Source organism: Carassius gibelio, chromosome A17, assembly GCF_023724105.1.
Source record: "Carassius gibelio isolate Cgi1373 ecotype wild population from Czech Republic chromosome A17, carGib1.2-hapl.c, whole genome shotgun sequence".
NCBI classification, from domain to species: Eukaryota; Metazoa; Chordata; class Actinopteri; order Cypriniformes; family Cyprinidae; genus Carassius; species Carassius gibelio.
Genome location: NC_068387.1, coordinates 23,277,864 through 23,422,042, shown reverse-complemented (window position 1 = coordinate 23,422,042; position 144,179 = coordinate 23,277,864). Strand labels below are relative to the sequence as shown.

The following is a 144,179-nucleotide window of genomic DNA, read 5'->3' as shown; positions in this document are numbered from 1 at the left end:
ATATATATTTACTTAAAGATATATAATATATTAACTTATATTACATTAATTTATGCAAGTGAAATTGTAAGTGTGGTTGTTTAGAAAAGAAACAAGCAGCTTGATTTGAAGTATTATTTATTTCTGTAGCACAAACAGGTTTTGGGGTGTGTTATAGACCTTAGTCGGCTTAGATGCCATATCGAATTTAACACAAATGAAAACGAGGCTTTGAGGGATAGACTTAAGTCTTTACAATGGCTTGTGCTACGTAAAGGTCGTAAAACAAGTAATTTTCACAATTCACAACTCTCAAAACTGTTTTATGTAGTGTTTAAAGACATTTTTTCAGCTAAACAATCTTTTTTTTGTTAACAACAGTATAGTCTGTTGAATGCACTGCATTTCTATTCCTCAAAAACATGATGAAATATGGTGATACCTCGATTGAGATATATAAACAATGGTATCAGTTTTATTTTAAATACATTGACAACACATTCCTTCATCTTTTTCTGAAGCACTCCAAATCATTCATATAACATTTGCTTACGTAGTAGTAGGCTCTGGGCTGGCATACGTGGGCTTTTACATAGGTGAGATCCTCCTTCAATGCATTACTGAACTTTTGATGGCCTCATAATGTCAGTCCATGTTCAGCAGACAGAGAAGTCCCAAACTGACGTGGGCAACAGCTGCAAAACTGCTGTGACTTAAGAGAGGTGCACACAGGAGAGATGATGACTCAGATTTCAATGATTTTAAATAATCTGCTCAGAGACTCTGTGTCACTTTTTACCAAAAATAGATTTTTTTTAAAGTAACTTTCAAAGAGTTTCAAGCTTCAATAAATGTATCCTCAACTATGGCATTCTGCACTGGTGCAACAAAAGAAAATGAAGATCTGTTTGTCAGAGAGTGGAGGAGGCTGGGATATCACCTGTCAAGTTTGATCACAGCTTCAAAGGCAGCCATAGCCTGCTGCCAGTGCCGAAGCGTAATGTAGACCAGAGCATGATTTAAAAACGCTCTTAGGTTTTCTGCACTGTCATTGATTAGAACTATAACACACACACACATATACAGATAAATCACAGCTAATGAGAGGACGTGGCTTTGAAAGTTCTTGATTTTACTTCTCAGCACATGCATATGCTCTCTGAGGATCTCCAAGTACCACTTTCATTATCTGTGTCTGGCAACAATTTGCAGTGTAGGTTTGTAATACAGTTGCTCTGAGTGATGACGTGCACTATGTGGCTTTACACAAAAGATCTAATTTATTTCTGATTTGATTTGACTAAAAAATAAAAATCGACAAAAACTTTCCAGCACATACAGCCCCCCCACCCCCCCCCCCAAAAAATAAGAATGACTGTTCAAATGATATATTTATCAGCTTTAATGCACTTCTAAAAATAACAAAGCAGTCAAACAAAGTTTTGTATTCAACAACTTATTCAAAATCTATTATTTAAAGGGTAAATAATATACACAGTTACACCTAATCTTGTGTACCTATAGAGTAGTACTGCACCCTTCATATATCCAAAATGTCTTTATTTTTATCATATTTATAAAAGAAAAATACAGCTTTTCCGATTCTTTCCGGAAGCTCTTGCCGAGCTCCTGGAGGCATGCCATGGGCGGAGCTATAATACTGATGTTTCGTGTTTCGTGTTTCCATTAACATATCTTCACTTATGTGCTGATTTACAACAAAATACAGAAATCTGATCCAGTTGTACTTACATGAATGGGGTCTTTTATCACAGGGACGGCTCCATATTTTAATAGCAGATGATGTGCAAATCCAGCGTCGACTTGAGCATTGATTATAAAACATTCGTCACTCAAATGACCAGAACACACAAACACACTTGATACACTCCGTTGCTGCCCCGGAAAAACAAACTGCATCCACTGTTCATATAACGCTGGGTTCTTGGGGAAGCTGAACATGGTAAACTTTCCCTCACATCCAAAAACGCACTTATTTGGGGGCATTCTTGAACAACTCCTATACAGCGCTGCTGACGATTTTGAAGCGCATTGATGTGCGCGGTCTCGCTCTCCTCTGGTCAATGTGTGCGCGGGCGCGCTTTTCCCAGAGAAATGCTCATATAAGGAGTTCCACTCTCGTCTACGTCATTAAATCCACTGGTTTTCCGAAAAAAAAAAAAACAGCCGAAACTTCTACCAACCCGGAAGTAAGATTTTCAGCACAGAAATTCTCAGTCATTCTTCTAAGTTATTTTTTTTTACTTTGGCCATGTTTAGCATGAGAATCCATCTCTTTAACACTGTGAACAACTCTGAATACGTGAAACACCATTGTATCCCCTCTTTAACTTAAAATCTGCAAAATCAGGATTCATAATCATTCATACATATGAAAAATGGAGAGAACTGAACAAATAGTTGGTACCTGGCTCAAAGGAAGATAGAAATCATGTATTTGTGGCAATTTTTCTGGCGATTAAGGGCTAAAACAAGACATCTTCACCTTACAAATGGTTGCAGAAAGCCAAAATGTATTTTGTGTGAAAGTGTGACATGAAACGAGTGTTTTATTTCATTCAGCAAATATGATGCAGGGCAAGTGTAATTTATTCACATTAAATGCAAAGTGCTGCTGATATGTGGAACTTGCATCAACCCTGACAACGGGTGACTGGTTTGTTGCAGTATTTATTTTGCTTCAAACACTGCAAAATATTGTGGCGATAAAGACACATGCCTTTGGTGTGAGAGACCTGGGATCGAATCCACTGTGAGACACCAATGTGTCCCTGAGCAAGACACTTAACCCCTAGTTGCTCCAAGGGCGTGCGACCTCTATATAGCAATTGCAAGTGGCTTTGGATAAAAGTGTCAGCTAAATGAATAAACGTAAATAAATTAACTTAAAGTGCATTTTCTGCCAAGCATTTCCTGCATGGTACAATGTTGCAAAACTAGGCTTAGTGCCAAAGCTCTACTCATGCCTACACTCCTGTTACACAGCATCATTGTGCTTAGGTGGCCAGTGTGAAACACTTTACTGATGAAGCTGTTCAGTTTGCAGTAGACAACGCTGACAAAAATATTCCTCCAATCTTCAAAGATCAAAGCAGCAGATTACAGCTGCCAAAATCATATAAGATAAGACTTGATGGCTCTTATTTGTTCTGCTGGCTGAGTAGTGATATTATAAACATATGACCTGATTTAACAGATGCAGCTGCCTGCCATGGGATGTTATGAGAGTGGCCCCGTTGATAGTGCATAATTATGTGCATAAGAAATGACTTTCTTCAAAGATGTAGATCAAAGTCATGGAGACATATTATGAGAATATGGATTTCCCTCCACAGACCATTTATGAAATCAAAGCTAAAAAAAAAAAAGGGTCATTCAGAAATCTGCATGTATATGACATCACAAATAAAGGGGTCCTATTATGCTTTTTCCCCTCTTCAGCTTTAGTTTTTAGCTTTAGTCTGTAATGTTGCTGTTCGAGCATAAAAAAGTTACTCTTGCAAAGTAACAAAGTTCAAAGTCCAATTCAAAAGGAGATACTTTATCTAACATAAATCACTCTTTAAAAACTACAATGTGTGACTCATTTGGACTACAATGCAGCTTTCCCAGGATTTGTGATATCACAAATACCAACAAATGGGATGCTGAGACCTGATTGAGCTGCGACTAGAGAAGACAACAAGTGATATCCCTATGTCAGAGACAGGATAGTTTCCCTAAGGTAGATGAACTTTTAGTGGCTACAATCATCCAGGTTTAAATTGCACTCAAATTGATTTGATATTGATGCAATATTTGCACTGAAGCTCACAGCAGCTTCAGTCATGAAGGAGAATGACATTTCCCAAGCAGGCAATGGTGCCATTCACAACACACACTGACCCAGCTAACCAATCACAGCACATTTTGTATTTCAGAAGGCGGGCCTTCATTTGATGCAGGAACTATTCAAGCTGTTCAGAATGGGGAGAGAGGTGTTGTAATAATGTAAAATATGTGAAAAAATAATGTGTTTTTCGAACAAACTAGTATGAGAGCATGTTCTAGTACACCCCAAAACAAAATCAAGACTTTGTAAAAGAGCATAATAGGACCTCTTTAATAGCTGACTGCTAATATCTGGACATTATCTGCTTTGTCTCAGATGTTTCTCCTAGAAGTCCTTAAGAAAAAAAACGACTGTCATACATTGATTATATTGAAGCTTGTTTCTGCCACAGGATGATAATAATAATAAAAGAGATAAGAGGTAATCGTAACTTTTTATCTCACAACTCTGAATTTATATCTCACAATATTTTTCTTCTTCTTGCAATTCTGAATCTATATAATTACGAGATGTTAACTCGTAATACTGAAATACAAGCAGAAACAGGCTACGGAGATCTCTCTCAGGAGGAATAAAACTGAGAAGCAGATGCAGTTCCATTGATGTTTATAAGAAGATGTGCGATATGAAAGACGTTAAGAGATCTTGTGTCAGGTTTTTTCTTTCCTTTGGGCTTCCTGAAGAAATCTTATGAAAAACACTCATGTGTAACTTTTGAATTGATCGTTGAACAACCGTGACTGGACCATCTGTCTAATCATCCAGCTTTCCAACAGAAAGTGTCAGACCTCAACATATTACTTAAAAACTCCCATGGGCATCAGTCTTCCTCAGGCCCCTCAAAATGTTAGCAAAGTACTGTATCTTTATATTCAGAAATTTGAAAATTACACGTTTTCATGTCTTATATCAAACGTGCGTGTTACCAGATGTCCTGAGACCCCTTAAGGCCATATGAGGCATTATCTCCCTCAGCAGACACCCTCTGTGGTAAAACGCCACCAGCTACTGGGAGATCCAAGTGCACAGCCAGAGAAAAGTCCTCGATATAAATCTCAAACTAACCACCTTGGAAAAGATCCTTCCTTTGTATGTCCTGCCTAAGTGGAAAAACTGTAATTAGATTTACACATCAGCGCAGATGTAATGTAATTATATTTAGTGGAAATCAAACACTAAGCATGCTGAATGAGATTCATAATAAAAATTCATAATAATCCTGACCTGGCTGCAGCATTCCCAGGTTCTTGTTTTAGCAGTAAGGGGAAGTCTTCCAGCGCCTGCATCCATTTGGAGGTGTTGAAGTGCTGTATTACATCGATCCTTGAGTTGATGGTGAAGGTCTAGGGGTCAAAAAGGATTTATATTTAAAATCTTCCATGTTCCATATAAATTGTAATAACTGAGGGAATGATTAAGCAACAGTGTTGTATAATCAGCATTATCAGCACTCATTTGTGAACTCAAACAGATCTCAAATTTATATTTAGAGAGCATGATGTGCCTGCCAACTGTGTTCTGCTCAAATAAGCTTGGAAAAACTGACTACTTATATCCAATAAACTAAATACCAGCTAAATATAGTGGTTAAAGTGTGCAAAAATAACACCTGGCAAACACTAATTCAGAAAGCCCATGCTTGCAATACAAAAAAAAAGCACAGATTCCATTCAAACATTTTTTCTTTTCTTTTTTTACAAATCCATTTCCCACCTTCTCTCTGACCCTTAGAGTTAAACGGACCATTAAGCGTCTCGTTTTTGCTGCAGTGCTTTTAAGAAACATTCCCTTCACATGTGAAATGACAAACTGCCCTTTGCAGTTCTCTCATCTAGGATGATTTCGACCTGCCCAACAGCCTCTTTGCAATGCATGTATGAAAAAACCATGCTGAAATGTGCTGCATAAACGGGAAATATCAGACTGCAGAAATGATATTCAGGTGCTACACACAGCAAGGAACAATTTTGCACATTAAACTCTTTTTAATTGATGGGTTTTTGTTAAATGTGAGCCAAAATCATCACAATTAAAAGAACCAAAGACTTAAACTACTTCAGTCTGTGTGCATTGAATTTATTTAATACACGAGTTTCACATGAGTTGAATTAGTGAAATAAATGAACTTTTCCATGACATTCTAATTTATTGAAAAACACCTAAATATATATATATATATATATATATATATATATATATATGTGTGTGTGTGTGTGTGTGTGTGTGTGTGTGTGTGTGTGTGTGTGTACCTGTTTCTTATAAACTGATTCTTACTTTCCTTAAATGGAGGAAGCTTAGTATTATGAATGCTGGAGTATGTCTATATTAGAACATCAAACTTTTTTATTTCAGAATATGACAGTCTTGTTTGGTTATGTGACCTTTAACCTTTCATGTTCTGCTTTGTCCAATACAGAGGTCAGATAGCATACACTAGTATTGCATCAATGTCTTGTCTCCCTGCTGTCTGGTTATGTAAGTGGACTCATGCACACACCTGCATGCTTCTTGTTGTTCTTGACGATGACGTTAAGATCGTCCAGAGCTCTATCAGGGTCATTTCTCAGCAGGTAGATGCAGTGTCTGTGCCAGTAGGCATCCAGTAAATGAGGCTCCAGGGAGATGGCCTTTAAAAATAGAAAAACAACAGATCGATCATTAGTACATGATAAACTAAGCAGAAAATCAGGTCACATCTGTAGAACATTCTGTTTTGGTTTGTTTGGATAATGATTTCTGAAATTAACCATTTTGTAGTGAGCCAACACTGAAAAACAAAATCTTATGAGCAGTAGTATAAGTTAAGCTTACCTTAACATGCATCACTAATAAAAGACAAGAAAATAAGGCTTACAGCATCGAGATCTTCAAGGGCCTGGTTAAGACGGCCAAGTTTGATGAAAGTGCTCCACGACGACACCTGTCGAAGGCACTGTGGTTTCTACATTCAGTCAAAGTTTGGGTCAGCTTGGCCACTTCGTGGTCTAAATCAGCTGCATTGATACCTTCATCCAAAACCAGTCTGTTCAGATCCTGGATCTCGTCCTGTGGAAGCTGGTTCTCCTCCAGACCATCAGGGAAAGAGCCTACACTCTGGACATTTTCCAGAGGGAGAAAGACCTCATCAAACCAGGCGTCCAATATGTCTGGTATCCCAGCACGATCTGTGGCAAAGGTCTCAAAACCTAGGATCATGGGCAGACTGTGGCAGAAGAGTGAAAATTGTCTTTTGGAGGTTTTGGACTCCCATGGTAACTGACACAGAGACACACTCCTTTTGGAGAATAAAAGGATAGATAAACACATTATTAATGCAAACATCACAACAGACTTCAAGAAGGATGATGTTCAAAACGGTTCCTTTTAGAATACTAATGGGACATAAATATTCATTTTAGAATATATACAATTATCATGTATCATAAATTGCTGTAAAATCTATTTTATATCATTGGTTTACATTCAATTTCATGTTTTAGTGTTGTTTTGGAATTCTTAAACCTTGTGAGTGTCCGTGATGGCTCTCTCAGTTTTTTCTAAATGTAAGCCATCATGACAGAGTGTTTTTCCTCTTTTCTTGCCCCATGCATTTGAAACAGGACAACCTTGCCCTCTCTTTGCCTTTGTTCCTCCTGTGGTTTGGGACCTGGCAGGGCTGCTCTGACAAGTTGTGCTCGGTGTGAACCACCTCAGGCTTTGTTTGTTTGGCATTGGATGGGGATTCTCTGGCCAGACCTGCACAGACTGAGTTCTGCTGCTGCTGTCACCGCACATGCTCCAGCTCCTGGGAAAGGCTGGTGAAGTCGGACTGTAGTCGAAGGTGGGGCTCAAGATCTGGGGTTAAGTGAGGGGCAGAGCAAGGCTGTCTGGCCTGAAACCCAGAGGGGAGACAGGATATTACAAGACGTGAAAGTCTGGTTACAATGCAGTAGAGCAATTTGCATCCAAATGTTACATTAAAAAGACAGAATTGTTTTAAGTACTTTAATATGCACAGAATGAAAACTAGAAAAAAGATCTATTAGTAGTTGAAACTGGAATTTGCAGAGGTGTAGGAAGGATTTAAAAATGAGAAAACTTTAAGCCACTGGTAGTTGGTGATTAACAAAGAGTGGTTTGGAATACAAAAAAAAAAAACAAAAAAACAACACTATCCAGAGGAATAGAAAGAGCACAGTTGTTAGCTTACTAACAGTATAGCTTTATATAAGAGATGAGGTTAACTCATAAAAAGTACTATGAATTCACGAAATAATTCTCCAACATCAAAACTAGAATAGATTTTCAACCTGTTCTGTTGAGATGAACTCAGAGGGAGTTAGTGAGGCTGTTTTGCAGTCTGCCACAGACTTACATTTAATAGGCAAGACATTTTCCTGGGGACAAGGCCAAGTTTTTAGAGAATGTCCAACACAATGTTATTCAGAAAATGTCTTGAGAATTCACTGGAGTTAGTGACTTGAATGCAAACTAACAATTCTTTCTTTTCCTATTTTCTACCATTCTTTTATGTACTGTATGCACAAATATGAAAAGTTGGCACATTGTTGTTGGCACGTTCTGCATTGTGACATTCTATAGAACCTCAAAACTAATGTAAATAGTTTTCTAAATCTTGTATAAAATCTATGCAGGCAAAGCCTAAATATTCTGGATGTACTGTAGAAACTACATGGAATATAGATCATATATTAGAAGTTAATTACTATTGTTAAAACAGTTTGGGAACTTCACCAAGACTGCAGTAAAAATAATATTGGGAAAAATTATTACAGTTATTTAAAATATCTGTTTTCTAACTGAATATATTTGAAAATGTAATTTATTCCTGCGATGCAGAGCTGGATTTTCAGCATCATTCATTAGAAATAATTCTAACATGCTGGTTTTCTGGTTATCAATGTTGTTTTCTAATTATTATCAATATTGAAAATATGCCTAATATAATTTATATATATATATATATATATATATATATATATATATATATATATATATATATATATATATTCATGAATTTCATTGTCAATTTTGATCAATTTATTTAGCATTAATTATTTAGCATCTGTGCTAAATAAAGTATTAAAACATCATACTGACCATAAGGTTTTGAACAGTAGTGTATAAAATTAGAAACATTATAACAATATATATATTTATTACAGAATAATTCAGAATAATATGTTTGTAAATTGTTTCATTGTTATGCCATTTTGTCAATTACAAAAAAATAAGTATTACACAAAAATAAAAAAGTAACATATTTTCATGTTTTAAAGAAACCAGGTTTTCCAAATGTGTTTTCCAAAACTTCCACTTTAGACTATGCCAATTAAGGTTAATTAAATAAACAAACCTCAGAAGCAGTTCTGTGTCCTTCACATGGCTAACTGACTCCACCACATTGAGCAGCTCATCCAACAGATTCTCTTTCCACAGATCTGCCAGTTTTATCCAAGAATAAAAAAATAATAATAAAAATGTAAGATAGAGCACTGACTTTATGGCATACAAGAGTATAACACTAAAACAACATTTCACTTCAATTATTTTTCTGATCAGAAGGTAACATGAGGAATTTAATATTCCCAGCATAAGCAAACTCAAAGGTAATATCCTTGAGATAATAGCTATGATTTATGTGAACTGCATGTATTAATATTCAAGCTAAAAACAATATATATATATATATATATATATATATATATATATATATATATATATATATATATATATATATATATATATATATATATATATATTTTAAACTCTTGACAAGATCATCCTCAAGTGCTTCACCCAATTTCTCTTCTCTTATGCACTTACAAGATAATTACATTCGAAGCAAGATAATAACAGAGAGAAAGCATGTACCAGACACAGAGCTGCTCTGGGCTCTTCTATGAATGCAGAAGTCCACAGCAGGAACGCAGGACGCTGATGGGAGGAGGCATGCTGTGATTTCTGCGGCAAAAAGGTGCTGTTAAAAGTCCCAGCACTGAAAAGGAAGCACATGTCCATCTGTTAATGGTGCCGCTGTACCTGGTATTTGGAGAAAAGTGTGTCTTTCATAACAAAGGGGGCACAGATGAATTTAGAAGGTGCTGGGTTTTCAGAACATTCTGAGCTCACTGGGACACAATGTTGCCTATGAGAAATAAAGAAATACAATAAATGAAAGTTGGAAAGAACTGTTCAATCAATCAAAAATCTAATAAAATAATTAAATGATAATTAGAGGGCTTAATGTGAAATGTATGCAACAGTCCACATTTAATAACCCAGGGTCTTGAACAATAAGAAATATAAAAATCTTTAATTTATCCGTTAATTCTAACAGGAAAATAATGCGTGTCTATTGCCATCTAGTGACAGGACACTGTAAGTACACATTTTGGGTATAATTTGATCTAATTAGGTTCTACTATGATTTAATGTATTATAGTTTTACATATAAATCTATGCAAGAAATTTTACAGACTTTTTTATTTTTATTAAATCATTTTGCATGTACTTCCTTAAATCCATAGCCTTATGGTTTTATTTCAACACATCTAGTTTTCAATGTCACGCATTAGTCACTTTGCTGATAGCCACCTATGGTGAGTCATAAAATAATTAAATAATTTTTTACAGCACATCCACACATCCTAATCCTTGGTCTTTCCTTGTAATACTCTGCCATTCTCTGCCAGTCCTCCAGAGCATCTGACATCTGTTTAGGCACGTGGGAAACACAGTCTGTCTGGGCTGAAAACCCAGTAGAATCAACAGAAACACCTTCACACAGCAGCCAACAATGAGTAATAAATTATTATTAAAAAACATATATTAATGATACGTTATTGGATCTTGAAATGTCCTATTTGACCTGAAAATACATCTTTAAAGTGACTTGAACAGGTATGGAGCTTTAGGAGGAAGACTAAAAACCTAAATGGTGACCTGAATTCATAATTAATGAGTTTTAATGAAAATGATTCTAAAAGATATCGCAAGAGCCGAGCTGTGGATTATACCTCTGCTTGTCAGGATGAGATTTATGTCCAAGTGCTGTCCTCTGCTGGTTAAACTGTGCTGTTGCACTGGTCAGGTTTTGAGTGTGGCAGACTCTAAGTGTAAGTGACGTGATATACAGCCAAGTGTGGTGACCCATACTCAGAATTCGTGCTCTGCATTTAACCCATCCAAAGTGCACACACACAGCAGTGAACACACACACACACACACAGTGAACACACACCCGGAGCAGTGGGCAGCCATTTATGCCAAATGCTGTGGCACCCGGGGAGCAGTTGGGGGTTCGGTGACTTGCTCAATGGCACCTCAGTCGTTTTATTGCCAGTCTGACACTCGAACCCACAACCTTAGGGTTAGGAGTTCAAACTCTCTAACCATTAAGCCACAACTTCTAGAAGCAAGCTGTAACTCAACAGGCATGACTTGACTAGAATGGATGGTACACTAATAAACAATTAGAGTTGAAAAGCTGTTATGTGTGTGTGTGTGTGTTACAAAACCCCCAAAATATCATGCTTTACTACCATTTTTTGTCAGTTATTTATTTTATTATTATTTTAAGAAATTAATACTTTTATTTGCCAAAGACACATTTCATTGATGTGACAGTAAAGATATTTGTAATGTTATAAAACATTTCAATAAATGCTCTTTACAAAAAAAGGAACTTTACATTTGTCAAAGAATCCTGAAACTGTTGGTTTCCACAAATAATTAAGCAGCTGTTTTCAACATTGGTAATAAGAATTCAGTTTATTAGAATGCTTTCTGAAATATAACGTGACACTAAAAACTATTTTACAGTTTTTTTCATAAATTAAATGCAGCCTTGATGAAGATACTTCTTCCAACAACATTGAAAATCTTAATTATTCCAAACCTTTGACTCCTAGTGTGTATATATAGATGTATTAATAATTAAACATGAAAATGTATTTAAAAAAAATGTTTAATGTTTAATGCCATTACTCCAGTCTTTATGGTCACATGATCCTTCAGAAAAATCTGGTGTGCAAATTTGGTGCTCATAAAGCATTTCTTATTATATAAGCAGTATATCATGGTTTTATAGTTGATGACAGAAAGAACGATGAGATCATGAGAAAATGCAGCTATGATCATAAGAAAACAAGACAGATAAACATTATATGGCGTCTTACGGCTTCTGTATCAAAATGTCAAATGCAAAATTAAATTAGTGGTCTCATAATGCTTGCTAGCTTAGCCTCAGTGTGATCAGTGCTTCCAAGGCTCATATGTATATCTAAAGGCCTGAAATTTTGTTCCGTGATCCAATATAAATAAATAAATATTAATAACAGAAATAAATGTATCATCTCACATAACATTTCTTGGACCTTAAACATAATCCGTTTTAGGTGCCAACTCAATGTGATATAGGCCCTATGTTTTGCCATAAAAAAAAGATGAGTCCATCTATTTGCACAGATCGTCTCTTCCATAACTTCACACCACTGTTTGAACTGTAGACAGTGGGAGAAATGTCCTAAGATCTGACTCTGTGTGTGGGCCCTTTGTGTTCCTCAAGCTGCAGACAGGCAGGAGAGGCCCTCTGCCACACACGTCCCCACGGCTCCACTGACAGCACCGATTTATTGCATACGTTTCATTCACTCTACCCTGTGACAGACTAGATTTATCACCTCGCTCTGGCACGGTTAAGCCTCATCAAAAAACCTGGAAGGTCACGCTGAAGTCACTGGCCCTTCCTGGACTGAAAAGAAACATTCCTGAACCGTAAGGAGGAATCTTCAACTTGTCCCGCCATCCTTTGGCCCCATAGCCAGGTATCGCTCATATAAACCCTCTCAGCCGCGTCCAACAGAAACCTTTCAGTGACCCTCATGACTGGGAAAAGCTAGTAATTAAAAGGCTCTTTTTTGAGAGTGAGGGAGTGTCACAGGTAGTAAATCTTGTGTTATCAGCTCTCAGGTGAGTGCTGGAGAGGTCGGGAGGAGGGATGCGTGGGCGCGCTGGCTCCAGACAGACCCGCAGCACAGATGAGTGAAGTAAAGTGACGGGCAATTACTCGCTGTGTTACTGCTCCCTAAATAGGGCTGATGACAGCTTCGGACGCTCTTCTCAGGTAGCGGGAAACTAGATGATCATTTGCACCCAAGGCCACCCTCTGCGCCCTTCCGCCAGCAATGCTTTGAGAGATTGACATGCTGATAGCAAGTGGAACATCCCAATATTTCAACACATAGATTAGACCGTAGTGTCATAATGCATAAAATCAAGTATACAGCTGCCTCAAAAGTATTTGAACATTGACGACTCACTTAAAAATGCCTGAATGTCATTGCATGAGATGCAAGACATCAAACCCACTTCTAGTTTAACCAAAAGATCCCTTTCTGAAAATTGTGCTTAATAAACTTTTGTCATGCTTAAAAGATGTAGACGTATTTTGATGTGTTGACTAACATACTGAAACTCATGTTAAGTACTTGATTGTAATTGTTACTGTAGTGTGTTAATCAATATTAAACTTAAAATATGTGTACTAAATAGCAATTTCATCACTACAAATGTGTAATTACAAATATACTGTAATACCTGGCATACAGTTACCACAAAGTATATTCTTTTGAAGTATATTATTTCTGTAATAAGTATTATTTTTATAATTATGCTAAAGTATACTTCTTCATAAGGGATAGCATCACTTTTACAAAAAGTTTGTTAGGTATAAAATACACTATAGATCAAAAAAGTATTTAGACCTGTGGAACACCTGTGTAAACTGCCTTCATACATTCAATAAAAATTACCCAAAAAACCATTTGATTAAATATGATTTATCAAAAAAGACAACAAAATCATACTGAGAAAAAATCCTGCTCCACTTGAGCCCAGGTTTCCATTTTCTATTTAATACAATGAAAGACATACTATTTATGTCCAAATTAATCTCCACTGTACATCACTAAATATTACATGTTTTTTTTAGGTGTCCAGGTTGCCAGGAGTGAAAGACCTTGATTGGTTTCGGCCTGATGGGATGTCCTTTCTGGTCTCTGAACTGGAGTCAAGCTTCATCCACGGGCCATTATTATATCTTCATTGGTCACCTTTAAAAAAAAAAAAAAAAAAAAAAAAAAAAAAATATATATATATATATATATATATATATATATATATATATATATATATACAAATAATTTCTGTTACATAGATTTTGCGAACATGTATCCAAAGACCATTAATTACTGTTCATACTTACTAAAGCCCCGAGCATCAAAAAGTTATTTGGTTGCACAACTTTCAACAATTTAGATAACAGTTATTGTTTATCTGGGATAAGAGATCCTTGCCTCCTCCACCGACAGAATCCATCTGTAAAACTGACTCACCATCTTGTACACACCAGATGACACAGGTGGACGGCACACTGGTCTTGGGGAACATTTCTCTTGTAGTACTGAGAGGTGTCTCTTTGAGTTGGCCCCTGAAGGAAAATACACATGAGCATTCCTCTAAGTAGTTAATTTATGCTCTGAGTAGCATTCCAAGACTATGACTTTACCCAAAATGTACTAACAGGAAATGTTAAATGGCAATGAGACTCAATAGAGTGTACCATCACCATAAGCTCAACAGGGTTTGAAAAGGTAATATTGCACAGTATATTTACATTGACATGTTGCACTAGCAGTGGCTCTAAAAAGTATTTGGACAATTAAGCCACATTTAAATGTCACTGCATTAGATACAAAATATCAAACCAAGCGGCATTTATTTAAAAGGAAGATAACACATCTACTGTATCAAGTAAAACATTTCACACACACACACACACACACACAAAATATGTTTTATGATTTACATGATAAAATACTACATTTATTGTTCAACTTGAACACTAATATAATGAAAAAAGCTCATGATTCAGTTCAATTCAATTCAATTGTATTTGTATAGCGCTTTTTATATCATATTTATATAATATTTAGAATTTGGAAGAGTTTGTTTGGAGATTTAAGTTAAAAATAATATATAAATAAAGCTAACATCATCAGAACAACTATGTAACTTCTCTTTCCATATAAAATAAAATAAAATAAAAATAAAATAAAATAATACACTACTAAAGTAATAAAATAAAACAATTAAAAAATAAATAAATAAACAGCTAACCTCATCATCAGAGCTGTAGCTGTGTCCTTCTCTTTCTACATAAAATAAGAACATAAAATGAACAAAAATAATAAAATATTACACTATAGGCAAATTAAAAATAGAACAAAATACAATAAAATAATACAGAACAAACAGCTAACCTCATCATCAGAGCTGCAGCTCTGTCCAACTTTCAAATAAATAAATAAATAAATATATATATATATATATATATATATATATATGAAAATAGAAGTTGGACACATCTGTTGCTCAAATAATATAACTGAATCATAACTGATTACTATATATATATATATATATATATATATATATATATATATATATATATATATATATATTAAATTAAATTAAATTAATGCATTTAGAAGACGCTTTTATCCAATTCTTTTTCAGAGAAAGTTGCACCACTATCATCCTTTGTGTGCCCACTTTCCTCACTGTGTCTCTGCCAAGGTCTCATTTGTCGCCCTCTGCTGGTCAATCTCTTCTGGCAGCTTGAGCAGCTCCATGGTTGAATCAACGCTTTGGATAGTACTGGTACTGGAGGTTTTCTTCTCCTCACCTGAAACCTGCTGAGCAAGTGTGCAAGGTTTGTAAGATCCACCTGCTGAGAAAGGACTCTCTGATCGGGGCTTAGCAGGAGGTTGCGGCCTTTGGGACCAGGATACTGCTTTGGTGGTCCCTGCAAGAGAGGCTATGACGAGCTTTCTGAAAATCCAATGCCTGGCTTTAAGTTTTGGAAGAGCCATTGTGTTCACTGATTTGTCTACGGAGGAAATGTTTGGGCTTGTGCTCTGACCCCGGCTCATTTTGTTAGTCTTTGTTGAGACATGGATTTAGGGGGCAGTTTGCAGAGGAGAGGAAAGTGAAAGTCTATTTGAGACCCAACACAGCTGGGTTTTGTCAGGATGCGAGGGAAATCTGTGATGACAGGGCTCACCTGGCAAGGTAAGAAAGAAGTCTTCTTCTGTTCTGATTGGTTACATGAAGGTGCTTCATATATTGGAAATCCTGGAAATGAAAAGTATGATGGACGTTTAGGAAAAACAAAAACAATAAATCATATTAAATGTTTTTTAAACCAAAAATGTCTATTAATATAGACATTTATATTTATATAATTTGGGGGAAACACACTTTTTGCTTCATTTCTGAAAATATTTGCTTAAAATAATTTTTACATTTGTCTTATAAAAATAATCAGCTTAAGTTACATGTCTTAGTTCAGTTCTATCAATTGAATTTTGCAATGTTGAATAATTAAATAATCATTATACCTTATATTTGAGCTACTTATAAAGACACATTTTTTAAATAAAATAACAGCTCAATGCTATAAACGATATATAGCTAGTTAGCCAGCTAGCTCGCGCTCTCAACAAGTTGCTTTTTATCATGCCATGACAGAATCTTTTAAAAGCATCTTCCCTTGTATTCCCACCTTGAAAATGCACTTTTAAATAAAATTGTAACGTTACCGTCTGAAAAATATTTTCTAGCGTTACCTACAATTATTTACGTCAGAAACTCAAACAGTGAAATCTAGTGTCTCCTAGCAACCGGTTGCGAATGAAAATCTGCACATGGATCATAATCCCATGTTAATGATTGCTATTTTTTTTTTTTTTCATTTATGCATATTTATTTACTCATTCTGTATTCGGCTGACTTCAACCAATCAAATGTTCAGATTTGCTAAAAAAAAAAAAAAAAAAAAAAAAAAAAAAGGAATCGTGAGCTTTAGTACAAACATTCACTTCCATGCACACACATCTTAAAAAAAGAGAAAAGAAAATGAATGAAATGTACATAGACTAATAAAAGTTTTAATTAAAATGAATATGGTTTTACATTCAAAAAAGTACTTTTTATTTTCTGTCTAAATAAAACCATATTTGTAATGATCTGAAGAACATATAGCCTATACCTTTGAGCTATATAAATAAATATTAACCAGTTTTTATTTATTTTATAAATCATGCTTAAATATACTGACAATCCAATCATGATTCTCTCTCTCTCTCTCTCTCTCTCTCTCTGTCTCTCGTGGGGGCTTTGACATGGTCTAATGTTCTTTGCTTCAAGGGCCATTTCATTCCGTCCTGTGAGGAATCGATCTGTGCTCTAATGGTGTGAGAGATCACTGGAGATAATCCGCTGTAAGTGGGTGATCAGTGCTGTCATTCGCTCATTAGCAGGTGTACAGTGGGACATCTGACCTCTTGTTCATCTGAGCAATAAAAGGAGGGAGATGCTGGGGTTTCCAGGTTTCCACTCACTACCAAAATGAATAGCTTCCACAGTTATTAGACTTTTAAACAAGTTATTAAGAATATTTTATTTGCTATTCTGTGAAGTTTGCTCAGTTATTGTAACACGTTAAAATACACTGAAACCCCTTGCATGATCTGTAGCCTATCTGTATTACATTTTAAATATTACGTTTTAATTATTACATTTTAATTATTTGTATTCAATTATTTAAACAGTCCTAGTAAAAAAATGTGCACATTATAAATTTAGCTACTTGAAAAAGCATCCATGTAGGTTATTATTTTGGTAAAATTGTATAATACCTCTACTCATATCTAGGTCTATATTATAAAATAAAAATGTACTCTAGGCCCAGTAAGAAATGTTATGATTCATATATATTTTGCATGAAATGTTAGTATTATATAACGTTTTCTAAATGCATATTAATGAAGGATATTAAAAAGTATTATAAATGCATTATGTATGCCAGTTAGACAAATATTAAATATTACCATATTACATTAACATAGGTACATTGTAATATATTGTAAGTACACGTGTTTTATAATGAAAATATCTAACATTCTAATGTTAAATATTTAATTCCTTAATTAAAATAATTATAAAGTAAGACAGTTATTTTGCAGAAAATTTTGAAGTTATATTTATACAATATGCCAAAAATATTTAGATTTTTCGTATATGCAATATCATGGAACATAATGAGTTTATTCCAGTAGTATGGTATTGTGCAATAAAACACATGGGCATTCCTGTTTAAAAACAACAGAGAAGACGTGTTCCTGGAAGAAGGAGAGAGATCCAGACAAATGCGAGAGTGGGCTGTACCGGTGTTCTACGTAACAGACAGGGGAAGATCTCCAGTTCAGTCTCAACATTTCCTCATTTTACCCAAACCCGCGCACACCATCCCACCAGTGACTGCGCGCGGGGCTAGGACGCACACACACACACTCACACACACACGCTGTGAGTCTGCGAACTGCATGTGCACGAGCTGCGGATTTTGACTATAATGTTGGGCGCAGTGAAAATGGAAGGACACGAAACTCCAGACTGGAGCAGCTACTATAATGATGCACAAGAGGTGAGCGACGATTATTACTGTCACACTGAGCTGCTGGAATAGTCAGAAAGTTTGTAGCTGCATGCACGTGAATGAATGCATCAACAGATTGAAACCGAGGCTTACGGTGCAAACCACTTTTTAAAAGACTAAAGAATTAAATATATAAAAAATCCACTGAATTGACGTCTGTAGCTAAGAAAACATAAGCCATTGATCAACCCACTTGGTGGCAGTAGTGATGCCATTACAAGTGGGTCACAATAGTCTGATATTGGAAGAGTTTAGCCAATATAATGGTCTTTCGAAATAGTATAAACTATAAAAACGATTAGCTGACTAAACTGTTTTTTATTAAATTTATTATAGATTATGGATATATTGCACAAACATGTATACAAGATTCGATTTTGTCTCGTTTGAGCGAAATTGCATTATTAGGCTAATTAACTTAAATTCTGTAAAACGAAGCTAGGCCTACATAAAACAAAATACGTCGCGTGCATCGATTGCACATTTAATATTTCGTTATTTAAAAAACAGCAAAATAAAAACATTACTTTTTACATCTAGATTAAAAATAAAAATATTCTCTATTATTTATATATTTTAATGTTCTGAAATTACTGTATTTGTATCATACCTAATTAAATCTGTTAACTCCGTTACTATATTTAAATAACGAATACTTTTTTTAATCGGTAAATTACATGATTGTCGCTGAGAAAAGATGCAAAATTGCATTCTATACGAATAAAAGTGCTGAATATAGGCTATTACAGTACTAAAGGCCACGATTTCTTTATTTCAGGTATATTCTCCCATGACGAACAGCAGCATGAACGCTGGACTGAGCTCTATGAATATGAACAGTTACATGGGCATGTCCACAAGTGGGAATATGACTTCCAGTTCTTTTAACATGTCCTACGCGAACCCAGCGCTGAGCGCGGGACTGAGTCCGGGCACCATGTCCGGGATGCCTCCGGGTGCCACCGGCGCCATGAACGGAATGAGCGGCGGGGTGTCGACCATGGGTACCGCGCTCAGCCCGTCCAACCTGAACGCCATGACGGCTCAGCACAGCTCCATGAACGCGCTGAACCCGTACTCCAGCATGAGCCCCACCATGAGCTCCATGACATACGCGCAGCCCAACCTAAACCGGGCCAGAGACAACAAGACTTTCAGGAGAAGTTACCCGCACGCCAAGCCACCCTACTCCTACATCTCCCTCATCACAATGGCTATCCAGCAGGTACCCAGCAAAATGCTTACCTTAAGTGAGATTTACCAGTGGATAATGGACCTGTTCCCCTACTACCGTCAGAACCAGCAGAGATGGCAGAACTCCATCAGACACTCGTTGTCTTTCAACGACTGCTTCGTCAAAGTGTCCCGGTCGCCCGACAAACCGGGAAAAGGCTCCTACTGGACTCTGCACCCTGATTCTGGGAATATGTTTGAGAATGGCTGTTACCTGCGAAGACAGAAGCGCTTTAAATGCGAAAAAAAGTTGACGGACGGAAAAAGGTCAGATGGAAAGCGAGAGCAGTCGAGCGGCTCGGGCTCGCCGGCCAGCGACAGCACCAGCAGCAAACCTGGCCACATGGACTCGAGCTCCATAACCTCCTCGAACCAGTCGTCCAGTCCTCCCAGTTTGGACCACAGGAGCGCTAGCACCGCCAGATCTGAACTGAAGAGCACCGGCCCACAGGTGCACACCGTGTCCACGTCCCTATCCTCGCTGCACACAATGGCCCACGAACCCCAGCTGCACCTCAAAGGAGACCCCCATTACTCCTTCAACCACCCGTTTTCCATCAATAATTTAATGTCTTCTTCAGAGCAACAGCATAAACTGGAATTGAAAGCATATGAACAAGCGTTGCAATATTCCTCCTATGGCTCAGGGATGTCTTCCAGTTTGCCCATGTCCGGAAGAGCCAGCATGGACCCTTCGGCTTTAGAGGCCTCTTACTATCAAGGTGTGTATTCCAGGCCTGTTCTTAATACATCTTAGTCAGTTGGCGAAGACTAAAACTTTATTTTATTTTTTGCATGCACTTGGTGCAAAAGAACTGTTACTTTAAAATATAACAAAATGTGTATGTGTATAATAAAAAAATGTAAAGTGTTCCCAATGATTGTATATCCCAGTTGTAAATCATTGCTAGTGTATTTAAATCATTTTGAGCTTGTAAAATACTTGTTGTGATCCCCAAACCTGTAGTCCCCCTTTGTGTTACAAGGTGCACGAATGAAGGTCAACTTTGGTCTTGTTGCTGGTATAAAGGCGATGCCCCTGTCTGTTGCAGATGTATCTGAATGTTGTCATTTTACACATTATTTTGGGGGTTTACTTACTTACCTCGTTTTGACAAAAACACTTCCCAGTCTTGTATTGAAAAAAAATGAATAATCCAAGGTGGAAATGCATTGTGAATAAAATATGTATTTCTTAATCAAGCAAAACGTTTGGGACATTTTTATACAAAGAGGTGAAATTATGACGGCGCATTTATGCATGCATCTAATTTTCTATATTTCGTTTTTTTTTATATATAATTATTCTATTTATTCTTTTGCATTTGCAATATTTTGTGTCCAAGCTAACAATGCATGCTTAATAATGACTTATTATAATGGCTATTCGAATCAAATTGAATTCTTCAAAAAAGGCTCTCTGCGTTCAAAGCCAGCTTTTGGCTGAGTCCGTCTGGTTTTGACTTGCTGTTGGTAAAAGACCAAGAGAAAATCCAAGTCTAACACACGCGCAGCCTCAAAGACTCGCTTCATAAAAGATCCGATTTCGTTTTAAATGGGATTTTAAACAATATCATAGAGAGGCCAAATCATCTTTTTGTGGAGCGTAACCTACATGATGGGCACGTGAACCTGAACAGATTTGACTTTGATCATGGTATTTTGTATACACGCATTTTGGCTGAGTAGCCGTGAAATTCATTTAATTATCTTGTAATTCCCCCCCGATGCGTAAATAAAATGGATAATTGACTCCAGGCGTGAGAAATCTCGATACGTGTAGCCTATAAAATAAGTTTACATAGCTGATATTTGTGCTTTTTATTTTTGAATTCGATAAAAAAATATATATTTAGAAGTAGAGAATGATTTATCTGAATTTAAATTAGAGATCGCGACAGAAATATTTGGCCTGGTGAAGATGGTCAAGTTAATAAGAATAGCAATATTCGCTACTGACATTTGTAAAATAATAATAATAATAATAATAATAACAAAATATTAGAAAATAAAATGTTTGGTGCAACGGTAAAATGTTATACGGTTTAAAATAACACGTTTAAATAATTGTTTAAATAATCTTAATTGTTTAAATAAGTTACATTCTCTCGTGCGCACAACATATGTATTACATAAAACAGGTTTATATATAGGCAAAGTAAAAATTTCTGAATATCTAACAGAAATACTTGCCCACACATAAAATAAATAAATAAACCATTTCAGGTTTATGGGATTGGTTAAATAAAATCTAATTAAAATACATTACAAATAAGTACCCTACTAATTAAAAATATTATACCATTAATTATATAAATTTTATTCAGCTCATTATGCTCGATAATGTAGTCTACAGAATTTAAAAAACGTAATGTTTGAGTTCATAAATCAAGTTACTGTATCGCTGTCGTTAGGTGTGATTTGATTATGTATATTTGGTTCTCAGATAATCAAATGCTTTATCGGAAACATTGCTTTATTTAAATCATTTATAAATCTTTGTGACAGAATCAGTGACTTGATGATAGTTGAAGCTGATGATGATGAAGACAAAGCATTTTTAATGTGGGCTTCTGAAAATCCAAAAACGAACCAACGCTTTACAAAGGCAGTGCAGAAATATTTAACACAGTTTAGAGGAAACATCTTTACGACTGCGTTGACAGGATAACAAGCTTCTCACTTATTTCCCATATAATTTAAATATGACAGGTATAATTTAGATATGAAATAACTTCCATGGGAATTTTATTGTTTGTAATTGACGCAGTGATTGTACAGGGCATTATTTGACGGGTTTATTTCGACATTTATATGTTGCATTGAACAGTCAGTGCACATCTTTAAACAAGTTAAACGAGCCAGGCTTAACATATGCGAATCCCAGGCAGCGTTCAAACTTATGTGGCATTTCTCGTCTCCCAAATCAAAAGCTCTGACGCTTTCTTCAGCCTTATGGAGCAAAATTTCGACAACAATAAGCACAGCCCTTTAGTTCAAAGCGCCCATCAGCGGGTCTACCAGAAGACCTTTCTTCTCCCTCTTTTCATTCTGAGTTTGGAAAAGCACTACAGGGCCAAGGCGCTCCTAATACCTTCTGATGGGGATTGAATTAATTATCTCCAATAACACAATTGTGCTTGGCCAACGAAAAGAGCAAAGCAATACCCCTTCAGAATCACAGACACGAAAGAAAGGGCCTTTCAAAGGACGAGAGAGAAGAGGGAGAGATCTCTATCCGACATCAGCTTTAGAAGCAGCTGCTTTTCCATCAAAAATGATACGGGAGAAGTTTATTAGAGCTTTGTGCCCCTCTAATATGCATCGACCATGTCAGGTTGGTGGTCTCGCACTCCCCTCGATGGTGCTCCGTGTTTTGTATCTTCATTATTCTACAGCAGGGGCTTTTGGATAGAAACGGCCCAGTTGCTTTCGTTGGAGTTTCATTGTGCTATTTATTCTTATTATGTTTTACATTTTATATCATACATTTATTAGACGATTATAAGAATAACGCATTTGAAATGATGCAATTATTTCAAAAGAATAATGCAAAAAGTCTTAATTTGCACTCTTAAAAATAAAGATTCCTTACTGGCATCTAAGGTTGCATGAAGAAACTTTAACATGGTTCTTATATCAAAAAGGTTCTTTGGATTAAAAAAATTAATTCACACTAAGAAAAAACTAAAAAATGGTTATTTTAAGAACTGTTCACTGAAAGGTTCTTTGGTAAACCAAAAAAATAAAATAAAATAAATAAATAAATTCTTCTATGACATTGCTGCAAATAACCCTTTTGGAATCTTCAATTAAATTAAATTAAATTTAAGCAAATAACCTTAATTAGGCTATTATGGAATTTCACTCTGGTCCTAATGAATATTAATATTATATATTTTGAATTTAGAACAAAAAAGATTATATCGTAATATAACCAAATATTAAGGTTATCCAAATCAATAATGCACATTTTTGAAATTGCAACCAACACAAATTTATCAGCTTGATAAGAACCTGGGAAAAGTAAAAACGTCCCGTAGAAAACGTGCACTATATTTGTATGAATAAACAGCTACTATGAGAAGGACAGAAGCAGACAGAGAAAAAGAGAGAGCTTGAAATACTTGGTGTCGTTATAGCAACCGGATCAGTGGTGCTTTTCTCTGAGGGTCATTCAATAAGTGCAGCCAAAACACGGTTTTAATTAAAGCGTATAAAAGTTTTTTTTTTTGTAAGTCCATGATCACGCATACTGAATTTGGAGGTGGTAATACGGCATTTCACTCCACAAGTCCCAATAAACCCAGCCTCCAGCCCCACTCTGAACATCCACATCTCAAACAAATCATTTAAGAACACACATCTCAAAACAAAAGTTTCTTCCAGAGAAGAAAAGTTGCACCATCAAAGGGCAAGTGTTTTCCATAGGGATGTGGTGGGACACCCAGGTTGTTTCATCTCCACGGAAACCTATAGGAGGAAAATCGACAAGCTTGTCCTGGTGTCGGGCGTTTATTTGAGGGGAGGGACACTCAGCAGCACGTCTGGCCTAAACAGCCCTTTCTTTATTCACCGGTGCATCGAACATATTTCTGAGTACATAATCGATCAGGCTGAAGAGGAGCTCTGCTGAAGGACGGACAGGGAAAGGCAACATTAAGCATGCTTATATAATTGTTTGGGGTATCTATTTGTTGGTAAAGGTCGACAGATCTCTTTGGCCCATTGTTATGTTTGTAAATTATCAGCATGCAAAGCACTTCCCATTAAACACTCGCAACACTTTATGAAGTATTCGAAGAATCATCAAGGTTTTTGTATTGTATTTTATATAGACTTTAAATACCTGCCATTCCTGGAAGATACTGTATATCTGATTTTGCAAATTGGGTTGTGTTAAACAAAAATAGAAATTTTAAGAACACATTAAAAAGTATTAAAGGTAAAGAATAATTGCAAATTTCACCCAGCACAATATTTAGTGTATGTCACTTGAATTATAAAAAGCATTACTTATGGGTTTGATTGAATAGCTGTGTTTAGAACATGATTATGTAGTTTTAAAGATTAATTAAAATAATATGTATATTTTAAGGACGTATTCTATAATTTCTATTGTCAATATATATAAAACCCCTAAATGATAAGCACAGAAACAATTTATTACATAACATTTAAGAGTAAATACCAAACAAGCATTCATGATCATAAAAACTGACTGTATCATCTTGATACACTGCACATTTTACCTAAATCTAATCTAATATTGTTATTATAACTCCCTTTATTAATCGGGGGAAAATGTAAAATATCTATAGTCCAGTTTGTCCGCCACCAAATCCAATACAAAAAACAAAACATAAAAGAAAAAAGCCCAGCCTGATTTTATATTAGCTGGCTTTCTACGGAAAATAAAGTCTCAGTACCTCATAAAATAATTGTCCAATCAAATCTTCCTTGTTTAACCAGACTTAAGAGTTTGAAGGTAAAGGGCTGGCAGCAGTAGTTTCATTGGTGACTGCAGAGAGAATGTGGTTAAACATTTCCGATGGCGTTTCTGAGCCTGGGCTGGAATGAGAACAGGGCTGAGAGAAAGAACGCCACTTCCAGCCTGTGTTTGTCCAGGCCAGGCTTCGGCTGTTTGCTCAGAGTTAAACGCTGCAGCCTGGTCACCAGATGTGGCCGTCTGCTCGGGTCGTCCGGCGGCCAGTCAATCAGATGACTTTTCGGACGCTGCCAGTGCCCACTTTCTTCCGTAACACCTCCACCAGCCGCTCCAACCTGAGAAAGGAAAATCAGAGCGAGGGAAGGCAGATATAAGTGACTGTGTAAATGAAAGAAGAGCAAGACAAACGCAGGCCAGCTCTTAGCGGTTTTCTCCTCACACAAGGCACTCTTGGAGGAACAGAAAGATGCAGAGAGTGGATGTAGACAGTTCTTAAAGTGGGTGAGACATCCATGCTGGTGTCAATGCCCAAATCCTCCAAATATCCGCCTGCCTTTACTCCAGTAAACAGAAGCCTGTGTGTGCTGCCATGTGATTGGTCGGGGTGAGTAAACCTGTGCTTATGAGGGTGATGATCCCACAGACTCTGTGGAAATGGAGGGAGATCTAGACGGGTGAAGGGATTCTTCAGGAGCAAATGAATAATGGGGAATGAAAGCAGACCTGCTTCTCTCCATCCAAACAAATGCTGGTTCTGCTCCAAAAAATATACTCTTCAGAAACTTCAAATGATGTTAAACTATGCAATCAATAAATTAATAAATAAATATATAATAAAAGAAATAATATGACAAAATAGATCAAATCAGGCTTCTTAAATTATGTAACTACAATTGAAACTCACTTAAAGTTACATTACTTAAAAATATGAATATAAAATATAGCAAAGATTTTGGATTATTTTTTATAATATTCAATGTGAAATATTTGTTTAAATTGAATGATAATTTATATATAAATTGTGTGTATATACTCCACACAAAGTTGAGATTTGCTCATACATTTTATGTAAATTAAATGCATTATGTTTATTAATGAATAAAATAAAAATAATAACAAAACTCTCACTCTCGCTCTCTCTGTTTATATATAGTTGTGTGTGTGTAAAACATTCATCTTAAAACATACTGTATAATGCATTTTATTTAATGTATAAGCAAATCTCAAATTTGTTTGTGTTACAACTTCTCAAAGGTGACGACAAAAAAAATGATGAAAAGAAAACTATGCATAAATTTCAATAATCTATTTTAGACCATGCATAAAATAAATGACAAGATTTTAACACTTTATGGTGCCTTTCAAGACTTTAGCCATTAGCACAATGCTAGTTTGGTAAGATCCAAGTCTATAACATTCAGAGCCAATTTTTCAGTACTTACTCTGTGATCTGAAAATCTGATTGGAAATTTACGTTTTGATTAAATTCCTTACATAAAATAAATGCATGTATGACAAATGTACAAGGTTGTAGATAGCTCAGGATTGTTAAATCCCAGCTTTTTCAAATAAAAAGAGCCGATAACATTGAGTTGAAGCGGTCTTACAACAACAAAGCAAGCCCAGCTCTATATCAATATCTATATCAGTCTTCATAGCAATCCTGATAAGACGTGCTTAGCATAGCCAGTGCTTGTACTTATCCAGTGAGCATATGGGAGTGGTCTGACCCACGCATTGCTCCCACTGAAGTCTCCACCTGTTTTCCCGAACAGGGAGATTGAAGAGCAGCCGCAGGACCATATGCATTTCTCAGAGGCGCTCTGTGGTCAAGAGAAATTCATCACTTTGGAGCAAAAAGGAGGGAAGAAGAGGGGGGTGGCATGGTTCAAAACAGCAGACTAATATTTATAAAAGGTCACTGTTGCTAAATGAACAGGCCACGCACATGAGCATATATACATATACAAGCAAACAGCCTTCATATCACACAAGCAATCCACTTCTACCCAAAACACACAAACATGCAGACAGACAGCACAAGGCTGTCTCTCCTCCATAAACATGCACGGAAACACCTTTCACCCTTGTGTGCAAATTTTTAGTGTTTTAAATATATTCATTAGCCTCGCGGTCATGTTTGCACAATTAACAGGTCTGCCTTTCCGTGGCAGGATCTCCAAGGTGTGCCTGCGGGCTGGGGAGGATTTGGTGAACACTGTTTGCAGAGGGTGGCCGTAAACCCAAACATACACGCCAGGGAAGAGGCGGCAAAAGCACAAATCCCGATTAAGAATTCACCGAGTCGCAAAACCAACAATTCCAGCTCAAATAACACAGAGTAAACAGCAGCCGTGCATAAATTCTAAACAACAGCACGTTTTATGTATGGAACGACAACATATCCGTGTTTCAATGCAAAAGAAGATCCTGTTTATAATCTATAATTATGCCATGACAATGTCTGACAAAAATGCTCGAATGAAATGCTATAAGATCATGCTGAAAACTCAGGCCTCTGTAGAGGGATTTTTAGTGGTACACAAGATGCAGAACGGCACAAAAGCAGGCCTGTGACAGACAGAAGAGACTGAAACAGCATGATGGGACCGGTGTTATTGTAGTATTTTAGTACCAGTGTTATAATTTGTATTAATATTATGATTTCGTTTTGATTTTTATCTTTTTAAATATTTTTATTATATAATTATTACAAAATATATTTTATTTAAATATATAGCTTTTATTCATTTTTATGTTTTATTTTTTCATTTTTATTTTTGTGAAAGTTTTACCAAATTTGTTGTGCTTTTTTGTATATATATATATATATATATATATATATATATATATATATATATATGTCTATAGTTTGTATGAACTGTTACTTCAGTTATTTTAGTACATCAAGTTAAACTATATGACAAATGAGAAATGTTGACAAGGCAGCTTGCTGAAATAATAAAAAAGTTTGTTTTTAATTTATATGCATATTAAATAAACATTAAAAATATTTATATATAGTTTTTATTAATATTCTGAATTAGTTTTCATTTTTTTCTATTTTCATTTATTAAAGTTTTTGTTTTTGTCATTTTCATTAGTTTTTTTATATTAATTCTATATAGTATTATTAATTTTATTTCAGTTGCAGTTTTAGTTATTTTAGTACATCAAGTTAAACTACATGAGAAATTGAGAAATGTTCCCTCTGCAACTAGCTGAAATAAAATAAGTAAATTTGTAATAAATATAATCAAATTATAAAATAAAATAAATATTATTTTATTTCTTTTAAAGTGTATTTTATTTTAAGTAACAACTCTTTTCTATGGTTTTACTTTTAATAGAAATCCCTGTAGTTAGTAATAACCCTGGATGAAATGCACCAGACACAGCACATTTGTGGCCCATCAGGCCAATGAAAAGGTCCTTTGTGCGCTTCTTACAGCCAAATTTGATTCAGTAGGTCATTAGACATTCAGCTCAGCTCCTCCATCAATGGGCCTGGAGGAATGGCACTCAGGTGCTACATTCTGGGCCGGCGCTGGGCTTCCTCCTCCCTGGTTCGCCCCGCTGTGGGAGCCTGGAGGCTGATCGCATCACCCCTGCATTCTTCTCACCGCCATGTGACAAGGCCCACGTCAGAGTGGCTTCCCACAGGCCAGCCAGAGTCCGGTGAGTGCAGGGCATCCATCTGAATGTCAGCTAGCGGTCAGGTGTGACCGGCTCAGTTCTCCTACCACTTACTGCAGACGATCACAGTTGTACACACACACAGATGCTGATGCTCTATGGAACAAAATAGCTGTCACCTCGACCCTAACCATCTCTTCATGAGGGCTCACTGCAAGAAAAATATCTCTTTTCAAATTCTGTCACATTAACTCACCCCATAAACTCAAAGTAGATTTGTCATTTTTTCCTGGAACACAGAAGCAGGACTTTTTTATTAATCTTAATAATTTACATAACTTTCCATATAACAGATTATTCACTCTCAGAATTTTTTTTGCATAATTCATGTATTTAGAGTTAAAACAGCTCATCACTGTGGCAACTAAATCCAATGGACATTTTTGTACATTATTTACCCCTAAAAGCTTCATACCAGTACCTTAAGGGTACATACAGTATATTACTACTCTGTGATACAAATAAGCACTTTTTAAGGGTTGATAAGGTGCAAAGTTGTCAACTAAAGAGTACTGTTCTGGTGATAAAATGCTGTGTATCTAAAGTTACATTTTTTGCACATTTGTTCTGAGCAGTTTTTTTAGTTAACTAAAACTAAAAACAAATCTACTTTAAATAAAATAAAATATTTAAAAACAATAACACAACAAAATTGCAAAAAAAAACAAAAAACAAACAAACAAACAAAAAAAACAAAAAAACTAACGGAAATGTAAAAATAAAAACAAATTCAAAAAATAAATGTATGTATAATGTTATCTCAATTATATACAAAACAACACTTCTATGAGTGTACAGTCATCACAGCTGTCAAATTAAGCACATTTAAATAAATGAATAAATAAAAATCAGTAAGCAACAGAAAAGTTGTCCATGTTACTTGGGTGCTTATTCCCTGAAAACAGTCATGGTCACTATGAACTGCCCTTGTACCAAAACAGAACTCGTCATCATATATAAATGTTTCCTATACAAAGAGATTTGAAATTATGTGATGGTGTACAAATAATGACTTTGGGTGAAGCACTCCTTTAAATGCAAAGTTCACCCAAAAATGAACATTTTGCTATCATTTACTCACCCTCATGTCATTAAAGCAGTTTGACTTTTTTTGTTCTGTGGAACACAAAAGATGTTTAGATTTTTTTCCCTTAATGAAAATCAGTGAGTTTCAACATTCTTTAAAATATCTTCTTTTGTGTTCCACAGAACAAAGAAAGTAATGAGTGTGAATAAATGATGTTCATTTTTGGGTGAACTATTCCTTTAAGAAATTATTTGGCACTAATTCAGGGCCTCAGGCAATAAATAACATGCTGACTCTCAGAATACAGGGAACTTGTTAACTTCCAGTAATACTACACATAGACTCTTCCAGTAGTCCTGTGCAGGGCTGAAATGAGCAGCTTGATTCTATGCTGCAGACAGTAATGACTCAAACTACTGAACCTTGCACTGTGGACGTCGCTCGGTCAGACCAGTGTACACATACAAGCTGCTCTGATACATATTTGCTGTCTGTGTGAGGACAGCAGAACAGGTCAAAGCAAAGTGCATTGTGGGATATGGAGTTTCATGTCATGCAGAAGAGGCTATGTGACTGAAACCCTTCAGAGCGGCATGTGTAAACAGAGCCCTAAAGTTCTGTCATTGTGATGGGGTGGTGGGGGGTTCTCCCTGTGTTTTGAGCAACCCCTCAGCTCAGAATCTCCACCCCCTTTGGTTAATTCATCATGTAAATAGATCAGCAGGCCGGCTTGTGTTTGCTTTGCGTAGCGAGCCCCCAATGTGAGTGAGACAATAGGGAGAGAGAGGGAATTTCTACCAGGCAACCAGTTTATAAATGTACAGAACAGAGAGAATGAGAGAACATGCTTAAAGAATGTCCAACAAGTGTAAGAATATCTCCAAACAGAAATAAACAGGCTTCTTTAATGGAACACATAAATGGAATTTATGTAGAATGATCATGCTTTTTTCAATGCAATAAGTGACTAGAAAAATTACCAAAAAAAGTAGTCCAAATGAGTCACATGGATTTGAGATTATGGACTACTTTTTGTAATGCTTTCATGGTACTTGACAGCATCTTTCCTCATTCATTGTCATGGAATGAAAATGAGCAGCATGAACATTCTGCATTACATCTCTTTTTCTGTTTCACAGAAGTCATACAAGTTTGAAACTAATGAAGGGTAAATGAGGACAAAACTGTCATTCTTGAGTGAATTAACTGTCCTAAGAACCCAAATCGAAATTAATATAAGAAGAAAAAAAAATCATCAGCCATAAGTTTTCAGTGTCACATGAGCCTTCAGAAATCTTTCACATATGCTGATTTGCAACTCCAGAACCATTTATTCACAAAGAGTTGACTGCAGCTGGAGTCAGTGCTTCAAGAACCACTATGCACAGACGTATGCAAGACATGGGTTTCAGCTGTAGCATTCCTCGTGTAAAGCCACTCGTGAACAATGGACAGCATCAGAAGCGTCTCGCTACTGAGTGGTCCAAAGTTATGTTCTCCGATGAAAGTAAATTTTGCATTTCCTTTGGAAATCAGGGTCCCAGAGTCTAGAGGAATAGAGGAGAGGCACACAATCCACATGCTTGAGGTCCAGTGTTAAGTTTCCACAGTCAGTGATGGTTTGCGGTGCCATGTCATCTGCTGGTGTTGGTCCAATTTTTATACTTTTTAGTTGGCCAAGATTTCTAAAAATCCTTTCTTTTTATTGGTCTTAAGTTATATTCTAATTTTCTGAGATATTGAATTTGGGATTTTCCTTAGTTGTCAGTTATAAACATCAAAATTAAAAGAAATAAACATTTGAAATATATCTGTGTGTAATGAATGAATATAATATACAAGTTTCACTTTTTTAATGAAATTAGTGAAATAAATCAACTTTTTGATGATATTCTAATTATATGACCAGCACCTGTATATATGTATATAGACTGGTAGTTTAACATGATTGTGGTTTGTTAATTAAACTTTCCCATGTATAAACATACAGTGCATGTGTCTGTACTCACCTCTGCACTTTCTCATTGGCCTCCCTCTCTCTCTCCTGGGTCAGACATAGTTGGGTCTGAGCGCTCTGAAATTCTGATGTCAGCTGCTGCAGACGGTGCAGCAGTGGCTGAATCTCGCTCTGGCTCTGGCTTGAGGTGGCAGGACTGTCCAGCCTGGTCATATCAGCCTGATGTTGCAACACACTGAAAACACAAAAACAGTTTTGATCCCTAAGTGTAATTAGTGTAAGAGTGATTCATGAATTGGCCATGTTCACTTGGCTGCTTATAAGAAGGGCTACCAAATCTTAAGTCAGTATTCAAAAAACATAACTACTACTTGTTTATTTTTTAATAATTGAGTTTTTGCTTCAATAAAATATAAAATGGCTAATATTATAATACTTTTAACCATCAGGAGTTTACCACATTTAAACTCATTCAGCAGAATTCTGCATTTTTCCCCTTTATTAAATATAAAATGTGAAATAAAGTGAAATATAATGTGAATAAGTGCAAAGAATATGCATGGGCCAAGTTTTGCATAAAAAAATAATTACAAGTACTTTAAAATCTAGATTTTATCAACAAAACCTATACTCTAAAAAGTGGTTAACTGCATTTGCTAACTATTAGAGCAATATCTACCTGACTTAACCCATAAAAATTAGCTTTATTTTGGTGAAAATTATCAGGTATTCAGGTTGATTCAGCAATATTGACTTGACCAGTTTTAGATGTTTAGGTTACCTTGTTTTCAGTCTGTTCTAACAAATGCAGTAGGCAACATAGTTTAAATGATTGCTTATGAATTAAAAAAAATATTAACTATGAACTCTACTGAATTTGTAAGTGCATCTATTTCCAAGTAATATCGATTTCAATGCATATAAAAACTACACAACTACATATCTTTGTTATTCATCTCACACTTCAACAGATCCTTCGGAAAGACAATCATCAAAATTACAAGAAATTTATAACGGCTGACTGACGGAGTAGCATCAGGGCAGGCTCATGTTTCATAAACCAGGAGAAAAGCCAATGGTCAAATTTCTTACACAAACATGAAACTTGACCCAGAAACAGTGAGAGCATGCTTGCAGTTTACCTGGAGGTGGGAATCGTAACTCTATATCAACAGACACATCTGATATTCAAACGGAATGCCAGTACAAGAAACAATATCTGGGGCTAATAATTCCTCAGAATGTCAGCGGAATACATTAGCGCTCTGACGGCGCTGCATCCAAGTCGAGGTGAAATCAGACAGGTGTTTTTCAACAAGGTGTGAGATAACGAGGGTCAAGATAAAAACGAAAGGGTAGGGGCGACGATTAGAGATACATATCAGGTACTCGTCATAAATTGAAATGCTGCTAACTGTCACAAAAAAACAAATCAACTTCTTGAGAAAACAGACGTTTTAAACAACAAACATTTCTAATGAAAACATGATGCAGCTTTCCTGTGCAAAAAAAAACAAAAAAAAAAAACACCCAAAATGCTGAAGTGTTGCCAAGGCATTCCTTTATTTGATATGGCATTTACAGTTCAAGTAATTGTGCTCATAAAATACCCGTGCCAATGTGCAAAGATGGTTGTGTGCTTTCAGAACTGCATGCAGCAGTCAAACAATTGCCTCTGTGATGAATAATAAAAAATGATAACCGGTAACTCCATTAATTTTAACATAAAAGCGGATGCAACCATTTGTAACTTGAAATTGCGAAGCTCCTGGTGTCATTAACTTTGAAAGCGACTTCAGTGATATTGTTCCTCTGTGCCATTATCATTATATTTGTGGCGTGAACTCTCCTTTTCTTTTAAATGTAGAAACTATCATTTTGAGGTTTCATTCTTGAAACGTTTCGTTTGCTCCCAATTATTTATTTAGAAACTCTCCATTATAGTGCTTTATTGCAAATTGGTATTTGTTATCATAATATTAGAATTTATTATCACAGTCATGAACAGAGTGGTTTATAGCGCAAACTAAGTTTGACAGGATCTAGTTATTTTTCTAGTTAATTACCTATAGCTGGTAATAAATCATTAAGTCTCACTAATTTAAAGAAATAGCTTTCTCTTTCTTGCAGAATAAGGTGGATAGACTTCCTTGGTTGCTGTGTGGTTACATACTGTACAACTAATAGATTTTATCACCCGTTTCATCGTCTGTCAAACAAAAAGTAATTTTGTCTCCCCTTAAAAAGCCGCAATATAACTTTCTATGATAAAAGGTGGTTAAAAAGCTGTCAACAAGCTGCAGAGGACTTATGTGCTTTAATACGACACAAAGAGCATGGAGATGTCAATGTCAGGCCTAAATAATGATAACACCTGCTCCCCTTTTTATTCAAGCAGAAACTAGATGAATGGCTGTAATAACACACACACACAGGTACACAGTGCACACCTGCGACCACAGACGTACAGCAAACCTCAGCGCTATTAAGTGGGCAGTCATATTAGCCAGGGAAACAATGCATTTAGTACAATGCCACAATTAGCTGTCAATACAAAACGTCTGTCTGGCTCACATGCCTGCATGCGTCTTTAGTGACAGAGACATCAAGATTGATTGGCAGCAGCTTTTGTCTTATGTGCCTGTATGTTGTTGCCCTAAAGTCATATCACTCATTCAGTCTTGCTAATTAGTTCCAGGAAGGGTTCCATGTCAGGGTCTTTTCTTTTTTAAGGCAGGAGGTAATCAATTCTGATGTGATATTGATGGTAGAGAAAGTGATGTAAATTTGTGTGCTTTGTTTAATTAAATGCAAACATATTGGGTACAAAGGTCCAATGACAGTGACAAACAAGGGCAGAGAAGCATTGCCACACTATGGATTATCTTATCTAAGTCATCCCACCCCCTCTCAGACACAACTGGTCCATCCTGATCCCCGCTTTATGAGAATGATTATAGTAGGTTATATGATGTTCCTGTCCCGCTCAGAGGAATGGAGATGCCAGTAAAAGGGAGCTCCATAAACAGGTATATAAACACTACCTGTCTAGTACACAGTTTACAGTTTAAATAGAAGCTGTGATGGATGTGTCAAATTATACACTGTAAAATTTTTCCAGGATTTCACAAGATATAACTGTAATATTTCACAGTTAATTACATTATTACCACTTCACAGGCTTTAACTGTGATAATTCACAATATAATACCGTATTTAGACTTTTACTGTGAAAATAATGCAGGCGCGGGGCTTTTACAAGAAACTACTGTGAATGCCGTCTTTTTTGAGTGGCAACTGCGGCAGCGTCATCAGAGCGTCATCAGAGCTCTCTGATCTACATGGTCTCATTCGGTGGATTCAGACAGCGGTAAGTGTTTAAATGTCAAACTTTATCAATTTGATGTTTTTTTCATATGATAGTGCATGTAATTTAAAAGTATGAACCAAATTAGCGTTAGTTGTAGGTTCTGTTGTCATGTTTTTGTAACTTAGCTGGAGCAGACTGGCATCGACGTTTAAGCGCGCAAATTTGAATGAAAAGACGTTGGTTGTAGTGTTAATTATACCGTATTAAGTTAACTGTGAGATGTCTGATTAGATACACCGTCGAACATTTAACTTTAGCTTTACTTAAAGCTTATCTTAGTTACTCTAACAGCGTTCTCTCTTTTACCACAGCATTTTCTACATTGACCGACGATAAATAAAGTTATAAGGTAAGATGTGGCCTTAATGTGGGTATTATGACAGTTATTATCAACTAGATAAATTATGGTGTTTGTGGATTTGGGCAAAGGTGGATTAAATTCATCTCAAATTAGTAACTTTATAATTTTCTTCCCTGCTGTGTGTGTGAAACGGAGCAACCGTTGTCTTTCTCGTCAACAGAAAAATGAATGGGGGGCTTCATCCAGCTGAGTTCACGCAGCATTTTCAACCGCCATTTTTATTCGGATAATTTTCAAAATATTACTGTTATTGTGTCATGAAATGTAGTTTTAAAAGTATTTCAGGCGAGAATGTAGTTGTTTTAAACTCAAATATGCGGTTTATTTATAATGACAGCGTCTATTTAAAAAATGTGTTTCGCCGATCTCGGAGATGAGCTCCATGCGATCAGCGGGAGCTCCGTCATCATGTATCCGCCGAGAGTAGCCTTACCTCGGCTAGATCTTCTGACATTTGCCGCTGGCTCTGATGTGTCTTTAGTGGTTCAAGATAAAATATAATTCATTTGGGGTAAAATGAAACGTTTCTTATCTTTGGCCTATATTCAATTTATCTATTAATATGTTTTATATATATATATATATATATATATATATATATAGGTCATTTTTATTCCTGTCTCTATAGAAATATGAACTTTTGTCATATAGCTCCGGTTGACTGCTCACTGACAACATCTGTCGTTCCTCCTTGTTGAATGAGTGGAGAAGGGTATTCCTGCACAACCGGAGGCTGCAGGAACATACTGTTGAGTTCAAATTTTTCAACTCGGGCGGCAGACGCGAATTCGCGTCAAACGCTAAATGCACAAAAAGCACCATTCGCGCTTAACGCGCGTTTCGCGCGAAGCGCTCTATTCGCGCGTCAATTCGCGTCTTCCGCGCCGCGCTTAACGCCCCATTCGCGCCGCGAGACCTCCAGACGCGCGTAAACGCGCCTTTGCATTGACTTAACATTGAAATCATTCGCGCCAGACGCTCTATTAGCGTATGGTGTGAACACAGCATTATACGCAGCTAAAAAGCTGGTGTGGACGGAGATATTCGTTTTAATTCTCCGTTTCTAAACGAAAACGCAGTAGTGTGGACGGGGCCTTAATTTGTGTGTCTGTGCTGGAGACCAGACCAGATTAGACCAGAGACAAAGCTTAAAAAAGTCAGAAACAACTAGAAAACTGGGTGCTTTATTGTGAAAAAGATATAAGAAATGAAATGTTTATCACATCATCTGTGAACGGGTAATAATTCTAGGAGGAAGAGTACAAGTAGAAACAGCCATAGGGAGATGGACAGACAACAGGCTCTTACTCCATCCTCTGCAAACGGAACATGTAAATTATGTAAATTGTTGTGTGCCAATGCTTTGCCTAGGTAAATCACACACCTCTACTTTGGTGAAGGCCTATTCTTGACTGTGTTTGTGATGGAAATGTTTTTCAGTTCAGTTCCATGCATTTTTTTTTCTGAATTGCAGTACTTACACCTGAATTACACCTTTGTTTAAACTGAGCTAACTTTAATTTGACTCTGTACTGCAAAAGCAGTGACCCACTGAAGGTGGTGACTGGGAACTGACACCTTTTTCATCACACGAATTAAACTAACAGGTTTCTTCTGTCTTTTTGTTTGTAGGTGCTTCTTGGGCATCAACCCAGAGACGGGCACAAAATCTAAGAGGCAGAGAGGTCACATGAACCAGCAAGTCTGCACTCTTATCAGGAAGCTCATTGACTTCGAATGGATGTCAATCTAATGTAAGCTGTGTTCCAATTTAAGAACGGACTAATGAAACACAGTATCTGTGTTAAAGGAACATGCTGACTTTTTGTGACAAGTCTATACATACCCTTCTCATCTCCGTGCTTGCCGTAAGTCTGTCTGAGGCACCCACCGCTAGCCTAGCTTAGCACAAAGACTGGAGGTAAACGGCTCCAGCTAGCATACTGCTCTCAATAAGTGACAAAATAACGCCAACATTTTCCTATTTACATGTTGTGATTTGTATAGTCACAGTGACTCTAACCATCTTCTAACCATATACATACTGGGAACTATATTCTCAGAAGGCGAAGCACTGCTACTTGGGGAGTGATTTTCTCACAGCACCTGAGAAGCCCTGTGGTGAGGAGCAGAGAGTTTGCTCAGAATTGGAGTAAATCACTCCAAAGAAGTAGCAGTGCTTCGCCTTCTGAGAATATAGTTCCCAGTATGTATACAGTTAGAAGATGGTTGTGTCTCATATGACCTTGTTATTTGTACACACTGTGACTATACAAATCACAACATGTAAATAGGAAAATGTTGGCGTTATTTTGTCACTTATTGATAGCAGTATGCTAGCTGGAGCCGTTTACCTCCAGTCTTTGTGCTAAGCTAGGCTAGCGGTGGGTGCGTCAAACAGAGGCACTCAAGGAGATGAGAAGGGTATGTATGGACTTATCTAACTCTGGGGGATACGGTGAATAAGCTAAAGTCCCAAAAAGTCGGCTTGTTCCTTTAAGCTAGATGTAGTTATGCAGTAAGAAGTTTACTGAAGCTATTAAAGGGTTAGTTCACCCAAAATTGAAAAATCTGTCATTAATTACATCCCCTCACGATGTTCCAAACACAAGAATTTTGTTCTACACAAATTAAGAAAATTTTAAGCAATATGAGAGCTTTCTGATCCCACCTATAGACTACTATGTTATAACCATTTTCAAGTCCGAGAAAGGTAGTAAAACCATCGTTAAAATAGTCCATGTGACTACAGTGGTTCAACCTCAATGTTATGATGCGACGAGAATACTTTTTGTGCCCAATGCAATCACATGCATGATCGAGAACACATCACGTGAACAGCATCGGATACTGGCACAGAAAGGAAAAATGTTGAATAAAGTCGGTATTCTATTTTGTTTTGTTTTGTTTCTGCGCAGTAAAAGTATTCTCGTCGCTTCATAACATTAAGGTTTAACCACTGTATACATATGGACTATTTTAACAATCTTTCCGGGCCTTGAAAGTAAAATAATTGCTGTCCATGGAGGATACAGAAAGCTCTCGGATTTCTTAAAATATCTTAATTTGTGTTCCAAAGATTTTTGGGGTGAACTATCCCTTTAATGTGTTCTATAGTGTCTCCTGATTCAATGTAGAGTTTAGACAGACTGCAAAATAAATGTGTAAAATTAATTGTTTTTACGTTTATTTGATTTTAACATGCCTTGATGTCTAAAAAACGTCAAATTTACAGTACTTTACAATAGTTTTAAGTGTAAATTTACATTACTTGCTACTGTGTTGAATTACTATGCAATTTAGCATGCAATTTTTGCTTAAAGGGTTAGTTCACCCAAAAATGAAAATTCTGTCAGTAATTACTCACCCTCATGTTGTTCCAACCCCGTAAGACCTTCTCTCATCTTCGGAACACAAATTAAAATATTTTTGATTAAATCTGAGAGCTGTCTCACTCCTCCATAGGCTTCTAAGGGATTGAAACTTGCTGGCCCAGAAAATGTATTAAAAACATCATTAATATAGTCCAAGTGACTACAGTGGCTCAATCTTACGTTTACCAAGCAACGAGAATACTTTTTGTGCGCAAAACCCCCCCAAAAATAATGACTTTATTCCACTATTCATTTCCTTCTCTCTGGGCCTCGGGTGAATTCATGTAGTATAACAGCGTAGCGCTTCTGTGTTATACATCACATGCATCACACACATGACCAGCGTCGGCCAATAGTGAGCCTACGTGTGACGTATAACACAGAAGCGCTACGCTGTTTTACTACATGAAAAAACTCAAGGCCCACAGAGAAGGAAATGAATTGTGGAATAAAGTTTTTTTTTTTTTTTTTTTTTTACGCACAAAGTATTCTCGTCGCTTTATAAACTTAAGATTGAGCTACTGGAGTCACTTGGACTATATTAAAGATGTCTTTAATACATTTTTCTGGGCCAGCAAGTTTCAAACCCTTAGAAGCCGATGGAGGAGTGATCCAGCTCTCAGATTTCATCAAAAATATCTTAATTTGTGCTCTGTAATTACTGACAGAATTTTCATTTTTGGGTGAACTAACCTTACAATCATGTTACTTTCAGTCCTGTTACTCACGTGAAAAATAATAGGACTGGGTAAAAGTAACAGGAGTGATTAGAGTCCTGGTTTGTTGATTTAATATTAATTGAGAGTACTATTCACATTTTTTTTAATAGTTGAAATTACTTAAATTGTAGACATTTTAGGATTAGTGTTACAATGCGAGCACCATACTTACAGGGAGTCAGTCCACCACAGAGTAACTTAAACTTTTTGTCTTTCTTATCTTTTGTATATAGTGGATAGAACCCACACTATGCAGGTGCCAGCTGCGAGGGAAGGAGCGAGATACCTGCGACCCTCTCTATTCCCACCTTTTTGTCTTTTCTTACATCTCTCTCCCTCACTCTCTCTTCTGTCTCCTTCTTTCTCTTTTGACACACATTCCTGTTACCCAGTGTCAATCCCTGTTGCCCAGTGTTTTATTCATGTAATTAAATTGTATTTTACTTCTAAAAAATAAAAGTTATGTCACTGTTTTTATCAGTTTTGTTTGGTCCATCATTTATGCTAAATCACAGTAATAGATAGACATTCACAGTTATGTACAGTAATTCTACAGCTGCTTACTGCTAAATTACAGTAATAGATAGACTAATTTCACAGTTAAATACATTAATTCTACATCTGCTTGCTGCTAAATTACAATAATAGACACTAATTTCACAGTTAAATACATGAATTCTACAGCTGCTTACTGTTAAATTACAGTAATACATAGACACCAACTGTAATTTCACAGTTAAATACATTAATTCTACAGCAGCTTACCGCTAAATCACAGTAATGCGATGTCAGAATTACTGTGAAGTCACAGTATACAGCTGTCATTTCACAATAATTTACTGTAAAAATGTTACAGTAACTTACTGTGAAAGTCATGCAATTATTAACCTGCAATTTATTGTAAATTTACAGTCAAATAATTAACAGTGTAGGTGATTATACCAAACCCTTAAAAATAAAGGTTCACAAGGAACCTTTCAGTGAACTGTTCATAAAAAAAATTTTTTTTTAATTAGTGCAAAAAGTATTTAATAATCTGAGGAAAATTTTTCCACTATAAAGAACCTTTTGTGCAATCGAAAGATTGGATGGATGTTAAAGGTTCTTAATGGAACCACAGTGACAATTAAGAACCATTATTTTAAAGTGCACACATAAAATAATAAAATTTTCTGGAAAATTGACAGGCCATAATGAATGTATTTACTACAAACAGATTTTCACAAAACATTAATTGATGAACTGGAGTGGTGTGGATTATTGGGATGTTTTTATCAGCTGTTTGGACTCTCATTCTGACGGCACCCATTCACTGCAGAGGATCCATATCTGAGCAAATGACGTAATGCTACATTTCTCTAAATTTATTCTGATGAAGAAACAAATGCATATCAATCTTGGATGGCCTGTGGGAGAGTAAATATGAGCAAATTTTTATTTTCGGGTGAACTACTCCTTTAAGTATGAGCAACAGTAACAACGACAGTGAAACCCACTAATAAAAGAAATACTAATAGCTCCCCTTGTACATTTAAACATTCTATTCACTGCATTCAACCAAACATATGCTACTTGTTAAAACAGTGTTTGTTAGTCTAGTTATAAAGGTTGCCAGACAGCCGACCTGAGGACTCTGTTAAACTTTAACCAAAACTGTAAGATACCTGATCACAGGGGTGGGATCCCAACGAACCTGCCCTCTAACTCTACCGGCCAGTTAAACATTAACACCACCACAAAATGCTATCAGATGGGAAATGTAAAATAACCTTTTCATAGAGACCATTTATCTACAGGCAAAAAAAGTACATAGAGACCGCCGACAAAGCAGAGACAGACGTTCTACTGACAGGTGTCTATAGCAACCTGATGTGGAAATGAACTAACTACGGACCACGTCCCACTGCAAGCATTCCTTGCACCAATCACTCATGCTGACAGCTGCTGATAAAGGCCATGGCTGTTCCAATATGTCTCGTTCCCTCAATAGAACACAGAAATAAGAGAACACACCCAATGGTGAACACAAACACCAGAGTTGTGATCACTCGTTCATGAAAAAAAAAGAATTTCTTGTGCTGAGCCTGAGCAGGAACACTGCTGTGCATTTGGATAAAGCAGCCACTGCTTGCTGGGAGGGGTTCCATGCAATCTACAAAATGTATTTTGCTGCACAGAACGGCGAAGACGACTAATGCAGCGGCTGCAGTTTGCTCTGTTTTGGGGATAAAGTCTGTTAATGCCACAGGCGATATAAATATCACACAAATTCAAAGTTTCCATCTAGCAATGTGGCATAACGACTGGTGTTATCAACATCCAAGGATTTCTGAGAATAAGTAATCTCAGCTCAATCGGCGGGGGTTTGAACGAAAGGGGGAAAACACAAGAAAATGGCAATAAATGCCACTGATGATCAGTTCGCCGAGAGATGAATGATTAGAAATCTTTACAGAGATCAGACAACTTGCTACTGTGTTACCTCATATACAAAGTTAATAATAAACACAAATATCAAACACCAAAATGAGAGAGGGACTGTGCAAAATAGTCTGGTTCAAATCGGTTTATATATGCATGTACATATCACATTAAACTGATCAAATATTACAGTAAAGACATTTATAATGTTATAAAAGATTTATATTTAAAATAAATCTAGAAAAAATCTGATGAAATCTCAGCGTTGCCAAAAAACAAAAAAACAAATATATATATAAAAAGGGACATAGAATATACAGTTTGTACAGTATAAAAACCATTACGCCTATGGGATTTCCCCACTTTTCACAAAAACAAACGTGTGTTTGTGTGTGTGTTTTATTTTAGTTTATATATAGATATATACATTATAATATGCAATAAATATTAAAAAAAATAGAAAATCATATATATGATAAAATATTATAATAAACTATATAAATCATTTATATGCTAATTTTATTATATGATGTAATACATATTAGCGTTATCATATTAACAATAAAATTTCATGCTAATATTAATGCTAATCCATAGATGTTTGAGGTTTATAGATTTTTTTCAAACTTCAAATATTAGTGATATTATGAAATTTGTTGATGATTTATTTGATGAACATGTCAGGGCAGGTTTTCTTATGCTTACAGCGCAGTTAAGGACCATTCAGACCAGTGGGTCAGATTAAAAACTGGGCTCTTTGGCTTGTGGTGGAGTGCAAGAGTATTGGAAAGAGAGCTCATGTATATGTACGTTGTATCTGCTAATGACTATCGAGCTGCAAGTGTTGACAGGTCGAGCTGTTAGCATGTGTGATAACGAGCGATCACTGGGGAGTTGGGACCGGTGGTGTTAATACACGTCTATCCAGCGCTGCCTCCATCCTGGCTGACGCTCAAACAAAGCACCTTAAACTCACAGTCTAACCTCTCCTTCACCGGCCGGCCAATGATAACCCATTAAAACAACCCACCCCAAGTGAACAAAATTGCCTAAGTGTTTCTCTTTATCAGCAGGGAACGTGTGTACACTCCACTATTCGGAGCCAGTTCTATCAGAGGTTCATGCCGCAGACATTTTTTTCTACCACCTCATTCTCTCTCTCATCTGTTCGCTGCCCTTTCATGTGACACAGACTGTCTGTTATCCTAAAAGACACAATGGAGGTGGTCGGGCAATCCTGAGAGCAAACACACGCAGCCATACTCTGGCCTTTGTTGGGCCTGGAGGATTCTCCTTTTAAAGGTTCAGCGCTGCAGTCACATTGGCAGGGGCTGGGGACCAGCGCTGGACACCCTGACGAACACACAATGCAGATTGTCTGAGGAAATACAATGTGTTCCTCCTCCTCCTCCTGCTGGGGCAGACAGAAAAGACTACAAGAGAGAGAACTCTCTTCTCAGATTAATTGAGTTGGTTAACACCCAAAGAGGTTTACATGGTTTTTTGAAGATTAAAAAGTTGTTTAGAACATAAAGAATTTTTTCAGATAAGTGTGTTATTTTCTTGAATAAGTCTTAATGGACCCTAAAAGAAGTCTGGTGGCACGTTAAAATATGGTTCATTTTATTAATTTATTAATTTACTGGGTTAGATTCCATAAACTAGCAGTGAACAATACTTAATAAACAAGATTTGTTTACAAAAAATTATATTTTATTCAGCAAGGATGCATTATATTTATAAGTAGCAGTAAAAACCCTTATTACGTTAAATAAATTATAAATATAAATAAATTAAATCGAATTACAATAAATTATATTTCAAATAATTATTTCTTATATTTGAAACAATCGCTGTTCTTTCTATTTATTAAAGAATCCTTATTAAAAAACTAATCAAGGTTTCCACAGAAATATTAAGCAGCACAATTGTTTTCAATTTTTATAATAATCAGAAATGTTTCTAGAGCAGCAAATCAGCATTTCTTTTTATTTTTTAAGGATCATGTGACAATGAAAGGTTGGATTAATGAAACACAAACACGCAATCATGCACAACGAGATGCGGAAGAGATCTAATAAGATGTGATGAATGCAAATGGAAAGTCCTTGATACACACGGATGTACGTCTCTGTGAAGCCGGATGAAGCTCACTTAACCAGCACGACCAGTTTATGAGCCAAATATATTCACTCCATATCATCTATCAAAGCAGCCCTCACTGACAGATAAACCCCAAGTAAAGCAAACAAGGCCTCTAGCTGGAAGACAGGAACCGGGGAGGGACGGTCTGCGGTAGTCCATCACGGCCACTGGGAACGCTTTGGTTTGGTTATTTAAGACCCTGACTATCATTTTGAATAAAACCTTAAATAAGCAGAGTTCAACTCGCAGGCCAAAACAATCAGATGTTAGGTGCTGAAACGTTTGCAGTTGGTGCCTCTGGAGGCTTTTTTGTGCTGAGAATCCCTGCATGGACAGACAGCGTCTGCAGGAGACGTGGCTCCAGAACACAACTTCACATACGCTCCAGTCCTTTTGAGATCATGAGTTTGCAGTAATCTGATGACTCAATGCACTTAAGTCAATGATTTAGTTTTCTCTGGGCAAAGCAAACAAAACATATAGAAGCCAGTTTCAGTGTTCATAATCTGTTATAAAGCTGGGCGATGATGACTCTTTGAGCTTTCTGCTTTCTGCTTCAATCAGAAACAGTAATGAAATGAGTCACATGTAATGAGTGTCTTTTTTAATTATAAAAGTTTTGTGATAACCACCTCATTAACAACTATTCTACTGCTTCTGGCTGTCAAACACATGCCCACAAAGGAGCTAAACAAGAAAAAAAAGTTTATACTGTTTAATAACATACATACACTCAAGGTTTAGAAAAAAGGTTTATAAAAGGACCATTTTGGGTTTCCCAAAGAACCTTTCTCCTAATTCCTGCATATAACACCAACACATTATCCATCACCTGAATTATTACAATTCTCCAGAACAACTTGCCCTGCTCCTTTGTTTATTTGCAAGTTCATTAAGGCATGTCACAGCAGGTTCATTCTCTGTCACAACTCAAACAAACTGTAAAATGTATTGAGTGAGTGGTTTAAGGTGTTACTGTGAAGTGTAAGGTGAGGTGGTTCACCTGCGTGAGGTTTGCAGCTCCTCTTTCAGAGTGTGACTGTGCAGCAGGGCTTTCTCTCGTTCTCTCTCAGCTTCCTGAAGCTCCTCCTCAAGCTGTAGAGATTGGAGAAATGCATGTCAGCTCATATCAAGCTCTGTTACAATACACTGTTCATGTATGGACAGAACTAAACTTTAGGAAACACAAAGAGTTGTAGTACATGAAGAGAACAGTTAAAATGAATACATAATATAGGTAATTTACTTTATTGTCTCTTAACTAAACTTACAAATAATTCCATGAGGAGAATTAGCGCACGGTCAATATGAGTTTACCAATAGCAAAAGAAAAAGAACAAATGCAAAGAAATAATACATAAATAAAAACTGATGAAATCAATACATAATAAATAATAATCTATTTTATTGTTTCCTAACTAAAGAAATAAAGGAAAGAAGAAAAAAAGTGCTCAAATTAATACATGCTATTATTAAGAGATACTCAACTACTCATCAAATCTGGCTATAACATGTCATATAGCCTATAACAAGTGCTCTCAGACATTTTCTCAGACAACGGATTTAAATCCATCTTGAAAGCATTTTGGAGAGCACTTAAACCTGGTCTTTTCCAGATCAGATAGCTATCCAATCAGAGAAAATGCATGAAGCGAGCAGGTGTAAATAGGACCTAAATAGTAGAATGTGGAGCTGACACAATGGGGAACTAGTCAAAATAAATAGACAAACAGACATGATTTTTCACCAATGTGGGTGTAAAAATAAAAAAACTGAAATAAAATACAAACACTAAATAATATGATGCAAATCAATTCTAACAGCAAAAAATCGAACCAAATAAATTTACAATTTTGCATGCACTGTGCTTTCATCAGTATGTGATTGTGAAAAGCTCAATTTCACACATAATGCCTCTGAAGCGCCTGTTTCGCTTACTGTCACGAAGAGCAATCAAACATTAAATAACATCATTTCATATTTATTGGCTCATTTCATTGTTTTCTGTACTTCAGATCAGGCAGAACTTAACTTTTCTTTATCGCCAATGTCAGACAGATAACCATCTGAACTCCAGCTGAACTTCATTCATTGGTTCGTGTGCACACAAGGAGAAACTCAGTCTAAGGTGGATCCAGTTTACTCTACTGTCACCTGCTCAGCAGTGGTGTGTCGTGAGACAGTGGGATCCCTGGGTCGGTGGGTGAGGGGAAGGCCGGGTAAACACTGTCCCCTACCTCTCAGTGCCTAAACCTGCGGCACAATAAAGCCCCTGCTAATGACCAGCCGTTGAAACAGATGTATTGATGGACTCATCCTATCAACAGCTGGGCGAGGAGACAGACACAATGCAGACTGTCTAAACAAACATGACAACATGTGCTACTGTAAAAAGGCCTGCAATTTCCCCCCCGTGAGAGACAGAGAGAGGACAAAGACAGGGAAAGCTGAGAAGACAAATAGAGAAGGGGGGGGGGGGGGTAGGGGGGTTAAAAGAGACATGTCCGTTTTTTGTTAAAGACATAGTTTCCCCAAAAATGAAAATTCTGTCATTTACTGACTTCCATGTTATTCCACACATGTGTGTCCAGAGGAACACTAAAGGAGACATTTTCAAGCTTCAAACAAGACAAATAAGCACTTAAAGTTTGCGAGTGCTATATTCAAAATCTTCAGAAGTCATATGATATCTTTGAGTAGAATTGCAAATGAAATTTGAGAGTGGAAAAGAAAGATTTTAGGCAAATACTGTCTGTTCTTCATATAAAGAAAATCCTATTAATTAGAAAGCATGAGACATGTGAACTAGACTATGAAAAGTCTTTAAAAAATATGTCCCAAAGTACTTTTAATATGAAAGAATTTTCCGTTATGATTTTTTCCCCAGGTGTTTTACCCCATATTTCGAAAGACACATTGCATTGTGCAGTGTTTTAGAATTAGAATGATTATTAGAACTTTATAGTCATAGTTATCAATATAATAATCATCTTTGGTGTCAATTGGTTTTTAAATGTACTTTTTTTTAGTGCTTTTTATCCCATTAGTGGAAATTTACAGTAAAAATCACAGTATAAGTTTGTCAAGTCAAAAACAGCAGCTCAGATTCACATCAAAGTGTGTCCTTTTGCGTTCCTCATAATAAAGAAAGCCATACAGGTTTGGAATGACATGATGGTAAATAATGACAATGAGTATTGCTTTGTTGCACCATTCCTTCGAATGAATGCAAGACTTGGATTTATCATAAGAGCAGGAGATAAATTACTCTTTGGTAACCTTTTCTATACCGTAGGGTTTGTAGAATTGAGGTGTGTCATTGACAGGCTTGGAATTTCAACAGTTTTCGTCAGAAATATGTGAATGGTGTCCGTGCCTTATCTTCAGGGTGTATCATAAACTGTGATAAACCTTGAAAGCTTTCATCCTAAAGGATGCATTGTCTGCAAAACACATTCAGTATGACACCTGTTTGATATTGAGCAGTATCTTATTAAGATACCCTGAATGGGAGTTTCTTTTTCACTAAAATCAAGTGGAGCACAATAGCCAAAATCAGCAATGCTTCACAAAAATGTTACTTGCAGACATGCAACATGCCCAGCTAACAAATACAAGTATTTTAATAACGTTTTGCTAATGATCCCATTAAGTTATGAAAACATTATTTCTGAATGTTCTGTGAGCATTTAAAATCTCATGTTTTTGAAGTGTATTTTTCTTGGTTAGGTGAATGTAAGAAAAAAACATAAAGGGAATGTTCGACTGCATATCTGTGCAGACATTATGTGAATGCCACTTCTGAAACTACAAGCAGCAACATTTAAAAAACGTTAGATAAATTAAATAACAATCACTTAAAATGTTCCAGAATTTTTTTTCCAAGAATAAAGCAGAAGTAGTTTTTAACTAAATGTGTTCTAAGAATGTTTTGATAACGTTCCTATTAAGTTACAAAAACATTATTTTAAATGTTCTCTAAAAATTTTAAACATCCAGTTTTTTAAATGTTTAAAAAATGTTAGACAAACTAAAATAACGAAAAATTAAAATGCTTCAGAAAAACATTACATGAATAAAGCATGTTTTTAAATGTGTTCAGAGTACGTTTTCTAACGCTCTCAATAAGTCATGAAAACGTTATTTCTGAATATTTGCTGAACATTTTAAATGACCAGGTTTTTTTTTATGTTTTAAAACATTTTTTTTTTCACTTAATGTGTAGTTAGAGAAAACATTAAGGGAACCTTCCATTTTATAATTCTGCAAACATTATACTGTAGGAATATTGCCTCTGAATGTATTCTGAACCATCTGAAAATAGTAGGTAGCAACAGTTAAAAAATATTAGACGCACTAATAATTAAAATGTTTAAGAAAAAAACATTCCATTAACACTGCATAAATAGAGTTTTTGTGCTAACGTTTTGACAGTGTTATTCAAAATCAGATCAATGTTCAACTTTAAATCAATGTTCTATTACGGTTTCTGGAAGAATAATAGTTCATAACTTTGACAGAACCATTATACACCTCCGATGCAGCCTGTGATTAAAAACCTTCAACTGCAGGCTAAAGACACAAATGCAAACGCAATCTTTGCATGCTATAGATAAGTCTTTGTGCTTTCGTACCACAGTGAATGACTGTAACGGAAACAGGCCTATGACTCAAACGCCCGGTGCATTTAAATGTGGTTTTATTAACAAAGTTCGGGAGAAGCACGATCAGATAATCATCCAATTTGGCACAGGTTCATCTCGTTTAGCTAATAATCTTAAATAGCACGCAAGCGTATATATATCCAGTCTTCCTACCTCCTGTCCCACGACAGTTTTTCGGCAACCCTCCTCCACCCCAACTCCTCACTTCTAATCTATTTATCCCAAATTAGGGATAGGGGGAGTTATTTGGGTTCGGGCTATGCTCCGGGCCCGGACCCCTCCCCCAGGACAGCACGCCAAAATATGCCTACTATTTGCCTTCAGATTAGATGTAAGGGTGAACTCGTGAAATCCCTGAAACACTTTTACCCACAAGCACATGCAGCTTCCGCTGGTGCAGGCCCAATCATTCTAATTACTGGAGTGCAGGTCTTGCAAGTCAAAGAGAACATCAAAAAGCCTCAAACCTCTAAAGTCAATATGTACTTTTCTCCAACAGCGAGGGGAGCTCGACTTCAAAGCACAATTCTTTTAATCTTATGTATTTTATCAGCATTCATTACAATATTATCCAAATTAGGTTCCCATAGTAACATGCTAACCTGTAGAGATTAAGCCCTGCAAAGGAGGGTCGCAGCCTTGACCTTTACGAGCGAGCGTTTGGTGGGGCAGAGGTGGGCTGGTCGTGGCCTTTCTGACCCAGTGGGGAGAGGAGGATGTGATGGAGGTTATCAGCGGTGTCACAGTCCGCTCTGTCTGGAGCTCATTTAATGCTGCACGGCCCGAATCAAGTCAGAGGTCACCGAACGCTGCCACTTAGAAGCGGTTGTGCAAAATGTTAGATGGTACGTATCATGAAAAAAATGATTTTTCTTGCTGAAAATAAATAGAGCACATCAAGCACCTCATTCAGACCATTAATAAAAACTAAGCTGCAAACACGTGTTAAATCATCATGGTTATGACATCACAGCGATAACCACATTAATAACATATGACCACCCACATTTCCATAACAAATACTCAGTATTCAGCACATTGGCCTGCCCTGACAAACAACAGTGTGAACTAAACCACTATGCAAAACAAGTAAACCATAAAATGGATAATTTCATATTTAGGAGTCTTAGAGGCACACTGAAAGAAATAGGCTTTGAAATAGTTTTCACTAATTACAAAGAAATGGCAAGTAACACATTGACTTAAACATTTCCAGTGTTTCCTGAAACATACTCCAATAATCTTTTACTACAAAAGTACTTTTATTTTTTATTTTTAGTGTAAAAATGAAACTGACTTAATTGTATGAATGTTCACTTTTGCAATGTACTCAAATAATAAAAAATAACTGCACTTTAGATAATATATTAATCCACTTGAGTGTACTTGAAAATAAGCAAATTGTTGCTTCATCCTTAAAAATGTGAAATTACAAATATACTTAAATGCATGACATATTATACAAGTTCTAACAGAAATGACAACAGAAATGAAAGTATATTTTAGTTTACCATAAATACTTGTCAGCACATTCAGCAGTACACTTTAACAATATTTTCAAGAAAATAGAATTATGAAATTACATATAAAGATTTACTTAATTCCTACTTAAGTGGGTCAAAAATTAAGCTAATTCCATTTAATATAATTTACATTATAATACATACAAATTTGATTGCAATTAACATACAATTAAGTGTCCTAAAACATTACACTGAGTTTGCACTTAAGTCTTCTTTTAAAAGTACATTATTTTTATGTAATAAGTACTCTTTTTAAAAGTATGCTAAAGTGTACTTCTTTTTAACTTTTTTTTTGTCGTCAGGTTTTAACCTGCACTTTTCAAACATTGAAAAAATGTCTGTAAGTATCTCCTAAACTATTAAGCAAAGTAATACTTATTCCAAATGTTGCGAAAGTTTAAATGCTTTTCACAGATTTTATCACAAGGTCTAATCCTGTGAAACACACGCACCCTTATCTATTTCCGAGCCTGTGTCACCTGATGATGTCTGCTCAAACGTATTCAGTTTGACAGGACAGAGACAAAAGTCTCGCATCCTCGTCTGACAACAAAGAGCTCAAACACACGAGAGCCCTCCTCCACAGAACACACTCATAAATCTCTCTCGTAACAGCTGATGCCCCTGGCTTTAAAACACCAGGAGGACTCACACCTTCTACTAAACAACTGAAACATATGCAAAGAAATGCACGCTCTAAAAAAGGTGTTTCAATGCAATCTTTATAAGGACCCACTATCATTTATTTTAGAGGGAATGAAACCAGGATATGATGCAGGTCAGATTCAAATCCATGAGCATCATAACTGATTCACCCCCATGTCATTCCAAAACTATGAATTTCTTTCTTCTGTGGAACACAAAAAATATGCAAAATAATTCCTTTTATTATGTTTACTCCATTATTTATCAATTTTATTATGAGAAATTAAATAAAATAATAATCAGACATGCAAGAAAATAAATAAATATATAAATCGACACGCTTGAGGTTTGGTCTACTTTAAAAGACCAGGCGTTGTATTTTCTAGGAAAATACAACTTTAATGCAAATGTAATAATTTTTTGTCATAAATATCAACTATTTAAACATGTAACCAACCATTTCTTTAAAATAAACAATTTCTTAAGAGGAAATCAAAGGAATTACTTGACATGCTTTTAAACTTGCTTTTTAAAAGACTACAGGCAACAGGACTGAGAAAAATTTTCAACTTAGAAACCTTGCAAAAAATGCAATAAAGTCACCTGGCTGAGACTGACAAATACACATTCTGAATAGTTAAATATACGTGTTACTAGATTCAGTGATTTCTTATAATTTGGAAGATTTGCAATAAGCAAACGGCACCATTTCGTTCTTTTCTACAGGACAAAACCATATAGTGAACAGGGACTATCAAATAAATCAATAAAATTATCATAAAAGTAGTCCTTATATAGTTTGCTATGTTTCAATTTAGTCCATTCAATTCAAAAAATTCAAAAAGATGTTGGTATTAATTCACTGGTATCAAATGGTATCACTGGCAGGTTTGAATGCACACAATTGCAAATGAGATTTGAGAGCTTTGGCTTCTACTTCTGTGTTCCACAGAATAATTTCAGTAATTTCAATTTAAACAGAAGTGGCATTTTGGGGGAAAACCGACAGCAATGACGCAACAAGCAAAACCCCATCAAGATAATATTATCCACATTTAATGATCCATGAGGGTCAGAGCAGATGAAATCAGAGTTAAAGGTGAGGTCTGGCCAGAGCGATGAAGGCCTAGAGAGTGATGGGGGCAGGAGCAGGCGTGTGAGATCACTTCACTGCTGTTAATGCAGAGGGAAAAGCTGCAGTGCAAACACAGGTGCTTCAGAGCGAGGGCAAAGCTCTCCACAACGAGCCGTCCACATCCCCCACTCAGCATTAAGAGAGACTTGCATGCTTCAAACTAAAACCTGCCGACAAACCAGCATATGACAGATTACAGATTCATGTTTCGAATCATCACAGAATGTAACAATTAACAATTGTTTGACCATTTTTGTCCCTTAATGAATCTTGTTTTTTGACAAGACATTCCCAAAAAGTTTTCTCTTATATTGTCATGAAATTACCTACAATTGGTCACAACAAAGCTGCTTTCTTGCTAACATACACACACACACACACTTTAAATTACAGTCAGGAATTCCTTTAAAAATAATGTTTTAAATTTAAGATCTCAAATGAAATTAGCAGATTATTTTGCATTTATTTTGCAATCTGAGGGGAAAATTCTAAACAATCCCGTAGAAAAGATTTAAACATTGGAAAATGTGCTAAATATTGCTGAAATTGTAGTCAAATTAGCTAAATAGCTTAAAATTAACAGGCAAGGGGTAAGGATGCACACAGATTAAATGCGTGCCTGATAATTATTGCACTTTAAAACACAAGCACACCCTTCTATACACATCCAAGACATTTTAGATTTGAATTAGACATCATTTAGCCCAACTGGGCAACTGGTGGCCACAAAGATAGCAAAACTTGCCCTACAGTAAAGATGTAAAATAATTTTAGTGCGATGGCTCTGAGATGGTTGTTAAACAGGCTCTTTTACATGGGTCGAGGTGAAAATGAGACAGACTGAAGAGATAAGACAAGGAATAGCCCTGGGTGCTATCAACTGTCAAAAACATTTTGCAGGTGCTTTGCTGTTCCAGTGAATAATTATGATGAAATGACAACAAACAGTAAATAAACCCCTAATTTCCATCTTAATTGAAAACAAAACAAAACAAAAAAACAACAACAAGTGGACTATTTTTTATTTCCATATAAAAAAAGCACTGTTTAACGTTCTCTATCCCTAAAGAATGTGGCGATTAAAAACCCTGAAATGAATCATCCACATGAAATCCCTGAAAGTTAGTGTGAGCTAAAAGCTAAATAAAAAGATCTGAGGAGGAGAAGTCTTTGCTCATCATCTTAAACTCAACTCTTTTTTTTCACTCTGCAGATTTTCTCCGGCTTTCTTTAAAGTATAATGTCAATCGATAAGTGGAAGTCCTGCTCATTTTCAAATGGTTTTGTGGATATGTTCCTGGCACTAGTTGACTAATTTTACGACAGCTGTTCCCATTTCGTTTTAAATTAAAAACCCCACTCTGTAATCCCAGGAGTCAATCTATAATTAAGGGGATTTATAGAAAAACCAAGTGCTACTATAATAACAAAATTTAATATAGTTCTTAATAAGCCATCAGTCGAACCGTCTTAAATGTGAAATAGAATTTTTTTTAAATCTTCAGATTATAAATAATTATTTTATATCTACATATCTATATAATGGTTGCCATGTGGCACAGTTGCATCCCAGCATGTTCAGACCACAGTCCAAATAATCACAACTAAATACAAACAAACCAGCATCTATTTGTTATTCATAACATCTGTGATATCACAAAACTGGAATATTGTTATGATCAGTTTTGTCCCTCACCATTGGTTGGTTTCATAAACTGTGAATCCGACAGCAAATGTTCATCATATGGCTACACCATCAAAACAAGTGATGACAGGCCTAGAAATATGCATAAATAAATACATTTATAAATAAATAAATACATTTTCCTTATACCACTTTTTATTTATTTTTTAATTAGGGCTTAATAAATAGATATGATGACAACAAGGAGAATTAACATTTATTTAATAAATTAAAATTTCAATAATAATAATAATAATAATAATAATAAACTAAAATAAGTAATAATAAACAAATTAAGCAAAATAAAAATTAAATAATTTATATTATTACAAATTTGTATTATTGATAATTTATTACATTATTTAGAATTACATAAATAACATAACATGAATAAATAAATAAATAAATAATTTATTTTGATTTATTAAATAATAATAAAAATAATCATTTAAGTAAATAATAATAAAATACATTATTTATTATCATTTATAAATTATCTAGATATATTATAAACTTTCTCATTGTTCTTATTATCATGTAAAATAAATAATATTTATTATTGATTATTTATTAAATTAACTTTTTATTATCACTATTAATAATATACAATTAAAGAATAATAATTTCACTGCCATTGCACTCATATGTAAATATGCAATGAATAAAACTGTATATCCAAAGGAAAAATACACAAGCTGATACCAAGTAATCAAATTAAATCCAATAAAAACTGTCATGCTAACTATAAGAGAAGCTCAACCTCCATTCTGACATCTTAAGTGGTTAAGTGGATGATGACATCAATGAACTTCGTGCATTAGTATATTCACTTAAGATGCAGGTTAGTAATTGTGTTAAGGTCCGAGGCATGGCCCTGTCTCAGCACCCCTGCTCGCCCCAGTCTCTCTCAGTGCATGTTTACTCAGCTCTATCTAATGACAGCCCTTTTACAGCACTGCATTAAACTCAAGGGCTCTGGCTGCATCAGATAAATACAGCAAATCAAATAGGCTCATGTTTGCCCTGCGCTCCCTGACAGACCCGCGGCGAGGCATCGCAGCACACTGACCAGCCTGTGTCATCCTAAAACCCTGTCAAACAGACCCAGGGCCGCCAGTCTATCACTGCAAATCGCTGGAAAACAAGAGCAGGAGAGAGCAAATAGAAGTTAATGACTGATATAGTGGATACAGGGTAATGACGATCTGATAAAGGGGCTGGGGCATCATATGCAGGACTGCACGTATACGGTGAAGGTCGGATTCGAGAATCGTGTTGTTGGCAAACACACTGGCGTGTTTCGTGTATTCGCTGAAAGCTACCACAGGCTAACTCAAGGGCTCATGACATTAATTTCCAGAGGCTTCTTCCCACGTGTTTGTGTGTGTGTGTGTGTTTTACCTTGCTCGCTTGTTCCCGATTGTCTTGGGTGGCCAGGTGGTGGGTGCTGTTTGCCGAATTATTGCATGGATCTTTCACACAACTCAGCTCTTGCTCCAGACGCTTGCACTGGGGAAGACAGAGAGAAACGGCATCACTTGAATGCATTAAATCAGAATTTACCCAGGTGATTAGACCAGCTAAAAGACACTTGCTTTTACACTTGGTTGCTTTTGCATTAACTAAACTTAACAAAATGATGTTAAATGGTCCTATTAGGTCAAACTCAATGCACTGTTTCTTTAGAGTGGGACAGATGTTTCTCATAAATGTCCATTATGTATTATAGTTTATTATTTTAACATTTTCAAATAACTGGTTGGATATTACAGTCTCACAAGCTTATGGAATATAATAGTTTTTTTGCTTTTTTGAAAGAAGTGGGGGATATTATATTGACAGAATAGTTTAAACTGGTGGACAAATATGATAATAACTTTTTTTGAAAGTGTTTAAATATTTGCGTTAAAGTTGGCTCAGGAACCCTGTTAAGACCAGTTGCACTGCCACATGGAAAAATCACGTGTATGTAAGTCAGTTCTATGAGAGGTGAAATCTCTGCAGGGTATAAACCTACATTCTCAGTTATTACTATATTTACTGTAAGAACTTCAGCACAGACTTATTATAATATATACCGATATTACTCTCCGTTTGTGTCTGTGATCCCTGGAGGGGCAGACTCATTTGTGGTATAGTTCAAAAATAAAATCGCAGTCTTAAAATCTGCACAAAATTCAATAGAGTGCTGTGGAACGTCCACAGAGGGGAAAGACAAGTAGTTTAAACCACTTCGGTAACTATTCATATTTAAAAAAAAAAAAAAAAAGGCAGACAACTGCTTGTGTTCAGAGATGCCATAAAAGTTATTTTTTAACTTTAAATTACTATTGTTTATTTATTTGCATCTACCTGTAAAATTAATAAGCAAATGTACAAAAAATGTAATAATCATTAAAAAATTGAATATTTTAATATTTTAAATATATTTTTTAAAACCCAGGTAAGGAATTGTACACTTATCAAATTTTCCCACAAATAGTACAAATAGTAATGTTATATTGGTACAATTAATAACATGCCAAAGCAAAAAAAAAAAAAAAAAAAAAAAAAAAAATTAATCATTAAAAAAAAAAAGAATTAAATTAGTAAAAATCAACCCAACTAAAATAAATAAATAAATAAAAGTCATATTTATAATCATATAAAATATTTAGAATGACTAAATTCCAACAAATTAAACTACAGGTGTTTGGAGTGAACTGTGTAAACAATGGCTCAACTAAATGTAGCTAAATAAATATAATGTCAAAGCGAAATATAAGCATGTAAATGTGAAATTATTAAATAATGCTTTTTTCCAAAAATGCCATAGGGCATATTCTGTCAGTGTCAGTGGCTCAAATACAACGAATACTAAAACTATTATAAATACAAAATGCTGAAAATCATTTCACAATATTTAAACATAACCAAGTAGTACTTTTAATCAATAGTTATGCTTATACATATTAACACAAAGCCTATCCTCATTTTTCCATCCAGAACGAGACTCTCTGGCGGTCTGTCAGACAGTTAAACAGGCGCTTTAAACACACACTGACGTGACTAGCTCTTTGGTGGGTATTATTGTAAGCAGGCTTGTTTTCTACCAGTCCATATGTGCTCCTCTCCATGTGCACATTCCAGTATCGACGGACACTTACCAGGAATGTAAACCATCCTCACGGCCTTGACAAGTCCCAATGTTTCAACATTCAGCCGTCTCAAAGAGTAGCACCCGTGCAAACAAGCCTCTCAGCCACCGACCCCAACTCCTGTCTCTTTCCTCTGCAGACTAAAATAACACCACCGCCGTCCAGACAAAACACACAGCTCCTCTTTAGTGTCAGCCTGAGTTATGGTTCTCAGGCAGCAGATGTCTTTTAGAGGGAAACGTATTTTAATCAGAATGCACCTCTGCGGTGACGCAAAAGACCGTTAGCGCACCGAAAATAGCTGCAGTTGGGGCGAAATGGGGTGTAGGAACAGACATATTAATCTATTTTAACTTTTAAATCCATTTTAAAACCACACAACAACACAAGAGCATGAGTAAGAGGTCTGAACCATGTGACGTTCAACGAGCGTAAAAAAAAAAAAAAATCAGCAGAATATCTCAAGACAACCTTAATTCACCACGCGATGCGACTTCATTTCCTCTCCCACTTTAACATCAGCACTCTATCAAGATCAAGAGAAATTCAATAAGCTCCCGGCGCAGGGACATAACGAAGCAGATCTTATTCGCCGTGTTAACTGTGAGGAGAGGATGGAAGTGAGAATAAGATTTATTTCCTCGAGCACTTATCCAGCTTTTCATATTCCGGCAGGCCAAAGGGATGCGGCGGCCCTCTGCCTGCAGCCGGGCTCTAATCCCTCCGAGATGAGGAGGGAGATGGGAAGAACGGCAGGGGAGGGAGAAATCCTTGAGGATAGAGAGAGGACCCATTCCCGTCTCTGAGGGATTTGGCATGGGGTTTGCAACTTACTTCTGAAATTGCCCCGCAGATTCAGGTTTTTGGCCCCAATGGCAGTGATGAGCTGGTGGTTTTTGGGGCGGAGTTAGAAGACTGACACCTGGCCTTCAGTTCATATCAGAGAGGTTGACACAGGTTGTCATTGCTTGAGCTGACACTGGCTTTCCAGCTGAATTTGTGCGCACAACAGGATTTCTTTTATGAATCTGGCCTGCCTCCAATAAAGGAAGACTCTCAGTGATACATTTACACTATGAACAGAGCAAAAACTAACCATAAGGTCTCAATTAATATTGTTCCCTTTTACATGTTTTAACATATTCTTTAGACAAATTAAATGGCCTATAACAGCATATCTATAATAGCATATCATGTTTTTAAAAAAGTCATAATAAAATACATTTTTAAAAGCAATAAAAAAAATATATACATTGGGGTCAGTAAGAAAATTGTATTAATACTTTTATTAATTCATTAAGAACTCATTCAGCAAGGATGCATTCAATTGATTAAAAAAAGACAAAGACAGTTTTCTGATCCACATAAATGCTGCTCTTTTTAACTTTCTATTCATCAGTGTTTCTTGAGCAGCAAATCAGAATATTAGATTGTGACACTGAAGATGAAAATTCAGCTTTGCATCACAGGAATAAATATCTTCTTACAATATTTTTAAACAGAAAACAATTATTTTAAATTGTAACAATACTGCACATTATTACTGTTCTTAATGTATTTGTAATCAAATAAATGTAGCATTGGTGAGCTTCAGAGGCTTAAAAAAAATACTAAATATTATAATGCCAAACTTTTTGAGCAGCATTGTATTTTTAATTTTTTTGTATGCCACAAATTATGGTAAAATAAAGTCAAAATATCTGCAGTGAAGGCAGAAATAAGCCAGTTATGTGATCTAGTTACTCTATAGTTTACTCTATAGTTACTCTGGTTAAGTCTGAGTTTTTACAGCTCTGAAGTATATCATGTTCCAGAAATGATCAACTATGTTTCTTATGTCACTGGGCTTTTAAGGACCAAAGCAGGAAGATAGAAATCATTCCAATCAAAAATATTCCTGCAAATCCAACCACATAAATATTAGAGCACGTTATACCTGGCAACCACCAACATAGCTGAATTTACCATCAAATTAAGAGTTTCCTTTTTTCCTCTTTCTACATTATGCTTTGTTGCAGGATTGTATTTCTAAAATGTCAACATTTTAGCCAGAATCACCCATGTTTTTGTATTGTATTTCATCACTCTTATCTAATAGCACCTCATTGCATATTGATTACAGTAAATTAGCCATCTAAAATACTGAGTGTCACAAGTCTGGAAACCAAGTCAGAAAGGTCTCCATAGCCTGTACCATCACACCTGATAAAAGTTACAACACACACTACCCTGAATGACTGTCAGATACAATTCTGTGTTCAAATAATAAAATAAACCATATTATATAACACCAATTAGGCAGCATTTATCAACAAAGAAAAATCCCAGCAAATACATCCACTGCCCCACACTTGAACTCTACGATGAAGCTGAATATCTGGATGTCAATATTTAGCTACCTGCTTGTTTGTTTTCATTTGATTGAATAATGTGTGTAGGAACGGTATACCAAATATTTGAGCTTATGCAGCAATATTTGTCCCTACATGTGTATTAGGGAGCTGGTGTGTTGATTCTTAAATCAGTGCAGGATCTGTGAATAAACACAGATGTATGTGCTTTAATAGACCAGTAATCAAAGTCATCGTGTATAGGAGTTAAAACGCAGAAGGAGAGATAGTCAATATTTAGAGAGTCGTATTTGATTTATTTTTTTTCTATGGTGTAAAGGTTTCTGGCTTGGTACACAACTACTGTGAGTGGAGTGTTTAGAGCTGGTGTGTGTTAGGATTGACCCTTAGCAGAGAAAGAGGTTTGTACCCTGGTTAAAGCAGCGTCTCTCTCCTCTATGGCGGCTTTCATCTCCTCTGAGGTGATCTGGGAGCGACGCTCTCTGGCCCTCTGGATCTGTTCGATGATGGCCGCCCCGCTCTGCTGGATAGTGAGGGCAGAGTCCGCGCTGTTAACCCTGTTCAACAACTCCTCCAGGTCCTGACCAAAACACACAAATGGCATCACAACTCATATCAGGCACAATATCTGTTAAACACATATTAAAGGAATAGTTCACACAAAGAAGAAAATTAGTTTCTTCATCAGAACAGATTTGGAGGAAATTAGCATTACATCATTTGCTCGCCAATGCGTGCTCTGCAGTGAATGAGATGTTTTTCAATTCAAACCATTGCTTACGGCTAAAATATGAGTTCTCTATCCATAAAATTGTTTCTACAGTGAAAAAGTTGTCTTGTCCGAATCATGGGAGAAATATGCACAGACCATACACTGTTTACAAACAGTCCAAAACAGTTCTTAACAAATATGTGAGTTGATTTTGATGTGAGAGGACAACAGGGTATGGACTTTTTCACTGGAGGAAGGGTTATTATACCTTAATTATGGATTTGATTCTTACAAACATGCAGCTTTTCACTTCACAAGGCATTAAGTGTTGGACTGGAGTGGTGTGGATTACTTGTATTCTGACGGCACCCATTCACTGCAGAACATTCACTGGTTAGCAAGTGATGTGTAAATTTCTCCATATCTCTTCCCATGGAGGAATAAACTCATCTACATTTTGGATGGCCTGAGGGTGAGTACAATTGTAGCAAATTAGAATTTTTGGCGAACTATTAATTGTTTTGACATTGACATTGTCACACCTTAATTTTATTCAGAGTTCAAAAAAATCCCAAATATGTGAAAATATGCAATTTGGTTCAGTTGCTGATATTTACATGCCCAAACAGTAAGATGAAATTCTGATTGCTTGTAAATCAATGAGATCTTTATAAGAGTACTGCAGACTGTTTGCATTAAATGCATATACTGTGAATATCAGCGGTCACTCTAAATCTCTTAATAATATGTCAGAGTTGAAAAATCCTTAGATCCTCACATGCAAATTGTGTGTTGTGATTTAATTTGTATATATTTTGTTAAATTCTTTAATAAATATTTATTCACATAATCATTTTATAATAATTAGCCATGCTTATAATGTAATATTTGTATCATTAAGTATTTTATTGTTTATTAATTTATTATGTTTCTATACTTTATATTCCTTACAAATTTTCCCTAGCTTATGCATTTTCATTGTTGTTCAATCTCATGCTTATGGGATTTCATGAACTGTTTTGTCTGTATGAATAATAGATAAGAGGGAATGTTTATGGAACCCCCCCCCCGACAAAAAAAAAAAAAAAAAAAACATATAGATGCCAATAACCACTTATATGGTATTTTTGATGAAAGAATCATCAACTTGAGAGGTTATGTTAGCAAACCACTGTCAACAGAGGCATAGTCCAAAAGCTGCTTATCAAATAGCCACATGATTTAAGTTATCATTTGTTCATGCAACAGGTGCACAGAAAATTACAAAATCTTTAATCAGAATAAGCAACAAAACAAGCCTTTCCTGAGGCTGTGTTTTCATTTATGACAGTCGGACAAAAAGGGTACACAGAACAATCAGAGATGAAATTCTCCAGTGAGGAAGGCTTACCACATCACTTTCTTCAGGTTTAATATTCTCCAGCCTGGAGAGAGATGGAGAGAGAGAAAAAAAATGTGTGAGAGAAAGAAATAGAGAAATGAAATGTAGTGAGCTTCCTTGAGTTTCCTTTATGTCACTCTGTAAAATGAGATCACTTCCCAAATCCAGTAATTGCATTCTGTGGGCTTTGGTATGAAAGCAGAAGACACACTCAGAGATATTAAAAGTGCTGTTATTCAACTGTAATGCCCATTCTGCTCAGAACTGATAGCGGATTGTTAAGTTATTAATGTTTACTACTTTATATGACTATTGGGATCAATTGTTCATATGTGTGGTGAAATGGAGAGATGGATTAGGACTGAACCTTTTGTGCCACACCTGCCATGAGCATCTTTATAAAGACAAAGACAACAGTAATTATGGAACCAAATGCCTGGAGAAACACGAGTCTCACACTGTTGGAAATATTTAGGATTTTGAAGGTTCTTCATATGGACCTTGATAACAAATGCACAGTCAAAAATACTTGCTCTTGGCTAATATAGATCAAATGCATGACAAGTCAAAGCTTGAGGTTTTTAGCAATAAATGTATGAAACATATACAGTGAGGTCCAAGAATCCAAGAAGAAGAAAAAAAGACTGAAAGTAAACAAAGCTGTATGCTTAAAATAATTTAAACAAAATGAAGACCATGTAAAATGAATAAAACATATTTAGATTTCATTTCTAAAACAAGTCTAATATTTCTAACATCATTTACAATTACATATAAAAAAATCTAAATAATAAAAAACATGTACATACTACCATTCAAAAATTTAGTGTTGGCAATATATGTTTTATGTTTTTTATTTAATTTTCAGTCTGCTTTCAGTCTTCAAGTCTGCATTTATTTAAAAATATAGTAAAAAATGACAATTTAAAAGAACAGTTTTCTATTTAAATATATTTTAAAATTTAATTTATTCCTGTGATGCAAAGCTGGATTTTCAGCTTCATTACTCCAGTCTTCAGTGTAACATGATCCTTCTGAAATCATTCTAATATGCTGATTTGCTGATTTTTGTGGAAACTGTGATCCATTTTTTTTTTTCAGGATTCTTTGATAAATAGAAAGTTCAAAATAATTTATTTGATATAGAAATCTTTTGTAACATTATTGTCTTTACTGTCCCTTTTCATCAATTTAATGCATACCTGTTTAGATTAACTTCTTTATAAAAAACATACTGACCCCAACCATTAGAACAGAAATTTAGATACAAAATATAAGCTCTCCACATTATATTTGTGCTGCCATAGTTTCACTGGTATCAGTGAGAAACAACAGCAGGTGAACTGCAGAAACTCGCCCTGCCTACTTTTACAGACCCCACCAGCGTGATGCTCTTTTAAGAGCAAACCGAATTCCTCCATCATCCTCCAGGCAGAAAAAAACAACAACCCCTCCACTCATTTACAAAAGCATTACATGGATCTCCATCCATTATAAAGGTACATACTCATTCACACAATGGATCCAAGAGTGACCTCCGAAAATAAGGGCTAAGAACACGTGCGTCCATGTTCCCTCAAAGATAATGGGATTCCACTTGGCTATCAATTATCATTTTTTTGAGAGAGGGGCCGGAATGAAGCCCTTCAACACAGCTATAAGAGGTAGGCGATTTTATAATTAGATTCTGATGAGATCTTGTGCTCATTGGGCAGCCAGAAAATGCATTGTATGCCTCTCGATAATTGCAGTTCGTTTGAGTGACTTGAGTAACTATCAATAAATCATGAGGCCGACTGAAATATTAAACAGGGTCTAAGGTTATATGAATACCTCTGGAAAAGGATGTAAAGCAATAAAGAAGAGCGTAAACTCATCTGTAAACAAACCAAAATAAAATATATATATACTAGTTGTCACATACTCATATATGCAGACGCTTTTTAATACCACAACCAGTGCTGAACAGGATATAAATGCTTCCGTCTGCGGCTTCCCATTGCAATGATGACTAAAGCCACATGCCTTACATGCTTCTCAAACCTTTAAATCCAATGCCTTTAAAAAATGCTGAGAAACTTTAATGGCTCTTGGAATTGTGGAAACAAAACCTCGGGCTTTCCATTTATCACAAAACAAAAGCATTTGGACCATAAAGCTTCTGAGTTTATCATTTATCAACAATGAGTTAAAAGAAGACATTAAAGATGTTTATCAGACATATTATGTCACCAAATATTATCCCTTTTCACTACTTCTATTAATAAGTACAACAGAGAAAAAATGAGAAGAGAAATGCGTTGAGATTTATCAAACTCTACTGACTGCAAGATCAGTAGGCTGGTTAACATTGAATATATTGCAAATATTTAACATCTTCAATATTTAAAATTTATTTTTGGCAATATAAAATATTGCAAAATTTCCACAGCTATCAAACTTCTTAAAGATTGCCCCTTGTTTCATTAGGAAAGCTCTACAACAGATATTTTAATTGTGATTTAAAAAATTCTGAGTTTCCATTTATTTTCAATAAGTCTTTTGGATTCAGTGAATTGGTTTAAAAAAAATTGCAGTACCATTCAAATAAGTTTTTAAACTGTAAAGCATGAACCGATAAAATGTATAACATGAATGCATTGCAAGTCGCTTTCGATAAATGTGTCTGGCAAATTCATCAATGTTTTTACTTATCCATTTAAAAATGTGGGGGTTTTATGTTTTTTCAAAGACATATCTTAAGCTCACAGGCTGTGTAAAGCCTTTACTGTCAATTTAATATATCTCTGCTAAATAATGTATTCAATTATTCTAACGGATCCCAAATTTTGGAACAGTAGTGTATATATGGAGATATAAGGGCCTTTTTGCACCACAGGAACCTTTTCATAGTAAATTAGCTTCTACTCTGGAGCAGGGTCTAACCAGCACAACTGGTACTATCCGTGACGTAAGTAGACACTGAATGGCCAGACGCGTTCGAAAATGCCCTCAACCGCCATGATTTAAAACGCAGTGTAAACGTACTGTAAACATTGTGTCAACTGATTTCGCAGGTATGATGAACAGCGATAGATGGACGGACGCTGAAATGCAGGCACTTGTAGCAAATGTAGCACTGCCATTTGTCGTTTCAATCGTTGTTGAAGTTGAACGTCGCATACAAATGACATCGCTGTCGACCGGCTTACATCACATCCTAATACACACAGTCGGTGCAAATGCAACCCTTTAAATGGTACTGGGAAATAGTTCACGCAAAATCTTCCCAGTACTTAAGTACTCTACATTTAGTTTGGAACTAAAGCGGTGCAAAAGGCCATATATAAGGAATAATGTAGCTGCATCCACCAGCTTAATCAGCACCAAAGCTCAACATGTCTAGACCACTAACCCAGGCCTTCAACAAACAATGGGCCTCATTTACAAAAATAATGTTTCTGTGTAAATCATTCGTAAAACCATTCTGACATTAACAATTTTCAAGTCAACGTGACAATTTACATAAGACTCTTTATACTAAAGACTTACACACTAAATTAATTCGGCTCCTGTTTTATAAACAAAGCCTAATTAGTATAATTAAAGTATTAGTATTAGAGTATTATGGCACAACTTGATAGACAACTTGGCAGATTATAGATTTTTAATTTTTTGGAGTAGCTCCTTTGAGAAAATGATTAGAGCAGCATGTAGTTGAACAGGCTGAACTGATGCTGTTTTTGGAAGAGGTTTGAATGGCACATACTCCAGCGTCGACTCCTGAAGCTTCTTTGCCCGAAGTAAAGCCTCATCCCTCTCCTCGTTAGCCAGACGCAGTCTGGCCATCACAGCCTGGTCTCTCTCCCTCTGAGCCTTATAGATTTCCTCGACTAACGCTGAGAGAAAGAGAAAGAGAGAGCGAGCGAGCGAGCGAGAGAGAGAGAGAGAGAGAGTGGGGTTATTATTCTGGTATTGCACTCCAGTGCTCCAGCTGCACAATAACAAGGCTAAGCTCCTCGGGAAAGAGGTTATTGCAGTTGAAACACTATGGCATAAGTATTAATAACTCTAAGTGAGCCTTATTTTGAGAAGACAGTCTCCCCTGGGTAGGTGTATGTGTGTGTGCACGACCACCCAGAGCAATAAAAACAGCAGCAACACCCTGAAGTCAGAGTTCCAGGCTCTTTTAGACTTGGAGACATTTTATTTATGAAATTTCAGCATGGAAACACTCTGGTTTATCAACATTGTACGGGAAACAGAAAGCAATTACACCAGACTCATGAATGTCAGAAACCATCAGAAGAATATCCTCATATAGGAGGACAAACATGACTGTGTTTGACCTACAGGCCTCAGAAGGTCCACGGGCATGCTGACGTACGCATTTCCAAAACAATATTGGAAACGAAGGCCCCTGGTGAATGAATGAACTAATGAACAACAAACAAGCAAATGAACAAACAAATGATGAATGGGTCCAAGGGCATACTGACGACTCTCCAAGAATCTCCAAGCAATACTGGAGAAAAAAGCTGCTATCAAATAAATATCATTACATGAATGAATGAATAAATCAACAAACACACAACCAAATAATGACTAAATGAATGAATGAAGGAATGAAAAGGCCTATGGCAAAGCAACATTGACTGCTAGCAAACGTATATAACTGAACGAATGAACAAACGAACACAAAAGAATAAATGAACAAATAAATAAATGAACAAACTAACAAGTAAAAACAAGCAAAAAATGAACCATGAGCCAATTTCCAAAGCATAATTATGAACATAAACACACAAATTTCTGACTGACCAAACAAACAAACAAAAAGAAACAAATTAATTAATTAACAATTGAACAAATAATATATATAAAATGAAAAACTGAATAATGGAAGTCAATTACACACAAAAGGCCACTAGGAAATATTAATGACTGAACAAACATACATACAAACAACTGAATTTATTAATGAATGCAAATAAATGAACCAATAAATAAATAAACGGATGAACCAACAAGCTAAATTACCTTTGAACCATTTTCTAAAACCTTATAACACACAAAGGCTGCTAGCAAATAAAAATGACTGACTGAGTGAACAAATGAACAAATGGACAAACAATCAAACAAGAATGAAAGAATGAAAAGCATTATTACAGTCCAAGACCACACCAAGAAATAAAGGAATTAATTAATTATAATGGACAAAGGACACATGAATGAACAAAATAACAGACAAACAAACAAAGAAGGTATTGTATGAAGAAATGCTTGCTAAGAGAGTTTTGATCAAAGATGCACTGATTTTGATTCATGCTCCCGACCTGACCTGCACCAAACTCAAAAATCAAGCAGACAGGTTGGTAAAATCCACAGGATTTTTGGCATTACCAAATGGTCTTTGGCACCGTCTCTAATCCCACCGAAAGCAGCACACTTATCAATCACTCGCATCAATACTTTCCTGCATGTTTCGATAAACACTCATTCCCACACTAAGCCACTACAAAGTTCACAAAGCAAATCAATATTGCTGGAATTTGCTGATTAAACATCTCCAGCCCGAACCATACAAATCATATTGAAATGAAAGCGGTGAATAAATGCATTATCATCGCTTTATTAAATGAACAATTTGACAGCCTAATTGGGAATCATATAAGTCACGTGTCACATATTTCCATTTAATTAACAAACTCTGAAGTGGTGCTTTTTGCGCTAGTTAAGATCAAATGAAAAGTAATATTGGCTAAATTTAAATATTTGTTCAGCAAAGGTGAGAAGCGTGTAGATTTCATTGACAAAATTATCAGTTACAGAGAGGAATGATCATTTCTGATGAGGGCGCTTTATGTTAGACATACTGGTTTATGTTTACAAATGTCGAAGTGTGCTTTTCTCGGGTGCTGCTGACATGTACTAACTAATTAATTAAAAGTGTTTCTTTTTCAGCTGTGTTGGAAGATCAGACATTTGCATTTAGAGACCTATGCAATGTCACACCTTACATTAAACACACACAAAAAAGTAAATGCTGCCATATTAAATGAGTCTACTTAATCTTGATTCTTTCCAACCATTTATATGTATTTCTTTACCCAGGTGTCCTACCTGCAGCTCTCTCACTGGCACGCGCCTCCTGCTCAGCCTCCTGTAGCTCAGAGTCCAGCAGCTTGGCTTGCAACTCTTTCTCCTTCAGCGCCAACCTGTCCTGGAGCTGCAGACACACAAGACATACGCTTAACTTTATAACTGAGTATATGAGTATAACAAAATGAAGAAATAAACAACATACCTGCTTGATAGATAAACGTGAATTTTTGTTTCGTTTGTGTCACTTCCACATTCTACCAAAAACTGTAAATTAATAATTAAATTGGATGAAACACTACTATTCAAAAGTTTTTTTATGTTTATAAAGGAAGTTTATTATGCTTACCAAGGCTGCATTTGGTCAGAAATACAGTAAAAAAGTTTGTAATAAAATATTATTACGATTTAAAATGTCAGAAATCATTCTAATATGATGATTTGCCACTCAAGAAGCATTTCTTATTCATTATTATGTTAAAAACAGTTGTGCCGCTTAATATTTCTGTGGAAACTGACACATTATTTTAGGATTTTTTTAATTAGTAGAAATTCAATAGAACAATTGTTTGAAATAATTTGTAACAATATTGTATTAATGTTTTATTGTCACTTTTGATAAAAAAAAAAAAAAAAAAAAAAAAGTTAAAAAGTGTAATGATTGTAAAATAAATAGGTTTATTTTTATTTATTTTTAGCTGAAAATAAAGTTTTTAGATTAATTATGACCTGAATATCATATATTGGCACCTGTTAGTCACACTTCCAGTGAAAAATTTATATCAGCCAACAACAACTTTATAGCCACTGCGTCAAGCTTATGCATTTGCACCACTACATCATATAAAACAAGACTTATAAAAAAACGAGGAACTGTCATGTCTTGGCAGTAAATCTGGATTGGCGAGTGATATTTTACAAGCCTCTCAATGAAAGATTTAACCTCCTGCCTTAAATATTTTCATCCTGTCTGTTTTTATCCTCCCGGACTTTGAAAACATGACGGGGTTGGGCCAGAGTCCTCAAAGGGCTCTCTCAGATCACTGCCAGCAAAAACACACACTTGGGACATGTTCCTGCCCTTCTGTCAGGAGTCACAACTACTTGCAAACGGGGGACATCAATTACAGTCATTTCCCCCCATCTCTGACCCCTCAAATGACGCGTCTCCAGATGGGTGCAGATATGACACATATATCCTATGTCCTGAAAGAACAATGATGGAGCAAGAATATATAAAACAGAATGCAATGCATTTTAGAGGCCAACAACTACTTCTGCCTTCTTAGATTTCAATCCCCTCCTGACCACCTGATGTATAGTGACTTTTTACAATGCAATCAACTCCTGATGAATTAAACTAAATCCCACCATCACATTATAGAAGTTAAATGAGTTGTAAGCACAAACTGCACAGATAATTTGATCATTAAACACTTAATTTTCAAGTACTTTTTTCAACCCAATGCCGACTAGCTTGGCAGCATTTGCTAACAAAAGCTAGCTACCTACCTAAAGTTAGTTAATATGGAATTTATGGTTAGAGTATAAAGGACACTAGTGCCATTAGATGACACATTGAGTGTTTTCTAACTTAAACAGAGCTGCTCGGAAAGGCACATAAACTAATGGCACAATCCTGTCTGACATGGAATTTCGAATCTTTAAGTCTATGTGGCTGTTGTAACTTTTAGATTAAATGAATGCAGCAAAAAACCACAAATGAAATACGTTGAAACTTTCAGAGTGTTAATAACCTTTCATGAAGCACAAGACCACCTAAATTTAAAAAAAGAAAGCTAGTCTAGTCTCCGACTGGATGAGAAGAATGCAATTCAAATTAATCAACAAATACAAAAGTAGGTCTTGTTGAAGGACTAATAAACCTTAGTCAGGGTAGTGCCGTGTTTAATTTTCAACAGGAACAAGGCTGTGAGGGATAGAAGTACAGTGCACTCAATGGATTGTACTGATTGTTCAGCTAACATCTTTCAGAAAAAAACTTTGACTAGACAAAGCTCCATTAAACAGTTTTGAAAATTGTGAGTTGTGAAAATTACATGATCCAGTACAAGTCTATCCCTCGAGGCCTCGTTTTAAGTTCGTGTTAAGTTCAATTTGGCATCTAACCTTATAAAGGTCTATCAAGAACAAAAAAATACTGTCTTCATGAACTTCTTAACATGTGAATTCACCTTCTTATTGAAGTCTCTAAGGGAATCCAGCTCCTTCAGGAGAAAAGCAATGTTCTTCTCTTTATCCAGAGCTGGCACTTGTTTTTTGGAATCGCTGATAACTTTGGAACTTCCCTGGTCCTCATGAACACGAGTGTGCCTTCAGAAAAAACAAAAGTTCATTCGAAATACTCTTTTATTAAACTCCCAAACGGTCAACAAAAAATGAATCATTCACATTTTGACATGCAATTATCAAATACACAAGGGATGCTGTCTTCCACTTTCAAGAATATTACTGTGACTTGTTTACTTTGAGATATTAGTCAAATCCTACAGTTGACCTTTAAGGTAATATTAAAGTATTACTGCACTGTATTGCATGGTAAATTACTTCCCTCTTGTAGCTAGGAATTCCATTCAGTTATTATTAAGGAGGCAAAGAAAATGCATTGGAATCTATATTTATAGATTCACGCTACGATATAATTAAAATCATCTTACAATGGACAATCATGCTAAAAGTGAATATTACTGCTTTATTCATATTTTCAATAGTGCTCAAGACAGATGAAACTAAACAACTGTTGCATATGTTTGCAATGGCACACTATCTACTATTATTATTATTTTTTTATAAATTAGTATGCAATATGAATACTTTGCACAGTATGCACATTTTCATACACACAGAAGAGTTGGATGACCAACTACATGCGTGGTATAACATTATACACACCTATATAACATTATATTAATAACATATATTATAACATATACATAATTTATTTGTTATAATTATTTATTATTAGAATTTTAATTATTAAGAAGCAGTCGAGCAACAGAAGAGGGTGGCACTGGCAGCTTGAAAGGGTTTTTTCTTCCCATTAGATCTAAGCACAGTTGCCATTGCTAAGAAACATAGTTTAGCTTCCTGTGTTTCCAGAGGTAAATGCATACTGAAGTTGCGTTTGTTCTTGTGTGGATCGCATGGATTTTTATTTTCAATTTGCTAAGTAGTAAGGTGCAAATCCACTGACCAAGACATGCAAGACAAGGCATGTGAGTATTGCTTTTCTCCCCTTTCCTTTTTGTACAGTTAGTTTGAGTTAATTGTACACACTATCTGCTTTCAAATCTCTACTATTACTACTAGCAGATACAATAAGTGCACTGTTCCTATATCCACTACTACTTCACTCTCTATTCCAATTGGTCTGTGGAATTGCCAATCTGCTGTAAATAAAGCAGACTTTAATTCATCTATTGCTACTCATTCAAGTCTCAACCTCATGGCCCTAACTGAGACTTGGTTCAATCATGAGGACACTGCCACTCCTGCAGCCCTCTCCACTAACTGAACATTTTACCGAGTGGTGGAGGCACTGGTCTATTTTTCTCAAATTAATGGAAATTTGATCCTTTATCATCTCTTACTGGCAACAGTTCATTCGAAATCACACACAATTACTATTATCCACCCTGTTAAAATCCACTTTGCAATTGTTTATCGTTCCCCAGGTCAACTGGATAACTTCTTAAACTCCCAAAGAGGCATGATATCACTCTCAGTGACCTTTTCTTGGACTGTTCCCTCCTGGTGAAATGACCTGCCTATCTGAATATAGGATATCTGTTTCAAGTCAACAGAAAAACTAAAACTAACTAAAGAAAACACTATCAAGAAATGTAAAAGTAAAAGCATGAAGGCTGAGGCAAAAAAAAAAACCTGCCAACTAAAATTAGACAAAACATTTTTAGGATTGGATTTTTATTACCCAGTGTAAGATGCAATGTGTGAGCGAGTCTCTCTGTTCTCCTGACCTGAGTGCGGCAGACCCTGCCCTACTGACTTGAGGTGTGTGGCCTGGACTGCTGGCTATCTTGGTAAAATCCTGCTCCTGCTGTGCTGGGGGTCTCTGTGGAGACCGTCTCTCCTCCTCCATGATTCTCTCTTCAACTGCAACGGGCAAGGGCGGGGGTGATGGGATTCTGAGCGACAAATCTACTCTAGGCTTGGGAGTCTTAGATGCTGCATGAAAAAAAAATGAGTAAGAGTAAGCAAGAGCCACAATAACATAGAAAAGACAATAACTATTTATTTCACTTCATTGCTTCGCTTTTATAGTAACACAAGGTGCTTTCATGTTCCAAAAATAAAAAAAAAAGGCAATAAAGTTTTTGTGATGACTATTGATTTTGCCCTATATGCAATATCACAGGAGGGAGGGAAAATGTCAAACACATCTTAATTTCTAAGTGATCTTTTTGTTTTACTTTTTTGCATTGAGATCTAGAGAATATAAGTAAATTTGATTATGTTTATTAAATATAATAAAATGCAATATTTATTTTCATTCCATGGCCCTCAATCAAGTTTTTGTCCTTCGTTGTAGTCTACAACTTGTAGATAGTTTGGACACTGATTATTCCCATTATTGTAGCATGGCTTTGAGTGAAGAACATAGTGAAATATAAGTTTAATTCACTGGAAATCTTCTTCACCACTACACTGACTATCTTCATATTCAAATTTGACACAATGTGATTATTTATGAGACACATTAGAACAAATTACATTTGGAATTATTTACTTAAAATCTGGCAACATATTTTTTGACCTGCCATATTTGACCCAGACATGAGTGAATTCTGAGAACTGCTGTTAGAAAAAGATTATCATTGATAACCTTTTAATCACACAAATTACTTGATATTAAGATTTCATAGAGCTTTCAGTCATTTTTGGATCAGACTCAGATCTCTATTGATATCCATTATAATGAAAAGAGCATAAGAAAGAAAGAGAATCATACAGAATTTATTTTTGGGTGAACAAATCTTTCCAAATTTTGATTCTGTTATACTAAACAATAACAAGCTAGTAAAAAATAATTATTGTTTTCAAACAGGTTTCCCAAACATTCCCCTGTCTGTTATCGGTTGCCCATGCAGACAATCCTGCCCCAAACTAATGCTATTGGTTGAGTATATGTTGGAATGCTCAAACAAATACAGCATGTTTAAAAAGTGCCACACTGCTTAGACTATTCAGTGAAACCAACCTAAAGCTGACTCTGCATATTACATAAAAAGTATTTTAGCATCCAGTAAAAGCTAATGGAGCTAAATTAAAAGAAAGACGTCGGAACCATAACATATAAGACTTCCATTCTTCTGCTGTGAGATTACAGTCTGACCGTTTGAAAGGCAGCTCTGTTGGTTGGTTTGCGTCAGCTCTCTGAAAAGGAAACTAGGTCTGGCCGTCTTTCATGAGGGAATGTGGCGATCCGTGCCGAGTGACTGGCAGGAGGGGGAAAACGAGGTCTTCTGTCAATGTTTCTGTAGCGCTCAGGGCCAGAGATACAGGCGGGGAGGCAAACACAGAGGCCTGTCTCTCTGGCAGCCTTTCTGACAACATGCTTTGCTCCTCAGGGAAAGCTAGATGTAACCCGGACCGTTTGTGATCAAAACCAAAGAGCGAAGTCACTTGAATCAGAGACATTTTAAACTAGTGTAAATTTGTGATTACAAAACCGGTCAAGATAGAGACTTGAAAGATACAACAAATGTTTAAGGTAAAATTCATAATTTCTAGGTAAAAACTATGTATTTTAAACAGGTTTCCTGAATTAGCCACTGGTCAGCCAAACAGATTCCAAATTCACACCATTGGTTGAGTGTTTTTGGGTGGGGCTAGTCGGGAAGCTCAACAAACAGCAATGTTTTGATAACGCCACAAAGCCACAATGTTTACACATTTCAGTGGAATTAACCTACAAATGGTTAAATTACAGCAGGAAAAAATTACACTCTTCAGCTTTTACATCTACAAATAAATTACACAGATAGTAGCACTAAGTGCATGCACAAGGTCAAGTGCTACACAAAAAAGCCACCTGGCCATCCTGAGATTATAAAATACACATAAATCAGTTTAACATCAGTGCAATTCAAGCTGAGCAAAACTCAAACAACAGAGCGCTTAAAAGCATCAAAAAGGGGAATCATTCGGCATAAGTAAATGAGTTGTGATGCTCGAGTCTTGCGACCACGATGTCCAAAAAGCTCCAGCTTAGCCGGCACAATTATTTAGCGAAAGGTCAGGTTTTGAAGTCGAGATCAGGGAGGTCTGCCTCATGGCTTTGTTGCTAGGGCTCTGCTCTCAGGATTGCTGGAGACAGTTATTAGTATTCCCCCGTAAGACTCACCCATGCAAACACCAAATTCAAACCATGAATAATAACGCCAAACACACATATAGAAGCCCTTTGTCACACTGCAAATATGCGACTTTTGGAAACATTGTTCCCTAACCTGGGTTATTTCTTTAATTTTATCTCCCACTCCGGGTGTCTCTCACAAAGGTAACTGCCCCTGAGAATGTGTGTTTAAAGCGCCATTTCACTCACAAATGGGGTGAGCAGGGCTTTTAATCTAAGCATGCAAAGTAAAGGCCCATTTCCTGTGGGAACCAAGTATAAAAGGACCCAACATTAAGAGTAAATTCAGAACTGAAGAACTGGCTCCCTTTCAAATGATGAGTGTGAATTTGAATTGAATTGACCACAAACCACATGATACTGAACTGCAATTTGAATTAGAATTACAGGAAGAGGAATTTAATTATTTTAATTTGAAAAAACTCAATACAGAGAAAACTTTTCAATATGAGAAAACTCAATACAAGAAATTCCATACATTTGTCCACAACAAGAAAATGGGCTAGAATGGAAAACTTGGATGTTCGTTTTGAGGATTTAATTTGACACACTGTTTGGCTTGATTTTAAAGACTTTTAATCCAACATTTTGAGTAATTAAGTCTTTTTCAACAGTGGTCCATAAAATATAATGTAAAATATTAAAGATAATAATATACCATTACACTCTAAAAAATGCTGGGTTGTTTCAACCCAATTTTGGGTAAAATATGGACTAACCCAACTTTTTTTAAATTTAAAGCAACAGCTGGGTTAGTCCATATTTAACCCGAAGTTGTGTTAAAGCATTTATAGTGTCTATTAAATATATATATACATTAAATTATGCAAAAAACTAACAAACAAACAACCCCCCCAGAAATAAAAAATCTAATTCAAAAATGGTGAATGTGTTGTTTGAATCATTCATTTAGAATTTCATTCCATTATAATTCTACTGTCTTAAATGAAAATTATAACTCTACATCTTGTTTGCAGCCTCAATTCAAATTCAGTAATGTTCATAACTGCCATTTAAAAAGTATTCTTACTTCATTTTAAAAAAATGACCAGACATGACCATGTCCTCCATTCGCACTACCAACGATCTCGTGCCGCCTTACTAATGTCTGTCACTAATAATCAAACACAGGCTAATGAACCGCCTGCAAAAAGATTGAAGTGTTTCACCAACAGCCCAAATGTATATTTGAGCAGCGAGGCAGAATAAATTTGCATATCAGGAGCGTCTGGTGAAGGGTTGGTAAATACTCTGTTTATCTCTCATTGTCATTCAAACCAGTCTATCTAAATAGTGGCTCTTCCACAGCGTTATGGCCTAGGTAAAGTTATTACGTAGCAGCCCGGCATTGTAGAATAACGTAAACAAATGTTTATGCATATAAATGAGTAAATAAATAAATGTAAATAACTGTTAATATACTATACAGAGCATGTATACATCGGGAAGCTTGTAAAACAAGACTTTAGTCATAAAAACAGACACATTCTGGCAGAAATGCAAGCAAATGTAGCGCAAATAGTAAACAAATGAGGCAAGAAAAAAAGAGCCTTATAACTGTAAAATAACATGTTTAACTGTTTCATAAGATATGTTTTTGCTATGATTTGTTGTGATTGGATTGCAATTATCACGGCCACAATAACACTAATTTATTATTGATTACCTTGTATGAGTTTCTCCTCCAGGGCTTTTGATAAACTCTGACATTGGGATGTAGCTAAGGTAGTTTCAACTAAAGATCTGAAAAAAAAAAAAGAAATAGATGTGAAATGTACAAATATGCAAAAAAAAAAAACTATAAAACCAACACTATTTTTCCCTGTCCCCTTCGATATCTAACAGCAGTGCACTTTGTCTGACACACTCAGGTGAAGACAGGTACAGGATATTGACAAACTGTACATCAATGCCACTGCTTTGAAGGAGCTGCATGTTTTGTTTCAAAGCGCCGATTAAAGCAAATATCAAAGACCTTCAAGAGTTCTGACCCAAAGAGGACACAGTTAACTCTTTTAACAAGTCATAATCTTCTGCAAAACACAACAATCAGTGTCAGGTGTAAATAAAAATACTACTAAATTTGTAATATATATTTCTTTTAAACACTGAAAATGTGAAAATATAGCCAAAATGTACTTTAAACACATCGCAAAATGAGCTAATTCATAATTTCAGTATACACAATGTGTACTTTCACTTTACACAATTAAAAAACAAAAATACAACTTAAATTCACAGGTGTATAATTGCTTTAAAATGCTGCAAATATAGAATTTACCAACAAAATTCAAATTTAAATTGTTCACTGATATTCAGCAAATTTTATTAAGTTATAGTGCTCTATAAAAACAGAGCAGTTCTAGTGCAAAAAGTGTAAATCAGTAAATTTGTCATAAGTAATAACTTAAATACTAGTTTAAATCATAAAGTGAGCCAATTCAGTACTGAAAAGCTTTAAAATAATTAACATAAAATTTCCCTAACATCTCTGCAAAGATATCATTACTACGTGTAATCATCGCCTGCAATGTACACTGATAAACATTTTGCACATATTAAAAAAAAAAACGTCCTTAATTGTAACATGTGAAAGAAAGCCATTGACAAACAGTGTAAAATGAGCCAAGCAAGGCATCATTACCCGGGTTGTGGTGTGGTCTCTGAACAATGGTGCTTTACAGGGGACGGCAGCCTTTGTTTCAGATCTTCATTGACTTTAGGATTAGCTTGAAATATATAGAAAGGGATATGATTAATTCCACTGCAGAAAAAAATGCTTTTCATCACAGGCTCGAGCTCACTCCTTTTCCATTAGACTTAGAAAGGTTAGTATTAATTACAGCCTGTCAATATGATCTTGGGATGCTTGGTGGAGAGCAATCTTTAATAACCTCAGGAGTAGAGGCAGAAAACAAGACAGGCGGCTTTTAATTTGCCGTGTGAAATTATGATTTAAGACTTTGTCTTTATCTCATCCACTGTGTACCAGTGCTTTACCTCACAGTTTATGGAGGACTAATGAACACGGGCAATTAACAAAGCGTAATCCCACCATGCAATCGTTTTAATGCTTTTAGCTATCAGAAAAGTAAACAGCCATTTAATACAGCTCAAGCCATATCAGATCCTAGTCAGGAAGCGCCAATTAAAGTGCCATCTACTCAGGTGTAATTAAATAATGGTGGATAATTTAGTTCTGTGAATGGAAGCTAATTCATAAGCAAGCAACAAACAGACAGGAGGCAATTAGCAGGAACGCTGACATTCAGCTTGTTGATCGCTGGCGGTAGGAGCTGTGGTGGAGAGCTTCCCTCTAGTGGTGGAGCTTCTGAGACAAGAACTTCTTAACACAGCACACACCGGGGGCTTACAAGCGTCAACACTTGCCATTTCAGTTCTGTCAACTGTAGGTGCTTTGCCAGGGTCACATTTATGAACCAAAAGAATGCAGAACATCTTCGAGACATCGTCGTACTGAACAAGGCAAAAGCAAAATGTTTCCTGGTTGGTTATTTTTTGGGAACCACTTTTGTTAGGGAAACCTTAATTAGAAACACATGTCTTCTAGGGTTCACACTTCTCACACTACCAGGATTTTCAACAAAAATCAGTAACACTTTAGAATAGGTAACACTTCTAAACATTACTCTCAATAAATTCTTAATTTGCTGCATATTAATAGTTAGGAAGGTAGTTGTTAGGTTTACTGTAGGTATTGGGTAAGTTTAGGGATGTAGAATAAGGTCAAGTAGAATAAGGCATTAATATGTTCTTAATTAGCACTAATACATGGCTAATATTCTAGTAATATGAACGCTAATAAGCAACTAATGGTTGTTACCTATTATAAAGTGTTACCCAAAAATCTAAGCTTATAATTTCTAACCAAAACAATATTTTATAGCTTAAAAACAGTTTCCCAGACATTTCATATTGTATTCATACATATTATGGTATTGGTAATTATAAAAATGGCCTAATATTTCCAGTTGGAATCCTGCATCTTGGCTGGATTCTGTTCTTCATGAGTCTCAAACATTTTACATATTCTGTGCTGACTAAAATACCTTATATAACATTGGATTGACACATTTCGTTTCCTACTGTTCAAAAGATTGGGGTCAGTAAGATTTAATTTTTCTTTTCTATTATAATTAATACTTTTATTTAGCAATGGTGAATTAATACATTCATAGTGCTGAAAAACTATTCCTTTCAACTTTCTATTCATCAAAGAGTTTTGAAAAAAAAAAAAACCCACGAAATTTATTTTTGCTCCCACAAAAATAACGTTTAAGAAATGTCCCTAAGCGTCAAATCAGAATATTAGGATGATTTCTAAAGGATCATGTGACCCTGAAGAAAGGAGTGATGATGCTGACAATTCTACTTTGCCATCACAAGGAAAATAGATTTATTCAAACTGAAAATATTCTTTATTATTTAGTAAATTATCACTTGCTAGAGAAACTTGGACAAAACTGATCAAGATTTGACAAAAATTTGGACAGTCCCCTTGTTGATTTCATTTTATTGTATTTATTAAGGTTAATTTGATCAATCTTTAGAAGCACACTACCAAAGCACAAAGTTAAAAGACATTTTTAAAAGCCACACTCTTAAAAAAAATAAAGATTCTTTATTGGCATCTATGTTTTTTTTTTTTAATAAGAATTATTCAAAAGATATTTAGATCATTAAAATGTTCTTCACATTTAGGAGAAAATGGTTATTTTAAGAACTCTCCACTGCTGTGCAAACCTTCTTCTGAAACACTTATTTTTTAGGGTGAAAAATTATTTTTAAATTCCCAGCATCTTTAAAGATGGTATATATAAGAAAAACTACAGGACAAACAATGATCAGTTTCTTGGGAAAATGAAAGAAAGCTCATGAAAATGATACAGGGGAGGGCGGACAGCATGAGAGAAAGTTGGCAGAAGAGAGCCAAGAAGACATAAAAAGTGAGTGCTCTTGGGAGGTTGTGCACGAGGCGGGTGGGGGTGACCCCTGGGGCAGATGCCAGTGGAACGTTATCCCCGCGCTGTAAGCCAGCACACACAGCTCACACCGCTCACACGCTATTCAGCTCAGACACAGTCAGGCGTGAACGGACAACTGGCTTTTTGTGCCAAACACCACAGGGCTCCATTAATCTCAGTGATAGACTCGGAGCGGGAGCTGGCCCCGCGCACCGCACTTTCACAGAGAAAGAGAGGAGGACGAGGATGAAGAAAGACTTTAAAGATAGTAGGTACGGCTAAGACGCCTGGTAATCCGTTAACACTAACAAGAGAAAGCAGCTTTGGAAAAGACAGAAAGGGGGAAAAGAACAACACAAAGCATACAAACCTGACCTTTTGATGTTCACACAATTTTCAGTAAGACATTAAAATGTTGCAAGAAGAGAGGGCTTTACCAAATAAATTTGGACCAATTCATTGATTGACACCGTTTCCTGAGAGAATCAGCCCCTAGAAACTTAATGAAACTGATACTATCCAATAATCCGATATTGAAAAACAGGGAAGAGCTCGTTCTGGCTTAATGAAAGTTTGAATTGTGCTGAGTGGCAATAGGAGGCTCCTGCTCCAGATGGTGAATTAGCATCGCATCTACATTTTCTACATAATCTGCAGGAGTTTCATGATAGATTTATGAGCTATTAGCCTTGATGTTCGCAGGGCAGTGACGAAAAACTACATTCACAACAAAGCTTGCAGAGTGTAACATGCTACAATGAAGCCAATAACCAGTCTTTGAGTAAAAACAGTGGATTTACGGCTAGTTGAGGAGATGATTCAAATCAAATCAAGAGTTTAACTGCATTTTATTCCTCTTGAGTAAATGCTCAAATGATTACATAAATCACAAACCTAATAGCAGAACATTTAAAAGTACCAAAAGATAAGTTAAAGGTCTCTGATTGAATTAAAGTTTGTGATTTTTTTATGCTAAAATACTGTCTTATTCCAGATTCATATCCAGAAAATGTAATACATTCACAAGTTGACTGTCCAAAAACAAAACAAAAATTTAGGGTGGGACTATTTGCTTGCCCGGCCAATAGCGGACGGAGAGATTTTCTGGAAACCTGTTTGAGAACAATGACATAAAAACATTATTTTAGCAATTTAATTTTGTGATGCTAGTGGTGAAAAATCATAGCTTAGATATACTGATATCTATATAATATTAATATTCTCTATTATTTTACTATACCGTGTTAATTACAATGTGAAAATGGGTCTATTAAAACAATTTCAAAACGTATTTGTCAACTCTGAAAAAAGATACAAAAGAGGAAGCTTTTCAGACTTGCGATCTTTTCCTTCATTGAATATTTCATCAATATTCATTCACAGGGATAAAACGTGAGTAAATAAAGAAACATTAATAGATTAGAAGCCTGCATCAAATGTAAAAGATGGCTCAAATCTTACAAAACAGCGTTTGCCACTTAAAGCCACTTTATCCTTCCTTCAAACTTTTCTCATTTCAATTTGTCCTTTGCTGTCACTCAGTGATCTTCATTTTCCTGTCTTGTAGACTTTAAGCTAATTGCCTCAGTGGGCTACTTATTATTCATGTACAATTATTGCAGTGTAATGTCTTTAAATCCTTTTAAATGACCATTCATGCGTCGCATTCACTGAAAATGCCTTTGATGTCTGTCAAAGATGGAATTCTTCAAAAAGAAATGTCTAAGCCCAATTTCAATCGCTCGGAGAGGGGGGTTTGGCGCTTCCCTCTAATATAAACTAAATTCCATTAATTTTTTAAGCTGCATTTAATGCATTTCCTCCTCAAAAAGTTTCCAGATTCTTCAGGCTGTCATTTGTATTCCAGCTGACTTTATGAATATTAATAACAGTGTTATCCTGATTAAACGGGCTTCATGTGAAATCCCCATGAATCTATGAGCTCAGGATTCTCATCTTACCGATTCTTTATGAATTTTGATACGGACATTAATGTGGAGAGAGTCTTAAAGCAGGTTTAATTGTACAGCATGCTTGTGCCGCAGAAGGAAAACTGCAGACATGAATAAATATGCATGATGATTTGACATGATTTGATATGGATAAACAGCCTCTTTTATAAGGGGAGGTGCGCACAAGCACCTGGGAGCACTCCACCGTGTAATTTGATTGTTGCGGGCTGTCGTAAAGCTTTGAATGGTCTTGACTTTTCCTGGATCAAAAGATTTTATTGACCCCTGACAGATATTAACAACAGAAACTGTTTTTGTCAATCAGTTACATGTGCTGTAGGCTGATTAGATCTCACCGGAGGGTTGTTTTTTTTTTTTTTCATTTTCCATCTGTTAATGTCAATTTATGAAAAATGATTCTGAAATACACTCTTAAAAATAAAGGTGCTTCAGGATGCCATAGAAGAAGCTTTTTGTCTAAAAAAAGGTTCTTTGCTGCAAAAGAAGGCTCTTCAGATTTTCTTTAAAGAGCCTTTAACTGAATGGTTCCAAAACAACAACTTGATTTTAATAACTTGCAAAAGTTAAAAGCATTAAAAGCAAACCATATAATGTCAGAGAACACTACTGAAAGAAAGGCTTCTATTAGGCTTCTCTCATTTAATAAATAATAATAGAGTTATAAAAAAATAGAGTTATAAATAAATGCAAAAAACTACAACAACAACAATACTTATGTATTGAATTGAATTAATAAATGATTAAAATAATTTAATTAAATGCATAAAATTAATAATTCAATAATTTTTTCCACGTATATATTGTTTTTAGCAGCAATCAGCCTAAAAATTTGACTAAAAATGCAATTGAAAATGGACATGATATTTATTATTATTATTAGGCATGTTCGACTCAAGCTGGCATAAGCTGTATTTTATGTCTTTGATTCTTTGTATGACATTTCATTTTGAATCCCTGCTTTTCGATGTGGTCTCAGTCTTCAAAACCCTGCTGTATACAGCATAACATTTAAATTAAAACAATGAAAACATTTTCTTTTTCTTAATGTTATTTAATAAGAACTATTTAGAGACAGTCAGTATCCTCGAATCAAGACCAAGATACTATAATAACTTTTTATATTTCAGACAGTAAAAAGTATAAGTTAATGATTATTCAAATGGATGCTGAGGCTATTCAACATCTGTGGCACAAATACACTTCGGACCAACACCAACTTTGTACCCTGATCTTATATTTAGCTGAAATGCCAAAAGAAAAGAAAATACATAAACTATTTTCAACTTGTGGTACTCCTAACTAAAAATACTGTTTGGATCAAGTGGATGATTGAACAATCCAGATGAAAGACAAAACTTGATGGGGTTTAGAGCTTGTTGGATCTTTAGCGAACAAACCCACTCAAATAGGCTATAAATAAAAAAACGTGTCCTATTTGGAAAAGTTACTTGTATTCAGTTCATCATCTTCAGAAAGAAAAACACAACATTTTAGAGGGAGCTCTAAATCAAGTTTGGGATTCTGTTAAGCCATCCTTAATTTTATTTGAGATATGCATATATATATGTAATCGTTACGTAAAAGCTAGTTTAAAACAAATCCTCCAGGACCATCAATGTCACTCTAAAATAATGCAAGCTCTCAAATAAAAAGCATAATTCCTCGCATTTCTTGAAAATTCCCTAGGTTGGCCTTATGTTTCTTAGATGATGGAGACGTCTAGCAGGGAGAGTGGGATCTGTGAAGCAGGACCGTGCGTCTTAAAGCTCATTCTCAGAGCAGGCGCAGTGATAATTGAATTGAGCCTGTGGGAAATGAGCTAGCGCTAGCATCTCCGATCTCTTTGATGGATCCGTCCTCGGTGGAGTCTATCAGGCTGCGATTCACTGATCCTCCTGCATTAACGGTGGAGGAGAAATGACCCTCCAAAATCTACTAGGATGAGTGCCTCAATTTCCCCATATCCAGCTAATTTGGGTGCAAGAGAAGCGTGAGCCATGCTACGAGTAAAGAAAGCTCTTCCCCCACTCCACAACTGCCTTTAAACAGGCCTGCTTCGAATGAGTGAAAGCAGGCAAATACCCCCCAAGATGTGCAACAGGATAAACCCTGAAATGCTCTGCATTGTGTGTTTGATCCTGTCCATTATTAATTATGACATGAGAGATATGATTCAAGCCGGAATCACTGCATAAAATACACTTGAAAAATTTACAACTCGAGTCAGACTAATATAGATAAACCTTAATTGTCAGCCAACGTCAGAAAACACTGCACAGATAATCAGAATATTAATTCACATTACTCCTATGCATAACGTATATTATATATACACATATCTACATAAAGTATATTATAGCAGTATACATATATTTTTTATAAAACCATTATGTTAAATCTTAAAATATATTAATATTTAGTCAAGCAGTTTACAAATTGACCCGTCTTTTAAACTCAATCACCCATTTAGACCCCATATTTTTGTATAAAGCTCTCTGTTGCACTTCCACCATCAATAACCTCTTCGTTTAATTCCTAAATGTAGAAATCGCTGACAAAGTCAGATTGGCACAGTTATTCACCAAAAATTAATTTTAAAAGGTCTGTATTTGTAAGCAGTTAGACAAACAGCACGTTTTATTTCAATTCTGCGATTCGATGTCAAGAGTGAATATTTCAGCGAATGGATAATTCATCTGCTGAATGTAACCTCAAAATTGGCTGTGTAAATATGGACTAAGCTGAGATTTGCATTGGCTAACATTTGGGAGGGAGAACAGAGTTATTTAAGGATGAGCTTAATGCAGTCGATATGCGAGCAAAGGAAGGTTTCGTTCATATTTCTAGCACTGTTACACATTCACAATTTTGGCACACGAAAAGGCAACTGATTTCACATTTTAATCAATGTCTGATGCCTGACTTTGACCTATTTTTTTATACAAAGATAGATAAGACAATCCCGATGCATTTACTCTCCTGCAGAGCTGTTCTAGGAAGTGCCATGATAAAAATAATCATTTTATGTGTCACCACCCTTGCTCATGTGCCGATCAAAACTAAATACTTTAACTGCATTCCTTTCAACATACGAGTTTAAAAGCATTTGAACTCAGGCACAGAGAAACATATAGAAAACAAAGCTTTATTGTGGCCAGAAAGATTGTGAAACTAGTGCAAGGTGGCATCAACCAGCCGTGAGACTGTTATTACTCATCGAAGAGACGCCAAACAGGAGAGGTGGGGCTCAGGGAAGGAGTCAACTCAAGGTCAGCTGTCTTATGAAAGACATTCCAGCCAAGTGTTTCTCCTTCTCGACTCGGTGTCGCTTCTACCGAAAGCTGTGCAAGTTTCAACTCATTATCCATGTACAGCCATTCTTTATTAAAAATAAACCAGTGGGACTGCTTGTCTTTGTACATTTGTTACTGTCAAATAAGGTTGCTTTGATAATAATGTAAAAATATATATATAATCACCTACTGTATAAATTCAGGGGTTTTTGTATGTTTTGCACTTTATGCAACACAATATCTATATATATCGGCCATACCATCATATTTTTGTTACTGTCTCCTTCGAATAAATAAGGTGTGTAAAAAAATGTATCACCCGCTATATATTCAGGTGTGTGTGTGGGGGGTTGTGTGTATTATTTGCACATTCTGCAACTAAATCTATATATCAGCCATAAATGCATTTATGGTCAGAAGTTAAAGGGGGGTTGAAATGCTATTTCATGCATACTGAGTTTTTTACACTGTTAAAGAGTTGGATTCCCATGCTAAACATGGACAAAGTTTCAAAAATTAAGTACGTTTGAAGGAGTATTTTTGTTCCAAAAAAACCTCTTCCGGTTTGTCACAAGTTTCGGAAAGTTTTTTTCGCGTATGGCTCTGTGTGACGTTAGATGGAGCGGAATTTCCTTATATGGGTCCTGAGGCACTTCTGCTGGAAGAGCGCGCGCTCCCGTATAGCAGAGCAGAGAGAGCACAACAGACTTCACTGATCAGAGCGAGAGCATCGCGAAATGTCACAAAAGAAGTTTGTTTTTGGTTGCCAGGGCAAGACAACCCTGCACAGATTACCAAAAAAAAACAGCATTAAGGGACCAGTGGATGGAGTTTATTTTTACAGAGCATCAACGGAGTTGTGCAAGTGTTTGTGTTTGTTCCCTGCATTTCGCAGATGCTTGTTTTACAAACAAGGCCCAGTTTGACGCCGGGTTTGTACATGGTTTATTTCTTAAGGATAATGCAGTCCCAACGAAAAAGGGTCCCGATCGTGTGTTGGAACCGCATGCGGTGAGTAAAACTGCTTCAAATATCTCTGTGTTGTTAACTTAGCTATCAGCGCGTAAGCACATCAAGTAAACAACATGCGATGTTGTCATCAAACTGCACTTTCCACATGTACAGCTTAAAAAAAAAAAAAAAAGACGACATAAAGTGGAACTTAGTCATTTTCCAAAACCGCTAAGCAAATATATACAGTTTCAGTACATACCACATAGCATACCGCCTTTGCTGATGCTGCTCTTGTTAAATTTCAGCCTCTGGATCTGTGTCACAGCTTCCAAACGCTCTCAACGCAAAGCCTACTCGTGCTCGCTTTCTGTTGATGTACAGTATGGCTTGTTACGATCAAACAATATTTGGCCGAGATACAACGATTTGAAAATCTGGAATCTGAGGGTGCAAAAAAATTTAAATACTGAGAAAATCGCCTTTAAAGTTGTCATAATGAAGTTCTAGCAATGCATATTATTAATCAAAAATTACATTTTATATATTTCATTTTTGTGTAAAGAGAAGACAAATGGCAATAAACCACTTCTCCAGATCATTCTAATGACAACACAAATATTTCCTATAATTTCCCTAAACGTCCGTCAATGGAAAAACTTTCACACAAAGTCAAAATTTAACACTGAAAGGGCTACCAAATCCAGCATGATTGCTGTGCATGTCACCTCAGCACCCGGCGCTAAAACACACACATAGCTAGTGGTGCAAGGATCCTCAACAAACACATCTTCCTTTGTTCAGGAAATCCTTTCTCCAACACGAACTGCAAAGCTGAACTTTGGGCAATGTAGAAGCATCAACTCCAAACACAGCTTTTTGCTTTTTTTCACCCTTAAGGATGAGTGATGCTTGAAGTTTTGACCTGTCCTTCAAACAAACCGGCTTTAAACAGCAGGACACCGTAGTGAGAAAACACTCCAGGGTTCTTTTCCAACTGGAGAACATTGGGGAACAAACAAAGTTGATATAAATGTGTGATATTCGGATACGGCAGGCACTTTGGGTGAAGTCGGTGTCACTGTGGGACACATGCGGAGAGGCTTGTGGGAGGTATTGTGTGTTCAGGGATGTACATCACTGCAAATATTTACAGAGCAGCTGATGTACAATAGAGGAATCACATGACTGTCTCTGACGAATATGTGCTCACGTACATCTGCTTAGATCAAATCTACACCAATGATGTTCTCTAAAGAACGAATAAGTTATTAAACACTTATCACAAGAGGACCATGCAGCACTAACTCACTAGGTCCAAACGAATTCTGTATTTCTGACCTTTTCTGAGATGATTATGAGGGAAATTTATGAAGAGCTTTATACTCTTAAGGCCGGTTCACAACAAGGGTGATGACTAATGTCAATGATAAAGATATATATTTTTTAAAAGTTACTCTAAATTTAAAAGAATATCAAGTCCACACCACAACTATACAATGATAACAATATCACTTGAATCACTTTCAAAATGATTTTTCTAGCTGATGAATGCTTAAAACAATGACAGCCAATCAGAATCCATCCTGCTTCAACGAGCTCAAGCATTTAAAGCAGCAGATGACATAAATGCAGTCTGTGCTTATAATAAACCATATGTTATCTTTGGTGTGGATGCTAAATTTATGGGCCAATTTCTGAAAGCTTATCAACCTTTTTTTTTTACATAAGAACAGATGCAGCAATTTGTATTTTGAACAAAAACAGTAGCTATGCTGCTTGATATTGCAAAACTGGTATTTATTATCATATATATATATATATATATATATATATATATATATATATATATATATATATATATATATATATATATATATATATATATATATATATATATGATAATAAATACCAGTTTTATATTATATATATATATATATATATATATATATATATATATATTGTAATTATAAACACATAAGCTTGTAGGGTAAACACAATTTATAGCATTTGTTTTTCTTTTAGCTATTTACCTATAGCGGCTAATGAATATTCTTGCATATTCAAAGAAAATAGCTTTCTTCCGCATTGCTAAACAAGGGGTATACAGGAACAAAGCAAATCTTTTTCATTTTTATTTCAATGACAGACCAAAGTTTCTCAATCCTGTGTTCCTGCTCTCTTAATAAGTTCTCCAACTCAAGTGCCAACCATCTACGTCCAGTATTTCTGGTTGTTGCAGGTCTGTTCAAACATTCCTAAAATACAAGTCCGTAAAAAAGCAGTAAAAATGCCATGCTGTGAAAGTGGCTTGCCATTGTTCGGCCAGGATCCTTTGCGAGTGTGAATGTGTTGAAAAGCCGAGGGGAGGCCGGGGCAACAGGACCAGGCACTCCGTCCTCATTACCACTTGATGTTTGAGCACAGGCCACAGGAGTGACCGTTTAAATTGCTCCCTGTTCAAATAGTTCCCAAGCATCTGTGGTTCACAGCAAAGCAAGCCGTGTTTGTTTTCCTCTCTGCTTCATGGGCCATCACTAGGTCGTCTGAAATCCTGCTCGCAACTGGGTGGTAGGAGTCTTAGCATCATATGAGTGTCAGTCTGAAAACAGTACAGGTCTTAAGAGTTCATGGATCAGAGCTCCTGTGATACTAACTCAAACTCAATTTGCTTATTTCATAATAAAACAAAAATCAAGGGAATCACAAGGCTTTAAAATTAGGAGCCAAAATATTTACTTAATATAGCACACATTACATCAGTTAAAATAAGCCTGACAATCTTCATATCTGGATTCTTATTTAGCAAAAAACACGGGTATACGATTTATTAATTTTTTCTATAATTATTTTAACAGTTTCCATAGCAGTGTTGACATATGCAAGAGACGTATATTCTTTAAGAGATTGTAGAAAATCATGGAAAATAAATACACACAAATGGATGAAACTCACATATTTCTCCCCAAAAACAAAAGCAAACATTAGAAAAACTATTATTTAAGAATAATATGACGAAAGCGTAGAGATAAAGAAATCTGATCTTATGACCTTCATTTATTTATTTGCATTGTGACATTATTTCCATTACAATTATGCACCCCTCCCCCATTCTCATTATGTCATGCAAAATAAAAATAATTATATATGTATATAAACCATATAGTCTATCTATAATATAATTTATACAGATTTAAAGAAAAAAAATATAGTGACATTATAATAAAATATTTTACTATAATACTGACAATTATACTGATTTATATAAAGGGATTTTTTAAATGCAATAATAAATGAGCATGTAAAGAGAATCATATGAAATAATGTAGATTACCAACACTTAATATACTAGGTAAATGAACGAATGGATAAATGAATGAACAGCCACGCTAATTACATTAGAGAGTATTCTGGAATGTCACAATGCAAGAAAATTCTTAATGCAGAATTAATTTCTTATTTTATCTTTTGAAGTAAAATATGACCTGGAAATTTTTTCATAAGACTGACCCAAACATCCACAAAAATTCTTCATTTCGAGAACGTTTCAAGAGACGCCAACCTCTCGTTGGGTTTTATAGCTTGAGTCTTTGTATGTTTGTGAGTGCGTTGGCCTTTTTCCTCGGTTTGTTTGGTTTCAGATCACAGTAACCAGGCTTCCACAGTTAAGCAGTGCCCATTCTAGGTCTATTCCTTAAACCAACACAGAGGCACAAAAGAGGAGGACAGAGCCCTGAGGGATCCCTCTGTCACTGGCGGACCACCCACTTAGGGAGCAGACAAGCCTGTTAGGCCACACGGCACTCCATTCTAGGGATTTTGAACTTCAATGGGACCCACAAGGAAGCCGAAGGGATCGCCAAAGCACCTCCTGCTCTCCGTGAAGCCAAGCACGGTGGAGAGAGAGTGAGATGTGATATCAGGGTGGGTGGCTGTCAGAAAAGCAGAGCGGGACCACAACATACTGCCGTAAGAGGAGCCAAGCTGATGGGACCAAACAGTACATTTACGTTTCCTTCCTGGACGGCAGACACAGGGGGAGGCAGCGTGTCGGGTTATGTCAAAGGTCGATCCACCTGCTAAGAACAAAGCTTGTTGAGACTGTAGCCCTATTTCTGCTCTTGTCAGGAAGGCCAATCCAACTCCACAGGAAACTTAGCGTGTTTGTTATGATGGACTTAGTGTGTGTGCTTTGAATTTGGACTGCAAAAGGACAGTTTACCCACGCTAGAAAACAATCCAGCATCTCAATTTTAATAACACGACCCAGTCTACAACAGTCCACTTATCCCAAACCATGTCAGACAAATAAAATCGGCAGGAAAACAGACTCAAGAGAAACATAGTCTCACAGGTGTGGAATTCAATTTGGGTTCCAAGATGTGCATTCACCCTTATTTGGCTGCTCCACGCCACTTTGAAAAACAATCGTAATGTGTAGCAACTACCAATATGGGATATTCAATGGCCAATACTGATATTTAAAGAGCAAGGTGGTTGATGACTTATACAATTCTGCAATATAGCTATATTTCACAATTTAACCTTAGCTAAGGAAATGTATACAATTGCTGATATTTTTACACATTATTTACTCAAAATTCACAATTAATTAATTAATTCAATAATTATAACTCAAACAATAAATAAATAACAAAAAATACACCAAAGTAAAATTAATTTAATAATATATATATATTTTTTTTTCATTTTAACATTTGGGCAAATTTTACCTACTGTACGGTAAAAAAATGAATCAAAAAGCATGTGAAGTATGGTACAAAACAGATAATTTAATACAACTATATAAATTATAACTTATCAAATAAATGTTATGATACTTCCACAAATGAAAAACAATTATTTTTGATTGCACTGCATATTCAGCAGTTTAATAACAAAATCTGACTGTCCTTCTAAAGAAGTGGATATTGGTTACAAACCTATAACCAATTTGATGGCAAATTATAAAACAGTTCAGGTTCACTAATTTAAATGACACTTATTTATTCACACAGTATAAGAATTTACTTCACTATTGTTGTCCCTCCAGTTGTTTGTCTTCATTAAATGTAATTACAATTCTCTGATTTACAACATACTCTCATAAATAAATAAACAAAAAACTAAATACTGCACTGTGTCCCGATATAAATATTTTGTTTACAGAACTGCTCTCTAATAACAATACAAAACTCGCAAATGTTCTATAACAGTGTTGATATTTCTAATCAGTCATGTTCAAAACAAAAATTCATAACACCTTGCTTTCAGATTTGTATCAGCAATGCGTTTCTCGTTTTAGAGGAACATGCACATTACTATGTTAATGTCGGCTAACTGCCACTTGGATCCCGGTAGCTGTACACTCTTTATCAGTGGTGAAGGATAACAGCCTTAAACTAAACAAACATTCAAGCTAGATCAAAGAAAGAATTGGGTGGGATCAGTGCTTCATGCTTATTTGCCGCCGAAAAGGAAGGAGTTGAGTTCAATACAGGTGACTGCAATGCAAAACCTCACACAAAAAAACCCCTACAAATAACATTAATGATCGTAAAACATTATTTTGCATGCGTAAGTGGCAGACATAATGACTGTGCACCGAAAACACACAACCCCATAAAAATCAGGCATGCAGCCATATACCCAAAGGCACACATACACACGCTTGCGTCTAAGATATCAGGATACATGCTAAGTAGATCCTGTTCTAGGTCTTGGCCTCCACCCTTCACTAGGATGTAACAATTTGGGTTGGGCTCTTCTACTGCAGGATGTGTCAGCACAACAGAGAAACCGCTAACCTGGCATTAACTCAGATAAAAAGACAAACACACGCAACGCAGAGGTCATGCTATGAAGGTTCGAACCTCATCGGCGGTCTTTACAATGTGCATCGCTGTTTGAGAGCAAATGACTGAAGCTCATATGATGATCGGTGAAGCTCTCCAACATATATACATAGATTAGACCGATTACAATTACACTATTTCAATTATTATATATGCAAACAATATTAAATTTCCTTCATATTAATATATATATATATATATATATATATATATATATATATATATATATATATATATATATATATATATATATATATATATATACATATATATATATATAAAATATAGAAAATTTAAAAGAACAGCATTCATTTAAAACAGAAAGCTTTAACATTATAAATGCATTTTCTGTTAATTTTGATCATTTTAAAGCATAAAAGTTTTAATCAATTAAAAATAATCTTACCAAAACCTGAAGATTAAACTTAGTTTGGGACTAATTTTTTTTTTTTTTTTTTTTTTCACTTTAAAAAAAAAAAAAAAAAAAAAAACTTAGTCCCAAACTTATAGTATACAGATCACTCTACAAAGAAATGTGGATATTCTTATGGATGCTAAAGAAATATGGTTTTACTCTAACAACAAGAATCGACAAAAAACAAAAACATGCAAATACCATGGTATATGAAGATTTAGTGTCTTGATTTTATCATCTTATAATATAGGACTTTTAGTAAGGGAACGGCCAATAATATTCAGGCTTTAATAAACCTTTATAGTTTTTTAAAAGTTGACAATCTAAATACATGTCATTGTTAGAATCCTTTTCAGAAGTCAATAAAAACTAATTGGAATCTTTAAGGTAAACATATCAAAGTAATACCTCAACACTCAAAATTTAAGACACTGTTTCTGAAAATATAACATAAGGATGCCCTCTTGTGCTCATATTTAAGAATGCACTTTCTCCAAGTGTGAATACTGTGTATCAACCAAAACACAAAGTTATCTTATCAATAACAAACTAAGCTTCCCAAATTCAGTCCATGACAAAACAAAAACACCTCTGTCGAATACAATGGACAGCTTTCTTTCATCCTCACCTTTGTACATGTCAACCAGTGAATCCTTCAGTTCCTGTTTGTGCATCCATGAAATCTGATGCAGCTCCTCCTCACTCTCTGAGAAGCTTTCCCTTAAATTCAACAAAAGGTATCCATCAATAACTTATAGCTGTTATTCTTGAATGCTAGTGCTTGAGCTCAGTGTGTTGAGTGAGTTGTAGTTGTATGTTTACAAGCTCTCAGTGTGGGTTAGACTAATCTCTCCTACAATGTCCTCATAAGCTCAAGGCATACCAAAAGCTGAGTGCCTGTATGACCAGCCGTACAATTACTTTCCTTTCTGCAAAAACATCAAAGAAGCTGTTACATTCATAATGAATAGGTTTCTATGACTGGGACATTCCATGTTACTCCAAAGCACAAAGGTGTGATGACTAGTAAACTATCATGCTTTGGGATGGATATAAATATTTCTTATCATGCAATTATTCATGCAGATAAGCTGGAAAATTGACAATGTAACTGGCAGATCCTGACAACCAGGACTGTAATATTTTTTTTTAGGTAGGTCTAGCATACGTTTTTAGGTACAGAAATTGAATAAAGTAATCAGATGTAAAACATAATTGCATATTGGACTGTAGTGATTAAAGATGATTCTTTATTAAAGTTACAAAAGCTTTTTAATCAAGAGCAGGGAGTGATTTCTTTGTTGTTGCTGTTCGATTAATATAGAGACTGTCACTTTAAGAGAATGCACTGATACAGTACAGTAGGCCTCCGTTCAGCCGGCTATGTCTGCGCTACTATGGATACTTACCAATACGGGCATTTTGACATAATTTTTTTTTGTGTGAATTTGTCAATTTAAACAATACTTCAGAGAGAGCTTATATTTGCGCGCGACCTGAGGCATGGGTTTGCGCGCTTTGGATGAGCGCATGCACAAATCTTCCATTCGCCCTTAATTGTTTAAACTGACAAAGCTTAAATGAGTGTAGTTTAAATACATATAGTGTGCTATTCAGATCTCATCTGTGCATGTGCGATATCACCACCCGGGGGATGACGAAATAAATGACTGTTCATATTCCAGCATTCGCGTTGAACAAGAGTGAATGATTTGTTTTTTTTTTTATTACTTTTGTTGTAATGTCTGGGAAGCCTTATATATCCATCAACAGAAACATATATAAGCTGAATCCTGTTTGTTTTACCTGCTATTTATAGCAAACCATATTACAGATGCTGAGTCAATCTTTTGTTCTTTAAACTGCTCAGCTCAGTGTTCATCTTTAGTTCTCTCTTCACAGCAGTTCAGTCAGTGTACTGTTTGAGTACATGAATTACTCCGGGATATTGGTTTGTTTGAACTCAGAGGGAGTGTCAGCCACATTAAAAAAGTTAACAGTTTAAGTCATTTGTGGATTAATGCGTATTGGAGACGCGAACAGTTTAAAACGATTCAGTTCGATTTGGTGAACTGGTTCAAGAAGATCAGGTTATATCGAATGATTCGTTTGCTAACCGGATATCTCTAAATTGCATTGTTTTGAAGTCTCACAACAGACCGCGAGTGAATACAATGCTGAATAAAGTCATAGTTTTTGCTATGTTTGGACCAAAATGTATTTTTGATGCTTAAAAAAATTCTAACTGACCCTCTGATGTCACCTGGACTACTTTGATGATGTTTTTCTTACCTTTCTGGACATGGACAGTATACCGTACACACAGCTTCAATGGAGGGACTGAGAGCTCTCGGACTAAATCTAAAATATCTTAAACTGTGTTCTGAAGATAAACGGAGGTCTTACGGGTTTGGAACAACATTAGGGTGAATTATTAATGACATAATTTAGTTATTTGGGTGAACTAACCCTTTAAGTGTAAATTTTTTGAAAAATTTAGATTGACACATCAACTGAAAGTTGAATAAATAATCCTTCCATTGATGTATGGTTTGTTAGGATCGGACAATACTTGGCCGAGATACAACTATTTGAATTTGTGGAATCTGAGGGTGAAAAAAATCTAAATACTGAGAAAATCGCGTTTGAAATTGTCCAAATGAATTCTTAACAATGCATATTACAAATCAAAAATTAAGTTATTATTATGTATAAAATATTTTCATGGAACATGATCTTTACTTAATATCGTTCATTTTGACCCATACAATGTTTTTTGGCTATTGCTAAAAATATACCTCAACGATTTAAGACTGGTTTTGTGGTCCAGGGTCACATTTGTTGTATTGTAAGTGGGAAAAAAATCTAAGTTGTATGTACAAAATTCCATAGTATTTTGCAACTACCAGAGAATACATAATTAAGTTTACAGAAGTTTCATAAATTGGATTAAAAACAAAGAAAAACACACCAATTTGCATTCTTTATTCATCATTTTGTAGATGTAGAATTAAAAAAAAATTCTTGTTGAATTTTATGCAGAAAAGGTACAATGCCCTTTAACTCCAACCAAAGTAATTTGAAAGTAAACTGATGTCTTAATTATGACTTCACAAGTCAATACGAACTATCCAGGAGAATTTGAATGCACTAAAAGCTTTGGCATAATTTAGTTGTAAATTACACTTGTTTTGATCTTTCATATCTAATCAAATGTAATTCAGTCAATTTGAACTGTGACTTAAATGTCCAAGTGCTTTTTAGGGCTATATTTCTCTACCACTCCAACAGATTTAAGACCACCTTCATACAACTATATCTGAACATGAATAATTTGAAGGAGAAAAAAAAAACACACAAGCAAATGAATACAACGCCAGATTCCTTCCTGACATTAACATGATGCATATATATATATATATATATATATATATATATATATATATATATATATATATATATATATATATATATATATATATATATATATATATATATATATACACACATACATATATATATATATATACACATATACATATACACATATACATATACATATACATATATATTATATATACATATACATATACATATATATATATATATATATGCATCATGTTAATGTTAAACTGTTCTTTGAAAACACTATGATATATTTACAATACATGATAATGATTTAGTTGGGCTTGTATAGATCAATGATTAAGGATGTCTGAGCTGAATTTTTTAAATGTGTACCATATTTAGAATTTTATAAAAAGGTCAAAATATGTGATAAAATAATAATAATAACAATAATTATGATGATGATAACTTTAACACTGTCATAAAGGTATTAGGGTCCTCTTTGCAAATTATACTATATATATTTAATATAATATAACATAACTGACTATTCATTAAATTTTAATAGAAAATATAGCTACTATCATCCTTGCAATAACAATCAAGTGAAATAATGATCAAGTGAAGAATGATCATTTGTTTTTGTTTTGTTTAAGTCAAATTTATTTTTAAATTAATATCACTCTACAGCCATAATCTGTTCATTTTTTACATTTAAAATAAATGCTATTATTAATAGTATAAAACTTAAAAATAAAATGTAAAAAGTCAAAATTGTCAAAAAAATGTTTAACCCAAATACGTAATAAAGCAAATAAAATAAAAAATGAATGAATGAAAAATTAAACAACATTTTCCACACACTATGTAATTTTTTGCCGCTAGAGGGCACGTATTTTAAATAAACAAAGACTATAGCGTAGTTTGATGACACCGTGACTGAGTGTGGAATCATGGGAGCTGACGTCTTCATCCCTGTTTTTATACAGTTTATGCTTCATCCTCACAGTTGATGCAATCCGACGGGACTCGGGCAGAAATCATGTTGATGGATAAGCTAATGATTTATTAAAATAGTAGAATGAAGCATTGTGAGGCTGAAAGCCATCGAAGCGAAACGAGGCCAGTTAATGAGCGCAACACACGGCTCAAAAGCAGCGGAGCTATTATGCCACAGTTGACCGCTATCTAGTTTTATCATGCTATTGATTTTTTAAAGTTCTGTTATCGTCATCGGTCTATTAAAACCCAACACATTAAAGCGTCTTTTTGTGTTTCCTACAAAACAAAACCAGAAATCGAAGGGTTATGGCGTCATTGGCAGGTGACACAATTACACCATGGACACAGTCCGTGTCACTAGTTAAAATTGCTTATTTCTCTGGATTTAAACATTCTTCGAAATCATTTTGGGATAATCTAAGTAGGCTACACAACTCAGCAAAATATATAACACCGTTCTAGTGGTGTTTGGATATTTTCATTCTGGACATGGACAGTATACCATACATAAACTTTCAATGGAGGGAAAGAAAGCTTCCGGACTAAATCTAAAATATCTTGTAAATGTAAAACTGTGTTCCGAAGATGAACGGAGGTTTGGAACGACATGAGGGTGAGTCATTAATGACATAAATTTCCTTTTTGGGTGAACTAACCCTTTAAATCCATCCAAACAGCGGCGCACGAGTTTAAAGCAACAAAGTAACACTTGACTGAAGCCGGGATGAATGTTTCAAACAGGTCTAATGTGTTACAATTTCTAGACAAGTCTTAACTAGTCAAGAAGTAAACTAGCGACTTGCTGCCTACATCCCTCCAAGAGTCACACACTGTCTGACGCGGCGTCAAAACACAAACACTGCTTTTATTTTCTTCAGGTTCATTAGTCATTCAGTCAAAGCATGACTATTTATGGAGTGAGACGTCGAAAGGAGCGGTCATTGAAAGATGGACACTCGTCGGACTTACCAGGATTTGGGATTATGAAGTCGACGTTCATTTGGAGCAGGTCGGACAGGATTGTTTCCTAAAAGTTTTGGAGGGGAACTTCCTATTACAGTGCGCGGAGTCACCCTTCACTTAAAGACAGACAGTGCTGCGTTTGACCGCTAGAGGACGCTCACCTTACTGACCCAGTGCACCTTCTTCTTCTTCTTCTTTTAGAGTTTAACTGGCGGTTGGCAAACCGACCCAGTGCACCTTACAGAAGATAAAGCAATATTCTGTTCGGTCCGGTTTCAAGGTGGATGCAAGGCGGTTTGCAGGTCATAAAGAGGAATGGCTGAATTAAAAGTGAACGAATGAACAAAAACTGTGTAATGTAAAATGTAAATGTAAATAAATTAATTAATAAATAAGACATTAAACATGTAGAAAAAAAAAAAAGCAAGAGACTGTAAAGCGTTATTCTTTGTTAAACTTATTTTTTTTTTTTTTTTTTTTTTTTTTTTTTTTTTTTTTTTTTTTTTTTTTCTCTAGCTTTTGTATTTGTAAAATAACAATCAAGTGAAATAATCCAGAATGAGTACTGTAGCTTTTTTTTGTTTGTTTTAATTTAAATTTATTCTGGAATTAATATCACTTTTTAACCATAACATCTTCAATCATAATCTTTTTTCTTTGTTGAAAATGTTTCTCTTCACGTTTACACAAAACATTTTATTGTTTGTTTTATAATTTCATTTTTTATTTATATATAAAATAAATACAATGGACAGTTTTTTTTATTTAGTTATCCATTACTACAATATAAAATAATAAAACAATACAATAAGAGCCAGTTTAAAAGCCAAGTTTTTAATTTGGCAAAAGCATTTTTATAAAGTAATATATATATAAATGTATGCATTTAGCTTCAAAAGTTTGAAAACCCTTGAATAATTGTGTAAACAAGAACCAATTATTTTTAAATTATTTTTAAATTTGTGTTGCCTTTACAATTATATATAATTTAATTGAATATTTAATTTGGCAATAGCATGCTGTCTTTATAATTCAACATACATTTAAAAAATACCTCTTTAGGTTCAAAAAGTAAAAAAAATAATGTGCTGTAAATGACAGGTTACTCGGTTTGTGGTGGAGGGAAGTGTAGTTGCGTCACGTGACATACAGGGGGCGCCACTCAGACTCCTCAGATATTTCCTACTGTGTTTTTCTAAATCGAGCTGCTTGACCTGAACGATCACCGCGCTTTGGATTAATCAAAACAATGAGCAAAATGCTACTTTTACCGGTTTAATCACGGGAGCATGATGAAATAAATGCAACAGGGTGATCTTGAAGTTGAAACTCCGGTGAAGTTTATGAATATAATGGGATTTACGAACATCAAGTTAATTCATTAGCTAATCACTGCTGTTCAAACTTTATTTCCTGAGGTGAAGGAGATAACTCAGCTCTTTAACAGAAGATGTTATAATGGGGTTTTCTCTTTATATCCTGCTCTTTTTACTACACTGCAATGAGGGAATTCATGGTAAGTTTGTTTAATGATGGTTTAATCAGAGTTTGATAACTTAGTGTTTAATTAAACTCATCAGTGCTGATGTGTTGATGCTGTGTTTCACGATAAACATCGGTGTAAGTGTAAATACACGGGATATTTATTATAAACACATCAAAAAGTTATTATAATCCTCTTTTATAACATTTCACATAATAATTTCACATTTTTAATATAATGCAAAGGATTGACAGGATATCGTTATATATTCAAATCCAGAAAAAAACACAATTTTATTATTATTATTTATTTTTTTGTGGTCGATTTTTATTTTTTTATTTTTACATACATAAAATGTTCTTTTAATATTTTAACAACTTTATTGTGGACAGTGAAGGTATTTAAAAACGTGTTTCAAAAAGAGACTTTAGTGTTTAAATTAGAGCCACAAATTTTTTTTATGTATCATTAAGTAACCAAAATAATTCTGCTTAAACAGCTATTTAGATCCTCTATTCTGTTACAGCTGATAGATAGATAGATATGCTACTTTATTGGTTGTAGAGTTATATCATGAACAGGACACTGTAGTTTCCTGGGAAGGATGTGATCTCTGATGCAGATGTTTTGGCCAGCTGTCGTGCCGTCACAGTGGTGATCTTTCAGATATCTGCAGGATACATGACGACTGCTGTACACAGTCAGAACGTGCACACTGACAGAGATGCCAGAAATGGTCCCATCACAATAGAAAAGGGCACAAAAGCCTCTTGAAGGGAATATGAAGCTTCTTTCCAAATTTTTAAGGTGTACATTTCATTTGCACGTCTTGTTCTGCTATTCTCCTTTTTTTTTCTTGTGTGATTTACTTGAGATTTAAAGGCAGGAAGCCATCAAGAAAGCATTCGATGTGAAATACTGTGTTTTTAAAAGGAATATTCCACCCAAAATTGAACATTCAATCCACAAGTAACCTACACGTAATGCTCTGTGAATTGAAAAATATGTTTGTTTGTGATAAATTAATCCATTGTTAGGATGTTTTTAATTTGAAACAATTGCTTCCCGATATAATTCCAGTCTATTCATAATATTGCTGTGGGTGAACTATATCTAGATAATATAGATGATAAATAAAGAGTTTAATTATGTTATGAAATTCAAATGTATTACACGGTTTACAAGAAATATTAGATTTTGATCAAAATGTCTCTATTAATGTGGTTGTAAGTTTGCTTTAGAAACATGTCACACTGCGTGTCCTTCAGGGCTACAGTTCACCAAAAACCCTTCCAACCAAACGGTGACTCAGGGTAACATGGTCCGTCTGGGCTGTGCTTTTGAGGGTTTGAGTGAACCAGAGATCATCTGGATGAAGGATGGAGAGAAGATCTACAGCACTGACCAGATGTACATCACACTAGATGCACATCACTGGGAGACCTTTTACAGGTACGAAAACATGAACCCGAAACCGAAAATCCTGGAAGTTCTTGTTTTTTCAGTGATCAGAAATGAAACGTGACTGGTTGAAACTGTTTTCAGCCAAGAACTGAAACATCAGATTTAGTGAAGGAGATGTTGAAACTGATTTAAAGATATTGTCGTATGATTTGTCAGTCAGAAGTTGTTTTCTAAGACAAGCGCCTATATTACTACTGTTTCTCGAACTAAATCTTTGACTTTTAAATTGTTTGGGAGTCTGTCCAGTTGTCATGAGACAGTGACCTTGAGATTTTTTTTGTATCATCACTGTGTGGCCATCTGTATGATAAAAGTCACCAAGAAAGATAAAAACACTTTATCAAGGACTTCTTTTGTCCAGATCTTTGATATTGTAGCACATAACTTTGACCTTTAAAGTTACACAAGTTTTATTTTTTTTACCTTTCGTAAGTTAGTTCTTGAGCACAATATGAATGCTTTGTTTGCATTATGGTTTATAACTCTTATGTTCGGTGGTTTTAGATTGTGTTTATTATGTATTTGTGAACAAACAGCCTGCTAGGAATGGGATACTCTGCCGGGCTCTTGTTTTTCAATTCCTAAATGTTCAGTTGTGTGCAGTTTATCATAGTTGATTAAAAAAAAAAAAGAAATTAATACTTTTATTCAGCAAAGATAAGCAAAATAATTATAGTAAAAGCATTTAAAATGTATAAGATTTCTACTTTAAATTAATGCTGTTACCACAAAAATAAGCAGCAGAACTTCGAGAGTGTTGTTTGTATTGTTTATGGATTGTTTTTAGTATTATGGTTGTGTGTTGTTTACAGATTTTATGCTGCATCAAAAATTGCCCCTTGGGCTTACAATAAACTTGAACCTTGAACTGTTTTTGCCATTGAGCAACAAAAACAGCATATTAGAATGATTTCTGAAGACTGGAGTAATGATGCTGAAAATTCAGCTTTTGCATCACGGAAATAACATTTTAAAATTTATTAAAATAGAAAACAATTATTTTAAATTGTAAAAATATTTATTTATATATTACCGTTTAACTGTATACAAATAAATGCATCCATAAAATACATATTTTAAAAACATAAAAAAAAAATAACTCCAATCTTTTAAATGGTAGTGTACAGTCATAATCTACAAGAAATGCCACATGAAGACCACATTACATGAATACAGATAGAGCATATAAATCAAAATAAAGCTCACAAACAATCTGTTATGCTATAGCAAGATCATTTTGAACTTTCCATTAAATCTTTGTAGGAAGGTAAATGTAAATCCTTCTGATTGGGATGTAGGCAGAAGACGAGGAGTAATGCAGAAGATGGACATTAGTAACATGAGCTTGCTTTGCTGAATGCTGTCAGGGCTGATAATCTCTTGCTGTGACGCAGTCCAGTTTCCCGTCTTAGACTAAACAGAGTTTGGGTGGAAATGTGTTGTTGAAAGTTTTTCCTGCTGTAATTTTAGGCTAAAGAGGATAACGATCAGTGCAGAGAGAAACTGGCTTAGTGAATTACAGAAGTCACGTTTCCTTGCTGAATGCCACACTGAGACCATAATCTATAAATGTCTAGTGGGTGTCATAGCTGTAAATAAATGTATACTTCATGTGTTTCTTTCATGTGAATGCAAGTCATGCCATTGTTTGCGTAACTGACCTTTGTCTACATAAATCTCAGCAGTCTTAGACTGACTGGCTGTCTAGTTGTAAAACTTTGAGACGGATGTGGCATTATTTAATGATCGTAATTAGACAAAGTTGTGGCATTTGCTACTTTTTTAAGTCACAGTCGTGTTCATTTATATAGCCATTTATACAATACAGATTGTATCAAAGCAGCTTTATTAAAATAAACAAGAAACAACAGTGTTAATAATGTAGAGTTCTGTATAGTGTCGTTGCACTTTAGATGTTACAATATATATAAGTATTGTTTATATATATATATATATATATATATATATGTATGCATGTATATTGCAAAGTTCTTTATGAAACAAATACAGTTTCAGTTGTAAAAACACAATAATCTCATAATACAGTATAAGAGATTTAGTAACTTTTTTCTTATAACAAAAATAATTTAACATTTAAATACAATAAAGCAATATAGAAAAATATATTAAGTTTTACACAGATTAAAGTGCAAAAGAACTATAAAGACCAATAGGTATCAATTTACAATAAGATCTCATTAGTTAACCTTAGTTAATGCATTAGCATTCACAATGAGCAATAGCTACATTTTCTAAAGAAGTTAAGAAAAATCTTCGTTCATGTTAGCTCATTAAATAAAGCAATTGCAACCTTCGATTTTAACTACGTGTTTAAATATTGGAATAATTAAGAATAATGAATGTTCAGAATAATTTTTCATTGGCAGTTTATGTTAACTAATGAATTAACTAATGTTAACTAATGAAGCCCTAATGTAAAGTGTGAATGAACAATAAAGAATCAAAACTCTAGGGCATGTTGTAGTCTAGATTAAAATGGAAAAAAAGTTAGAAAATAAATAGCCTATTTAGTCTAAATATTTAAGTATTTGGCTGTGATGAACACCACAGCAAATCCACAAATCTGATCTTTATTTATGGGGTTTCCAGGCTGCATTTTTTGCAGTTTAGCGCCATCTGTCAGAGAGTGAATGTGCTTTCGTTCAGCGTGTCTCTCACATGTTCCCTCATGTGCTTCTCATGCGTGCTTGTTTACATAAAAAGCGCACATGGGTCTTTTAAGCAGCCTCCAGTGGTGTTATGCATTTTGACCAATTGATGGGAAAAGTATTCTTAAAATGCATTCCAAATTTGGAATAATTTGTAATATATAATTATTCGCGGTATTTAAAAGTGCATATTCATTATCATAATATATTGCACTACCGAATACCAGCACATGTCTAGTTCACTGTTGATTCGATTTATTTCGGTAACAGTGTGAATGTTGCAAATGTTTTATATAAATGTATGCACTTGTGCTCAAGACACAGTTGGTCGGTTAATTTTATTTTGATTTACATCGACATGAGGCCGTGTAAATGACACAAATGTCATATGAGGTTTATTTGACCCTTTAAAAGAGTGTCTGTTCTGATCGTTTCTTTGTTTTTAGTGTTAAATCCGTGCAGCAACAAGATGCCGGGAAGTACTGGTGTGAGGTTGAATATCAGGGCAGGATCATTTCCTCAGAGCCTGCTTGGATTACAGTAGAAGGTATGTCAGATGCTGCTGCAGCATCCATCAAATGATCGATTTCTCAGATGATTCAGTGCAAAAATTAGATATATTGCCACCTCCTGTTCGTATTTCAGGTGTGCCTCATTTTGTGGTGGAACAGGAGGATGTGGCTGCATTTGCAGGGGAGCCGTTCAACCTGACGTGTGCTGCATCGGGTCCTCCAGAGCCTGTGGAGGTGCTGTGGTGGCTGGGAGGTGAACAGAAGGGTGATTTCACGCCCTCACCCTCAGTTCTTTCTGTTAAAGGTGAGACACATTTGTGGTATTTGCACTTGTCATATTTTCCTCAAATTTTCAAGTGGGTGTGAAGACTGCAAGTATGCATAGATTTTTTTATTTATTTACATGATTGAACACACTTACTACATGTTGTAAAAATGCAAAGAATGTTTTTACAATTTAAACATTTTGGTTTCTAATATTTTGTACTAAATAATACTTTTAAAATGTGTTTTCAGTAGTAGGGGTTGACGATATAAGATTTTTTTTTTAAAGTTGATATCAACTAGTTGCTGATGACTCCATTAATGAACAAATAAGCCTGAAGCTTGAACTGAAACTCGAACACTTTGTGCACAGCTATGGCATATGACACAGTACTACCCACATGGCTATTGCTTCTATAAAAGCACATTTTTATCAGTGGGTTGTTATATTTCTCACAGATTTCTGCTTGTTCTAAATCAGATACAGATCCTTTATGAAAAATAACCATGGTTTTACCCCAAATAACACCAAAAAAACATGTTTTACTGTAGTGAAACTATAACCACAAATTTACCTTGGTTTTGCTACACTAACCATAATTTAATATTGGTATTTGTAGTAAAACTGTGGTTATACAAAAAAATAAGTTTACTACATTTATACTACAGTATAATCATTATTTAATCAGAATTAGTGGGCGACTGGGTATTAAAGGGCACTGATCTTTGGCATTTATTAGATCTGGGACAGTTCTATGCTTTAATTTCTTTCATGTACACATGCTCTCAAGTGGCCAAGTCTGCAAGTGTGGGTATTTGGCCCCAAAATCCTTCTGAAGCAAGTCAACTCCGCAGCCTTTCCAGTCATGCATGCCCTGAAATCTCCAGAAGTGTTTAGCAAGCTTACATTACAATCACATCATAAATGCAAATGCAAATGCCATACATGCTATAGATAGAGCTAACCCATATGCTAATCAGGTGATGGGCATCTTCCAACATTCATTGTTAAGCAAAGTTAAAGTTACATTTTTAAAGTTAATGTTTTTGCTCATACAACTGTAAATGTGGTTATGTAAGTAGTGCCACTTTGTTTAGTTAGTTACGCCCCAATTCTGCTTTGAAAACACTCCTATATTTCATTATTCTATGAAAGTTTGTTTGTGCATGACATCAAACAGTCAGTGATTCAGTGGTATATTTAATCACATTATGAAACATCATGTGAAACATCTAAATACAGAAATCCTCTTTCAAATCTGCTGTCAGGTGGTATATTGGGCAGATAAATTGTAGAACTGAGTCACTGGCTGCTTTCAGCAGGTGGAGTGACTTTGAGTTTGTACAAAGGTTGAACAGTAGTGTGTTTCCAGTGGGACAAGTTTGTGCTTGCATGAAGTGCAACATTACAAAGAGAGAGATTTTTATCAACAGGGTGACTTTGGGAATATTTTTGGTGTGTTTGATTTATTAGTTTCATAAAGACTTTTACAAGTCAGCATGTTCTTGTGGTTAAAAAAGAAGACTTCTGTTAGTGGATAATGTCAAGGCCAGTTTACAGCCCTGCCTTTACATTTTGAAACTGGATCTTTTGTTTTGTAAGGGAATGCATTATAGTAATCAATACTGCTAGTGTGGTGAGGCCCTGTAAAGTAAACTTTCCATTTTAACAGCCTAATGCTGAGAAATCATTGAGTCATTAGGTCTATGTAAGACTGTGTGTAATGCAGCCATATTATTAGCCACCTTTGACATAAATGGGTTTTTGACTCACTCAGTGTTGAGAACTGAGCTGTTGTTTTTTCCAAGCAGTTTACTGAGGACAGATAACTCTGTCCTGATTTAAAACAATGTCACCGCTATCATGTCCTTGTTCACGAGGTGAGCTGAGATGTAATGAGTTTTAATCTTTCTTTGAGTTTTTCAGAATCTCCTGTTTTCTGTTTCACTCTTTTTGCAACTCCTCTAAATCAAATTACAGTACGGGTTGTCCAAGTTCAACTAGTTCTTCTTGAAACCACTTCTTAAAAATGTCCTGTATATAAAATGCTGAAAAACAAAAGATAATTGTAAATGAAGATATGTATATATATATTTGATTTTGGGGAGAAATGTGACCCATTTAATGTGCCTTTTTGCAAGCTTATTTCGAGATGACCCCAGGGAGTGCTGACCACAGCAATGTGTTTCTCATTTGCTCAACCAGGTGTGAATGACAGTATAAAGTTTTACTGTGAGGCTAAGAATGCTCGAGGTATCTCCGTGTCACGTACAGGCACAGTGCACATTAAAGGTGAGACATACCTCATAATTCTCACTTCCAGTTTACATAACTTTTATTGCTGCAATTCAGTGTAATTGCATACAGAATGCCAAATGAGTTGTTGGTTTTTATTTTGGCAGTAATCCTGCATGCATTTTAACAACTGTATTAAATGGTTAACCATACAAATAAAACCACAAACGGCTAACAGAAGAGACAAGAGAAATATGTTATGCATGTTTTTCTTTACATGTGATTTTTATGTGCAGTCTCCCCTGATTCTCCCCGAGATGTCAAGGTACATCATGTGTCTGATCTTAATATAACTTTAACATGGAGTCCAGGTTTCACTGGGCACTCAAAGCTTTCCAGCTGCATTATACAGGTAGAGTATACCAGTTACTATATATTTTTAGAGATGATTGCATGTCTTTTTCTGTTTATGTCCTCATGCTTGTTCTATTGCCATACATTCTTAGTCCACTCCAAAATGAAAATCGTTTATTCACCCTCTTTTTTTTTTTTTTTTTTAAACCCACACGTCTTTCCTCCTGTGTAACTCATAGCAGATATTAGGAGGGATGGTTTACCCTGCTCAAAGGTCATATTACTTTTAAGGTGCTTTCGTACTTTTTAAAGCAACCATCATCTCAGTCTTCCATTGTAAAGAACCCTAACTTTAACAATGTGGTGTTTGGTTCTCAGATAACACGGTTACTTTTTTTAATGCTTAGATTATGTTAGTGACCCATACAATAGTCCCTCCTTACATCTGGAGTAGAGCGAGACATCTGTAAAAATCAAATCATCTCACTGTTCTCTTGAGAAAACATTTTCCATGCAAAAAAAAATAGTTTTTCTTTAAATTCTAAGGAAAGAAACTTTAAATTGTTAATTTATAACTCATAATCCTCTCAATCCTATATTCAGTGGCAGAAATATATTAAATAGTTAGCAAATGTAATTTCTTCCAGAATCCTCAGGATTCAGATCCATATGCTTTTAAACAAAAAAATACTTTTCTTTTAGAGTTACATTATGATTTTGTGTGATAATGGGATGAGAAATATCTGTCTGTAGGTGTCAAAGGGACCTGGAAAGAAGGTAAAGCTTCCTGATGTGGATGTGGTAGTTCCTCCCTTCCAGCATGTGTTTGAGGGACTCAGCAGTTACTCAAATTACAGTGTGAGAATCCGGTGTGATAATGAGGTGGGCTCTTCCCCCTTCTCTCCCTGGGTGGACTTTCACACTCCAGAGGCAGGTATGTGAAACATTAGATAAGGTAATGACATTATATATATGCACTGTGTTTCTTTATAATGTGGTAGGAGTCAAATGAACATAAATGGCTTTTTAGCTCAAATGCATTGCTGTTGAAATTAAATTACAGATTTACATTCATGCATTTGCCAGACGCTTTTATCCAAATCAGCTTGTATTGTATTCAAAGCAAACATATTTTATCAGCTCCTGCATTCCCTGAAAATCGAACCCATGACCTTGGCAAAGCTAGTTCAATGCTCTGCTGTTTGAATTACAGAATGGTGAGGTACCCATGTGCAAATTTGATCAGATCTTTTCTTTTACATTTTTTTTTTTTAATTTTTTATTTGCTATAAATTGCTCTTTAGTTTTGGTGACTTCACTTGTGTAACTTTCTTGATTTTTAAAATGCCCCATCTTAGCTTAACATACAGACTATAAGTAAACCATTTGAAGTCCCTCCAGAATGTGTGTAGACTATGTTGGAAAACTCAAATTCATTAGACAGAATGTTTTTTTAGGTTTGAGTATCATATTGACATTTACTATGATAGTTTTTTTTATTTGTTAATAGTTCGAATTAGATTTTATTTTTATATTTTCTGTTTGTATTTTAATTTAATTTAAGATTTTAGTAATTTTGTTGTTTTTATTCGTTTTTTTTTAAATGTCAATAAAGTTTTGAATGTTTATTACTGATTTTCATGTGAAATTTAATCTGGTCATCCCTATACTTTGTGTCTGCATTAAGTGTGTTGAGGTACTACAAGAGGAATCCAGGAAGGAAGGAAGGAAATTGCGTTTGTAGAATTCAGATCCGTCTTGAATGAAGCTTATAGTTCTCTACAATATGGTTTGCTGAATACATCACTTAATTGTTGGGTTTGGATCAACAAGAGCTAGTTGACTGACATATTTAATCATAAATTGTGGTAGAACAGACTAGAACAGAGTGACTAACATTGTTCACATTCCATCAGGGATAAAACCGTTAGCCGGTCTGACCAACATTTTGGTGGGTTTGAAGTAAACAAATGGCCCAGAAAGCTGGTTCTGGCCAGATGCCTGGGGTGAAGGGGTTTGGAAGAGGAGGAGCTGGTGGATGGGTTTGAGGAGCAGAAGGGGTTTCTGAAGTTGACCCTGTTTGCATGTTTGTAAACTGCTAGCACTGGCTGCAGTCCAGGAGATTCCAAGCTGAGTGGTACAATGCACCATTGTGTGTGTCCCCAATCCATTTAAATGCAATGCTGCCACATACAGCGTCCAATATGCTGCCTACTGGCCAAAATAGTCATTGCAGCTGTTTTAATGGATTTGATTACTGCAGATTCCCCCCCATTATTATCTACTATAAATAAAAGTGTAATAGTACTCTCTTCTCTCCATTTTAAAATCAATTAAACAGATTCTATATAAACAAAACCAAAAATATTTAATCTGGGCCTGTCTGCAGCTTATTTATTGTTATGCTGAAGTGTGTGACTCATGCTTTTGTTTGTACAGTGGTAACTGACCCTCTGCACTCTCCCTTTTTTACTGTTTTCATAACTTTCTTTCACAGCACCATCAGCAGCTCCAAAGAACTTCACCTTTGAACTCAGCGAGCAGCAGCTCACTCTGTCCTGGGCGGCACTGGAAAAGGAGGAGCTGCGTGGAAGGCTGCTGGCTTATAAAGTGCAGTGGAACCAGGGAGGAGAGAGTCAGGTACATCATTGTAAAGGAAGACACTTATAAAGGAAATTCTGCTACACTGAATTCTGGACTGATTCAAAATTGACGCTGGATAATGACATTATTGCCACTTGTATAGCTGCTTTATAGCTCAAATGAATGATTCATTTAGTAATTAATGAACATTGAAACATTGACACTGTTCTTGAAATGTATATAATCAATATTGACTAGAGCTGAATAATGGAGCTATTTACTTTGCTAGATCTGCTTTATAACTGAATTTAATAATTCATTTCAGAACCAATGAACTTTGCAACACTGACATCGTTATTGATCTGAACTAAATCATCACCCAATCCAAATTGAACTGAATAATGACACTATTGTTTTCTTTAGAGCTGCTTTAAAGCTGAAATTTAAGTAATTTAAGAATTTTGCAGCATTAATGCTGGTATTTTCCTGTTTATTACCGTGATTTTAAACTATCTGCATTGTATAAAGCTCTGTATAAATAAAACACACTTGTTAATATAAAGAATTAACTTATTTTATTGTTTGTAATGTTTAAAAATGTAATTAGTTAATCTGATATGCAATATCATGTATACCAGGTTTGGATGTCTAAAGTGAAGAGGTTCTCCTCTGCTGTGACGTTTAAGAGCCATCCACCCTTCACTTTTATGCTAAATTGGATTTTTGTCTTTATAGGATCCCTTACTGTTTAAGGACAACGTTGCCCGTCTCTCAGGTGCTGGGCGATTCTTTAACGCCACCTTCCAGGTTGCCGCGTGCACAAAGGCAGGATGTGGCCCGTGGAGTCCGTCTGTTCTTGTGATGCCCGTGTCAGGTCTGTCCACTTTCATTGAATGCCCTCCTGCCTTGTGAAATTGGGATTTCTGCAGTCACTGCAGCTTTTCTGTGATCGCATGTTCAAGGAATCAGGGTTTCCGTTGGTCTTAAAAGGGCCTTAAAACTTCTTAAATTGTACAGGAATGTCTTAATTATGATTTCAAGAGGTCTTAAATTTGGGTACGGAAAGACCAGATTTGCGATATGGCTGAATGTGACGATTAAACTTCAAAAGGCTTCATTAACGTCATTAAATCAACATGAGCGCTGCAGTTCGAAGAAGGGTGCTGTGCTGCTTTGTGTTCTGCTGTTACCAAGGAAACCGTTAGATTCTACCAAATGCTCCACCTGCTGGCAGAATGAATGAGCATTTTCAATAAAACTGTTGTTTTGTTCAGAGTTCAGAACAAAGCAGAAATCGACTAATGTTTTTAACCTGCAAACACGCAGAGCTTTAAATGTGAACTGGTGGATCGATAAGAAGACAATGCATTATAAAAATCTAAAAAGTATAGGGTTGTTCGAAGTGGTCTGCGAATCCTGCAATAATATTGCAACTGTTGTTTTAACTATGTGTGATTTAATATTATCCAGTATATCGCAAAAAGCAAACAAAACGCCTACAGAATGTGTGCATTCGTTACGATGAAGTCTAGCAGGTTGGACTAGTGCATGTGCGTGCGCATTTATAGTGTGTTCTTTCACTGCATGAATCAGTCTATTAAAATGCATTTAGAAAAACTTTTGTTGTTGTTGTTGTTGTGTTATTTGTGTGGTTCATTATGCAGAAATGGCTTCAGGCACTTTTGAGCAAAAGTGGTGTTTAAAGCTAATGTTGTCTCATTGCAGCCATGCAGGCTCAGACCCTGAGGGGCCATATGTGGGTGGGACTGCTTTTCAGCCTTCTTGTGGCCACCATGGTGGGACTCCTGTTGATTGTACTGGTCCGCAACAGGGGCAAAGAGACCCAGTTTGGGTATGTTTTTACTGAATGTGCTGCCCAAAATGTAGCAGCTACACATTTTGTGTGAATTATAACTGAAATCTGGTAAACTGTGATCCTTTTACAGTTTGGATCAACTATGTTTAACATTATTTAAAACTTCATAAATGTCTGTGAATTTCTCACTTCTAATCATCATGTGTTTGTATGTTTTACCTTTTTAGCCAGTTTGGTTAAAATGCATTTCGAAATTGTTATTGAAAACTCTGAAATATGGGTTATTAATGTTTTGGTTTGTTTGCAGCTCTGCTTTTGCAGCTTCAGGGACAGATGTACCAGTTTCCTTTACAGCTGCCAGGTCCTTCAACAGGCAGTTCCCTGAGCCCCCTGAATCTACATGTAAGTGAACACGTTACTGGCACGCATGACTGCACTATCATTGACATCCAACAGTACATGTTTACAGGAAATTATGAATTTCGACTCTGTTTCCCTCTAGTGGACAGTATAGGAATCAACAGTGATTTGAAGGCCAAGTTACAGGATGTTCTCATCTCTGAAAGGCTATTAACTCTGGGACGCATGCTTGGAAAAGGTGCATTCATGACATGGATGTTTATATGATTAATGATGGTTCAGTGTTGAAAACAATTTTTGCTGCTTAATATTTTTGTGGAAGCAATGATATTTTTGCTTTCAGTGTTGGAATGGAATGGAAATGGAAAGTTCAAAATAACTGAATAGATGATAAAATATCTTTTGTAACATTATAAATGTCCTTACTGTCACTTTTGATCAATTTAATGCAACCTTGCTAAATAAATAATAATATTCTTTTTTTTTCTAAATGACTTTTTAAATGCAAAATACACAGACAGTTTTAATAACATTTGGTTTTGTTTTCTAGGTGAGTTTGGTTCTGTAAGAGAAGGTTTTCTCAAATCAGAAAATAACTCCGGACAGAAGGTCGCTGTGAAAGTTCTAAAAAGTAAGTGAACTTCTAAAATGATTGGTTTAATGAGCAGTTGGATGTCTTTGACCCATGATATTGGTGCTGTCATTGTTTCTGTGCGTTGATGCATCTCTCTCTGTGCTCTTACAGCTGACATTAACTCATCCAGTGACATTGAGCAATGTCTGAAAGAAGCTGCCTATATGAAAGACTTCCATCATCCCAATGTCATTCAGCTTATTGGTTAGTGGGCACACTTTTCCTTTTCTGCTTGACCTTTGGATTACAATCGGTTTGCTTTAGCATGTGGAGCAAATATGGTTGTGATTTAACTCCTGCAGGTGTGAGTCTGCACAGGAGAGCCCAGCAGAAGCTACCTATTCCTATGGTGATCCTTCCCTTCATGAAACATGGAGATCTCCACACGTATCTTCTCATGTCACGCCTCGGAGATGAACCTTTCGTACGTTTATTACATGTCACGTCCTAAAACACACAGCTGCTGTAGATATAGATGTCTGAAGTTATTTCTTGTTTGTGTAGTCTCTCTCTCAGCAAATTCTTATCCAGTTTATGCTGGATATTACTCGAGGGATGGAGTATCTGAGCAGCAAAAATATCATCCATCGGGATTTGGCTGCTCGCAACTGCATGTGAGTTATTTCATGTGCATGTAACAGGGACACATTTTTGATCATATTGAAAGTGCATGTAAATAATCCAGAATATTTATATTGCTAACTAACCACCAACTCAAGCTTAGTTTAGCTCAAGTGTAATATTTCCTGTCATCTGCATCCTAAATTTTAGGCTAAATGAACACAGGAGTGTGTGTGTGGCAGATTTTGGTCTTTCAAAGAAAATCTACAGCGGTGACTACTACAGACAAGGATCTGTCTCTAAGTTGCCTGTAAAGTGGATCGCTTTGGAAAGCCTGGCAGATAATGTCTACACAACACACAGTGATGTGGTAATGAACACTGTTTGTCTGTATATGTTATTTCTTTAATATTAGTTGTTAGTATTTCATAGTTTTAGACCTTTAGACCTAAAACATTCTTCTTAAAATAGCAGACAACTTACCAAAGCATTGCTATTCTCACAACAGTTGGTTCTAGAATTTAGTGGTTATAATATAAATCTAGTTGACAAACAAAATCGAGTATCCCAGAAAGACATGCAATATATTAAAATGAAAGTTTCTGAAAACAAAAATGCTCATGATTTCTTTACTGTGTTTACTAGTGTATATATCCCTTGTTCATCTGGTAAAGCTTTTTCTGTGCCTGTTACTGATGTTTTTTGTGTTTGTTTTTTTAATTAAGTGGGCATTTGGTGTGACCATGTGGGAGATCATGACTAGAGGCCAAACACCTTATCCAGGGGTGGAGAACTCCGAAATATATGAGTATCTTATCAAAGGAGAAAGACTCAAACAGCCTCCAGACTGTCCTGCTGACATGTAAGTTTGATTAATTAATATATCATATTAGGAATGTCCCGATCAGGTTTTTTGTGCCCCCGATCGGAGTCATTTTATATAGAGTATCTGCCGATATCGAGTTCTGATCCGATACTTGTATATTCCTATAGGAATGTATGTTTAGTGCACACTTCAGGTATACAGAGTGTATGCAGGGTTGTGCAGAGAGTAAAATAAATAGATGTATGTATGTATATATATTACAAGATACACTCTCTCACTCTATGTGTGTGTGTGTGTGTATATACAATGTATATATATATATATATACTGTATAAACGTCCAAATGTCTAGACATCCGATAAAAAGAAAAATATAAATGAAAGAGTGATTGTAACAAAAGTGTGCCACAAGTACACTGAACACAGAAGCTCAAACTTCTTCTTAACCTTTATTTAAACAGGAAAGGCACATTGAGGTTAAAACCTCTTTTACAAGTGAGACCTGGTCAAGACAGGGTCGGATGGCAGAATTAAATATTTAACAAGCCACAATGAAAACAAACTAACATTTTCATTTGATACAACAGAAAACTCAACAAAACAAGTCTCCACAAAAAATATTATACAACCCTGAAACACAGCGCAGCAGCGCAAACATTTAGATATTACACAATACCTTCCATAATACTGATCACAGATACGACATTATTAAATCATAAGGAGTTAAGTGGTAGTAGAATTGGCAAAACAACTGCAATTAGCAGTGACCTGCTCCTTTATTCTATGTTTAAAATCATTTAAAGAGATGAGGGATTGTAGTTTGAGTTTGGTCTGCACATCATTCCAAGACCAAGGGCCATAATAAAACAAACTTAGCTTTCCAGCCTCTGATCTCATAGCCAGCACTTTGAACTGTAGCCAATTATGTGACCTGAGATTATGACAGCTTTGAAATGATAAAAATGTCCTATTTAAATAATTTGTAAGTTATCCTAAAATAACTTAAATATACCAGTGTTCAAGCCTGCGCAAATTGAGGGATGACCATCCTACCATACTGTGCAATATACAATGATGTGTCCTAAAACTAGAGTTAGTAACATATCTGAGAGCAGAAATATAAAGGGGGTCAAGTTTGGACAAGGTGGAAAGAGAGGCAAATCTGTGGATAGCATCCCCAATCCCCATAGTCAATCTGTGACAGAAAAAGGCTAGCAACTAAGCATTTTCGTGACGCCAAGGAAAAACAGGACTTTAGCCTACACAAAAAACACAATGTGAATTTAATTTCTTTGCAAGATATTTAAAGTTCAGGTTTTTATCCATCCAAAATCCCAGATATTTGTAATTAGCTACAGACTGGATACATATATGACACGCTAGAACAGACCTCACAATCATCAGCAAAGGATTGTGAAGCTTTGGGGGTGTTAATGAAAGAGATCTACTGCATCTTTGCTTTGATCATCCTACTGAATATGATGCAGATGTAGTATTTGAGGAAATTTTGAATTTATCTGCTTTTTGCTCAAAATGTTGCTTTTTTTTAAATAAAAAACTTCAAGTGTTGATAAAAAAAGAATGCTTCAATTTTTTTATTTTTTTTTTACGTAGAGGCTCTGTTCTTTATTTTTATGTATTGCATGTTCAGATATTTATAAAACAAAATATTCTGGGGGCCATGAAATTTTAATACAAATAATAAAAAATGATGGCAACTTTTTTCATAAACACTGGCGGGGAAAGGGTTACATTTGTTATCATTTCTTATGTTGAAAACAATGTTGCTTAATATTTTGGTGGAAAACTCATAATTATCAGGATTCTTTGATTGACGAAAATTAAAAAAAAGCAGAATTTATTCTGTTTTGTGTAACAATGTAAAAGTATATTTTTCTGATCAATTTAATGCATCCTTCCTGAATAAAAGTATTCATTTATTTAAAAACAACTTTTGAACGGAGTTTTTAATGCTAAATGTTACAAAACTATTTAAAACCACACTAATTTTAGATATTCATTCTGCTTGTAAAAAAAACAAAGATTTTGGAGTATGTTTTAATACGATTTCAGTTTTTCTGCTTCAAAATTTCCTTTGTTAAATCTTTATACATTTAAAGATAGTTACAGTTAAATCTGTTATACATTTTGCCATTTCTTTATAATTGTTTTAGAAGTTTACTAGCAAATTCTACACCAATTTTACGTGTGTGTGTGTGTCTATATATATATGTTTATATATATATATAATACACTGTACATAGATATGATTAATATAAAAACTGTTCCATCTTTTATCACTTCCAGTTATGAAATCATGCATAGCTGTTGGTCTCCTGTCCCAAAGTGTCGTCCTAGTTTTCAAAACCTTATTGACCAGTTGGAGCTCTTGTGTACAAAGCTGAATCCCCCTCCTGTAAAAGAACCACTGCTGTATGTGAACCTGGAGGAAGAGGATGGAGAACAGGCCTCTGGGCTGGTGGCTGATGCCGGGACCCATAAAAGTGAAGAGCCCTCATGGGGGGTACCGTGGCGGTGTGCAGGTATAGAGGAAGATGAAAAGGACTGGCTTATGGTGTCATCAGGAGCAGCTCTTGCTATTGGTGGAGACTACCGCTACATCATCAGCCCACATGGTACTGGTGTTGATGAAGAAAATAGGCATTCTGACGACGGCCTGTCGGAGGATATCAGGGATGAGGAAGAGGATGTTGTCATTAATGTGTGATTTTTGTTGTTATGTTTCCCCATGCTTACATAATCTAGTAGATTGCAAAACTTGACAAGACTCTTGATAAAGAACAGTGGGTCCATAAAAACATTCCTTCGTTGTTTTACTGGTGAAATTTCCTGAATAATGCTTAACAGAAAGAACTGTTCTCCATGCTAACTCTAGAGGTGTACGTGTATGTACAATCAGCTGCTAAAACCTTAAATAATCATGATTTTACACCTTTATTTCAATGGTAATTACTTATAATGACTGTAGCAAAGCTATTGTTTCAACAAATTTGATGCTTAGAGTCAGAACTGTGATTTTAAAGTGTAAAATGTGTCTTTGCTGGTACAGTGCTGGCATTTTTTTGTGTTTTGTACGTATGAAGTGTCAATCACGTCCTGGGACTCACATGATGTGCCTTTGTTTTCAAATAGTTTCTGCACATTTGTTACGCTGGATGAAGAGATTCCTTTGGATTTATAATGCATAGTATGACATAAGCTCAGACTGTCATTGTTATATTTGTACTTAATGTTCCAGGTTAAATACAAGTTTAGCTGTATAACCTATATAATAATGGAATTATATGGGATGGTTTATTTGTAGCAGGACAACCCATGAAAGATTTGCCATCAATTTCACTTCTGATTAATAATCTCTTAGAAAATAATTGACTCGTCAAACAGTTTTTAAAGAGAACAAATGTGTTGTGTACATAGAGTGATTGCACTAGACCACCGTTGTAAGCATGTTACTATCAACATTTTTTTTTTTTTTTTTGATGGAGCAGAGTTGTTTTCTATGGTTGTTGCATTTAAACCAGACCATTCTGTTAGCCTGCATGTGCACAGTAAATCTTCTTTAGAGCATTCTGAGGATGGGATTTCAAGGGACAACAGGTTTTATTATGTGCAAATCATTTGTGTCATGCTGTATATTAAGATTATTCAAACAACAAGAATTGCAGCAGAGAATGACATCTTTTGATTTTTTTTTTTTGGCTAATTGTGTTTTTGAACCTGTTAATCAGTTGTGTGTATGATCTCTTCAGTGGACATTTCTAAAAATCAGTAGCTTTTGTGTTTTGGCTCATTACTGTACACTGTACAACTCAGTTTTATAGTGCTAGGTCATGTAACAAACATTCATATATGTTGTGAATAAATCTGACACATCATTCAGTGTTATTAACCCTAGTAAAGAGGCCTGCCTGTTCATCTCAAGACAAAGAAATGGGCAAAGATGATGTTAGTATGCCTGTCCTCTGACAATGAAACCAAGTAACTGCAAACAAATGAGTGAAACGCATGTTTAATGGAGAATTGTAAGGAATAAAGGTTTCAATGGCAGTGAACAAAAGAAAATGGCATTGGCAGCATCATGAACATAATCCACGTTAAGGATTCCCAAAAAGTATCTAGGATGAAGAATCTTTGCATTTGTGCCACTTTGTTTCAAATCAAATATAAAAGGAAATGGTTTTACTTAATGTGATAATGCCATTTAAAAAAACAAAAACAATGCAGTGTGAATCAAGGCATCCATGACATAAACAAAGGCATTACGTAAATGCACACGCAGTATGACCAGCGAACCTCATCAGTTATTTGTCTTATTGTAATTTTTTTTTAATCTTTTGTTTCTTGACATTACTACTGGGAAATTCCTTTTCCTTGAAATGCTAAAGCCTGATTGGTTTGCAAAAGCCAAGGGCATCCAAGCATTTGCCTGATTGGCTGGCTATATAAGCGATGTTGGGTGCCAAGTTCCTCAGAATCTTTTTTTCTTCACCTGGAGTCTGATTCTGCTGCTGACCTGCACGACTAGAGTGGATGACGTGGAAAGCAGTGCCTCTAGTGTTCCAGCGGAGTATTTTTGAAGATGTCTCTTTGCCACATTTGGTGGGCCCGTCAACTTTCCTGATGCACACAAGGATTGTGTAGTGTGCAGTGTGCAGCGTGCAGTGTCTGGGCCAGGCCCATGCTGAGGCGGCAATGGATCGGATTGTAAAGTCTGCGAGGAATTGCCAATCAAGATCCTTTGTGCAAGGATGGCCGTTGTTCTATGCAGTGGCCAGCTGGCTCCTGAATCTTCTTCATCCACCGCCTTCGAGCTGTGGGCTGGCACACTACAGATTACTCCATCAGGAGGCTCTACCGATGAGCAGATGTCAGCCTAGCTCCCACATTCTCCACCTGGTTTACACATAACACACTAATACGCATCTAATATCCAAATCTGTTAAAGGATCTTTATGCTGCATTAATTAGGTGAACCAGAAACACTTCCCATAACACCCAATGTACTTGCTACATCGTTAGAAGAATGGCATCTACGCTAATATTAGTCTGTTTCTCTCTTATTTCGAGGTCACCGTAGCCACAAGATCCAGTCTGTATCCAGATCAGATGGTCACTGCAGTCACCCGGATCCAGTACGTATCCAGACCAAATGGTGGATCAGCACCTAGAGAGGACCTCTACAGCCCTGAAAGACAGTGGAGACCAGGACAACTAAATGAGCCCCAGATACAGATCCCCTGTAAAGACCTTGTCTCAGACAACCTACGGGACAAGACACAGGGACAAGACCACAGGAACCAGTTGAGTCCTCTGTACAATGTGACTTTGCTGCAGCCTGGAAGTGCTTGTTTCATCTGGCCCACAGGCTGAGCCTGGTTTCTCCAAAGGTTTTTTTCTCCATTCTGTCACTGATTGAGTTTTGGTTCCTTGCCACTGTTGTCAAATGTGTGCAAAGATACTATTAAACTGAACTGAGCTGGATGATGACATCACTGAACTCAATGATGAACTGCCTTTAACTGTCATTTTGCATTATTGACCCACTGTTTTCTTTATTAATGTTGTTCAGTTGCTTTGACACAATCTGTATTAAGGCGCTATATAAATAAAGGTGACTTGACTTGACTTTGGCTGTGGAGAGGACTATGCCATGCTCACTAGTGCCTCTAACCTCTGGATGGTCAGGTCTTTCCTTGACATGAGCGGCCACACGGATGTACCCCTTTCTCCCTTAGCTCCACGAGGAGCTCACTCGTTCATGGCGCTCCCCTCACTCAGTCCAAGCCCATGCACAAGGAACTTCTCACATCAGTGGAAGGAGCAGAGAAAAGAGGGTATGTGTGACTGCCTTCCATTGAGGACGCTGTCGTGGCTCACCTCCATCCCGAGGTTGGAAAACTGCCTCATTGCCTGCTAAGCCATGTCGAACCACAGCTCACATTGCTGAAAAAGCATATATTTCTGCAGGACACAAAGCATCTGCCCTCCACGCGATAACAGTCTTGCAGGTATTTCAGATGCCACTGTTAAGGACCCTGGACAAAGAAGGTCCGGACCCAGAGTCACTCCACAAATTGTGGACAGAATCTGATCTACCCCTGACCACACCTAAAAAGGTCGCCAAGGGAATTGGCTGCAATATGGGCAGCCTTGTGGTTTTGCATCATAATCTGTGGCTGACGCTTACAGAGATGTGAGATGCAGAACCAACATAGTCTCTTTGGAGTTGCGGTGGATGTTTTTTTTAAGAGAAGTATACAGAAGCACTTCCTTCCCAAACGATCTAATGCTTCTCCCCCCAGGTCTAGGCCCAGATTGTCATCAGCTCAGTGATCAGCTGGATATGCTGCTGGTTCATGCCAGGAGGAGAAAGAAACGGCCCGTTCATGACAACGGGCCAGTGGCCAAAATGGCGCATTCTCACTCAGAGTTCACTCTGCAGCCAGAAGAGAACCAAGAGAATGTATGTTTAAATGTCGTATTGAAACCGATGTGTTCTGTTGCAATAAACATAAAATATTACATGCCTCACCAAAAGGGCTCTTTTCCTCTTCTGACTATTACCCACAATATAAGCTAAACCTCTCCTTCGGGGAAGCTCGGTGCAGCCCAAGTTTTCAGATGCAGATGTCCCTGGTGCAATGCGCTGTGGATGCATTACCTGTCGTACATTTAACTGGTTTTAGGACCCCCATATGCAGCACTATCGCCTATGAGACTCAGTAGAATGCGAGTGCTTAACTATCTGGACAACTGGGTGATCATCCCACAATTCGGGAGTGTGCTCGAGGAACACAAACTCAAGACTCCTCGCCCATCTAGCATGTTTAAATTTGTCTGTGAACATGCAAAAGAGCACGCTTTATGCCGCCTTCACACTGGCAGTTGAAATCAGCTCCGATACGGCTACGAAACAACCGGAAGTCATTCCTTTCCTATGGAGATTCCCAGACCACATGCGAATGGCTACGAACCGGGTCCAAACGAGTGCGGTGCGGAAAAAATCGTGTCCGTTGGTCATTCAGATGCGTTCAAACATTTTTACTCTTGCTAAAGGCTACAGACGGTTCCTATCCGACAATTCCAGCAGAAATTGGCGTTGCTATGGTACTGATAAACAAACCTGAATTCATAACCTTTAATAAAATAAATAATGATTTTATATTTTATGATAAGTTACGTCATTTTTTTCATGATTTTCTAACATTATAAGGGCAGTTAATACAATAAAAATGAATGATTAAATATCGTGCCCCCAGCTCTCAGACACACTCGGTCTCTCTCGCTCGAGTGCAGGGTTGTTGCAGCCCTATATACCACTATCACATTTAGCTGACCTGACATGCACATTCAGATACAGACGATATCAATCGTTCTAATCTCTCCGCCATTTTTGTTCTACTCGCTTCCGAAGATTTTCAGCGGTGTAGTACGACGTCCACTGTGGGAGTATTGCGTATTTACGGAGTGGATTTCAACTGCCAGTGTGAAGGCGGCGTTAGTCATGCCAGTCGATTACCTTTCTGGGTATGGTTTTGGACTCACCCATGATGATCGAGCGCGCTAACATATATCAATGTTAAAGACAGTTAATTTATAGGAAGCATTGCTATTCTTAAACAAAGTTGTACTAATAAATATATTAGGAATATTATAACAGGTGACACAGCTACTTATAAAAGCTTATTGTGGACCAGTATATTTAGAAATATAATTGGAATAAAGTTGGCATATTTGTGAAAAATACTTTTACATGTCCAGCTAAAAGTGTCTTTGAGGTATTAAATTTGGATATTGATTATTCCTGTAATTTTGTTATATGGAAAACGAGTTTATTGTCTATCTGTTTTTTAATTGTGTATAGGCTACACAAGGATTTTCTGGGTGGATATGGAAAATTTTATTAGAAGGAAAAAATATTATATTTAAGTTAAATATTTATATATATATATATATATATATATTTCATTATTTCAGTGAAAGTAATAATAATAATTTTACTTGTACAGCTTTTTAGTATTTTGTGGAAATTTCACATACATACGAAGAAATGGTCAGGATCCAGGCCAGATTTCATTCACTTTCTACAGGAGACTAAGTACTACTGCACAAGTTTGTAGAACATTGTTAATAAAAAAATAAAAAAAAAGCAAAAACTTAATATTTTTCACGAATATGCAGTTTTTGATTAATGAATCAATGGTTTGTGCACTCTGGCATGTTTTTGTAAAATGTTGTGTTTTATTTTGGGTTAATAATTAAAAAAAAGCCAAATCAGTCAGAGGCAGCGCATGCGTGTGGTAGTCACAAGCGAATGAGCGTGCAGTATTCTGAGCGGCGACGTCCTGACGTCACTGCACGCACGTAAAGCTCGGAGGGTGAGACGCACGGTGTAATAATGTGAGAAGGGAGAGAGAGCAAAACAGCTTTAACGAAGACAGGAGAGAGAGTATGCATAATATGCATTTCATATTGACGAAAGGTAACAGTCTAAACCGCATAAAGCTACATCTGTTAAAAGAAATAGGAAAAGTAGGCTGAACAAGGGTCTTTTTCGTTGTTACTTCGTGGCCAGAGTGCAGATCATCTCTAAGCGCTCTCGCATCATATTCGCCCGCCATTCGAGATGTTTCTACGTGCACGCGCCATCTGCGCCAGCATTTAGTTATCGGGCCTATTAGAGACACGCGCCATCGACGAATATTACTCGACGTCCGTTACACAAAAGGTGACTGAAACTCCATTTCTTGACTTTGAATGGACAATTAACATTTATGTACGTCGGTTGTTGCCGCGTTTACTCACCTGTGAATTAGTTAAAATAGGTCTAGTGTCACGTTATTATGGTAAGCGAATCGACTAGTTTATGAACCTTCTCGGTATTCATGCGCACATTGCGTTACAAATGCGTTTGAAGTTATAATTTAGGTTTTATTATTATCATAGATGTCTATTAAAGATTGGACTTGTTTTGCGTTTTCAAAAGCATGTGGCTAGGGTGATGTTATGGCGTTGTCAATGAATATTTAAATTTATTGTATTTTACTTTAATAAGAAAGATTTGAGAAATTTGAGTGTCTTAAAATGCATCTTTACCCTTATAGGAAACAAATATTTATGATTTATTATAACATTTTATAGAGGGTTATGCAACTTATTATTGTGTAGCAGCATCTCATTCTAGCCTTCTGTTAATAACTTATATTATTACTTAAATTAGTAAATCATATGTAATTAATAATGCATTCAAAATGTTAAAATATTTGGAATGCTCTGAAAGACAAAACCTTCACTATTTACTTGCGTTTTGCGTGTAGTGTAAACCTACCTTGATATTCACACAGTAAGAAAATGTTTATATGATACTCACACATGGGTTGCGGACTTGAGATAAAAGCAGCTAAATAAAAGTAGTTTTAATGTTGCAGTGTATTGCATCATGAGGGCTGACATGTTGCGATCGCATGACCAGAGGAACATTAAAGGGGTTATATGATGTTGCTAAAAAGAGCATTTATTTTGTGTATTTTTTGTTTTGTTTTAGGTTTAAGAAACACATTATTTTCCACATACTGTACATAGTTGTTTCTCTTTTATGCCCCGCCTTTCTGAAACACCAAATTTTTTTTACAAACTTCATCGGTCTGAAAAGTGCGTTGTAATTGGTCGAGTGTCTCAAGCATGTAAGACAAATGTTACACACCTCACCATACGCGTTTCCCGGTCAGAACACCGCCACGGCAAGACAAAATCAATAAAACACAATACAAACGAGCAATTTGATGCATCCAGTGGGGACATAATTACGGATTATAATGACTTGAACAGTCTTTTTATGTGTTGAGTTGCATCATGCCACATAAACATAAAACCATGTCTGCATTTGTGATCGTCTAAACAACAAGCACTACTCCACACTACTCAAAACTCGCATTTAAATCATCAGTTGTAAATCCTTTAAATATGTAAACGTACTTACAGACTGTGAGTCAGAACAGCCGGCATTGTTGTCTTCTCTCCCAGGTTCAGGAAACTGTACTCCACAAAATGTGCTCCACACATCTGAATTTGGGTTTAACTGTTTTGGAACCGTGTTGCAGATACAACTTAACCACTGATTTCTAATTGTCCTCTTTTGAAAGGCCAAACAAAGTATTTTTGCTTTCACAATGAAACGGCGTCTCCACAACATGGCGCCAACAGCAATTATCAAAGTTACGCCTTCTTTATTTTCGTGATTTATACAGATCTTCCAACATTTTAACGTAGACGTGTGGGGGCGTGTTAAAACGAGGTGTTTTAGAAGGGTGTGGACGAGTCTAAACTTTAATAAGAATATATCTTTGGGTTTAAGACTTTAGTCTTTGCAACTTTATGGATCTTATCTATTCATGAACAGCTTGAAATCGCATCATATGACCCCTTTAACACTTCTTGTACAGCAATATGTTGGCCTAGTACATGACTTGAGTTGCCCCTAATTATTAGAGAGAAGAAATAATCATCAAATGAGTCCCAGCTTTTGGTTGATTAGTCAAATACATTTTTGTGAGTTCTCCCCCATTCTCAAAGTGTAGTGAATGTAATTACACAGCACATCGGGTAAAATAATGTGTTGTTACATGCTCATATTTTAACAATAATGTACAATAGTTTGTGCCATATTAGGAATATAGTCATGTAGCAGAGTGATGCCTCAATGCCATATTGATTTTAGAAAAACATTACTAATTTTGTAGTACCTAGTAATATTTATTGAAACCATTTTAAGCAAGTTGACATGTTTGCAAAATATTCTGGATGAGAAGAGCCAAGTCAAGTCATGTCACAGGTAGGACAAAACACAATCCTCAATTGAGATTAGTCGGTCTTATCACCATACAAAAGATAAATAAAAAGGGTTTGTACTTTAAGAATAAACAAAGTGTCATCTATGAGCTTGCAGCAAAAGTTAAGTTTATTATGCAGTTTCTAGCTAACAAAAAGCTCCCTGTAAATGATGTATCTTCTAGCCTACCTATTTGCTTTGATAATTCTTTTCAGGTTTTGTGTGTGTATATTGTGCCCATGATCAGTCGTCTCTGAGACTGCTTTGCATCTACTCTAGTAGTGAATTTCCTGTCATTGCTATATGCCTGGAAACTCACACCCAGTATTGTTTACATTTCATATGTAGTTGTTTTTTCTTACCTGTAGTACGGTCTTATTTTTGCTTAAATTTAGATTTAAGTGATAAATTAAAACCAATAATAATCTTTTGTACTTATTTAATTCATATTTGATCATTTCTGTTAAGTCCACTGTTTACAACATTAAATGTTATTATAGCTGATCATTTAAACATCAACTCAAAATACCATTACTTTGTTTTTAAGATGATGCAACTAGTGGCTTCAAATGGAACTGCAAGAATAATAATGATTGTTTCCAAAGAGGTTTCCTTATGTGCATACTTCAATTTGTCCCCATGCATATATTCAGTATACACACACCTGGTATTAAGATGTGTTTTCAGTTATCTAATCACAAGTGGTCAGTCAAAAAGCATTACTGATTCCAACAGGTAATACTCCTTTAAATACTTGTGTTCAGATTTTGTCAAGACATTCCCCATAACACTTGAATCAGTTTATTGGGATGTCAATACTGTTTAAAGAGCAAAATATTGTTCCACAACTTTCAAGCGAAAAGGAAACCAACCAAATGAGGATAAGGAAGGCAGCTGTAATTTTGTTATTTACAACACATCCCAAAATTGAATGTTGACCCCTTTAAAGCAGACCCCTTGTGAAAACTATTTAAAGGGGGGGTGAAATGCTATTTCATGCATACTGAGTTTTTTACACTGTTAAAGAGTTGGATTCCCATGCTAAACATGGACAAAGTTTCAAAAATTAAGTTGTACGTTTGAAGGAGTATTTTTGTTCCCAAAATACTCCTTCCTGTTTGTCACAAGTTTCGGAAAGTTTTTTTCGAGTATGGCTCTGTGTGACGTTAGATGGAGCGGAATTTCCTTATATGGGTCCTAAGGCACTTCTGCCGGAAGAGCGCGCGCTCCCGTATAGCGAGGCTGAGCAGCACAGACATTTCACTGATCAGAGCGAGAGCGTCGCGAAAAGTCACAAAAGAAGTGTGTTTTTGGTTGCCAGGGAAAGACAACCCTGCACAGATTACCAAAAAAAAAAACAGCATTAAGGGACCAGTGGATGGAGTTTATTTTTACAGAGCATCAACGGAGTTGTGCAAGTGTTTTTGTTTATTCCCTGCATTTCGAAGATGCTTGTTCACAAGGCCCAGTTTGACGACGGATTTGCGTATCGTTTATTTCTTAAGGATGATGCAATCCCAAGGAAAAAGGGTCACGATCGTGTGTTGGAACCGCAGGCGGTGAGTAAAACTGCTTCAAATATCTCTGCCTCCTTGTTAGTGCGTCCCCTCCCATGCCAGAGATCCGGGTTCGAGCCCCGCTCGGAGCGAGTCGTTGCTGCTGCTGCTCTCGTTCAGTTTCAGCCTCTGGATATGATTCTGGATCATAAATAAACGGCTGAATCTGACTGTAAGCCATGGTTTGCTTTGGATGATGGGTTTTCCCTCACGGTAATGTCACAGTTTCCACATGCTCTCAACGCAAAAGCCTATTCGCGCTCGTGATTCCTTAGCTCCGCCCACACGTCACGCCTCCAGCCGGTCGTGTTTTTCCGGAAAAAATCGGTACAGACTATCTTTCTCTTATGAATATAATAAAACTAAAGACTTTTTGGATTTATGAAGGATGCAGTACTACTCTATATGTACTCAAGATTAACAGGATACTGAGTGAAAACCAGCATTTCACCCCCCCTTTAATACCAGGGGGAAACAGGGCAAAAGTCAGTGGCATGGGCTGTTCAAGGTACTATAACAGTATCTCTTATCAATTCTCATTCTCAAGGCAACAAATATCTTAGTAAGTGCTGAAAGTATTCAGTTTTTCCATATGATTACTGTTCTTTTTTACTTGAATGTGTCCAAACACCAAGGCTTTTAATTTACTGTTTGTCCCTTACAGAGCCAGAGATAGATGTAGATTGTTTAGGTACAAGGTAGCCATCATGCCACCTTTATGCAAAGTTTTGTTCCAATCTTGCACCTGCCTGTAATTTCAGGTGTTCTGACCGTGTGATCTTTAAATGTCCTGCCTATAATTTTCAACTGTATCTGACTCAAGTGTGCACAAAACTCTCTTGCGAAGTGGACTTACTTAGATGTCCTCACAAGTATTACCTTGAGGCTAATGTAATACCTATGATAGACAACCTCTTGTGATTTATGTAGTCCAATAAGCATTTTACACTACACACCAGTCTTGTGTTTCAAACTCTTCAATCAGGGTGTCAACATTTTGACAAAAGACAAGGTATTACATTTGTGGAATAAATTGTCCTCTCACATATTTATGCATGGAGGCCAAACAGGGCTTCACCTAACTAGTAGATGTGTAATCTAGTGAGTAACACACAAATACTGTATATAATGTAGTTGTTAAGCTTTCCAGTTGCTAGCTTTTAAACATGCGTTGACCGTGCCATGCCATGTATGTCTTGTTTTTTTAAGGATGTAGATCTGATATACGCTGAGGTGAGAGATTCGGAAGCTTTCCAGATGACTTTGTAACTCCCATGGCTGGTACAGAGAAGCAGGGTGCAATGGTGCTTCATGAAGAGGGCGTGACTGCCCCAACATTGGCACCTCCCACTACCTCTCCACCATCCATCTTTGTTGTACTTAAACAGTTGCAGTCTCGTCATAGTGGGAAAGACAAGTGCAGCCTGATGGCAATTAGTGAAGCAAATAAAATGGTGACATCCTCTGTTGTAACAGGCATCCATCCAACATCATCCACTTTTGCAGACACCAACAACACTGTACAGTCTGAGAACTTGCCAGCAGATACTAGATGTAAAGGCATCACTGTTACTCTAGACAACAACAGTATGTGGAATGAGTTTTATAGATGTCAGACTGAGATGATTTTGACTAAACAAGGTCGTAGAATGTTCCCTTACTGCCGCTTTCGTCTCTCTGGAATGGAACCTTTCCAGAGTTACTTGTTGGCAATGGATATTGTTCCAGTTGATAACTACAGATACAAATGGAGTGGAAAAGGATGGGAAACCAATGGGAAGGCTGAGCCTCATGTTGCACGTTTGTTTGTACACCCAGAATCTCCTGCTACTGGCCTACACTGGATGCAGTACCCTGTTTCATTTTACAGACTGAAACTTTGCAACAACTTGGATCAGGAGGAACATATTATTTTGCACTCAATGCACCGATACCTCCCTCGACTTCATATCATACCTGCAGAAAAAGACTCTGAAAACATTCAAGTTGACAGACCCAATGTCATAACTCTAAGTTTTTCTCAGACAGAGTTCTTTGCGGTCACGGCCTATCAAAACCTTAGCATCACCCAACTCAAAATTGACTACAACCCCTTTGCCAAAGGTTTCAGGGACGATGCAGTCAATGCTCGATCATCTAAGGCCAAAAATGGAATGTCCACTGAGGAATCAGAGAGTGAGCTCAAACTAAGCAGGGAGAAGACAACCTTGAATAATTTAAAAACTCTGTTCATGAAGAGAAATGCTACTGTAAAGGTCAGTAAGGATCACAATGTTCCCAGCCCTACAAATGGAGAAAGGAAAGCTGTTAATACCGATGCTTCCGTTGTAGATGCAAATGTTCAAAGTTTGTGGTAAGTAGTTTTATCGACATATCAAACCGAAGCAAAGTTTTACTTTACTTTGAATCAGATTTCCACAAGAAACATACTCTATGCAAGTGTTTTGAGATAGTTTTTATGAAATCCGAGAGCTTTCTGATCCTGCATATACATGTGCTGCTGTTGACGCAGGAGCCGGCATTCTGATGTAGAATGCCTTTCTCTCTTAGTTCATTGTATGTATATTCTGGTTCAGATAAGTAAGGCTGGGCAAAAAATTGCAAGTGCAGTTTTTGCAAGTGCAAAAATTGTGCTCCCTGTCGAAATCTTCAGACTTGCTTACGAAGACTGTTTTATGTACAGTGTGCATCTTCCTCTTCTTGTAAAAAAGGTGCTCTTGCACCACATGAAAAAGAAACATTGTGTAATAAAGTTATTTTTGTTTTCTTTGTGCAAAAAAATTATTCTTGTAGCTTCATAAAATTTTATTTACACCACTGACATCACATGGATTATTTAAAAGATGTCCTTACTAACTTTCTGGGCTTTGAACGTGGTAGCTGTGTTGCTGTCTATGCAGGGTCAGAAAGCACATGGATTTCATTAAAAATATCTTAATTTGTGTTCCGAAGATGAACTAAGGTCTTGCGAGTTTGGAACAACATGAGAGAGAGTAATTAAAGACAGAATTTTTATTTTTGGGTGAACTACACCTGTAAACCGGCTGTGGTATTATTCTGATAGCTAGCCATAAATCTTCACATGTATCTAATGTTCTCAGCAAGATTCTCTTCAAGCATTTGATCCGCTATCATATCAGTTGGCCAGAAAATAAATAAATACTCCGTGTTTGCATTCACATACATGCAAAGAGTGTTTTAGGCTGTAGCCTGCATAAAAAAAAAAATTCTGATATTGTACATATTTGCCAGTTTTGACAAATTTAACAATGTTTGTCTTTTCTCTCCCGTTCTCTGACAGCACCAAGAAACGGCCATCATCATTGGCCTTCTCAGACTTTATTAAAGGTGCTCATGTGAAAGTAAAAAGGTTATCACTTGAGAATATCAAAAAAAATTGTATTGTCTCGCAAACATCCACAACAAGTGAACAAAAGGAGGGAATGGACATATCATCCAAAACAGAAAATATACTAAAAGTTGTTAGTATAGATGAAACTGTGGCGGGTGATATTCACAGATGTAAAAGCACAGACACCTCCTCAAAAACAGAGTTGAAAACAGATGAAAATAAAACAGAAATACATGAACACAAAGCTGACAAGATTACATTGCTACCCAGTGACCAAAATTATGAAAAGAGGATGGAGACCCTTTCTTCTCTGGACACTGAGGCCAAGTCTGAAGCAAACACAAAGAAAGCCTTACCACATAAGCGGCCAGAACGTGTACCCCTACCACTCCTTGCTCAGTTTCTTAAACAGAGAAATTCTAAAACAAAACCTACTACACCAAAACCTAATGTTTCCAGCTCATTCTTAGACTCTGTAAAGTCCTGTGAACCTGTCATAACCCCAGAAAGCTCATCTCCCTTGATGTCTTCCATCCCTTGTGTTACCCCTAACTCAGATTCACAACCAGTACTTACCTCCTTATCTGAAAAAGTTAAATCATCATCATCGACAATAGATGCAAGCAACATAACATCTCCATCTACTACGTTATTATCTCCATCAGTAACTTTATCCCCTGTACCTGTAGGAACACAATTATCTGTTCGATTTTCACCTTCCCCATTTGGTAGTGATCCATTAAATGCCCCAAACACTATCTCTCCCTCCAAACTTGATCCTGACCAAACACCTGACATTATCTCTAGTGCATTTCATAATGCTGATGATGTTTCTTTGACCGATCCTGACAACACACTCAGGTCTCAGTCAGACATTTCATCTCTCCCTACATGTGACACTTTGCATGACACTTGTTCACCTACTTCACCTGGAGTTAACATTGACTCTGCTGATGCACCTATTGTCTCTTCTGTCACTACATCTGTTTTTGATGTTCCATCTAGTACAGACAATAGCATTATTCCTTACCAGCAACTTGCATCAATGCCTGAAGTTGCTGAGAGTGAATCCATTTCTAATTTCCTCATAGACACTTCCAAGGGCTCTTGTCCCGAGCTTTTTTCTGAAGAAGTCCCTTCACACACATTTTTCACACATGAGGAATCCCTCTCCTTGCCATTAGATGACCCATCTTCCCCAGATTTCTCCTTACCTAGCCCAGCGCCTTCTTCTCCTGATCCATTTCCACCAAGTCTATTCTGTGAAAGACCAGTACCTCCTAGAAAGACCCTTGATTCTTTTCCAGAAAGGCTATTGGACTGCACAGTTTCTTCCTCTCCTGACCTTTTCCCACTAGGTCTATTCAACAGCAGGCCAGTACCCCCCAGAAAGATCCTTGATTTTATTCCAGATTTACCTGTGGATGAAACCATAACTTCAAAAGAATCATTGTCTTCAAGTGTCCCTAGTGGGCCAGAACATCCCAGGGAAACAGTTGACTTGATCTCTCAAAGTCAGTGCTCTGATCGACCAGGTCCTCTTCATGAATTGCAGTCTGCAGTTTTTTGTGACACCAATGTTTCGGATCACATTGTATCTGAACCAAATAAACATTCCTCTCATGAAAGCACTTTCAAGAAATTGAAGACTAAACAGAAAAAAACAGGAAAATGTAAGTTCGGTGAAGATGATGAGGTGTTCGAAGGATCCATATCTGTTCCAATGCAGCCAAGCCTGGAAGATGTTGAAGGCCAGTTGTTTGTCTCCTTCTTGTCAAAGGTAACACAAATAACATGTCAATTTACTTTAGAATGTAGAAAGGGTACTTTAAAACCATCAGCCACCCAAAAATTTAATCTCACCCTTATTCACCCTTGTGCCAAGCTTAGTATCAATTAAGTCATTTTCTACTGCCTTTCTGGTAAATCATTGTTATTGACATAAAACCTGGGTCAAAGTGTATTAAATATATACCATATTTGAATATAAAAAAATCCAATAACTGAATTTATTCAAGTGTGGCATGGAGAGTACATTTCTTTAAAGCAATTATTTAAAATGTGGATTGTTCCTCATACAAAGAATTTGTTAAACTTCAGAAGAATTTGAATTGATGGAGAACTTTTACTTTATTTGGTTTGCTTTACTACTTTAAAATGTTTTTTTCTTTTTTTACCTGGTGTTTCTACAGTAAACTTTCTATTAATTTATGATCGTACATCCTTGTGACATTCTGTGTGGTTTATGTACCTTCTGAAATAGAAAGCTCTTGAGATTCACCTTGTAGATGATGCCAAAATGGAGATGGCACAAAAAACCACAGAGAATACTGATGGTAAGAATGAAATGTCTTATCATGATTAATGTGAAGGAAACACTTTGAAATTAATTTATTTTAATTATTTTTTTTGCTTTAAACAGGGGCCAGCTATGAAAGTATAGAGGAAAAGATTGAGGAGCTAGAGAAAATACTTTTACGTGATCTGAAATTCATGAGGCACAGACAGGTCATTCATCCGGTGCTACAAGAAGGTTTTTGATATATAACTTTATAAGTATCGCAATTGTATTACCATACATAATACAACAGCCCAATAAAGTTTTGATTTAAAATCTCTCTCATCATAGTTGGATTGAAGTTGAATCTGCTTGATCTAACCCTGGAAATTGATTGCAATATCTGGGTGTGCAATTACCCATACCCCCTCCTGTACTCTCACCCGAAGGAATTTCAGCACCATCTCAAGGTAACGGATATTAGTAATATTAACAAGCATGCTTTAATGATGATTAAGGTTTTCATTGTCATTAATGCATTTTCCTTCTGTAGTCCAATTTGTTTCAAGGACAGGAAAAACCACTGACTTCACCAAAATTAAAGGATGGAGAGATAAGTTTGCTGGCTCAGGATCCCTTACCGATGGTATGCCATTTTGCCAAGTAATTACAAGAATATATCTTTAATATATTAACTAACTTGAAAAATGGATATGATAATGCTGCTAAAAGAATGTAATTTTGCATTACATTTTATTTGCAGGCATGTCAATCACAGATGCAGGACAGAAGAACCTGTCTGCATTTTGTAGTGACATGCTGGATGAGTACCTGGCCAGTGAGGGCAAATTGATAGATGAACGAGCTGCAGCCTTATCCCAGACTGATGTTGCACATGTAGCATACCAGCTTCCCACTAAGAGCACTAGCTACGTTCGTACCCTGGATAGTGTACTTAAGAAACAATTACCAGCTACCTTATCCACTACATCCAATAAAGTCAAGCCAACTTTCAAGCCCAAAGAGGAAAGTAAATCTAAAAAACACTTAAAGTCGTGTATAGGAAAGCAAACAAAACCAGTTCTTCCTGTTAACAAACCTGCTTTGTGCTTGAAAAAGCCACAGCAAAACAAGAAATGTAAAAATAAGAAGGAATCCAAGAGTCTGAGTGCTGTAAAGCCTGCTCTAGAAAATGCTGCAGTGGTAGCTTCTAATAAGACTTCCATGGTTGAAGTTTCTGGCTCCACACCATCAAGTTGTGCGGCCGGACGTACTACAGGTTTGCCTAAGACTCTGGTGAAGCTTATGGATGTGGAAGATGGAGCAGTGTGGGAAGGCAAACACCGTACCTATATCACAGAAGAAAGGGCTGCCATCGCACTAGCCACTCTTGTCACCGCTGAGGTACAAGTCAAATTGGGACTCATCTTAGTGTGTAGTTTGATTGTCAATAATAACAGAGTGTTCTCCAAAACACCTTGGAATCTTCCTGATCTCTTTTTTTCTCCGCTTTAAGGGGGTATCAAAAGGAAACCCTGATGCCATCAGAATTATAAGACGACGTGCACCACCCTGCCTCAATGTATCCTGTAGGCTTGGCTGCGTGTGTGCCAGTCTGGTTCACTTGAGGCGACATCATCACTGTGGAAAACCTCAGTGCATGTTGGGCTGTAGCTGTCTGCGACGCAAAGTGGTTGCACTTAAGACCCCCAAACAGGAGGAAATTGCAACAGTTGATTCTGAACCTCAGGGAGTGTCGGAGGAGAACAAGGCTAAATGGAGGAAGAAAAACAAAAAAAGAAAGACATATGGTCAGTCTATAATTTATTGCAATAGCTGTACTGTTGTCATTACTAACGTTTGACCACTTTGCCCATAAACATTATTTTTTTAATCTTTCCAACATGTTTGTATTGTTTAAAAGGGTCATATGATGCAATGTCAAGTATTCCTTTCTCTTTGGTGTGTTAAAAAGCTGTTTGTGCATAGATAAGATCCCTAAAGTTGCAAAGACTAAAGTATCAATCCCAAAGAGACATTCTTTATAAAAGTTAAAGGGTTAGTTCACCCAAAAATCTAAATTATGTCATTAATAACTCACCTTCATGTCGTCCCAAACCCGTGAGACCTCCATTCATCTTCGGAACACAGTTTAAGATATTTTTGATTTAGTCAGAGAGCTCTCAGTCCCTCCATTGAAACTGTGTGTATGGTATACTGTCCATGTCCAGAAAGGTAAGAAAAACATAATCAAATTAGTCCATGTGACATTTTGCGGAGTTGCCTACAGTGGTGACTGTGCACAAAGGTTGTTTCTATAATGTGGGGCAATTCCAACTTTACAAGGATAGTCTGGCGTTTCTCCGATCACAAATGCAGACATGGTTTAATGTTTACACTGCGACCACAATGTACAGTATGTGGAAAATAATGTGTTTTTTTTAAACCGCATAAATGCATTGTATACACAAAATAATGTACTTTTTTATCAACGTCATATGACCCCTTTAAAAACCTGCTTTGAAACAATAGGTGTTTCTCAATGTCAAGGAAGGATCCTCGGAAGCCAGTATTTCGAGGATGCTACGTCATCGACATCCGTCGAAGGACTGTTCCAAAGTCGAGGATCCTCGGAGTCCTTCGTTCGAAGAATATGCCATACACATGAAAGGATGCATATGTGAATCCTTCGCGCTCTTCGCGCTCTCAAATCACCCACAACCCTATGCGCGCAGCTTTGCTATCTAACGTTAGTTCAAAAATTCTAAAATGTCGAACGTTAACGATTATTATTTAAGTTACCAAACATTTGTTATAACTGTAGCAAATATAAGTAAAGTTTGACGTTTAAATGCCAGTACAAATTACTACCGTATTGATATTGTAAATTATACAAATACAAATGGTTAACTGAACCGGACCTGTCATTTAACAATTGGTTGCGTCAACGGCATTTCGTTTATAAATAACTAGTTAAGTTGTCCAAAGTAATTTAATGATACCATTCACAGCGTTATTCAAACGGACCTTTTCACTGACATAATGACGCAATTACGTGCACTTGCTAGCCTGTTCCATTTACGTGTTCTCCGTATGCTAAAGAGGAGTCTCACCTAGCCTCTGAAGGAAGTGACTTGCAAGGATCAGTCCTACCAAGGAAGTATCCTTGACATTGAGAAACGCCTAATTTGTATTGCGAAAAGAGCTATGCAAATTAAATTAATTGAATTATGATGCCCTTCTGCTGCAGTACTGACAGATCCGGATACAGCACCTGAACCGGCTAAGCGTGTGAGTACATTATGGGATCGAAAAAGAGAAGGTTTGGATTCAGAAGTTCTTTTTTGTCCTCCTCCTTCGAGATCCCCCTCTCCAGCACTCCTGTCTCTAGAACTTATGCATGACCTGGAAAGCTTTTTCAGTCCTTCAGAAAAAAAAATGGTGAGACACTCAGAATTGTAGTTTTAAAAGACATTGCAACCATAACATCAGTTTTGATCATTTTTCCTTTAACATGCTTTAATGACTTTACTATTTAATGTGCATTTTTCTCTCCATTATAGATTCCTTGTATTTGTAATTTTTCAAGTTAGCTCTTTCGTAAGTTCATTGATGTGTACACTTTGATATCCTAAATATTTCCTTACTTTATTCAGGTGGAACAGAGAAATTTGAATATAACTGGGGACAATATGGAGAGCAAGCTTACATGTGCTCGTTCGAGACCGTTTTCCTCCATGTGCCATGATAAACAAAAAATGGTGAGATTCCTACATGAAGGAAGGCAAATTTTTGGTAAATACCATGTGAAAACTTTACACTAACTAAACATTTTATAATTTTTGCAGGTTGACCAACACCACATCCAACATGTCTCTACAAAAGGTCAGTTTTGTCCTAACTGGTAATTAGCTACTAGCTAGTGTTATTATAGTTTGTCAGACAACATATTGTGAGGTTCAAGTACAAGTTCAATGTCTTACAAAGCTGGTCCTTAAATTGAAATCCCCCTTTTCCCTTCCGCTCACAGATATAGAGGAGGGAGAGCTTGTACCTCTTAATTTGTCTGGCCCTGCCAAGCGGCTTGAGATCATATCTGAATGCATTTGGGCTAGTACAGACACCAGAAATGATGTTATGCGGATAGTATGTGAGCACATGGCTCAGGATCGTTTGAAGCATCCTTTCTGGATTGGCAAGTACTTCATTCAGCCAGTCTCCAAAACTCTACAAGAGAAGGAGGATGGTTCTGTCGATACATACAAAGTCATCATCTCTCAACCTACAGAGAAGAAAACAGAAGATAAGAAGGTTGAGCAAAACAAAGCTGAGCTGAAAAGGGATGTAGATATGAGTGAGGTAAAAGGTCTGCCCTTCCTCTCCAGATGTTGTCCTGCAGGCTTACTCAAGGCTGAGAAAAAAGCACCTGATGCTCCAGGACGGATAATGGTATGCATGAAATTATCTGATAAAACCATTTAAATGTATTGGAATACATAACAGCATGAATTAAATATAAGGTGTGTTTATTTCGAATGGACTAGAACCTGACCTTTAAAACCTGTGATCAATTGTTCTTGCAGGTTAATGGAAAGACATACCCACAAGCCAAATTAGAGCTGGGAAAGATGGGAGCTTTGCACCCTGCCAACAGACTGGCAGCTTATATAACTGGGAGAATATGTCCAGTCAGTCAGTCTGGACCTAATTTGGTAACAACATCAACAGTTACAAAGGCCTCTATCACATCAATTCCGGTCTCTTCTGTCTCCACATTAACTACAGTTACCAGCACGTCTGCTTCAATAACCACACCGCTCATCAAGTCTGTAGGTAAGTCAAGAAAAGGTTTGCAATTTCACCTCCAGACATTTTACTCTCAATGTTATTGACCAAAATTTTTGACATCCAGCATATTATGGAACAGTGCATATCACTGTTACATTTGAGTAGCTTTACTACATGTGAATATGCCAGTAACTTAAGTAGCAGACTTAACCTGCTCCATAATTTGTTTTTTGCACAGTGACCAAGCCCCCAGTGGGAAAGGTCTTCAACCAGTTTGTGGTCAACCACACCAACTCTCAAAATCTGACCAACACTAGCACCTCACACTTACAGCCTTCCGTTCCAAAAATAGTCATCCCCTCCTCCATGCTGTTGATTGGCAAGGAGGCTGGGGCTTCTGGGGTGGCTTTTTCTCCTCTTAAAGCAGGTTTGCTTACCCAGGTGTCTAAGCCCTCAGACTCCACAGGTAGCACCAGTTTTCCCACTGTATCAAAAGTCCAAGCCCCTGCCATAACCAACCTCACTAAATCACCCAGCCTGCCTCTGGGTAAGCCTGGCTTCCTTGGTTTGCCATTGTGTGTCTGTGCTGCCACCCACCCACCCCCCACCCTACCCAACAAACCCTTGGCCATGCAGCTACTGGGAGAATTTAACATACTTTATCTTCATATGGGTCTGTGCTTGTGATTTAGGGCTTGCTGTAGCTTCAAAGTATGTTGCTTGATTACTTAAATTTTTTTGTGTGTGTGTGTACCCTTCCCATTATCTTTGTTTATCGTCATTTGTGACTGCTATTGTAGACTTAAACAAAATATTTGATTTTGATATGACACATAATGTCAGATATTTCCTTGGTATGGACAGCTGTAAAGATGTGTTAAACTGTGTTTACAGTGGTAAATGAAAATATGATTGTATTTTGATTCCTCTTGATTCATTTAGCATTGTGAAATTTATAGTAATTGTTTAACATAGTCTGATTAATTTGTAATGTTTAAAACATAGCAACCAGTCACACATTTTAAATTACCTGGCAATTTGTGGTCATATAATTGTCAAATAGTTTCTCAGATCATTTGCAAAGTAACAGGTGTTTTGCTATTGTGAATGTAATATCACCTTTATCATTTGTTTTGATTATGGGCTAGTTTGGTGCTTTGGGCCTGATGACTTCATATGCTTCACAGTGTCCTTGAATAATTTCACCAAGCAACCAAGTCCAATGTTTAAGTTGCCATAATAAACATTTTCTGTTTTTTTCAGGTGTGTCTGGTCTAACTCCAACAACTACGGTCTCATCACCTGGATCGACCACTCCTGGGAAAAAGACTGTTTATATCACAGTTATGTCCCGTAGTACAGGCCTCACCAGTAGTGTTCCAAGGTTTACAAAGCCTGTCACACAGAGTTGTCCCCAACAGACCCCAGGCCAAAGGGTGCTGCTTCAGGTGGTGAAGACAGCTGATGGCAACACATTGTACCGTAATCCTAATGGCCAGCTCTTGCAGTTGGTGCCCCTGAGTCAAATCAAAGCTATCAAACCCAGCCTCCTATCTCAAGGTCAACGTAAGTGGTTCTGGAATACTGTATTAATTGGTTCAGGAAAACCAGTAAATATAGATGTGTAACATATTCACATTTGGCAGACACTTTTATCCAAAGCAAAGTTTGCATTCAAGGTACACATTTACATTTTGTTAGTCCATGTTTTCCCTGAGAATCGAACCCATGACGTTGGCGGTCACTGTGATTTTGCAAGGTAAGACATGTTCCTGGATCAACATTATTGTCCAAAAATATAGACTTAACCTAATCCTACCCATAATTCATTCCTTAAATCAGTGGGAAATGGTATCTGATTAAGAAGGGCGTAGAAGTACCTAACCCTGATTGTAAGCTTAATACAGATGAAAACTTCCTGAAAAGTTATATCTTAATTCTGATTGGCTGATTGGAATGTTGTTCCCGGATCAACAAGGACTTTGAGCTAGGAACATGTTGTACTTGGTGAAATCATGCTCCTTATGGCATTCCCATAGGTTTTTTTTTTTTTTAGCTACAGGAATGCCTAAAAGCCTTATATGTAGTTACAGTTGTATATTGTGTATACATAGTTTATATATATATATATATATATATATATATATAGTTAGTTGTATAGCCATTTTGTTAAAAATGTAAACTAATAACAGGTACAGTCTTGAAACTTCACATACATAGTATTCAAGTATTAAATAGTATTTAAATTCACTTTTATTTGTTTAATTTGTTAGTGTTTTTGCTGGCAAACACTGTTTAATATAAAAATTAATGTTGTCATTTTTGCACAGCATATTCTAAAGATTATTTCACTCAGATCTAGTGAGAAGTTAATAAACTAGCATAACAAATGTGTGCTTATCCCCTAAAGAAGGGATAGACAACTCCGGTCCTAGAGGACCACTATCCTGCAGAGTTTAGCTCCAACCCTAATTAAACACACCTGAACAAGGCAATCAGTGTTTTCGAGATATCTACATATATACAGGCAGGTGAGTTTTTATGAGGGCTGAAGCTAAACTCTGCAGGATAGTGGCCCTCCAGGACCGGAGTTGCCTATCCCTGCTCTAAAGGCATTATGTTTTTGTTATTATGTTGTTATATTATTAATGATTATGTATTTTCCCCTCCACAGCAACCTTTATTCGTTTGCCCGCAGCTACTTCTGTCAATCCAAAAATGCCTCAGGGTGGCAGTGCTACCATAGTCACATCTTCCAGCCCAACACCACAAATGCAGACAAAGCCTGCTGTCACTATACCAGTCTCTACATCTTCATCTATGAGTGGCAAGCCAGACACACTTACTGCATCCAAGACGGTCACAGTGAGCAGCCTTCCTTCTACCCTTAAAGTTGTCCCAGGTTTTCTGGGACAGTCTGGCACTTGCACATTAAGGATTCTCCCAACAAATCCTTTTCAAAACACAGGAATTATCATTCCAACTTCCTCCCCTATCCTCCCTCAGAGTGGCTTTACATTGCTTAAGCATGGAAGTTCAACGCTACTGAACCAAGACTCCACTAAGTCTAAGACTGCCGTTTCTGTTCAGAGCTCAGTTTCAACAGAGGGGGCAGTCAGTCATGTCCCTAACCAATCTGAAATGGATCCTTCTAAACAAAAAAGCTGTGACAGTTCTGAACTAATAGCAGAAAATGTATCAGAGCATCCATCTTCTGCTGCCTCCTCTCCAAAACCAAGTCAGTTTTCTGGAGATGGTTCGAGTTTGGCTGAAGCTGGTAACAGAGCTAATCCCAAAGTGAAAGAAACACATTTTAACATTGCTCCAGTTTCTGAAGAGGAAGAGATTGGTTCGGATGCAACAGAATTAACTGATGACTCTGACTTGTACAGTGATGATGACAGAGAAGATGCATGTATAATGAGTGTAAGAGCTTTGTTAAATTGACTCTTTTCACCTTTTCTGAATAGTTTAATATAGCTCAACAATCTTGATATATTGATTGTTCAGGCTAGTTTTATTTTTTTGATCCAGGATTCTGATAAAGAGGAGAGGATGTTGGATACAGATGGTTTGGGCTCTGAGATGAAAGATTTTGCAGAGGTGGTGGTTGATATTGAGACTATTGAAGAGTCTGCTGAGGAAAACAGTATTACCAAACTTCAGGCATCTGCATTGAGGCGGAATCAGCATCAGAGGTATTGCACACCTGATGAATGTCTGATTATGTGGACGTGTAGTTTACACATTTTTTTATCTTTTATTTTGGTATTTAACCTGATTCATTTCTACACTACGAGTCCATTTGGAAAATACCGTAGATGCTTTGCTTATAAAAGTAAACCAATTATTTTTAAACGTTTTGTAGTGACCGGAAGCACATTAATGATGAAATGTTGGAGGTGAGGGTCAAGGTAAGTTTTATCCCCTCTGTTTCACACATACATTTTTTAAATGACTTATCCAACCCTTTCTGTGTGTTCTGTAACATACACTTGTAATATATTGAATGCATTGTATTATAAAATGTCTGTACAGAGAGTGAGGCTGGAGAGAAAGAGGCGCCACACAATTAAAGAGTGCTTTCTTAAACTTCAGGAAACACTCGGAAAGCCTTCAAAAAATCTTAAGACCTCCAAGATGAGAATCCTTACAATGGTTTGTTGGTTTTGCTTCAATTCATGCTTGTATGTCATGTCAAATTCAAAATATTGCTTATGCTTCATGGCTTTTTTTTTCAAGGCTCAAAAAGAGATTGAGTCTCTGGTTAACCAGGAGGACCACTTAATAGAAAGAATAGCGAAGCTGCAATTTAAGAGACAGCGTTATCTACAGACACTTTCACTATTGTGTGGTAAGGCAGTTCTTCAGACTGTGGAATAATTTTTTTGTGCGCACAAGTTATTACAAATCGGCAACTTCGTATTTGTGAGACATTCTTATATTAAATTATAATGTTAATGCATGAGCATCTGTGTTTTGCTAACAAACATTCTATCTGTTTTTTTCCACAGACAAGAGCACGGAGGCCATCAGCCAGAAGCTTAGTGAAATTATTACTAAACAAAAATCTCTGGAATCCCAGTCTAATGCAAAAGAGATGAAGTCCCAGCTGAACCAGGCAATGCCCAAATCTAAACCAAAACGTAAACTAGCTGATCTTGGAAGTAAACGGAAAGGTTTAGCATACCAGAACAAATTGAAAAATGTTCCCAAACCTACCTATTCTCCTTCCAAACCAATAGACTTGAGTATTAAAAAACAAAAAAGCTTGGAACGAACTGAAAGTGTTTCCAAATCCGCACCAGCCTCACCTGCAAACGTCGATGGTAGCAAAAACTCTCTTAAAACTCAGGATAAAGAGAAAGGTAGTACATCTGAACCTTCTCAGCCATCCGTCAACTCCAGTCCACAAAAGAAACCTGTCTCTGTCCCTAGTCCTGTGAAACATTCCCCAATACCACGTGAGAGAACGCGGCCAAACATTCTCTCCCGTGCCACATCCCAGGTGATACAAGGATCTCCAGTCAAAGAGCCTCTTATAACTAATGGTTAGTCCGAGAAGAAAACTTTTACCTACATGTGCCATGTTGACTTGACTTGGTTGGAACTGTTTTTTTGATGTTCACACTTTTTGATGTCTCTTGTGTTTTGTTTAGTGTGTATACCTCAAGTATTCCCTCTGATGAATACCATGGTTCCATGCAATCAAATCATAACCATAAACAACCAACTTCAACCAATTGGCATCACCTCTGTAGGGACACAGCAATCATCCACACCAGGTTTGCCTCTGAAACGGTCAATATGCTTTTAAAAATGTCATGAATATAATAAGTGATATTATTACAAGCATTTTGTGTTGGTTTGCGTCTTTTTTTTTTCTACTAGGTGTTGCATCTGTGTCCATAATTCCTGCAATATCTCACCCGGTTGGAGTGAAAAGTCCCCTTCCATTGTTGCAGTCTCAGTTTATTAAAATTACAAACAGTCCTGTTAATATTAACACGCAAGGTGAGCTAGCTTGGCTGATATATGCATATATTTATTCAATCAAGTTATTGATTAAGCTGACTACATTTTTCACTGTGGAAGCCAGTATTCCACAACTGAATAAAAAAGGTAATTGTGAATTTTTATCTCACAATTCTGACTTTTCTTTCTCAGAATTACATGATTTAAATTATTAAGTGCGACTTACACAGTCAGAATTGAGTAATAAAAACTTCCAGTTGTGAGTTACAAAGTTAGAACTGCCTGATATAAAGTGAAATAAAGTGAGAATTGTGAGATAAATTCGCAATTGAATTTTTTTTTCTCAGAATTGCAAGTTTATATCTTGAAATTTTGACTTTATAACACATTTGAGACAATTCCTTCAGAATTGGAATTTATCACTTGCTGTGTAAGTTTAAATATCACAGTTGTGAGAAAACAAGTCATCGCGAGAAAAGGTTAGAAAGGTTATAAGCTCAATTATAAGGTAAAAAGGTCAACTTTCTTAGAATTGCTAGATATAAACTTTTTTTCTCACAATTGAATTACTCTCTTACAGTTCTGGCTTTAATTCTCTGAACTGTAATCTTATATGACACATTTCCAAGTCTATATTATGCAATTCTGAGAAAAAAAACATTCCAAAGTGCAAGTTTATATCTCACAGAAAGATACAGTTGGGAGATTTAAAGTTGCAATTACCTTTTTAATTGTTTATTCAGTGGCGGAAACGGCTTCCATACTTCAGTGATATTCATATGGGTAACGTTTCTTTATTTTACATTGCCTCATTTTCAGTGGATTACGCCAACGTTCCAAATATCACCAATGTTATTTCTCTGGTTCCACCGGCGGAGAATCTGGTAATACCACAGAAAGTTGTGGAAGATACATCTGTTGTCCAGGCACAGCCAACATTTGTCCCTTCACCTGTGGAGAATCAGCAGAACCCTTCAGATGTTACAATTCCTGAATTGGAGGAAAGGGCAGTTGTGGATGAGCCTCAATCCAAGGATGTCCCCAAACAACCTGTAGGAGGAGATGAGAACAGTGCATCTGTTACTTCATCCAACCAAGAAGGACTGGACAAGAAATGTCCGGATGACTGCAACGATCCTGAGGATGAAAGTCTCATGTCTTTGTTAGATGAACTGGTTCTCCTTAGCCAGCAGCTGAGTAACGAAGATGAAGATCAGAGAATTGTCGTGCCTGGCGAGGTACAGTCATGTTCGGACAAGCAGGCAGATGAAGAACGGGATGATGACCGTGCACTCAGTCCATTGTTCCTAACTCTGGATGAAGATCTAATGTCTCCAGATTCTAAAGATGAAATTGACATCCCACCCAAAGTGGATGACTTGGTCAAAGTCATTTTTGGATCAGATTCACCTTCTGTTTCATCTGAATCTGGGGTTGCACCATCAACAAATGTTCAGAGTCCACATGCCCCAACGTTCAATGATAAAGGTGATGCCCCTACACTGCCACCTCTGTTGCACATGAAAGCTGCATGTGAAGCTGCATCAGGTCAGTCTGCCAATGAAGGGACCAGTGTGACATGGCGGCCTATGCCTAAACTGGTTCCTCTAGGGTTAAAGTCTCAAGACACTGTTTTGAATAAGGTGACTGGCTCCCCAGTTCTCAAACCAGACTCAAACGAGGAAGATGTTCATAAACCACAAATGTGATCTACCAATCAATGAATCAGGTATAGCTGCTGCTTATGTTTAAAAAATGTATGTACAGAATAGTTTTTAATGTTATGTATTTATTGTTTGTTTGCTGTCAATGTCCTGCTGCTGTGGGCACCACTTGTTGTGCCTCTGGTAAATCCAAAGACTTTTGTTGATTTAACCTTTTTTTGTTTTTTGAACACACAAACTTCTAGACCAGCTAGACAGATGTCTGATTGGTTTTGCTAGCAATTGTGTATCCACTATTTGTGGTAATATTTGTGAAAGAAGCTGTTTACTCATTCTAAGCTCCATATTGGAGCATGTTGTTTTTTTCCCCATTGGAGTTCATTAAGAAAACAAAAGAAAATGTTTACTTGGTCTTTAAATATAGGATTACTTCTCCCTTAGCATAATGGAGGTGAAACTGATCATCATTGTTTGCGTTGGGAATTTTGTATGGTCATTAGGGCAGTTTTCCAGGCGACCTTTTTAGGTATAAATGAATTTGCCCAGTGACTTTCAACAGTAAAGCCATATCACCCTTGAGTTTATCTGCTAATGAGATTACACAAATGTCATTGTCTTTGCATCTAGTTGAAACTAAAACCACTGTCGATTAAACCCATTTTCATGAATGCATGTTAAGGCAATAATAGATGTTAAATTCAGAAAACAGTCTTTCTTCTTCTTAGAGAGTGCCTTTCAACAGGTTCTTCTATATGCATATTGGGACATAGGTTTGTTTTATTAGGAAATAGTAAACCTATAACAATAGCATTAGGAGCTTACAGATAAAAGAAGGATATAGTGTATCCACTGCTGAGGTTTACTCTGATGTTTAAGTATTGTCTTTTTATTATTATTATTTTAACTATCTGACTTTATTTTATTTTTTTTTAAGTAATTGGTGAAGTTTGAATGCAGACAGTTTATTGCTCTTGAACGTTTTAGTTTTGAAAACCTTCTTTTATTTCCCCCACCTCAACAGCAACATAATTTATAATGAAGCATTTCAAAGGGTTGTAACGCTAATTTCACACTTCCAATGAGGTGGTTAACTTCAAGAGATCCCTCAGTTTGAGCTTACAAATGTAGTAATCACTATGCAATTGTTTTGCTTTAGATTTAGACAAAATAGGTAAAGAAAAGCTACACAGGAATGTTAAAAAACTAAATACAATTAGATGCATTCACTGTTTATTTTCTTGTGTATTTAAAGCAACAGGTTTTTTTTTTTGTAAGTAGGTTAGCTTGTTAAATGTCTGTATATTTGTCTGTAATATAACTTCTTGGATATTGTAAATATGTAATATCTATTCCTTTGTTAGTATGCAAACTTAAATACTTATTTTTTTATATGTTATAAATCAGTGCTCTCTCTTTTGTAAAATAGATGGATGTCTTTTCAAGTTAATAAAGATGAACTCAAGTCTATGATTCTTGGCATTGTGGTTCATTAAAACCACAAGATTGAAAAGAAGCTCTTTCATCTTTATGTTCTGCCTTAGTCTAAAATGTGCTCCTTTGAGATCAAATGTGTAGAATTTTTTGTAGATATTTTTGATTAGTATGTAATTTTATCTTAAATAATTAGCTGTTGACCACATTGTTTAATACATAATACAAAAAATTAAATGAGATATTAATGAACATGGTGGAGTTAATACAAGCATAGTCTCAGCCTTGGACATCACGCCCACAGACCATTGGCTAAACGTCTGGTTTAATTCTACAGGATTTCTGGGAGACGTGTGTTTCGCGTTCTTTAACATTCTGTCTGA

The 144,179-nt window shown here is 36.1% G+C and overlaps 4 protein-coding genes and 2 long non-coding RNA genes across 11 annotated transcripts; 4 read left to right on the top strand and 2 right to left on the bottom strand.

The window, feature by feature from the left end:
- Positions 1-4,421: 4,421 nt before the first annotated feature.
- LOC127933577 (uncharacterized) lies at positions 4,422-7,891 on the bottom strand. The gene is made up of 3 exons (XR_008147538.1): positions 6,330-7,891; positions 5,057-5,175; positions 4,422-4,932 (listed from the first exon to the last, which is right to left on the bottom strand). It is a non-coding gene; the product is annotated as an uncharacterized LOC127933577 (long non-coding RNA).
- Positions 7,892-18,148: 10,257 nt separating this feature from the next.
- Positions 18,149-20,831, top strand: LOC128031458 (forkhead box protein A1-A-like). The gene is made up of 2 exons (XM_052619729.1): positions 18,149-18,383; positions 19,174-20,831. Exons 1-2 carry the CDS (start codon positions 18,312-18,314, stop codon positions 20,383-20,385), a joined length of 1,284 nt encoding a protein of 427 aa, XP_052475689.1. The 5' UTR covers positions 18,149-18,311; the 3' UTR covers positions 20,386-20,831.
- Positions 20,832-24,772: 3,941 nt separating this feature from the next.
- On the bottom strand, positions 24,773-96,797 carry LOC127933568 (mirror-image polydactyly gene 1 protein). 6 transcript variants are annotated; one of them, XM_052530622.1, is made up of 14 exons: positions 96,649-96,797; positions 91,958-92,049; positions 76,502-76,586; positions 75,524-75,600; positions 71,459-71,666; positions 69,656-69,794; positions 67,482-67,587; positions 65,128-65,257; positions 61,389-61,422; positions 59,696-59,866; positions 55,200-55,307; positions 45,151-45,242; positions 31,810-31,992; positions 24,773-25,412 (listed from the first exon to the last, which is right to left on the bottom strand). In XM_052530622.1, the coding sequence occupies exons 2-14, from the start codon at positions 92,001-92,003 to the stop codon at positions 25,346-25,348; spliced, it is 1,446 nt and encodes a 481-aa protein (XP_052386582.1). In that variant the 5' UTR covers positions 92,004-92,049; positions 96,649-96,797; the 3' UTR covers positions 24,773-25,345. The 6 variants fall into 6 exon arrangements, with proteins under 6 accessions (XP_052386582.1, XP_052386584.1, XP_052386588.1 ...); XM_052530624.1 differs by having other exon boundaries at positions 65,140-65,257; XM_052530628.1 differs by lacking the exon at positions 76,502-76,586.
- Positions 34,855-40,054, top strand: LOC127933569 (uncharacterized). Its single transcript, XR_008147537.1, has 2 exons — positions 34,855-37,242; positions 39,815-40,054. It is a non-coding gene; the product is annotated as an uncharacterized LOC127933569 (long non-coding RNA).
- Positions 96,798-97,783: 986 nt separating the features above from the next.
- Positions 97,784-116,323, top strand: LOC128031413 (tyrosine-protein kinase receptor TYRO3). The gene is made up of 19 exons (XM_052619664.1): positions 97,784-98,158; positions 99,394-99,577; positions 102,705-102,805; positions 102,904-103,074; positions 105,241-105,327; positions 105,567-105,682; positions 106,378-106,558; positions 108,122-108,264; positions 108,943-109,081; positions 109,933-110,059; positions 110,331-110,425; positions 110,526-110,621; positions 110,934-111,014; positions 111,129-111,221; positions 111,320-111,441; positions 111,522-111,631; positions 111,789-111,948; positions 112,304-112,440; positions 114,711-116,323. Exons 1-19 carry the CDS (start codon positions 98,101-98,103, stop codon positions 115,129-115,131), a joined length of 2,622 nt encoding a protein of 873 aa, XP_052475624.1. The 5' UTR covers positions 97,784-98,100; the 3' UTR covers positions 115,132-116,323.
- A 4,843-nt stretch (positions 116,324-121,166) lies between these two features.
- Positions 121,167-143,464, top strand: LOC127933207 (MAX gene-associated protein-like). Its single transcript, XM_052530007.1, is given in 26 exon segments — positions 121,167-123,255; positions 126,018-127,161; positions 128,110-129,940; positions 130,424-130,496; positions 130,583-130,693; positions 130,790-130,831; positions 130,834-130,908; positions 130,992-131,084; positions 131,202-131,842; positions 131,955-132,249; positions 133,689-133,879; positions 134,095-134,199; positions 134,287-134,323; positions 134,469-134,887; positions 135,022-135,271; positions 135,465-135,773; positions 136,490-136,792; positions 137,901-138,652; positions 138,761-138,924; positions 139,095-139,140; positions 139,265-139,384; positions 139,469-139,580; positions 139,741-140,277; positions 140,386-140,511; positions 140,618-140,740; positions 141,521-143,464. Coding segments are annotated over 25 exon segments (8,724 nt in total). The 5' UTR covers positions 121,167-123,255; positions 126,018-126,082; the 3' UTR covers positions 142,411-143,464.
- Positions 143,465-144,179: the final 715 nt, after the last annotated feature.

What these genes read in the sequence shown, in the direction of transcription:
- LOC128031458 (XM_052619729.1), top strand. Translation starts at nt 18,312, where the DNA reads ATGTTGGGCGCAGTGAAAATGGAAGGACACGAAACTCCAGACTGGAGC. An exon ending in ACTATAATGATGCACAAGAG is followed by an intron (nt 18,384 to 19,173) that starts GTGAGCGACGAT and finishes TCTTTATTTCAG; the next exon opens with GTATATTCTCCCATGACGAA.
- LOC127933568 (XM_052530622.1), bottom strand. Translation starts at nt 92,003, where the DNA reads ATGCACAAACAGGAACTGAAGGATTCACTGGTTGACATGTACAAAG. An exon ending in GCAGGGTCTGCCGCACTCAG is followed by an intron (nt 69,795 to 71,458) that starts GTCAGGAGAACA and finishes TTTTTTCTGAAG; the next exon opens with GCACACTCGTGTTCATGAGG. An exon ending in GCCAATGAGAAAGTGCAGAG is followed by an intron (nt 25,413 to 31,809) that starts GTGAGTACAGAC and finishes TTCCTTTCTCAG; the next exon opens with GTTGGAGCGGCTGGTGGAGG.
- LOC128031413 (XM_052619664.1), top strand. Translation starts at nt 98,101, where the DNA reads ATGGGGTTTTCTCTTTATATCCTGCTCTTTTTACTACACTGCAATGAG. An exon ending in CACTGGGAGACCTTTTACAG is followed by an intron (nt 99,578 to 102,704) that starts GTACGAAAACAT and finishes CTTTGTTTTTAG; the next exon opens with TGTTAAATCCGTGCAGCAAC. An exon ending in GGCAAAGAGACCCAGTTTGG is followed by an intron (nt 110,060 to 110,330) that starts GTATGTTTTTAC and finishes GTTTGTTTGCAG; the next exon opens with CTCTGCTTTTGCAGCTTCAG.